Here is a 144,179-nt window from a genome sequence, read left to right on the forward strand (position 1 = left end):
CGAAACTGTTAAATCTACCTTGACAACAGGATGCTGGACTTTATGCCAGTGTCCATACCTACAATGTCAGGATACACTTAAATAGCAGAAATATGGACTTATGACTGCTGTTGAAGAATTATACTATTGTAATATTATAGGGGATGTCAGTGAAGGGGAGAGGACTTGGGGGGAGAAGTCCCAAAGCTTATGGGACTGTATAAATAAATAAATAAATAAATATCACATGCCAAAAACCAAAGCAAATATGCTTTGCTTGGTCTCTTTTTAGAACAAAAAAAATAAATTCTATGCCTGTGTTTTTCCTTTGCTTTTTATAACATATAGTATACTGATACTTAAATGTGGTGCAAATTTACATCAACAGCAATAAAATAGAACTTCATGATTTAATCACCAAAGTGTGTCAAGATATTTATCCTATACGATCTTTATTGGAGAAAGTGCCAGGACTTAAGGGATTTGTGCATTCTAGGCAGACATTTTAGATAAACGTTGGTATTTATGAATTTAAGTACTCAAGGACTTGATTTGAAGAGTCCAATAGACTAAAAGTCTGCTTTTCAAGAGAACCATGATCTTCCATCAACGGGGAGATTTTGACATTTCTATATTCTAACAGTTCACGATCCTTGCTTGATGTTAATAATTCATTACCAACTATACCAATAGCTGCATCTTCCACAAGAATGTTTGCTTGGTACGTTCCAACTGGAAGGTCAGGCAATCCAATGTAGTCATGATCTGCCACTATTGAACCTTGCAAGAAATAAAGACTGTCTGAAAGAAGAAATAGCATATTGGTCTCTGGAATTATAGGTAAACATCATTTTAAAATTAAACAATGTTACATGAAGAACAGAATTCTAAATACTAAAAACGAACGATGATGATTAACTTTGCAGAAGCTTTTCTACGCATTGCAGACATATATAAGCTGAAGAATGAATAAGATGATAAATACATTTGATAGTTCACACAGAAAAGAATGCACTGGACCTAGAGTTGTGGTACAGTGAGTCAGACTGTGGTCTACAATATTGGCATCCCAATTTCTGGCTACTTCCAATCCAGCTCCCTGTTAATGCGGCTGGGAAGAAAACAAAGTCTTTGGGTTACCCAGGTGGGAGACCAGGCTGAAGCTTGGGCTAACTGGCTTCCACCTGGCCCAGCTCCAGACAATGCAGTCCTTTGGGGGAATGAGCCAGTGGACAGATTTCCTCTCTCCTTTTTTCTCTGGTTTTCCCTTTCTCTCTCTGATTCTGCTTTTCAAGCAAATATATATCCAAAAAAAGAAAAAAATGAAACAATGCAGAAAAGACCCAACTTCCTGTCCCCTTAACCCATCTTTGGTAGTTGTGTGTGCATGGCAGACAGGAGTGGGAGGAAAAGACAAGTAGGAGTTTTGGTATAGTCTAGAAACAGAATTCTAAATCTGCATTTCATTTCAAGGTGAATTAAGGTGGTAAGGAGAGGCATAACAAAATAGAATTGTTAATGCCTTATCTTTAGCCTTACGTTTTGATGATTAACTTTACATAATTGTCCACATTTTATTAAACAAAAAAGTTTCAATTTGGTATGAGGTTATATAAAGTTAATGTAGGCAGAGATCACCAGAATCAGGTGTGTTAGGAATGTGTAGAGAGGTAGGCTGTGATGATTAACTTAACAACCTCATTATTTACATTTACATAAAGCAATGCTCTCTACCAACAGATGGCATAAGTGGCCTCATATGGCCATTTCTCACTAGATAAAGCACCCCGAATATTTTAGTTGCGAGAGTAAACACTTGCCCCATTTAGACTTATCAATTCTTAATGCAAAAACAGTGTTTAGATTTTAAAATGAAAAATTTTATACAGATTTATGTCGGAATAAAAAGCATGCGCAATTGAAGATGATAGGAGTGTGATCAGCTGCTAGACAAAAGGAGTAATTCTGAAAGACAAAAAATAACTCTTGTAACCCAGGAGAAATGCTACAGCCCCCAGCACCAAAGAGAGCAAATGACCAATGAGAGAGCAGCATGATTTTATAGATTCGATGTCAACATTCAGTACTTATCAATTGACAGAAAAATGTTTTTCCATAGGGATAAAGTAGGTCTATTTCAAAAAAATATGGCCAGTAAACATATGGTAGGGGAGAATGAAGGTCAAGTGCCGGCAGCCCATATGGTGCCTGTGCAGGTTTATCTGCTCTCATTTCTGATCAAGCTCCCTGCTAATGGCACGGGAAAGCAGTGGAAGATGATCTTCCACTCACATGGATGTATTTAAAAACAACCAGAAATATATCCAAGAGCTACATGGATAAGCATCAGTGATGATCTGGATACAGTTATAGTACAGGGAATAGCAGTTAAGACAAGCTTGGAGGCTGGTGTGATGGTTCAACTGGCTAACAATCCTCCACCTTGTAGCTAGCATCCTACATGGGCGCCTGTTAATGTTCCAGCTGCTCCACTTCCCACTCAGTTTTCTGGTTATGGTCTGGGAAAAGTAGTGGAGGGTGGCCCAAAGCCTTGGGACCCTGCAATCACATGGGAGACCTGGAGGAAGCTGCTGGATCCTAGATGTGGATTGGTTCAGCTCTGGCTGTTGTGGCCATGTGGGGACTGAACCAGTGAATCAAAGACCTCTCACAGTCTCCCCTTCTCTCTATAAATCTGCCGTTCCAATAATATCAATCTTCAAAAGGCTCTCTGAAGTTAGCAGTTTAATTTGCTAGAAATATATTCACAAATTGTACCCTTCAGCACTTTATTTGTGATCAGGCCAAATGAATTGTCACAGGGCAAGAGTGAGCTCTCGCACAGAGCTGTGGCAGGTGAGAGGCAGAGCTGACCGCCGATACTGCGCGGCTCCTGCGGAGCGTCAACCCCAAGAAGGCACGGGCCGTGGCAGGCTGTTTGTCATTCCTGTTATTTACACTTCCTTGGTTAAATAACCTACTTGCTTATGTTCTCTAGAGATCTAATAAACCGTGCCTTCCTTTAATTGTTACCCATATCGCAGTAACAGTCATGCTTTGTCTTGCCTACTAGGAAAAGCATAATTAGCTAAGATGCCAACTGCCTCCCTCTCATTTAAAACACGACAAGGTGAATCAGTCCTGAGAAAGCAGGGAGTTTCATCTGAAAGTCATGACTAAATGTCCTTAGATTAATCTAACAAGGAACAGGGTTAGAGAACCAGTCATGGTTTTAGGGCAAACACAGCCTAGTTTGGAGTGCTGTAACTTTCTATCATACAGCACTCGGAATACACCCTGCTTCCATCTGCCAGCACCCGTGACCTCAGCGATGCAAAAGTAAAGGCTAGCACCTATGAAACTGTATCACATAATACAATGTAATCAATGAATAAAAAGAGAAAAAAAAGTAAAGGCTAATGACATTTGCAAGATGCACTAATTTGTTCTTATCCCAACCAAACTCTGGATAGTATGTTTGATTTGTGTACTAATGAGCCTAGTTTTTTTTTCATGTAAAAAGGAGTCACAAATTCTTAACAGAGAAAACAGATGCAGTCCTCCTTTCTCCGTTGACCAAAAAATGTAATCCTTCCTTCTGTGAAACAAATTCACTACCTCCCACATGAACTGTGAAAAGCTCATTGTCTTTAAAATAGAACTGTTCACAAGCCTGACCGCTCCAGAAGAAACATTCTAATAAAGACTACCCAGGATATCTAAAATCATACCAAATATAAAATGGGAAGGGAAAGAAAACTCATTCAAAGAAGGAAGGAAAGTTTCTAGTTTTTTCAACCACCCTCCTCAAACAAAATAAAAACATAGGGAAATGACGGACACCGACCTTGTTCACTGGACTCTCTGATGTAGGGCTTCAGGTGGGACATTTTGATAGGTCTTTTCAGTCTAGCTCCGGTGTTGTCTCTGAGGACAGCACAGCCACTGTCTGTGATGTAGTCTATGACACAGGGACCGACCCACTTAGACTGGAAACGGCCATCCTTCCACCAGTTTTTCCTTTGTCTTAAAACTTCATGACCAACTTTCAGATGAAATGGATTTAATTGTTTTGGCTTCCTTTTAACAATGACCTTACTTTTATTTAGTTCATCTGTGCTGTTGTTCTTCAACTGCAAGTGCAAAAGGGAAAAACAAAGTAACAAAATGAAAGAGCTGTGATTTATTGAAGGCAAGTGCAGATAATGGTAACTGAAATGTAACCATAAATCCTTCTGAAATCTTAAACAGCTCAAAGCGTTAACATAGGTTAAAGAATTCACCAAACAGCTGACAAATAATACCTTATGTGTGATTATAGCTCTATTTGATTCCAAACTTCACAACTTGCAGCTAATAACCATTCTGTTACTATTAAGAACTTGATAAATAAATCATGTGTGTATGTGTGTGTGTGCTTATGGATGTTTGCTAAAATTATCTTGCTAACCACTTCATAGACTACCTGGCCTACTGCAGCCGTCTTCCTCTCCGCTGTCCCATCAGCCTCCTTGATGGCAGCCAGAATCCTGGCGAACATGCCTGCACTTTCGCCCCTCGCTTCGTGAGGACCATCTGACGTCTCAGGCAGGGAAGCGTTTCGACAAAACATCTGAAAATATGGTGTGTTTTTAGTCGGCTCCTGTTTTAAGAAAAACAGCCAATTCTGATAAAATGTTCATATAGCCAAGACAGTCACCACTCAGAAGTAGGAATGGTAACAAGGAACTCACCAAGTGAGTTATATTAAAGGCAAATGAAACGGCCGACAGGTGGTCATCCCAGGTGTCTGGGTGGTCGGCGCAGTGTTTAGAGAGAAAGGTCTTGATTGTGCTGGATGTACTTTCAGCCGGGTTAATAGTTCCAGAGGCGTGAGAAGTCACGATTTGCTTTGTGCCAAACAAGCCATATAGTTCAGCGTTGATCTGAAAAATACATGAAACTTTTTCAAATTGATGTAATACTTTCCATTGCTTTTTAAGAAGACTTGAATTTGAACCTTTCTCACCAACTGTAGCCAATCTATACAAAAAATACCTATTTTGTTTTAAACAGACGTTACCACTAACCCTTACTACATGCTGCTCAGCATAACAGAGGATCAACATGTGCATTAAGCCTTGCAGCGATTTTACTAGGTATTATTAACCTCATTTTTAGCCCAAGAAGTTAATGTCTTTTCTTAAAAACTATTTTCTCAAAGTTTAATTATTTTGAAAGGCAGAGCGAAGCAAGAGAGAATGGTAAAGAGAATGGAAGAGACAGATATTTATTTTCCATGCTCTGTTTCATTTCCCACATGGTTACAAAGGCTGGGGGGTTGGGAAGACTACAGCTAAGAGCCAAAAATTCCATCTGGGTCCAACACGTAGGTGTCAGGAGCCCAGGCTCTTGGGCCACTGCTTCTTTCCCAAGTACATTACCAGGGACCTGGATCAGAAGGGGAGCAGCTGGGATAAGAACTGGTGCTCAAATGGGATGCTGGTGTTGCAAAGCAGTTTAACTTCCTGCAGCACAACACGGGCCCTGGCACTAGTAATTTTCATTAAAATGCAATGGATTATGCATATTTTAAATAGGAGCAATCGCTAAGGCAACAAAATCATAGTATGTATCAACTGCAAAACTAAGGCAAAAAATCTAATCTCATCAGCCCTAAAAAAACCCCAAAATTCCAGGGCTGGTATTACTGTGCAGCAGGCAAAGTCACCACCTGAATGCCAGTTCAAATCCTAACTGCTCCACTTCGGATCAAGCTTCCTGCTAATGGTTTGGGAAAAGCTGGGGAAGACATCCAAGTGTTAGGATCACTCACAAAGGAGAGCTGGATGAAGCTCCTGGTTTGGGCCTGTCCCAGCTTGGCTGCTATAAGCATCTAGGGAGTAAACCATCAGATGAAAGATCTTTCTTTCTCTCTGTAATCTGACACTAAAAATAAATGTCTTAAAAATATTCCCAAAAGGACAAATATATGTTCTTTCTGATACAAGGCAACCTTCATGCAAATTGTAAGATCAATAACCCTTTCCATGACGTTTTTGCTGCAATCCAAATATTTTGGTTTTTATTTTTATTTCTTCCAAATAGTTTTTCTCTTATCAAATTCTTCACTGACCTGTAGATCACACAGTAGCATCATTTTACCCAAGAAGCTTTTCTTTTTTCATTTCTTCATCGACACATTAGTTATTAAGTAGCATGCTATTTAACTCTACAGTGCTGTAAATTTTCTGTTTTAACTTCATTCCTGGGGTCGACTTTGTTTCACGGCTTCTCATTTAAGGGAATGTATAGCGATGGCGTAATAGACTATAACATCCAGATATGAGGATACAATGCACTATGTATCTCTACTTCCAAATCAAAGATGTACTCCCAATGAACTACTGGATATATCTTGACAATAGGATGCTGGACTGTCTGGCACTGTCTGTATCACCAATGTCAAGACACACTTAAATAACAGAAAGATGGACTTATGACTGTTTATGCAGGACTATACTATTGTAATAACAGGGAATATCAGTTGGGGGGAGGGAATTTGGGGAGGGGATTGGGAAATCCTAGACACTATGGAATTGTACCATAAAATTACAAAAAAAAAAACTCTAGCTAGCCTTATTTTTTCATATCTATTGTTTAGTTATTTGTTACTTTATGCATATATATGTAATAAAATTCTTGGATTTTAAAATTTAACATGATGCAACATTTGCTGCTTCCTTTTCTTGGTAAACATCACTTTTAATGATCACATTCAAAGACATCAGCGTGCAGACATTTTTCTATTTTCTGGTTTGGGTTATTTATATTACTTTTCATTACTAGTACAAACAGGAAAGAAATGATTTTCAATACTTAATATTCTTAATCACAAACATGATGTATTCCTCCACTGAGTAAAATTCTCATTTACTTTTCAATAACACAATTCCAATCTTTACAAGAAATATTTGATTCAATCTCTTCACTTCATATTGAAGAAATAGGAAAACATTTTAACTTCTTAGTGATTCAGTAAATATGAAAATCCTAGTCTTAATTTCTACAACAGTCACTTCTGCATCTAATGCAGAAGGTACTGTATGCTGGATCCTGAAAAGGGTTTATATATGCTCCACCCTAAGTTTACTTGCCTTACCTGTTGAATGAATTCATCTCTTTGGTCCATTATTATTTTCTGAGGAGGTCCGTATAAGAAAAATATATTGATAATAGCTTTAGAAATTTCTGATGCCGAAACATCACACAGAGGTAAAATCACCACCCACTTTGTGAACCAATCTGTCATGATGACAGCATACATATGACTTTTGCTGCTTGCATGGAAAGGCCCCGCCAGGTCAACAGTGACTACATTCCATGGGCTTTCCACCTTGAGCAGATGTTGCTTCGATGTTAGGATAACCGTATTTTTTGCCACTTGACAATGCTGACAAGCATAGACCTACAAACAGGAATACAATAAATGAGATAAGCACTTCGAGCACTGAAGATACAGTGTATTTTTAGTCTGTTCTTATTTTAAGAAAAATAAACAGGAGATTTTAATAGATCATTCATATACCAAGAGATACTCATAACTCAGAAGTATGAATAAATACATATTCAAGGAATAGATCAGCGTGTACTTATACAATAATTTCTAGAGCTAAAAGATAACCCCTCTATTCTGACAGCATTATTAAAATACAATATCATCCAAACAGTATTTATAGATGCCAGAAATTCCTCTGTCCTGTGAAAAACAAGCAAGAAAAAAGCAGGCCCCAGCTTTCGGGAGCGCTTCTTTGCATGAGCTGGGATGGGATTGGTGCTTCAGTTCACCGACACCACCTGCCACTGCTCTGTGTATTTCTGGAACTGCACTTTGGAAATGACTTTCAAACTAACGTCTGAAGAAAAACTGAAAAACCATCTTACGACACAGGCACAATCACTTTTGATGAAGATTACCGCTTTTGAGTTAACTGACCAAATCTTATCACAAATGACTGTTTCAACAAAAAATTCATATCCATTTTCAAATGATAAGAATTTTAACAAAATTTTCATCAACTGGAGAGATGCAGGTTAGTTCTCAAGGCAGACACAGGCATCCAATTTTGCAACACCTGCTTGCACCCACAAGCTGGTGTCTTAAGTGATCTCTAACTGGTTCAGTCCTTTACTGCCAGTGCCCGTCTTTCTGATGAACTATTACCATTACTGAAGCGATCTCACACGTGTGTGTCCCAAACAATGCCCAACATTCCACAAACCAGCAGTACAGATCAGCTGACCTCCAAGCAGGGACATTACACTTCCTAGAAATTTTGCTATTAGAATATGCTGGAGATTCTAATAGTTTATAAGGTTATAAAACATAGACTGTCTTCACAATTTAATTCTGGGCTTTGCTGGCATGTTTTACCTCAAGATGGACCTGGCTCAAAAAGTGAGAAACCATATGGTGCTTAACATTTCTTCTAAAGATTAAATAAATAAATAAATAAATTTATTTATTTACTTATTTTACTAAAAGTAAGTCAGAATAAGTGAGAGGGAGGGAGGGAGAAGAGATTTCCCATTCACAGGCTCACTCCCTGATTGGCTGTCATGGCCCGAGCTGAGCCAGGTGGCAGCTGGGAGCGAAGAGCTTCTTCCTGGGTCATGAGTGCAGTCGCCCAAGACTTTAAGCCATCCTCCACTGCTTTCCCAGGCCATAGCTGAAAGCTTTATCAGAAGCGAAGCAGCTGGGTCTACAACCAGGAGCCATACAGATCGCCAGTGCCCCAGGCAGGGGATGAACTTGCTAAGTCACAGAGCCAGTTCCCAGGGCCTACCTTCTAAACACACCACCTTCTACACAGAAAATCTTGCACGACCACAAAAGAGGTGATTCAGTCAGATGGATTTCAGTCCCATTTAAATTCTGTCTATATATAGCATTTCAATATTAAAAGTCTAGTTCTGTGCCAAGGGTGATGGCTCAGTGTCTAAATCCTCACCTTGCAAGCGCCAGGATACCATGTGAGCACTGATATGTGTCCTGGCTGTTCCACTTCCCTTTCAGCTCCCTGTCTGTGGCCCTGGAAGGTAGTAGAGGATGGCCTGAAGCCTTGGAACCCTGCACCCATGTGGGAGACCCAGAGGAGGCTCCTGACTCCTGGCTTCGAATCGGCTTGGCTCCAGACATCTTAATGTGGCCATTGGAGGAGTGAACCAGCGGATGGAAGATCTTTGTCTCTCTGTAAATCTGATCTGCCTTTCCAATGAAAATAAACAATTGAAAAAAAAAATCTAGTTCTATATAATGCTATTTTCAAAAGTTCAAATATTGCCTTTTTATAATTTGAATTCTACTTTAGTGATTTAAAATAATTGTGAAATATAAAACTCCCTTTACTTGAATGTCTTTTATACAAAAACTACCTATAATAGTACTTAATGAGGCATGATACCCAGGGTCAATTTGGAGCAATGATGAATTGTGAATATTAGAAAGCGAGCATTCCAAGTACACATAAGCCATACCCACTGTTTGACATCATTGGTCACGGAGGTCCAATAGTAACTGGATTCCACTAAAGTGAGGGTTCTGGAGATGCCATGGTGAGGTCCAGGGTCATTTTCATGGCATTCTCTTAGGACTTTCTTTTTTTCCTCTTCGGAAACAATTACCAAGCGATTTTGTTTTCGATCTTTTCCAACGTAAAACAGCTTTTTTTCTGGAATAAATGATACCAAAGAAATAACTGTAATTTTTAGAGATCTCTACAGTTTTAAGGTACTCACTGGCTATGTCAGCCATGAGGATTTGTTTGCTTCTGATAAAATCTTTCTTCATTGAGAACTTAGTATTTATTTGTGTGATCTGAAAGATGAGTTTTCTCTCTTACTGTCTTCTTCTGACAGCTGTTATAGTTTTCTGGCTACTACAACAAGGAGTTTCCAGTGTGTCCATTGAAGCATTTTGCTGTATGCTTTCATATTTTCTCTAACTGCTGGAATATGAACTTCTCTTGCCATGGGAAAATTCTTGCATGTTCCTCCAAAAAGTGGCATAAGTTAACACGTGAGTTATGTGCTTACAACAGAGCTAAAATAGTATTTTATCCTTACCAGTTTCATAAGCAAGCACTTGGCTCAGGCGTTTTTGAGGGTAGGGACAATGAAGTGAGAATGTGTGAGAACTTAGGTCCAATGTTGTGTTTTCTTTAGAAAGATCCCCGAGACGAACCTGCACGTGGGAAGCAAATGGGGCACAGAAAGACAGCGCCTCTCGCAGGGACAGGGCGGCCCTTCACACTCCAGCACACGTCATTAAGCTACTGATGCACAGTGGAACATTTCTGACATCAGAAGGCAACCAACCTCAGGGCAGCAGCCACGCAGCTGTGGCTCATCAATGCACCCGTCTCTAACGCCTAGGATAGGACTGGCACTTGGCAGAATCTCACTAAAGACTTTCTATGTAAATGATGATAATTCTTACTTCAGTCCTTTTGTGTTTTTGTTGCTAAGATCTATTTACTTGAAAGGCAGTTACAGAGGGAGAGCCAGCTCTTCCACCTGTTGGCTTACTCCCCGGTGGCTGCAACAGGAAGGGCCTGGCCAGGCTGAAGCCTGGAGCTTCCTCCAGGTCTCCAATGTGGTTACCAAGCCATACTCTATGACTTTTCCAGGTGTATCAGCACCGAGCTGGACTGGTGGTAGAGCAGCCTGGACTTGAGCCGGTACCCACATGGGACGTGGTGTTGCAGGCAGGGGCTTAACTGCTGTGTCACTGCACTTGCCCTGGCTGGCCTATTCCCAAGCAACAGGGAGTTACTGGCAGGCATTTTCCAAGGCACCTATGAACAGGCATTCATCTTTTGTCTTAGAACTTCATCTGCTCTGGGCCCAGTGTGGTAGCCTAGTGGCTAAAGTCCTTACCTTGCATGTGCCAGGATCCTATATGTATGCCAATTTGAATCCCTGCTGCTCCACTTCCCATCCAGCTCCCTGCTTGTGACCAGGGTAAAAAGTGGAGGATGGCCCAAAGCCTCGGGACCCAGTACCCACGTGGGAGGTCTGGAGGAAGTTCCTGGCTCCTAGATTCAGAAGACTCGGCTCCGGGTTGTGGTCACTTGGGGAATGAATAGGCAGACAGAAGATCCTGCTCTCACTCTTCTTCTCTCTGTATGTCTGCCTTTTCAATCAAACAAATGCTCAAAACAAAAAAGCAACTTTATCTGCTCTGTGAGAAACCTAATATATTTATAAGCAAAATTCCCTTTAACATGGCTAACACTCATTTACGCATGTATTTATGGATTAGGTGTATCTGTTTCCTACTGCATTCCGAATGCCTCTTCCCCTTTAAAGGAGAAGGGAAAAACAAACAAACAAACAAACCAGGAGCCTCCCTCTAACCTTTCAAGATCAATATCCTACTGCTTTTCATATACTCAGTCCACTTGGGACTCCAAAGTGGACCCACACACAAATTCCTGAGACTGACGGAAGTCGAAGGGAGAACTCCGGAAATGGTCAATTCCTTCAGCTACTCAGTTTAGTAAAGGGACTAGTCAGCAGTTCCTCCTAAGCCTTCCGGAAGTTCCTCGCGGGCAGCGGCTTCCGTGTGGGCAGCAGCGCACAGCAGCACTCACAGGGGCAGCTCGGCAGGGAAATGCTTTGACTTGCGGCATGACATCATTTTCCATCTAGAATGCTTCTGAACCTTCAGTGTGACTTTGATCTTACCTTTGACCGAGTACCATCATGAAATGGACTGGTAACTACCTGGCAACCACTCACTGCCATAGAAACTCCTCAGACTCCATGGAGATGCCACGGGAAGAATCCAAAGACTCTGGGGATTAATTTTACCTTTGAAGACAAATTTTTTGGCTGCTCTTCTGATGCCACTTCTCTCACTTGGCAGTGTAGTTGGATGATATTCGCCAGTTCTCTTATAATACGCAATCTGTTTAAGATGAAGGTCACCATTTTTGCCCGTTCGGACCATTGGGAACCTAGGGAAAATACAAGGATAGAACTTGAACGCTAAGCTCATTCCATTGCTATTTTGATGCAGGCTTCTGTCATGTTTGTGCTTACGTATGAATTGAGCATTCCCAGAACAGTATCTGTGACGGAGATAATTGTGGGACAGAAAAGGAACAGAGTGACGAATAGCAACTAAAATATTCAGACGCTATTGAGAAGCATAATGACAAATTATCTTGTCTCTTTCCACGTGGTAAAAAGTGCTGCAAATTTTCCACATATTGAGGGAAAATAGGAAGCATACGTCAGCAGACTCCCTTAAAAGTTTCCAGCCACTGACTGAAACTTACTAATGAGATGATGGTCTTAGCTGACACTTATGATATTATGGGAGATATTATGTTTCTCTTTTTAAGGGCATTTATTTATTTGAAACACAAAAGTTACAGAGCAAGAAGGCCTCCATTTCTGGTTTATTCCCCACATGGCTGCAACAGCTGTAGCTGGGCCAACCTGAAGCCATGAGTTCCAAACTCCATCCAGGTCTCCCACACGGGTGACAGAGGTCCAAGGACTTGGGCCATAGCTCTCTGCCTGCCGGGCCGTATTCGCAGGCACCTGGATTGGTTGGAGTGTCTGGGGCTTGAATCGGCACATAGACGGGAAAGCAGGATTCACAGGCAGCAGTTTAACCCGCAGGGTCACAACACAGGCCTTCATTATTTTTAAAGATGTTTACGATCATTGCAAAATGCATAAATATACTTGTTCAGATCATCCGTTAGATGTATTTTGCAGGCATTCAAATGATCAATGACAAAGAAGATACCTTGGAGCCAGAGAACACCCACTTTTTAAAAACTACATATAAACTTTTTCACCAACAGAAATGATTTTTTTTTTCAGAAAGGAATTTTGGTCCTGTGAATATTATGTCAATGTCATATAAGAAAAAAACAAACTGGCTGTACTGGCAAAAAAAAAAAAAAATCCATCTTTATTATACACCATGAGTAACTTGGGAAATGCTTTCATAAAAAAAGCAAAAGCAAAGCCTTTTCTTTCCCATTTTCATTTGGAAGAACTAGTCCCTGCTGGTTCCTTTGCTGCTGGCCTACCCCGACCCTCCCGCTGCAGTTCTCCTGCTTGCACAGCCCTGGCAGGCCGAGCTTGGGACACTGCCTTTGTAGTTTTCCAGTAGGAACTGTCCCATGGGGGGCAGAGGCAGGCAAATCAGAACAAGGAGCCACAGGTCAGGGTATTCACTTCCTAGCTGTTTGCCTGGCTGGAGCGCAGCCCTCTGCAGCACAGCTCCTGCGGGGAGCCGGTCTGTCCTGTGTCTGTCCGGCCCTCGCTGCAGCCCCAGAGGCCTGTTTGCTGTTAGTTTCCAAGCTTCTTTGTCTCTGTCCATACATCTGTAAGCGCTTCATAACATTTCTTAAAAATCTCAGCATGTATCTTCTGCTTCCTGATTGATGTGAATGGTTCCAATTCTGAAATTCTAAAAATAGAAATGGCTCTTTACTGCCCACTAGAGGATTTAGCAGGGAGACTGAAAGAACATGGAACTGTGGAGAGAATGGCCGGACAAAGCCAAACACACTGCCCCTGGCCATGGCTTAACAGCTGACCCAACACCTTCTAATACACAGCTCTCTCAACAGGAAGTTAACTTCTGACAGAATGCCAGTGTGTTTCTAATGCCCACATCATTACAGGTTGGCATAAGGGAAAAGCCATTTGAAAGCACAGGGTCTGTCATTGCTAATAATGACAGCTCCTACCCTACAAGAGCAGGGATTATGGTTTATAAAGTACTATAAAACTCAACTACAGGTAAAAATCACATGACACATATTTTAAAATGGCTAGAAGATTTATTTAACCTTCTTTGCCATAAAAAAATGACAAATGTTGAACATGGTGGATAGACTAACTGTCCTGATTTTAGACAATGGACACAATGGCTGAAACATCACGTTGTACCAAACAGAATAAAAAGTAGAATAGAAGTATTACAAAATATTGCCCAACTCATTTCCAACTAAATAGTAAATGTGACGTTTCCATTTTATAAGATGGCTGTGCCTCCAAATTTAAAAAATGTAATTTATCAGTTTCTAAACCATCTAAAAAGAGTGGTCTAGATTTTAAATCTTTCTACAAAAATAAATAAAACAGTGTATTACTGACATAACAAATAGGTCACTGGAATAGAACAGATCCAAAAATACATGGTCAGCCAGTTTATAACGGAAGTATGAAAACAGGCAAAGAGATGGCCTTTCAACAAATGATACTAGAACAATCTGATTTCTAGAAATGGAAAAAATAAACCTTAATCCTTTACCTCAGCTCTCCTACAAAAATTAATTCCATCTAAATCATAAACCTAAATGTGAATGTCAAATGACAGAGCTTTGGGAAGAAAACTATGAGAAGTTCTTGAAAACACTGGGTCAGCCAAAATTCCCAAACAGGACACAAACAAATATTATTCATAGAAAAAAAATTGTTACAAATAGGACTTTATCAAAATCAGAATTCATTGAAAAACAGCAGCGACGCGAAAGGTAAGTGACAGGCTGGGGGAAGGGACCCTGTCATTAAGGGACCTCTTGGGCTCGGCAGCATGGCCTAGTGGCTAAAGTCCTCGCCTTGATCCCATATGGCTGCTGGTTCTAATCCCGGCAGCTCCACTTCCTCTCTATTTCTCCTCCTCTCAGTATATCTGACTTTGTAATAAAAAAAATATAATAAATCTTTAAAAAAAAAAAAAAGGGACCTCTTTATTAAGAGGCAAAAGGAACGCTCACGCAGCCGCCCTGAGCTTGGGAGCAGGAGATGGCGAGTGACAGAAACACTAACATACACCCAGTGGTTCCGGCGTCAGTTAACAGTCAAACTAGGCAAGTGCAATTCAGACTGCAATAAAATGGTTCAGGCTCCTGTTGTTGAGCCATGAAGCAAGGAGTGGCAAGGGATTGTCAACATAGTCATGAGACTCCATCACTGAGCTAAAACAATCTTCCTGATCACCTGGTAACTGCCAGTCGCCACACAGGAGATACTACACTGAGCAAGACTTAGGAGACAGCCTGAACGAGCTCATCAAGATACAACCGGGCATTTATTTTAGTGCAAAAAGTGTTTGAATTTCATGCACTTTTTACATAGCTTATTTTCATTTCAAAGGCTGAGTCTCTCTCACACACACACACACACGGGTCTTCTATGTGCTGGGTCATACCCCAAGTGGCTGTAATGGCTGAAACTGGGCAATTGGAAGCCACGAGCTTCTTGTGGGTCTTTCACAAGGGTACAAGGCCACCCACAGCAGGGAGCTAGAGCAGAAGTGGAGCCAACAGGGACCCTTTTGGGATGTTGGCATTGTAGGCAGAGGCTTAACCCACGATGCCACGGCCCAGGTCCCTTGTTTTTTCATAATACACATTTATAGGAACTTTCTGAATATTTCTGGCATATTCTCTGGACTTTCACAGAAATTACATTCTAGTAGAGTTAACAGATTCTTTGGATTTGTCATATTTATAGCCGTTTTATTTACAATAGCCAGAAGCTGGAAGCAACCCAGTGGTTCATAAACAGAGGGATAAACAAACACAATGCTCAAATACAAGGAAACACTGTTCAGCCTTAACAAGCAAGCAGATTCACACATATGCTGCACTAGGGATGAATCTTGAGGAAGTTACAGTAAGTGGAATAAAACAAATCACCAAAAGATGCGGAATTCTACCTATGTGAAGTATTAGAAACTTACATCGAGAGGTAGAAATGAGAACGGTGCCTGACAAGCCGACAGATACGGAAGCAGGCAAAGCAGCAGGACTGGTTAAGGGTGCAGGGCTTCACAGCAGATGGAGAGTTCTAGAGAACAGTGGGGACTGTGTTCCAGCAGTCTCGATGCGCTCCATGCCAATGGACTGAGACAGCCTCCAATTAACATATCTCACCATCAACTAAAAGAAAAAGATTATTTTGCTTTCTTTTTGAATAACTGAAAAATTTAACTCTGAGAGAAGGGTTTCTGGAAGAAGTAGCAGCAATGGGGAAATGTTACATGCTTGATGCTTTGACGCTCTGAGACGGCAGCCTCAGACGGCCTCCCATCCACCGAGGGAATGAACGTGTGTGCTGACTTCATCAGCAAGGCCTTGGCATGTCTGCTAATGAGGATTCTACCGTAAACAGTAGACGTTATTTCTTCCTGCAATACCATGAGCAAATTCTCAGGTAGGCTCCTGTGAGGAGCCGAAGGCTGCAAGGGTCCTTCCCGCCCCTAACAACGAGAAAAAGCTGGCCAAACTCAGTAAGACGACCATGCTCCCCAATTTATCCCCAATCAGAGACCCCGCCAGCTCATTCATAGATACAGATAGGGCGGTTCTAAAACTGATACTCGAAATGCAAGGACTTGGAACTGTTAAAACAAGCTTGGAAGATGAACACAGCTGAAGAACTTCACATCCGATTGAAAGACTCCCAATGATGCTGATAATCAAGGCGTGTGCTGCTGGCCTGGCTGCAGCCCATGCAACAGAGCAGTATTCAGGCATGGCAAACTCATTAGCAACAAAGGTGCTGAGTTAATGTAATGGAGAAAGCATATTCTGTTGAATAAATGCTGAATACCCCCATGAAGACCAAGGGAAGAGATGAACGGGTTATAGACCTAAATGCACACCTACAATTGCAGAACCTCCGTGAAGAAAAAAAAAAAGCGTTTGTGACCTCAGCACAGGCAGCAATTTCCTACAGAGCAAACAAAATACACTGTCCAGAAAAAAAAAATAGAACTTAAGTTTCTTTAAAGGTACAGTTCAAAGAAAGCAAGAGAAGTCACAGCTGGGACAAAACACTGGGCATACATCTGTATGTGGAATTTATAAAGAAAGCTCAGAACTTTACAAAAAATACAAATAATCCTAATTAGAAAAGGGGCAAAAGATTTCACTTTGTCAAGTAAGAGTTCGCAGGGACACAGCTGGCAAAGGATGGTTCCATGTTATTAGATTATGGAAAAGCGTGGATTAAACCCACAAGTCCCGCTATACAGATGAGAGTAACACAAGCCTGATAATAGTAAGATAGAGTTCTGCTGGTGAGGATGCGGAAAGGCACGGCAAGTAGGCTGTTTGGGAAGGTGATGGCTTTGGGGTGAAGACTTTCAGGTGTGTGACAGTTAACTAGACCTCAGTGTCCGTGTTTGGAAAACAGACATCACCTCCGTCCTCCATATTCATATTCATGATAATGGGACAACAGGTGTGGAAACCCCTTCATAACAGGTCAAGCAACAAATTATTATCATATGTAAGTATTAGCACCCTCACCAGGCTGTTTAAACTAACAACCCTCTGTTCTCAAAAATTTGCCTGTAAAGAAAAAGACCTCAAAATCTCCTTCCCTTCATTAATGGTGATACATTTACAGCAATGGTTACTTGTGGTATTACTAACAACTAAACCCAGAAAAATCAGGCATACCTGCGAGTGATTTTTACAGTAATTCACAGGCTGCTTGTTCTGAAGATAGAACACGAGCAAGGGCAAACAGAAAATGCTGAAGAAAAGTCACTTCAAACATAATTTTTTAAATAACTGGTTTGAAGTGCTGCTGATAATATTTTGACTTAGGTATAACAGTAACTTTAGGAACAAGCAGGGTTTCCCCCCACCCTTTTCAAAGACCATTCAACACGTGGTCCCTAAAAAAGTATGCATTTGTGTGGTTCACCTGCGAAAACAGTTTTAAACTGTACTATTCAGGGCCAAGTTCATAAAACATTAAGTAGAGATGAAAATTTTAAGGGAGACGAATTGGTTTCAATACATCCCTGATTGAATACATTCGCGTTTTCAAGAGATTAGGTTTTAGAAAAGGTACTGCAGGAGGCTGCTTGCAACTTAAACAAACGTCCTGCCACGGGAATGTGGGGCTCTCTGGTGGCGCTTTTTGACACTTTCTCAGCTGCAACGCTCTCATACCTGCCCAGGCTAAAGGACCGAAGCCCAGGTGGTTATCCACACACCTTCCACCTCGCAGGCTGCAGCGTTGCCAGAAACAGGGTCACTGGATTTAGACTGTTCCTCTTGAAACACGGGCCAGCAGCACCTTTTTTCACAGAACCCTGCAGACAGGGAACCCCAAACACACCACTCCCTGCTCCGGCAGCTCCCGAGGCCAGCTTCGCCTTCCTCTCCACCCGGGGGCGGACGGACACACACACACACACACACACACACACACAGCGCCCAGGACCCAGGGTTCCCCCGCGTGGAAGCCACATGCCCACTGGGGTTCAGACACGCCCGTTCAAGGACAAGCCACAGACACAAATGGCCATTTTCTCCCCCCATTTTAACTTAGCGGCCAGCGTCGTCTTGGGGCTCCCCTCTTTTCCCGCCATGGGGTGGGTGGTGGGTGGATGGTATCCTGAAGGGGGACGCAAAACGCCATAATCCACCACAACGCTCAGGAGCTAGAAAAATGTTTAGCGTCCGTCCAACTTTTCAAGGCTCGTGAACCGACTCCAGCTAAACTCAAGCCTTTCACTGCGAACGACCACCAAGTACAACGCCGACTGGGCGGCCGGGGAAGCCCTCACGGCGCCTGCGCAACGTCTCCCTCGACTCCAGCCAGCCTTTCCATCCTCACGGCCGGGAGATTATCGTCAGGTTCCACTTCTCTTTAAACGGAAGTATGAAAAAAAAAAAAAAGTGCCTAGAACGACCCGCTCACCGAGGTAGTCCTAAACGCAAACGACACGACTTAAAGCGTCTTCCCCCGCGACTTATGTGGCGCTGCCGGAAGCGGAACTCCACCCGGGTCGGTTATGAAGAGGGAACTCCGGCCTTTGACTGGATGCAAGAACCTCAGTCCCCGGAAAAGGGGAGGGTGGGAGCGTTTGGCTCTTGCCGGAAGTGATGCGGCCCGGCGCCTTTTCCGTGTGAGTCCCGGGGCGGGCGGGGAAGAGGCGTGTCGGAGCTTCACGCGGTGGAGTGGTCCTTCTTAAGGCGCCTCAGGGAGGCCCTGCGGGGGCTCCGGAGGGCAGCAGACCCACGCTCCGGTCCGCAGCTGAAGCCCCTGCCCGGCCCTCTAGCATCCAGAAGGGGGAAACGGGACTCCTGGATGCGCTCGGCTGCCTGTAGCAGCGGCAGGTGAGGGCCTGCGAGCGATGGAGGACCCGAGCTGCAGCGCGGGCTTCTGCTGTGTGTGTGCCCTCGTCCTGCGCTGCAGGTGCTGGGTGTGCTGTGCGGGCCCCCATCCCGCGCCTGCTGCTCCCAGGGGCAGGTGCTGGTGTGTGTGTGTTTGTGTGTGGAGGACGGACAGTTCAGCCCCAGGGTCCTGCGGCGTCTTCTCCTGCATCCCTCACCCCCTGCGTCGTTTCCCGTCCTCATCTCTCGGGTTGGAGACGCTGCGCGCGGTGCAGCTCCGCCTTGGAAAAGAGAAGCTGCCGGGCTGCTCCCCTTCCCGAAGCTGCGGCGAGTTTCAGGCCCTGGGAAGTCGCTGGGGGCGTTCCGCAGTGTGAACCTGGGTTGGCGGGTAGTGTGGCATCCTCCTGCCTTGCGCGGGAGGAGGCTGGCATGACCTTCGGAGCCCGGGTACGAGTCCTTCCCTGGCTTCCTGAGTGTCCCTCCCAACCCCTTGCCGGAGCTTACACAAAGGCTTAAAGCTGTGGGAGAGTGGCTGGAGCAAAGCCTCCAGTGGGCTTGGCTACTGCAAGTGTTTTCAATGAACTAGGTAGCTTTTGTTTCAGGCAGATGAAAAAAAAAAGAGCAGCTGTTGACTAAATTATCAACTGTGCCAGCTGCTTTAGGTATTTTCACAGCAATTCCTCTCAACAACCCCATGATATTATTACCTCCATTTTACCGAGTTAAACCTTGAGGTCAAGGAACGAAACTACCCTGGTTTGTCATCTGACTGCAACGTCTGTGTTCTCCATTGTCTCGCCATTATTCTCGCACAGTTGTCACTTCCTCACCCGAGATTTCAATGGCTGAAAGAATTCATTAGGGGAAAAAAATGGTGTGCGTGCGTGTTGTGACACTCAACAGAGCTGCCTTCTGCCTCCTGGAGCTGGAGTGTTGTGTCACGCGCAGAATCCACCCGTGAACTTCACTGCAGTGCAGGCTTCTGCGCGGGTGGCTGACTCGTGTAAGCAGAGTTTGCTGCCCAAGTGGGACAACTGATGGGGCTTGCAGGGCAGTGGCGAACGGTGCAACATTTGTACATTACATACTGTGTAATTAGCTAAGTAATGAGCATGGTTTGTTTTCCAAAGACTCCCACGGGACTGCATTTAGTGTGGCACAGTGTTTGAATTGTTAACGGGCAGTGATCTTGTGGTTGCGTGGAAAGACGCCACTATAGTTTTGGAGTTGTTTGAAGCCCACAGCTTACAGTCAAATGGTGCCATAAATGTGTGTGGGTGTCCATAAATAGAAAGTGAATATGGCCGAATATTGATAACTTCTGAAGCTAGTTACAAATGGCTAGATGTCTAGTGGACTGCTGGTTCAGCTTTTTTGAATGATTGAAAATTTTAAGGGAAGTTTGTGGGAGAACAAACGACTTTGAGGGAGATGGGTAGAGCTCTGAGGTGCTCTGGAGGGTGGAAGGCCAGAGAGGATTCTCTTGTACTTTTGGGGGGCATTTAAGGCATAATGGAAACGTGCAAGGAGAACCATGAACTCCCCCCACCCCCGCCCCCGCAGAAGGAAATGCAAGCTCAGCAAAATGGTATTGTGTAAATGTTTGAAGAAGGAAAAAAATTCATGTGATGTTTTGTTTGAACATGAGCCGTTTCTGTATAAGCAATCTTAGAAACACCACTGCTTTGCTTTATAGCCCAGGGCAGCCAGGTGGTGTCTTGTAAAGGCAGCTGTCTGTGAAACCGTCTTGTTAAGTAGCTCCAAGTGAAAGTGGCTTGGAATGCAGCCCTTCTGTGTAACAGTGTATCCACTTGGGAAATGCTTTCCCCCTCTTAGGGAGACTGGTTCCATAGCCCCTGTTCAGGCTGAGCAGTAGGAGTTGGATTTGGTTTCTCCTGACTTTGGGGAATTGAAGAGTAACCAGTTGGAAATATTTTTCAAGTACAGTTTGGGGATGGGAGGCTAGAGATACTATGCATGGGATTTGTTGATGGTCCCAGGTGTTACAAGTTGTAGGTTGGCTCTGGTCAGGACCAGTACAGGTGAGAAGGACGAGCCTTGCTCTCCGCCAGTGGGGTGGTATTCTTGAGAAACAGGCTGGTCAGACTGAAGGATGCAAATGAGGTCTCCAGCAGCAGCAGCTGCGACCAGGAGCTCAAACTACCTGGTTCTCAGTTGAATTGTAACAGCAGTTAACATGAGCAGCTTGATACATGATGATTGCATTGCATTGTCATTGAAACTTAAATGTATAGATTTGGGATCCCAGTTTAGAGGTAGTAGTTAGAGATATTAATAGCTAGTGTGAGAACATAGTTTAAGTACTTCCAGAAAAAGCTTTCTAGTTTTGTTCCAGTTCACAGTAGTGGTTCTTAAAGTGAGATTGGAGGACAATTAGTAACAGCATCACTTTGGAATTTTAGGAAAAGTGAAGTAATGTTCTCTTTTACCTCCTCAGACTTTTTCACTTCCTTAACATGACCTGCTTAGAGATCCTGATGCTCACTCAAGCTTGAGAACCACCACCGTGAGTGTAGACACTTCTGGAACGTTCTACAAAAGGGGTAAGTCCTGTTTTGCACAGGTTTCTAGAAACTCCCAAACCTGACTGCTCATCTGTTTATTAAAATGTACCTAGGTCTTCTAATTACGAATTACTGCTTAAGAACATTTGTGGGGCCCAGCACAGTAGCCTAGTGCCTTAAGTCCTTGCCTCATATTTACATACAGCCAGATCCCATATGGGCGCTGGTTCTAATCTCGGAGGCCCCACTTCCCATTTCCCCACTTGCTGCTTGTGGCCTGGGAAAGCAGTCGAGGACGGTCCAAAGCCTTGGAACCCTGCACCTGCGAGGGAAACCAGGAGAAGAGGCTCTTGGCTCCTGGCTCCTAGCTTTGGATTTGTGCAGCTCTGGCTATTGTGGCCACTTGGGGAGCGAATCATCAGATGGAAGATTTTCTTCTCTGTCTCTCCTCCTCTCTGTATGCCTGACTTTGCAATAAAAATAAAATTTTGTAAAGAACATTTGCGGTAGGCTCAGGAACAGGTGTTTACAAGTCCTTCTTTCCTTCCTTTTTTTTTTTTTAGGATTTATTTTTATTTCAAAGGCAGATTTCACAGGGAGAGAAGGAGAAAAAGGTCTTCCACCTGTTAGTTCACTCTCCAAATGGCCTCAGTGGCTGGAACTGAGCTATCTGAAGGCAGGAACTTTTGCTGGCTCTCCTACATGGGTGCAGGGGTCTAAAGGCTTGCATCGTCTTCCACTGCTTTCTCGAGTGATGATCAGGGAGCTGGATAGGAAGTGGAGTAGCTGGAACACAAACCTGCAACTAAATGGGACGCGAGCACCACAGGCAGAAGGTTAGTGTGCAATACCATCGTGCTGACCCCACCAGAGTTCTGAAGGACCGAGTTCCTTTCAGGACCACTGCTCTAGAAGGGATCGTAAAGGTTCAGCTCTGATATTTGAAGAAAGTATTTGTTTTTTAAGGCCAAGTGGTTAACATATTTTGGAATTCCTGATGCAGACCATGTTTGGTTCAATTGTCAGGGTTTTATGTAAGACTTAAACATTTTGGGTATCATGTAAATCCCATTAAATTATGTCTTGTAGCAGTATGTGACAGTGAGAGAATTCTCTTTGGGGCTTTCCATCTTGCAGCATTCTTCCTCGGCATCCCTGCTGTGCTTCGGCCTCTGCCCGTTCCTTGAATGTGGAGACTGTCGAACGGGCTTCCACACCAAGGCCCTTGGGTCTCCGCCTTGTGGAGCTCTGAGTCCCCCGTTTAGCTTAGATTTCTGCCCAGATAACAACTTCTTGGAGTCTTCTTCCACACTTCCGTATTGACTTACACCTTTCTCTACATGAAGGTTGTGGGCTTGCAAGATCTAGGTTCCTAATCAAATGAGGTCTGTATATTTCTGTACTTGACACAGCATTAAACACTGAAGTAGCTTCCCTGGAGGAAAGGCACCTGTCAGTAACACATTGTTGTGAAGAAGAGCCCTGTGGTATATACATTTTTTTTTTTCCTCTGTAAGTTGATTTCACAATTGTATTTTTGGTATAGAGTATTTTAAAAATATGGGAAAATATATACTGAAGGTCTAGCAGGAAATAATACACAGCAGTCTACAGCCAAGAACTACAGGCCTTCGTTCTGCCGCTGGGTCACAGAATGATTTTTTTTTTTAAGTATGAATTCTAGACCTTTCATAATGAATACTCCAAAATCCAAAAGCTTGTAAAAATTAGTTTTCAGCTCTGCCTCTAGCAAAAACAATTGCTGTTATAACAATACCTAAATTAGAAGGAAAAGCGGTTTTAAAATAGTTTCATGAAGTATGCACTTACTGCATGGACATGTCTAACTACATCCGTATCTGCTTCTCTGAGTGTGTATGATGACATGCTGGGTTTAGCTTGTCCATTAGCACCTTTCTATTTGTTTTACAAAGCACATGCCCTGTCCAATGCTGAACTATCAGGGCTATGTTTAGAAGGAAAGAGAATTAAAGGGAAGCGAGGAAAGCTCTTGGTATTGTGTGCAGAGCAGAGCTCAGATCAAGTTATCCATTGCCAGCGAGTGTTACAGCTATTGAAAACTTCTTCATCAGTGCATGGCTTTGAATGTTGAATAGTGGAAAAAGAGGGGCCCTTGTTGTGTCCCAGCCAGTTTAAGCCAACGTGTACAATGCCTGTACCTCTTGTCAGAGGACTGATTCAGCTTCACTTCTGAAACGGTGGCCTGGCTGATGTGTTGGGAAGGAAACCAGAGATGGCCAAGGTACTTGGGTTTCGCCACCCCTGTGGCAGCCCAGGATGGAGTTACTGGCTCAAGACTCCAACCTGGCCCACAATGGACTGTGGAAAGCATTTGGGGAGTAAACCTTTAGTTATAAGATCTCTCTCTCTGCCTTTTAAATAAGTTAAATAATTCTTAAAAACAGTGCAGAAGATACTAAAAACAAAAGGCATTGGTTTATCAACTATTTGTTCCTTCATTATTTAAATGTAAATTGTTTTAAATTCCGTAACACTGTGTTTTCAATTTGGCTGGAGGAAAGGCTGACCAGCCAAGCTGGGTTTAGTGTCGGGAGATCCAGCCATTCAGCCAGCCTTAGGGCTTTAGGACTAGCATTTGTGGAGTTAGGCTTTGCAATGCTGTCTATATTTCCTTAACTCTTAAAGAGTATTGAATCAAGTCATTTCGTACATTATCAATAATTAAATGAAGCATTTGATAATGGAGATTCATGTTGGTAGGTAATTAATTGATGTGTAAACAGTTTTGTTCAGGAAGGTTTTACAATTATGTTACTACTGTGTCATGGCTTTAAAGCTGATGTTTCTGGATGCTTGATTATGTGGAAATGTTTGAATATCAGTTCATTGCATGAAATGACAGAGTTTGGTGCATGGATGTTTTTCCTGGGAAGCATACATGTAGATTTTATTAGATTTAAGTCCTTAGCTTCTTTAGATTGAAGAGCTATTGTTAGAATGAATTATTATTTTCACTGTGATTTTTTGTTATTGTTTATGAGTGAGAACAAAATATAGGTTAGGTTCCCTAAAAAACCTATTCACAAACTGAACTGAACTTCAAAATATATTTATTTGAAAAATAGCAGACAGATTTTCAGTTCTCTGGTCTATTCCCCAATGGCTGCAGTAACCAGGTTTAATCCAAGATGAAGCCAGGAGCCAGGAACTCCATCCTTGCCTCTCGCATGGATAACAGGCTCAAGAGTTTTGGCCATGCTCCACTGCCTTACACGAGCATCGGAAGGAGTAGCTCTATCATAATGCAAACCAATGTGAAAAACAAAAAGTTGCTTAACTTACTGTGCTACAACACTGGGTATTCTAACTAAATCTTTATAGGTTTATTTAATGTCATCTCAGATTAATGTTCAATTTTCAGTTTTTTTTTTTTTTTTAATTGGAAAGGCAGATCTACAGAGAAGGCGGGACAGAGAAAAATCTTCCATATACTGGTTCACTCCCCAAATGGCCACAATGGCCAGAACTGAGTTGATCTGAAGCCAGGAGCCAGGAGATTCTGTGTCTCCCACATGGGTACAGGATCCTAAGGCTTTGGGCCATCCTTGTTTGTCTTCCCACGCCACAAACGGGGAACTGGCTGGGAAATAGAACAGCCTTGACACGAACTGGCTGTGACATGGGATCCCAGCTCTTGGAGGAAGATTAGCTAATCAAGCCATTGTGCCCGGCCCTCGGTGGTTTTTATATCCACTGTTTTATTTCCTGTTCATATTTTGGGAATTTTAGTGTTTTTTTTTTTTCAGTTTGAGAGGCAAAGGTTTTATGTGCCGAAAGATTTAGTTTAATGTAATTTTTTAAAGATGTCAATAATTTTAGTGTTTTTTTGGTGAGAAATTCTCAGGCTGGAAGAATTTAAGACACAATTTTTAAAAATTCTATCAGTTTATCAAATTGTGATGCTGGATGTTGCTGAACTGCAGAATCCTAATTTATGGAAGGAAAAAATTTGGTATACATCACGTTATTAATATTGATAGTGTCATATGTCATCAAAAATTATGTGAATGTTTAAGGTGCACGTTCCAAAATTAACGTTCTCATTGTTTAGGCAAAACGAGTGCTGTCTGAACTCGGGCAAGCAACAGTGGGTGGCGGCAGCAGCTTCGATGCCAGCAAGGCAGTGGTGAGAGCTGAGGACCAAGGAACGCCCGCCAGCTGCTCGGCGTCGCGTGTACAGGTGTCTCTATGAGCAGAGACGGCTGCCCCGAGCTGGGTGTCTGCCAGCAGAGAAAGAATGCTCTTTCCTGATGCAAACTTTGTTATAGATCATTTATGTTATACCCAAAGTCAGTGAAATAAACATGAGTGAAGCCCCCAGATTCTTTGTCGGGCCTGAAGATACAGAAATAAATCCTGGAAGTTACCGACATTTCTTCCACCATGCAGATGAGGAGGAGGAGGAGGAAGATGAATCCGTAAGTGTGTTTCTTTGCGAAGACTGATCCAGTACAGGCTTTTTATTAACTACTGGTAGTGTAGATTGATGCAGTGAACTTAAGACTTCTTTACGTACAAATTTGTGAGAATTTTTTTCTTTTAAAGAAAAAGTGCATTTTATTTCATGGGTAAACTTCTTGAATCTATTGTGAATCCAGAAATGACATAAAATGTCCAGGTTGTTTGGGGATGCATGTTTTAGTTTTTCTGTGATAGGCATATTCTAATTTGGGATTAGATTTTTAAAAGATGGGGATTGATGTGGACCATAGGTCAAAAGGACTTTGTTAATGTAAAAACCCATTTCAGTTACTTAAAGACAAATAGAAGTTGATTTCAAAGTTGTGAAAAGTAGGACAGTCTAACAGAGTTGATGATCATGTTGTCCGTGCCTGTGCATTTAGCTGCCACTCTCGTATTTATTCACCACTCGGCGGTGTGCAAACAGGAGCCAGGATGAAAGGTTGCCCCTGACACGGGTGTGTAAGGGTTGGTCTCTAATCGATGCTGCATCCGTACTAGAGGTTAAGAATGTCACACGTGTCATACTCTGCCATAGTTACTTCAGCCCAGCATTTTCCTTACTCATCGTTTGTTTAGATTGCTGTATTCTGAAAACTGATAGAAAACACAGACCTTAAATGTTTTTTACTTTTGTGATTCAAATTTAAAGAAAATTAAAAAAAACCCCTATTGCACATTGTAAAAATATTAAAAGCAAATGGTTAAGTAGAGACAAAAAATAGCTGTGATGAGTATAACTCTTGGTCACATTTTTGACTGTGATGCTGTGCAGATCTGAAAGGCCGCCACTTGTAATGGTTACTCCTCATTGGAAAATGCTGATTGTCGGGTTTCTCTTACCAGAGAAATCTTTTCTTGCTTTAACCTCCATGGTATCTGCAAGCCCTGAAGGTAACATATAAAGGCTGGGCCCCTCTGGCTTGTACTGCCCTCAAGGCTGTCTGGAGTTTGGTTCCTCACATTCTCTTGAGAAGGTGTATGTGTACGGTTTTCAGTCCTGTTTCTGTAGCCCTGTCGGCTGTCCTTTCTCCATTTCAGCGACACTCTGTCCAGCTTTTACGTCCTTCATGTTCTCCACCCTCATTTTCCTCGTGACAGACTTGAACACTTCTCCTTGGGACTGTCACCACGTGTTGATGTACCTGTATTTGCACCTGAATGTACACTCCCCAAGAGTAACTGTGAATGTTGATAGGAATGCCTGAGCTGCTCATGGATGGCTTGCTGTATTCCTTCCTGTGTTGCCAGGCATCAGCAGTGCCATGACATAGAAATGCTGAGTGGAAAGGGAGTTATGAGAAAGGAATTCGACATCTCTGTTAGCCATGTGGCTTTCATTTAAACTTGCATCCATGCTGTTGGTGGTAACCAACTAATAGTCAAGCTCAATGGAAAAAAAAAGGTTAAGGAGAGTATCTTTGCAGCCAGAATTCTACCTTGTATTAGGTAAGAGAACACACATCCCTGGTCGGCCTTCCATACTTACATAGAAGAATCTGGGCCCTGGCACTGCTCTTTTCTGCTTAAAGATGGTAAAAATGTAGTTGACGCCACTAAAGAAGGATTTAATTTTGAAGCTAATTGAAAATAGTAATGTTTTGAAAATATCCTTTTTCCAGACATTTAGAATAAACCATTTTGTCTTATTCATTATAACAATAGAGTGATTCTTTAAAAATTTTTATTGGTAGATTTTAATGTGCTACTTGTATTAATCTCATTTCATGCACTTCTGAAAAAAATTCGGGTTGCCATACTTCGGAGTTCATGTTACGTCAGTATGATACTGTTTTGTTTCTGTTTTAGCCACCAGAAAGGCAGATTGTGGTTGGAATATGTTCTATGGCAAAGAAATCCAAATCCAAACCCATGAAGGAAATTCTCGAACGGATCTCCTTATTCAAATATATCACAGTAGTGGTATTTGAAGAGGAAGTCATTTTGAATGAACCAGTGGAAAACTGGCCTTTATGTGACTGTCTTATTTCTTTCCATTCTAAAGGTATTAAAAAGGGCGGCGAAGGAATCCTTTTCCTTTCTGGGTATATAGCTCATATGTATTCCTTATACAATTTTTGATAAAAGTAAATTGAAGCCTGTTCTCACAGTTGATAGTAACGTTTGGACACATTTCAGTATTTGAGGGAAAAAAATTAGTGTCAGTGTATGTGTAATTTTATGTTTAGCTATTTTCACTATGACATGAGATTTCTTGTCTAACATTTCAATAACCTGATTTTTACTGTGGCCTATTGTATCATCGCATGAATATATGAAATCATATTTGGGTGAACTTATTAAAACTAAGCTGTGATAAGCACTTGCGTCTCTAAATTTTCTAAGAAGCTACTTAGTTAATATTTTAAGCAGATGGTTTGCCATTCAGAAGATGAATTAGCCTTCATATACATACTTTATTTCTTAAGAACTTAGTGTTTAAATACAACACAGCAAGTAAGACCTAAAATTTCATATAATAATTAGGAACTATTATATAATAGAATCTACTAATCAAAATTATTTCTACATATATATCTGAACTTACAACCCAAAAAAGTTGTCAGCCAAGGGAATTTCCCATTAAGAAATATAATTTGAAATAGTGACTCAGGTATAAATGTATCCATATTTAATTGCACTTGTTACTGCTACAGGCAATCCAGAGCTAAGCTACAGACCAGTAGGGGGAACATGGACATGGTTCAGACTTTCTGGGCTTCCCTGTGTTTCAGAGGACCTTAACCTTTGCTGTGAAGGTTACTGTCCACATGATTTGCCTGTGAAATCTGGCTGCTATAACAAACTCTGATGTGCAGTCCTTGGGAGGTGACATAGACAATAGGACAGGAAATGGGCAATACAGGTTTTTTTTCCAGCTGCTCATTCTTTCAAGGAGGCTGTAAATCCTAGGCATTGGGACATGATAACAAGTGATAAATTCTGAGATTTTTATAAAACTTGAGGATTTATTGCTTGTGGCCAAGTGATTCTTGGTATAGAATATTGGTGTTTAAATGTTTAAGAGGAAATTAAAAACACATTATTGAACTGATGAAGGCTTTCATAAACTTTTTTATATATTAGTATACTATAATGCTTTCTTCTATTATGCTACAAAATACAGTGTCTACAAAACTATACTTAGTATTCTGTATGTCTAACATTATACCTACCTACTGATTATTATCTTGTCCAAGGATAAGATGATCATTACAATAGTCATTTAAGAATAAAGTGCTTATTAAAATATTATCACTTAAGAAGTAATAGCATGTAGTATGTTCTAAGTACTTGTTAGGCCAGGTACTGTGCTAAGTGCCTTATGTTCCATTATTTAATGGCTTCTGAACCCTACTAGGAATTGCTGATTATTAAGCTCATTTACAGCAAACATTGGAGGCTCAGGGGCCCACGATCATAGAGCTAGTGAAGGCTGGAGCAAAGGTTTGAAGACTGAGTCCCCTAATTGCTGTAGTGTGACGTTTCTACTAATAGTACATACTGATGGATAAAATTCAGGAATTTTATTGTCCATATAGAAAGTAAAATGTATGTAAAGCACTTTAAAAAGTTTAGTCCTCTTTTTACAACTAACATTGGTTTTATTTCAATTTTATTAGTGAATCTACCAAAGTTTACAAATTGTTGAGTAACTTAGCATTGACTTAGCAGTAAAATATTTCATATGCTGAGCATAATGTGGTGTGTCAAGTAATTTTTGCTTTTCTATACTTTAATGGTGCTGAAGTTCTTTGAATATTAACTGATATGTATAGACATGAGAATAGCAAATGAAGTTATATGTAAAGTATTTTTTAAATCCCCATGTTACTTTTATTTATATCTGTAATATTATAATTAGTCTTACCACCTGTTAGGTGGCCGGATAGTCGGGCATTGACTAACATGTCTGTGCTGTAAATATGGTTTTGCTTATAACCCCTGGCTCCCAGTGCCAATCAATGAAATTAGCTAGGAAATAGATTCACTAATAGAAGAAGAATCTAGGTCCACTTACATAGTATCGTACCGTTTATGAATGACAGTTACATGCGTAATGAAATTATTCTTTTATAAAAAGTGGCATGAATTCAAGTTGATAGTTATAAATGTCAACTTAATCTTGAGGTTGTACAGAATATCTTAATATGTGTTCTTAGGATTTCCACTGGACAAAGCCGTTGCCTATGCGAAACTCAGGAATCCATTTGTAATCAATGACTTGAACATGCAGTATCTCATACAAGACAGGTGAGTGGTGAAGCTGACGGAATTAAGAGAAGGAAAGTTCACACAGATGCTGGTTCACTCACTAAATGGCTGCAATGGCCAGGGCTGAGCCCATCAGAAGCCAGAAGCCAGGAACTTCCTCTGGGTTCCCCAAGAGGATGCAGAGTCCAAAGGCTTTGGGTCATCCTCCACTGCTTTCCCAGGCCACAAGCAGGGAGCTGATGGAAAGTGGAACAGCAGGGACTTGAACCAGCGTGCACATACATGGGACCCTAGTGCTTACGTGGGGGGAGGATTAGATAATTGAGCTATCACACTGGACCCTTGTTTAATTTCTGAGGCCTACTAAACTACTCAAATTATGAACAATTTTTCTGTGATTTGACTGAGAATAAATTTCAGATTTTGCAATTTTTAAAATGAGGTACTACACACCCAATTCACTGTTATTTTTCATTCAACATACCAAAAGCATGAGTTTCTAAAAGAAATAATATAAGTGTATTTATGTATTGCATTTATTTTGCATTGATAGCTATTTGCATTATTTTACCAGCATTCTATTTTTTCTTACCATTACAATATGAAATTATATATGTGAAATTCCTGTAATTTTTTCTTTTAGGGAATAGCATTAATGCCTAGAAATTTGAACATTTTTCCTAGGCTGACATATTGATGCATGCATATATGTATATTATTAATGCATAAATGTGTGCATCTTTGCTTAAAAAGTTTGAAATCTAAAAATTATTACTCCTGTAACTATAAAATGTTTTCACATACACACATGAATACATAGCATACACTCACATTTTACACAGCTAGAATCACATTTCAGTGTTCTGGGAACATTTCCTTAGGTCACTACCACGTCAGTGAGTGACTTTTAACAATGGCTGAGTTCTATTCTGTCCTCGTGTGAACTTTAATTATTTCTTTCTATATTTTTACATTCTCAATTTTAAGGACTTGTTACAAAAGGTTTTCATAAGCATGTATTTTTAGAATGCATTAATACTTGAATATTTAGAATATGTCTACTATTTAAAGAGACTTTCTGGGAAAAGGCTGATGTACACAACCTTTTTATAATACAACAACAATAGTGTGCTCTAGGGCAAGTACAGGCCTAAAGTTGAGAAGCAGCCAATGAAACACTGGATGTTTGCCTTTTGTCTTCAGGAGGGAAGTGTATAGCATCCTTCAGGCTGAAGGAATCTTACTTCCTCGTTACGCAATCTTGAACCGGGACCCAAATAACCCCAAAGGTAAGGGGACGAATTTCTGAGTAAGCTGTGAACATTTCCTTTCAGTGGTGAAGTGGGAAAATTTCAAAGAATTCATGCTATTCAGTGTTTAAACAGTTCTTGTGTTTGATTAAAATAAGACATTGATGAGATTAAAGGCAGCTAATTTCTAATTTTTCAATCCTGCTTTTCTTTGATCTGCATTTGATGTATGTGTAAAAGATTTTGGAATCACATGCTTAGTTGGGTTGTACTGGTTAGAACTAAACAAGTGATTAATCTCACGACTGAAGGATTTATAATAACTTCACATGACAGTGCCGTGTTGAGTATCTGAGCATTTTAAAATACTGCTACTTATGTTTTATAACACCTTTTACTCCTTTTTTCTGTTCATATAAAATACTCGATCAGCAATATATGTTACTCTGAAGCTCAAGATAAGTGCTTGTCTTAAGAGTGAATATTGTGGTAGCATTTAGTGTTTGGCAGAGTTTTAATGACTTACTGTACCTTAACACTGTTTCTTTGGAAGAACTGGTTAAAGCATTCATTGTCTGGAGGAAGGACCTTTCCTCATGTTGTGCACGTTCATTTCCTGATGGGGTTGCTTGTTGCGTGCGTGGGTTACTTTTCTAACTTACACAATTTCATGTTCTGTGGTACCTGATGGGATTCATCCCCTACGTTCCTCAGAACATATTGGCATTCTGAGGTTTCCGTCTGTCCTGATGGCATCATTTCATATGTAACTTTGGATTCTGTGATGTGCTAATACGTAACTCAAGTTCTTAAAGATTTTGAAGAACGATTATAGTCCTTCATACCATGTAATTCATAAAGGTTTATATTCTCACATAAATACCTGTAATTCACACGGTATTAGTACATTAGCCAAGCCTACTTTGGTCTCAAAGTCCTCACTGACACCATGTGCTGTCTGGTTGATATGATGCAGCGGGTCCGTGATGTTTGATTCACAGAATGCAATCTGATTGAAGGAGAGGATCATGTGGAAGTAAACGGGGAGGTTTTCCAAAAGCCATTTGTAGAAAAACCAGTCAGTGCAGAAGACCACAATGTGTACATCTATTACCCCACATCCGCCGGGGGTGGAAGCCAAAGACTCTTCAGGAAGGTAAGCCTTCCTGTCGCTGCTGCTCTTCATACACTGTTGTATGCAGTTTATTAAAAAATGATGTACATTTTATTAACAGTAAGCAAAAATTAAATCTGTGGTTAAATGTAAAGCTGTGATCGAATATGGAGCTCTTGATAAGGTACCAGGCCCAGTGCAATAGCCTAGAGGCTAAATCCTCACCTTGCATGGGCCGCAATCCCATATGAGCACTGGTTTGTGTCTGGACTGCTCCACTTTCCATACAGCTCCCACCTTGTGGCCTGGGAAGGCAGTGGGGGTGACCCAAGGCTTTGGGACCTTGCACCCACGTGGGAGACCTGGAGGAAGCTCCTGCCTCCTGGCTTCAGATCAGCTCAGTTTCAGCCACTGCGGTCACTTAGGGTGAACTAGCAGATGAAGATCTTTTTTTCTGCTTCTCCTTTCTGTAAATCTGCCTTTCCAATAAAAATAAAAGTTTAATATATACATATGTATATATGTGTATGTGTATACATATATTTACACATATACATAACGTAGAAGTAAATTCATAGGATTGATAAGCACACCTTGTAAGCAAAACAACTTTTTTTTAAATTAAAAAAATGATTATTTTATTTGAAAGGCAGAGACATAAAAATAGGCAGAGACCTTCCATCTGCTGGTTCACTTCGCGAATGCCCACAATAGCCAGCGTTGCACCAGACTGAAGCAAGGAACCCAGAACTTAATCCCAAGTACTTGGGCCACAGCCTGCTGTTGTCGCATGGTGAGCATCGGTGGGAAGCTGGATCAGAAGTAGAGCAGTTCATTCAAACCAGCCGTCCCGATGTAGGATGCAGGTGACTCAAGCCACAACTTCACTGCTGTGCCAAACGTATATCCCACTTTAGTTATTTAATGTTGGTTAGCAAACTTCCCACCTCCAGGATACGAAGAAAGGTATTTTTTTTTCAACTTCCCATTTGGATTTCTGTCAGTCTAGAAATTTAGGTGAAAATCTAAGAGACTAATGTCTCTTAGAAAAGTGTTCCAGAAAAGATAGCTCAGGGCCATTGTGGCTCAATAGGTTAAGCCTCCACCGAGGACTCTCCCATCCCAGTTGACAATGGCTGGTTCAAGTTCTGTGGCGGTGCTTCCGATCTGGTTTCCTGTTGGTGTGCGTTCTGAGAGCAGCAGGTGGTGGGCCGGGTGACTGGTGCTCTGCCGCTGTGGCGGAGGCTTCCATGGAGGCCTGGGTTTCTGGCTTTCATCTGGTACAGTTCTGACTGTTGCAGGCATTGGCAGAGTAAACCAGCTGATAGAAAACCCTTGTGTGTGTGTGTGTCTGTTGCTGTGTCATTCAAGAAAATACCAAGTATTTTCACAGAGGAAAAAGGGCAGCGCCAGCATTGTGGTGTAGTAGATTAAGCTGTCACCTGCAACACTGGCAGCTCATGTGGGTGCCTGTTCAAGTCCCGGCAGGAGAAACGTCCGAAGTGCTTGTATCCTGGTACACACCTGGGAGACCCGGAAGAAGCCCGTGTGTTCTGCCTGGATTCCTGGCTGTTGGCAGCCATGCGGGAGACTGAATCAGCAGATGGAGCATCCGAATCTGTCTTCCCCCTCTGACTAGATCTGCCTTTCAAACACAATAAATCTTTCAATTTTAAAATTTATTTTGAAGGCAGAGTTAGGGGGAAGGAAGATGAGATAGAATGGGAAAGCTCTGCCTTCTCTGGCTCACTCCCCAAATGGCCACCATGGCCAGGGCTGAGCTCATCCAAAGCCAGAGCTGCTTCCAGGGCTTCCGCAGAAGCACAGTGCCCCAAGGCTTTGGACTATTCTCCACTGTCCTCCCAGGCCACAAGCAGGATGCTAGATGAGAACTGGAGCAGCTGAGAATTGAACTTGCACTCAGCTGGATGCTGTTGCTTGAAGGCGGAGGATTAGCTTAAGGAAGCTTGACACTGGCCCCTGAAGTTTAAGAAAACAGGTCACAGAAAAAGTAACACTAATAACCCTTACACACATCAGAATGTGCTTTTTGTACTTGTTCAATATATAAATGTGAGGACATTACATTATTTTTTTTTTAATCCCACAAAAAACTTAAGGATAGTCGGGAGACAAACACAAGCCCAAACATTTCTGGCAGGAATGCAAATTGTTGAAGCTTCTCTTAGCAGTGTCATTTACCAGCTTATCAAAATCCTGGAGACACAAATGAAGGCCACAATGAGAATATTTTAATAACCATTAGGATGACAAATGTTGAGGTCTTAACAGTTGCAAATATAGACAAAGGTAAACAGTAGTAACTTTCATATATCTCCAATAAAACTAAACTGAGAAATTTTGGCATTATCCGTTTAAGCAACCTAAGGTAAACATTGGTGGGAGAATAGATAAATTCCGGTGTGTTTATGGAGTAAAAATTTAATAGCACTTAATGAACAAACTTGAGTTACAGCAACTTGGATGAAGTTAGAAAACTGATTTTTAGTGTTCATCGTATTTTTAGGCTATCTTTTTACATGCAAGTTACAGAAGCAGCAGAGGTAATAACAATGCCAAGTTTGTTTTGTACTGGTAAATATTTGCAGTTTAAGAAAATTTTCTTTTAAATTCTTCAGGTGGAAGTAATGGAAAACAAGAATTACTTTATAAAAATGGTTTGGTTTTTATATCGGTGGACATTTTTTGTTTTCAGATTGGCAGTAGAAGTAGTGTCTATTCCCCAGAAAGCAATGTACGAAAAACAGGCTCCTACATCTATGAAGAGTTTATGCCCACCGATGGCACGGATGTTAAGGTAGGACTGGTTAGCGAGCATTTCACTTCTGGCTGGTAGGTAGTACTGGTCTTTGGGTGGTGTTGATTAAGGTGCAGATGGTCCTTGGACTTGTGTGGGATTGGGTAGCACACCTGCCTTCGGAACATCAGAGCCTGGTGTCAGCTGTTGATCCTCGTGAGCGTGGCCAGCGACTGGGACCGACACAGCCCTGGCCTTGAAGAGGTCACAATTCAAGTTCTGAGGGGTGATTTCTTCTGAATGCATACTTGTTTTTTTAATCAAAGTTGAACTATCCTGAATTGGAGGAAGGTATATTTTAACTTTCTCAGTGTCAGTGATTTCAGTGTTACCTTCCTTCTGGGTCTGTCACTGATGTTTTTGTCTCTCCCATGACGACTTTGGCAGTCAGAAGCTGTGACCCTTGCGGTGCCCGTTAGACTTAGCCTTGATATTCCACTCTTCACTGTCCTTGTAAAGAAACGGTGTTAGTGTATTAATGTGTCCATGAAGGCTAAGCATCCCAGTCTGAGAAACTGAAAATCGAAATGCTATGCAGTTGGACACTACCGGAGGAGCAGGCCGCTGCTAAACAAGTTAGAGATTTTGGAGAATTTTGAATACTCAGCTTGGGAACGCTCGAGCAGGAGTTCGGATGATTATCAACATAGTCCTACACAACACGGTTTTGGAGCTGTGACTAGTATTGATGTTTTGAGATCTGTGGCGACCAGAATGTGATACGAAAATATCTGACTTCAGTTATTCTATGATCTTAATAGCTTTACTTCAGCTCGTCTTTTGTGAGTGTCCTCTCCAAGTATAAATGTAATCATGAGCATGCCCTTCAAAGTTCTCTGTTCTCACTGACCGTAGGTGGTTAGCCAGATCCGCGAGCCGGGACTGTAAGATTTCCCAGGCTGTGCGTGTTGAGGCTCCGTTCTTCCAGTGCTTCTTGCAGCTCCTGGAGGTGACTTGCCTTTCTGTGCCATGCTGCCATGCGTCAGGCCTGCACACTTTGCGTGGATTTCCTCCGTCTGCCAGGCTCTGCCCTCTTTCTGAATCTATATTCTGGCAGTGTTTTCCTTCTGTAATGTTTGCATCTTTCCTGTGTGGAAAGAAAACAGTTTCAAGACAGACAGCATATGCTTTTTGATATTTATTACCTTTCTAAGCTCAGTACAATAGTTTTCCATAGAGAGTGAAACTGCTATGTTTTTTATGTTTCTTAAGACTTGGTATAGTAGGTTTTCCATAGAGATTGAATTTTTACTGATTTTCACCTGTAAGTATTCTATTTTTTTTTTCATTTTGTTAAATGTTACCGTGTAAAAAATTAGAAGACTGATGTGTGTCTGCATTAGTCTAGAATCTGAAGTCTTTCTGTGGTTGTTTTTGCTTTGCGTTTGCTGGTTATACATTGTGATAGGTTTATACAGTGGGTCCAGATTATGCGCATGCTGAAGCTCGAAAGTCTCCGGCCCTTGATGGCAAGGTGGAGAGAGACAGTGAAGGAAAAGAAGTAAGATACCCTGTCATTCTCAATGCACGGGAGAAATTAATTGCTTGGAAAGTCTGTCTAGCTTTTAAGGTAAGTTGTTTCATGAACACTGTAGACTCTAGTAATTTTAATTTTCTTTCTTGAGTAAAAGTCCATAGTTTCGATTTTAATCGGAGAGGAAAGCTGAGAAAGTGTTTGTGACATTTGAACAGTTCATGCATTTTTTTTTCCATTGTGGGTTTTTGTAGTGCTGCTCTATTCTTACATTCTTACAGTGCCAATATAGTCTTCCTGTACATATTGGAAGGAAATTTTGTCAGGTAGAATTAGACAATAATTCATCTAACCAGTGTTTAGCGGTATTGTTGATCACATTAAAAACAAAGTGCTTCCTTTCATACACTCCATAACATTTTTCTTTTTACCATTGAATAAGAAACATCATCAGTGTTCTAGTTTGATATGTCATGAGAATATGTCATGAAAGTATAAATACATTTCTTAAAACTTTTGGTTGTGAACATTTGACTAATTCAGTGAATCTTTACCATTAGGTTTTTGTCCAACTGCAGTTAATGATTTAAATAAAGGAAATATAGCTTGCATTTAATAAAGGATGCATTTTATTTTTTTGAAATCTTGTTTGAATACAAAATTGAAAGACCAGCATATTCAAGTGCTATTGTTTATAAGTAATGTTTGGTATCCTGAAAATAATTTGAAATCTCTTTCATGGAGGGAATATTCGTGTGTAGAGAAGGTTTATAAGATTCCAGTGAACTGTTACTTTGTAAGAATTCCAGAAAGAGTATCTTAAAATCACATTATCCTAATATGAGGATTTGAGGATTTGAGCGTAGTGCAAAGGTCAGAAAGCACTTAGAACCTGAACAGCAAATTTATACTTTTTTTAAATCCATTTTCTTGTTCCAAATAAAATTTATTAGAGGTACTTACAAATATGGTGTTGTGAGTATATAGAAGAATCACATGGAAAATTAGGCATTTGCTCTGAGAGGAGTCTTAAATTTTATCTTTTTTGGTGTGGGTGATTGAAGTAGTATGGTTTCTGCAAGTGTAAAATTTATGAATTAGAGCATTGAACTGTTTTACTTTTTAAATTACAAATCTTAGTGATATAATTTTTTCTTTTGTCTCTTCCATGTTATTGTTCTATATCTACATCATAAGGAACTTAAATAATCATAGAATATATATCTTCAGAGTAGTCAGGTTACAAGTAAGTAATTTCTTACTTACTATGAAGTAGACCAGTGTGCAATGATGATTACACTTTTAGACATTCGTAGAATTTGATAACTTCTAATAAGACTGAAAAAGTGTATCATGATAATTGAAATGAAATTTTAAAGTTTATTGTTTATTTTAAATAGCAAACTGTTTGTGGCTTTGATTTATTACGGGCCAACGGGCAGTCCTATGTCTGTGATGTCAATGGCTTCAGTTTTGTGAAAAATTCCATGAAGTATTATGATGATTGCGCAAAAATACTTGGGTAAGGAATTTTCAAATTTATCATTTTTCTCTGCATTCTAGTTTTCAGAATCATTTTTAGTATTAAGTGACAAAGAATTCTTGGAACCTTGTAGAGTGATGAAAATCACTGTTCACAGGATGAGGTCCTTGGCAACTATGCTAGATTTGAACTACATTTTCGATGATCAGATACATTATTTATGATCCTATATCTGAAGGCTTTTAGGTATCTTAACTTAATAGGTTTTAACTTCATAGATCTAGAGATACTATTCTATGGTGACTATTAACATCTCAATATTTTGCTTTATAATTATAATTTAGTTTTTTGTTTTGTTATAATCTATAATAGCAGATTTCATTCTATTTAATGATGGAAAATTAATGTTAAGTAACAGGCAAAACAAACAGTTGGAATTCAGGATTCTTTGCATCACATTCTTTCTACAAGCCATGTGTTGAAGATTTTCACAGGATTGTCAAGTGAATATGAAAAAATACTACATATACAAATACCACCATTTATTCTTTGACACGTCTTATTTGAAAGGCAGAATTGCAGAGAGAAGGGAGAGACAGGGAGGGAAAACTAGTCCATGCACTGGCTCACTCCTCAGATGTGCACAATGGTTGGAACTAGGCTAGCCTGAAAATAGGAACCTGGCACTGTGGTCACCCATGTGGATGACAGGGACCCACATGCTTAGGGTATCTTCACCTGACTTCCCAGGCCTATTAGCAGACAGGGCACTGAGTTCGAAGTAGAGCAGCAGGGACTGAGCTGGCATCCCACATGGGATACCAGCATTGCAAGCAGCAGCTTAACCTTGGACACCAACACAGCTGGCCACACAGGTCGTGTTTTTAATAGCTGGATTCGGAGGACTAGCAAAGGAACAATGAGGGTGAAGAGTTAGCGCAGTGTATATCACAAGGGAGATTATCCTTTAAAATCTTTAATAATTTTAGTTAGCATTTATAGTTCAGATTTTTGAGCTTCTTGAACACCATTAATGTATTGGAACTATTGATCTAATTTTTCCTGTTCAGGATTGATTAAAAAATTACTTACATTATGATATGATCATGAGGTGGTTTTGCCATTGATTTTGCTCTTTTATGCTTCATCTTGTCTTCAGATACTTAGTTTTGTCCTTAAAAAATTTTTTTGATGTTGTCTCTTAAAGAAATATTGTGATGCGAGAGCTTGCACCGCAGTTTCATATTCCCTGGTCAATACCTTTAGAAGCTGAGGATATCCCGATTGTGCCAACTACATCTGGAACTATGTAAGTCTGAATCTTTATGTAGACGTGTCTTGGTTCTTCCCTTTGAGTTTGTGCTATTACATTAAAAATTAAATTCCCTAATTGTTAAGTACTTTATATTTTCCCATGTGATTTGGTTTGAAAATGGATGAATAGTCCATATGCTTTCACAAGGGCCAGTAGAATAAAAACTTTTTATGCTGTTATAAATAAAATCCTGAAATATGCTCTATTAATTAGAGATACTTAATTAAACCATAACAATAAAAGTGCCAGTAGGTGTGTCGTTTGGAGGTTCAGTGTGGTCATGCATCTTTATCAGGTTGTCTGAGGCATATTAGTACAGTATTTCCAGAATGTTCTATAACATTCTAGTGATGCAGATTATTGATGGAAGCAGAAGGAGAATTGACTGCCTGATTCACATTCAGATGTACACTAGCTTGTTAAGTATTCTGGGAAGTCTCAGTTTGGGGGAAAAACTATTTAATCCTGTTTTCAAACTGATATTTTCTAAACTGATTTAACACAAAATTTACTCAGTTATCCATATCCTGTAGGGGTGTGTTCTGCAGTTCCTGCTTTGGCAAACAGAGTCCCCATGAAGCCTGCTCCTAAAAAGTTTCTTGTCTTACATGGGCAGGCTATAATAAATATAACTGCCATCTTGTAAAATTAATTTTGTCTTGGAATATTGATACTTTAAGATTTATTTTTATTGAAACTTCATTCTATATTGATGTAATACTGTAGAGAATATACAAGAGTACTGGAAAGTTAATGGAAAATGGAATTAAAATGCTTATTCTTGTGCAATAAATGTTAGATTTTCATATGAAGGGTTTTCATGAAGTTCGTGGAAATGTTATTGAAAGCTATGCTTTGGGCTTGCATTCTGGCACAGTGGGTTAAGCCATTGCCTGTGATGCCCTGTCCTGCATGAGTCCTGATGTGAGCCTTGGCTGCTCAGCTTCTGATCCAGTTCCCTGCCACTGCACCTGAGAAAGCAGCAGATGATACTCTAAGTGCCTGAACTCCTGCCAAGCACACGGGAGACTCAGATGAAGCTCTTGACTCCTGGCTCTGCTTGGCCCAACCCCAACCCTCTTCTGAGCAATGAAATGAAGACCTGTTTCTCCCTTTCTCTCTGTTATTCTGTCTTTCATCTAAGTGAAATAAATCTTAAACTAAATGGATTTCTGAGTTTTTTCCAGCAAAATAAATTTTCCTTTAATTCCATTTTGCATGAATATCTTTACCCTTGGATTTTATAAATATCAAGGATTAGAGTACATTGGCTTTTATTTGAGTGTAGACATCACTAGAGAGGTGTTATGTATCTCTATATCCACTATCTCTGCCCTTCCCCAGGTTTCTTTTGTTCTGTAAGGGTTTAATTTAGTAAATAAAATACAGATTAGGATGCTACAAATTCTGCTGGGTGGCTCTAAATCTCTGAATGATTTCATGTTGCATTAGTCTGCATTATAGACTGCAAGCTGTTTAAAGAACTTGAAGTTTTTGTTTTTGTCTGTTTTTCCATTTTAGGATGGAACTTAGATGTGTCATAGCTGTGATACGTCATGGGGATCGAACACCAAAGCAGAAAATGAAAATGGAAGTGAGGCATCAGAAGTATGTTTTAAGGAAAATAATACTGCACTTATTATTTTAACATTTCTAATGACGTAATTGGTTGTTTTGGTAATATATTACATAGAAGGACTTTAATCAACCATTCTTTGGCCATTAACATTTAAACCTTACAAAAATTGCATGCCAAATTAGTTTAGAATAATGGTATATTTTAGCATCTGCAAATTATGTGGGCAGTATTCATCAGTGCCATCAGAGTGACAGAGCTTCTATTTGTTGCCATAAAGTATTCTGTTTCATCTTTGTTATCCACATCCTTAAAGTCACTGAACTCACAACCTTTTAGAAGAAAATTAGATGAAAGTTCCAATTACTTTTATTCAGTGTTTGATTTGAGGAACATATAATTTAAAAACCTGAGCTGTTAATTATATATTGAAGTAGAGTTTTCTAAATGAAATATGCAGTGGCTTCAAAGGATATAATTATCGCATTCATTTTCCATCATTAGAAATAATTTAAAAATATTAATAGATATTATTTACAAAAGAACTGAGTTCTGTGCATAATGAATATGAACACACAGTACTTGGAACCACAGACCTAGAAGTCCAGTCTCATATCTATCACTAATCGTGACTTACTAATTCTATGGAGGAAGTCGTGATGGCAAATGACTAATAATTCTCTTTTTTTCTAAGATTTTTTGACCTCTTTGAAAAATGTGATGGATATAAGTCAGGGAAATTGAAACTCAAAAAGCCAAAACAGTTACAGGTAAGTATATTTGTTCTCTTGTGAAGTTTTATGTATTTAGTAATGAAATTACATATAAATCTGGTTCTTAATTTATTTTCTAGGAGGTGCTAGATATTGCACGGCAACTTCTTATGGAGCTGGGCCAAAATAATGATTCCGAGATTGAAGAAAACAAGTCAAAACTTGAGCAGCTGAAGACGGTACTAGAAATGTGAGTGTTTTTTTGAAGGTGGTGGTTATGATCACAGCTTGCAGTTCTTTGTTTATGTGTGTGACTTTCCATTTTAATTTCCTGCAAGGATCCCTTTGCTTGCTACCTCCGAAGCAAAGGGGCCATGAGTGAAAAATCTATCGTCAGACATAGATTGTAGTCAAAGCTGTTTTAGTTTTACCTTTAATGAGAAGATTAGAAGATACCAAATTTGGATTTCCCTTAATTTGCTGCTTCTAATGGAGGCTTCATTGCTATTTAACCACAGACTCCATGCTATTTAAATAAAGTAGCTTTCAACTTTGCTTAAATTCCATATTCCTATTAAAAGCATTATGTCAGGACTGGTGCCATGGCTCCGCATGCTAATCCTTCACCTGCAACCAGCGGCATCCCCTGTGGGTGCCGGCTTGTGTCTCGGCTGCTCGCTCGAATCCAGCTTCCTGTTACGGCCTGGGAAAGCCGTGCAAGATGACCACAGGCTTTGGGAGTCTGCACCCATGGGAGAGATGGGGGAAGTTCCTGGCTTTCACATCATTTCAGCTCTGGCCATTGCAGCCATTTGGGGAGTGAGCCATTGGATGGAAGACCTTTCTGTCTGTCTGTCCTCTCTGTAAATCTTTCTTTCGAATAAAATGATAAATAACTAAATAAAAAATAAAAGCATTGTGTATATGACTACTTACAATTTTATTTCTGTGTTACCGTGTATGCATTTATATTTTCATGTATTCCTACAGTTTGTAATGTTCTCAGTTTACTAACATTATTCATTTGAGAGACAAACAGGCAGAGAGAAGACAGAAGGGCAGACAGAGCTCCCATCCCCAGGTTCCTTGCCCAGATGCCCACAGTGACTGGGGCGGGGCCATGCTTAAGCCAGTAGGGGGGAGGTCCATCCATGTCTCCTCAGTGGGCGGCTGTCACTAGAACCTTTGTGTGGTAAGTAAATATTATCAGGAAGCTGGAATCGCAGGCAGAGCCGGGACCACTAGGGGAAATGGGCAGCCTCATCATTACCAGAACCCTGCACTTTGTTTTTAGTGTCAATGGAATGACTACCTGCACATCTTCTGCAAGGACATTTTGAAGAGTTCAACAAGACAGTAAAAACTAGCATGAGATATTGTTGCATGAGAGTTTCTCCTACACAGATTTTGCCTTTTCTTGTTTAGTTAATCATATCAGTAGTTACTTAACATTGTCCTGTTTGCAATTTTTTTTTTCAGGTATGGCCATTTTTCTGGGATAAATCGTAAGGTTCAGTTGACCTACCTTCCTCATGGTTGTCCGAAAACATCTAGTGAGGAGGAAGGTAGGTTATTCCTCTGCCCTGTTGGCTTTTATGTATGTGCAGTAGCTCATGACTCACTGTTGGCTACCTTTGGCTTACATGCTGCTTAATAGTTTAGGAGTGCACATGCTGAAAAATGAAAGGATTTTGTTAACTATGCCATTTAGCTTTTGTGTTCAGGATAAATTTTACTTTGACAACATCAGGGTACTTCCTTTTTACTCGAATTTTTTCAAAAAGGTTTTGTATTAATACTCGGTGTCTTCTAAGGGGCCCCCTTCCTGCTTTGATAGTTGGAAAGAGTACCCAGGAAGAAAAGGTTAACTAACACCCAGGCACCATGAAAAAAATGTACAACATGGTTCCAAAAATAACTTGATATTTTTCTGTATCCAGTAAGTCAGAAGGGGCATTTAAATTATTGGTCTCCTAAGAGCAGGAATGCAACAGTGTATTTACATTTTTAGAGAAAAGTGGACAGGAGTTAGAGAAACCATCTCATGAAGAGAGATGTATATGACTAATAGAATCACCATGATGCAGTCATACAGGTCTAATGTCTTCATGGAAAATGCATGGGACCAGAAGGCTTGCAAAGTTTTGTTTTTTTCACACTTCAGAATATCCACCCCTTACCTGAGGTATCTTGTGAAGAGAACCAAGTGTAAACACAATCATTAATGTTTTATAGATGCCTTATACACATGACTTAAAAGTAATTTTGTGTAATACTTATACATATCAAAAAATTTACTCAGCATATGACTTTTTGCTAGACAGGGAAGATGGAAAATGGCCTTGTATTCACAAACAAGGAGTAAACAAATTAATGGTAATCAAATGCAAACACAAATTTGAATAAGCCAGTGGTGATTTTTACATCTAGTATGTTGCTGTCATCCCACTTTGTGATTAGCAGGAATATTATTTCCCATATCAGTCTGTAGGTTCAAAATGTTTTATAGGCAAAGCTTTTTAAAAATCAGTGTTTCCTGAACTAATGTTCTTCATGGTGGGCTTGGTGAGCCCCAAGGGAAAGGTGAGTTTCTGTCACTTTGAAGGTGGCACTGCTAAAGTCTAGTAGTGCATATAATGCTCATTTTTCATTTCCCTCTGTTTCCAAAGTCCAACACTGATCTTGGAAGCAAGAGGAATTGACAGGTTAAGATTCAGTATAGAAGCTCCCATCTGACAGAAGACTGTCACCTGGGCTATAACAGAGGTTCCACAATTCCAGATTTTTAAAAGCTGCTCTTGACTTCATTTTGGTTTGTGTACAATTTTAATTGGAACAAGTGTTCATCCTTATCATGTGTCTTCCTAAAAATTATACCGAGCTCGATTCCCCATCGTAGCCTATGAATCTTCCCCTCAGCTGGCGTGAATTGCCTTTGCTGTCACTGTGCTTGGAAGGCGCCTGGTGTGAGGACAAATACAGAAGGTCTTCATCTAGCAGATATAGAGCAGTAGAACACGGAGAACAGACGAGAAAAAATTGATGTGAGCAAATATGGAAAGAAGTAGAAATAATTGACCTCTTCCCTACATCCTAGACAGCCGAAGAGAAGAGCCATCCTTGCTTCTGGTCCTTAAGTGGGGAGGAGAATTAACTCCCGCAGGCAGAGTCCAGGCTGAGGAACTTGGAAGAGCTTTCAGGTGTATGTATCCAGGAGGTCAAGGTAAATGTGGGATTTTGTTTCCACTCGATTGCATTTCTATAATTTTTCAAATTCTCATTTACTCTGTGCTGTTATAAAATACAGAAATAACAGTGAAACGAAAATATAGCTTAAGTGATTTGAGGATTTATTTTCAGGAGATTATGCAGGGTTTCCTGGCTGTGGTTTACTTAGGTTACATAGCACCTACCGACACGACCTCAAAATCTACGCCTCTGACGAAGGCCGGGTGCAGATGACTGCGGCTGCTTTTGCAAAGGTACAAGTCAATAAGAGTTTTTTTTACTTTTTCATCTAATGTTTAAATGTGAGAGATTTTTACTAGAGCAATGTTTTAAAAATTACAAATTTGGAACTGGTAGCTAAGCTCTCAAGTAGCAGTCTTGATTGTTTTACTAATAAGATCTTTCTAAGTAGTTAGCATTGCATTGTGAAATTTAGAATGTAACTATTGTATGATTTTAACATTTTGTGTACTAAGGGTTTTTTTTCTGTTTTGTTTACATTTGCTGCTTTTAGGGGCTGTTAGCTCTAGAAGGAGAGCTGACCCCCATTCTTGTTCAGATGGTAAAAAGTGCAAACATGAACGGTCTGCTGGATAGCGACAGTGACTCTCTGAGCAGCTGCCAGCAGCGCGTGAAGGCAAGGCTGCACGAGATCCTACAGAAGGACAGAGACTTCACTGCCGAAGACTACGAGAAGGTGGGTCTGGGCAACCTCTCCTGCTGCAGATGTTCCTCCCCCGGGGAGAAGGACATAGGACAGAGCCAGAGCTTACTGTCTTTTTCAGTCAACCACAAATGCTTGCAGTCCAGGTCGAAAGGTTGAACACGAACAACCCTGGCTCCTGCATGCCCTTGCCCACTTGCAGTGTGTCCTCCAGCTTCTAGAAACAGCATCAGTCATCAAATCCAGACCATGATTTTGAATTTGTATGCATCTCTAACATATTTGGAAACGTACACTATGAAGTAGCTGAAATAAGCTATTTAGTATTTAGTATAATATACTCGCAGATTTTAAAAAATAATTGCTACTGACTCTAGGAATCCAGTTGTACCATTGATCTGCTTAGCTTATTCCTTGTATCTAACTATAATTTTGTGTCCTTTGAGCAATATCACTAAGTACTTCTGGCCCAAGCACCGTTCTACTCTACTCCGTTGAGCGCAGCTTTGTTAGATTCCACATTGAAGTGACATACATACTCGTCATGTGAGTGTATGTATGCCTTTGATACATTGGTTTCACTGCACTGGCATATATAGGCCCGCTACTGGGGTGGCTAGATTTTGTGAGTAGGTCCACCTTTAGTTTTTGAACAGCTTCTGTGCTGTTTTCCACAACTGTGGCACTAACTTACTATGAAAAGTTTTGAAGCTTCATATAATTGGTATGTTCTGTCTGCTTTGGCCTATATTATGTTTGTGAAATGTATCCATTTTGTTGTGACTATTTCCAAAGTTAGTGAACAATCATTAGTATATAGTATTTTAAAGTTGGCAGACTTACTTTGTGAATGACTATATGGTCTCTGTTATAGGTTTTTAAAAACCCTCCTTAGTTCATGGGTTGTACTGTTGGCCCAATTAGACCTGCAGAATATCATTAGTTTATTGGCTCTGTATTTTGTAAATATATTATATATTTATATACTATATAATATATAATATACATATATATGTAAACATGTAATATAGATTATTAGCTTTGGATTGTTACTTTTAACACTGCAATGAGCATCCTTGTATCCTGATAGTGTGTAAGAACATATATGCAATTATTGCAAAGATAGGAGACAAAAACTTCCATAGTGCTGTACTTGATTTTTGTCTTAATCATTCTCTCCATAATTAATTTTGTGAGCCCTCTCAAAAGAATCATGGTTTGGGTTTTTGGTTTTCTAAATTATTTGCTTATCCTCTATTTGATACATTCTTAATATTTTGTTTATATTTGCGTAGTTTTATTTGTCTTTTTCCAATTGGAAACCAGTGACTCTAGGTAGAAGTAGATGTTTATCCTAATGTTTAGTTTTCATAAAGCAGGCACAAAGCCACAAAAACAGGCTTGAAGTCACACATGTTCTTTATGTCCCCTTGATTGGATTAATGAACTTTGAAACTAACGCTGTTTGACAGTTTGGTACTCCCCTTGTGACTGATTTTGTAGATCTTCGGCTGTTTTAGAGGGGGTACTTAAGCTTGCCAAACCTATGACAGAAACTGTTTGTTTTATTTCTAATTCTGTATCTTGGGAAAATTATTTACATCTATTTTTTCTTAACTGATGCATGCTAAAATTTCCCACAGTAATTATGGGTTTGTCTTGTCTTGGTAGTTCCCTTAATATGTTGTTTTAAATGCTTTGATGCCATGTTTTGGGGGAACATAGCATTGATATAAATTTCTATAGTACTCAGTTTCAAAATTAAGTGCTCCCCATATACAAGTTGAGCATCCCTAAACCAAAATCTGAAATGCTCCAAACGCCAAAACTTTCTTTGGCATTAATATGATGACACAAGTGGAAAGTGTCATGCCTCAATGTCATGTGACAGGTAGCAGTCAAAATCTACACACCCTGAAAATACTGTAAAATTACTGTTAGTCTATATACTCTTTTTGAAATATATGGATGTTTTCTTTGAGACTTTGTTCTCAACACCCAGGTGTAACATTTGTATGTAGCCAAATAGTTACACAAATTGCAAATCACTTCTGGTCCCAAGCATTTCAGATAAGGAATATTCAGCTGTCCTGCCTGTTTGTTTTTTTTTTTTTTTTTTTTTTCTCTTTCTCTGCTTTATTGGAATGGCTTTCTTTCTTTTTTTCTGCTAGTTAAGTAAATAGCAGACTCAAATACAATTTTTCTAACAGGAGTCGGCGACTTGAGACTCAAATGTTTGCATTGTGCTTCCAGGCCCCTTTCCAGACAATGCAGAGACCCTAGAAGCATGCTTTTCAAACTTTGAAATTTGTAAGAATATGTTTGGGATCTTGTAAATATGAAGATTCTAATTCACTAATCAGAGGTTGGATTTGGGATTCTGTGTTTTTAAGATGCTCTAGGATATTTCAATGCTACTAGTACTTGGACCACAGGTTAACAGCAGAGCCTAAAATCATTTTAACCTGTGCACAGCTTGCAACTTATATACAATATTATTTTATTTCTGTATATTTTAAATTATGCAACATTGCATTTTGATTCTTTTTATCTTGCTGTTTTATTAGAAGTTCTGTCTTTGTGGCTTTTCCTTAGATTTGGAAGTGTTTTAGTTGTTTTGTTTGCCTCTTTGTTTAAACATTGCATCTGTTAACTTCTGAGTTTCCAAGCTCGTGTTATGCTTATCGTTTTGTCTCTTACCCTTTCTTGGATTTTTAAAATCATTTTATGACTTTTTCTCTGGATATAATCTTCTAGTTTATTGAAACCTGTGTATAGTTAGATGTATCTAGTAAGCATTATACCAGCCAGTCTATTTTTCAGTTCTGTAATTTCTATTTTTAAAAATCCATTTTCTTTACTTACTTATAGATCTTTGGTGATTTTCATTGTGTTTTCACTTTATTGTACATAGGGATTATCTTTTTTGTAAGCTTTTCTTTGCTAATTCTAGTACCTGAATCTTAATTCTGTGTCTGTTGTGCTGTTTGACATTCCTGATATATTGTACTTGAATATCACTTATTGTGAATGGATATTTCATTTGTTTATGGAAACAGTTTGAGGTCAGATTTATTTTTGCCACATTGTATTAAATATTTTTGCTCCTGTTATGCCTATAAACACAGCAGTCTGGGGTTTACTTCACTCAGTTTCAGAAGTGGCTCTGTGGCGACTAACTAGTCGAGTTGAACTTGGTCTTGTTAAATCAGTTGAGTTGAAAATTATGGGTTGGTTGGCTTATGACTAACTCTCACTATTTTGAACCCTAAATGCGAGGATGACATGAGCTCTACTTGTGATGAAACCTGAACTGTACTTTTTTCCCCTTAGTCCAGTAAGACTATTAATTTACACTTAACTATTTACTTTTCTTTAGAATTAACAAATGTTTCCGTTGCAATTGGAATCCTGAGTTTTCCTCTGTAATTCTTTGACTTATCTTTCACATGCCTTAAAGCAGAAGCATGGAAGTTCTTTACCAAATTTTTACTTAAACCCTGAATGGTTGGACTGGTTTAAACTGTCTACTTTACTATGATCAGATGTAGAATTCCACTCTGTATTTTTAATTGTCAAGAAGCTGTCTTGTGTGCTTAAATAGCTTTCTAAGCTAAATGTCAACACTGGACTTTGAACTTGTTAAACTCATTACAAAGAAAGCTAAACTCATTACAAAGAAAGCAGAATAACATAATGGTTAGAAGTATTACCTCTGTTGTATTTTATTTGAAAGACAGCATGAGTGAACAAGCAAGACAGAATAAAAGATCCTCCATGTGCTGGTTCATTCCCCCAACTGACCACAATGAGCAGGGCTAGGCCAGATCAAAGCTAAGATCCCAGGGTTATGCTGAGCTCCCCCACCCAGGTGGCAGGATCCCAAACACCTAAGCATCATGCGCTGCCTTGCCAAGGCATTAGCAGGGAGCTGGATTGGAAGTAGAGCTGCCAGGACTCAAACTGACACTCACATATGAAATGTTGATACCACCAACTGCTGTCCAACCCTTCTTTTACCACAACACTAGTCCCTGCTCTAGTCATTAGCTTGATTTTGAGCAAGTTGCTGAATATCATTTAGGTACCTCTTCTGGAACATGTTGGTGAATAACAGAAATATAAGGTTTTTCCCATGTACATGTGTGCAAAATGACTGAGACTATACTTGCACATTAATCCATCCAGCAAATTATCCTCACATCTCATTGAGTACTCTGGCTAAATTTTCTCAATGGGTAATCTAATAATTGAGAGTCAAGTTTTTTTTTTAACATGGGTTTTTACTGTATTTTTTTTTATATTTTGGAGATAATCTTTACTACAGAATTATTTCTAGCTACTGGAGAATTTTGTAAATTATTCTCTTAGCTAATAACATGTCACATTGCTAGGTATACAAATATCCTTTGCTCATTTGCAGCTTACTCCATCTGGAAGTCTCTCTCTTACCAAATCCATGCATTTGATTAAGAATCCTGTGAAGACCTGTGACAAGGTTTATTCTTTGATTCAGAGTTTGACTTCTCAAATTAGACATCGAATGGAAGATCCCAAATCATCAGGTAAATAATGTGTTTTTAGAACCTAAAGCAAATAAGTTACTATCAAGTACAATAAGCATTTTGTACTTGGTTGCGGTGAGAGTCTCCTCCCCAACACTTTCCTGCTGCCTCCTGTAATTCATTCTCCCCCGTTTTTTAAACATCTTAGAATACAATTTTAGATTTATACTGCAGTAAAAGGCTTAATACTTCACCAAGCAAATGTACAGTAAGTTATAAAGTAATCACAGGTAATTAAAGCCATGTATAAATTTCATTGTTAACCATTGCTTGACAAAGTTTTACGAACTGTATCTGTAGTGATACTGTTACATGCAGATACTACTTTTTTTGTTTTTTAAATTTTAGCTCCCACTTATAAGAGAACACACCATATTTGTCTTTCTCGGCCTGGCTTATGTCACATGATAGGATATCCTCAGACTGAGTGCATTTTATTGCAAATGCTGGAATTTAATCCCTTTTTAGAGCCACAGAGTATTTGATTGTGTATACTGCATTTTCTTTATCCATTCATCTGATGGACACTCTGAGTTTTGGCAGTTGTGAGTAGTGCTGCCATGAACATGAAGTGGATGTCTTTGTGCTTCATTGTTTTACCGTATTTTAAGGGTCTATCCAGTGGTGGGGTTGCTGGATGAGACTTTAAGAAGTCTCTTCACTGTTTTCCACAGTAGCTGCACCAAGTTGTATTCCCACCAGTAGTGTGTGAGTATTCCCCTGTGCCCACAGCAGCCTTTGGTACTCTGTGTTTGGATTTTAGCTGTATTCTTACAGGGGTGAGGTAGTAAACTCATTGTGGTTTTGATTTGCATTTAATGATGGCTAGTGGGTTTCAGCATTTTTTCATATATTGTTGGCCGTTTGTATTTCTATTAAAAACTATTGAAGTCCTTTGTCCATGTGTCAGCTGGATTGGTTGCTACTTTTTCAGATTTATTTGAGTTACTGAAAAGGCAGATTATTGAAATAAGAAGAGACCAAGAGAGAAATCTTCCATCCACTGGTTTATTCCCGGAAAGCCACAACAATTGGAGCTGAGCTTATCTAAAGCCAGGAGTTTCCAGGGCTCCCATTTGGGTGCAGGGCTTTGGGCCATCCTCTACCGCTTTCCCAGGACATCTGCAGGGAGCACGATGGGAAGCATAGCAGCCAGGGCACAAACCATCTCCCACATGGAATACCGGATGCCAGCACTTGGAATCAAAGGATTGGCCTTCTGAGCCATCATGTCTGCCTCTATTTTTTTATTCAGGCTTTTTTCCCTTTATATTAATTTATGTCCAGGGAAGAAATGATAGCTAAGTTGTGAGTGCTTTTAACCATAGAAGCTTGAAAAGGACGCTAAAACATTTTCATTTGATTATTATAATTGCTTCAGCTTGCCTTGTAGTAAGATAGGCCACGTAAGGAAGTGCAGCAAGGTGCCTGAGCTGTTCCAAGGCTGAGTTGACCATGAATCCCCGCAGCTTTGGCATCTTGGGTTTCTTACTGATAAATCATCACTTGAACTGTTTATAATTTCTAAAATTCCTTTCTACTAAAGATGATCTTGTTTTTATTGACTCCAATAAAACATTTAAAATTCTTAATTAAAAATGACTTAACTCTAAAGAATTTTAAAATAATTGCTTTTTCTTTTGTTATGAAAGCTGTAATATCTGGAAGAAGTATTTTATAAACCTAGTTTCTGACCCACGTATTTCTACCTATATCCAAGTCTTAAAAATATCGGCAATAAAGTTTCTTCTAATTTTCAACATTTCAGCATGTACTCTTAATATGTTTAAGTTTAAAAAAATATTATGTTCTAGATATTCAGCTTTATCATAGTGAAACACTGGAGCTTATGCTGCGTAGATGGTCCAAGTTGGAGAAAGACTTTAAAACAAAGAATGGAAGATACGATATTAGTAAAATCCCTGACATATATGACTGTATAAAATATGATGTCCAGCATAATGGCTCCTTGAAGTTAGAAAATACAATGGAATTATATCGCCTTTCCAAGGCCCTAGCAGATATTGTCATCCCTCAGGTAAGTAATTCTTGAGAATCAGTTTTCTTTTGTTTTTATATAAATAGCTAATGTATTAATTCTGTACTGGCAGATAAAAAATAGTTGATCTTGTCCTTAGAAGACCTGTAATTGCCAAGTAAATACGAGTTTCTGTTTGCGACTTTTTCAGTGAATTCAAGCTGCACACAGTCCCCCACACAGAATAAAGCACTTCAGCACTTGCTGGGTGGCTGCTGTGTTGCTCCCAGCCCTGTGCTGTGGGAATGTGCAGGGAGTGGGAGAGGTGCTTCACTCCGCATAAACATTTTTACAAATTTTTGAAAACATGAAATCATTAATAATGCTCCAAGATGTAGCATGGTGTTTTTTTGGAGAACATGAAAGAATCTTTTCATTATAGAAGAAAATGTTCTAACCAGAATTAAAATGAGTAAAGTCCAGTCAGGTAAAGAATTTGGCTGGAGGAGCAAGTGAAAAGTAGCACGCTGAGACGGGGGAATGCAAGGGCCCTTCAGCTGCTCCCAGAAAATACCTATTAGGAAGAACTATGTATGGGTTTCCAAGTTCTTGTAATTCTATTTTTGTACCAACTTTTTTTTTTTTTTTGAGATGTATTTGCTTATCTGAGTCAGAGAGGAATAGAGATGTTTTATCCACTGGTTCATTCCCTAAATGACTGCAATTGGCTTGGTAATGCTTTACTTGTAGCAATTTGTACAATCTTCATTAATTCAAAGTAATTATAGATACCGTTACATTTGATAATTTCATGGCTTTTTGGCTTACCTGTGTTTAAATTTATAAAAATACTAGCTAACAGGTTTTTTTTTTTTAAGAATTATTTATTTTTGTTGGAAAGGCAGATGTACAGAGATAAGGAGATGGAGAAAGATCTTCCATCTGCTGGTTAACTCCCGAAGTGACCGCAACAGCCAGAACTGAGCTGATCCAAAGCCAGGAATTAGGAACCTTTTCTGGTTCTCCCAAGAGTGCGCATGGTCTCAAGTCTTTAGGCCATCCTTTACTGCCTTCCCTGGCCACAAGCAGGGAGCTGGATGGGATGTGCAGCAGCTGGGACATGAGCTGGCACCCAAATGGGATCCTGGTGGTTACAAGGTGATGATTTAGCCACTAGGCTTTCACACCAGCCACTCCCCCACCCCCTTTTTTTAGAGATTTACTTTTTATTGGAAAGGTAGATTTACAGAGATCTCCCATCTCCTGACTCACTCCTCAAATCCCCAAAAGGCTGCAGTGACCAAAGCTGAGCTGATCCAAAGCTGGGAGCCTCTGCAGAGTCTCCTATGCAGGTACAGGGTCACAGGGCTTTGTGCCATCCTGTGCTGTTTTCCAGACCATCAGCAGGGAGCTGGATAGGCAGTGGAGCAGCCAAGGACATGAAATCGTACCCATGTGGTATACTGGGATGCCAGTGCTTGCAAGAAGAGGATCAGCTGATTGAACCAATCTACTGCCCCTAAATCTTTGATTAGATTGAATATGTTCATAAGTACTGCATTCATCACTAGATATTACTTTTTTAGTTACGCTGGAGAATCCATCCAATTGTACTTAACAGTTTGGGAGTAGTATACTTAAGATTTCCAAAAATTACAAATCGCAAGTTCTCTAATGTTAAGTCTTCAAATGAAATACTTTCCCCCTCACTAGAATTCTTTACTTGAAGAGTGAATGTGCTAGAGCTCTTTGTCATTTTACCCTTTTTCTCACTTTATGTATTTTCTGCTCAGGAATATGGTATAACTAAAGCTGAGAAACTGGAAATTGCCAAAGGCTACTGTACTCCTCTAGTTAGAAAAATTCGCTCAGACCTTCAGAGGACCCAAGATGATGACACTGTAAATAAACTCCATCCTGTGTAAGACACCATACGAGTTATTTTGATCTACAGGCATCTTTTTGTATACCTCAAACCCAAATTACTTCTCAGTGTGAAAAAAAGAGTCAGGAATCTATCTTGGGCACAGAATTATGCAGGTAGTCTTGTCAGTTCACTTCTAACCAAGGTCCTGTTGGCTGCACTCCAGACAAAAACGAAGGTGAATGGGGATCAAGGACTGCATGTGATTGTTCACCCGGAATCCCAGTGTGCACTCCGGTTGGCAGCTACCATGAGCATCTCGGAGACGCTTGTCCTCTGTCCTTACTGTCTACAGTCAACATGACTAAGTAGATCTGTTCCTCTCCTCATTACTTTCACTCAGCATGTTACCCAAGGTCACTCCTCAATTCTGGTTAGAAACATCATAGGTTTGACTTAATCACTATGCTCTTTACTGTTAGATTAAATTCCATTTGATATTCCGAATATTTAATAATTTTTTGACTATGTAGTTCTGCTTTAATAATTCTTGCTTCTAACTTTAGGTATTCCAGGGGTGTTCTGTCTCCTGAACGTCATGTTCGTACCAGATTGTATTTTACCAGTGAAAGTCACGTACATTCTTTATTGTCTATTCTTCGCTATGGTGCCTTGTGCAATGTAAGTGGGATAAGTTACTTATCCTCTAATCAAATGACGGCAGCTATGTTATTTTACTGGTGATGTTTACACAGTTGATCAGGGTGGGGGGAAAGGTCGAGAATCAAGGGGTAGTGGGTGAGACCCTTGTTTACACATTTTCTTCTTCCTGTATGTGGGTGGGGAGGAGGAGACTAGAGGAGAAACCATGCCCAGCCTCCCAACCACCACATTACCCCGGGGATTGGGGAGTTGCCACCCGATGTCATCCTGTGTTCCCCATTGTGGAGCATTTTCTGAGGGCTCTGTTCATGCGTTCTTGAAACTTCTGAGATGGCTGCTGATATCTCTTCTCCACAGATGAGGAAATTCTTCCACGTTTGATTGGCCGTCATAGTCGCCTCAATCTCTTTTGGCCCAGAAATTTGTCAAGTTTCACTAGGGTAGTAGATTAATTTTTTCATCCCTCCTTTCTCAGCAAACCAGTGACTGCTGTGGCCCAGCCCAGCCCTCCGCAACACACGCTCAGCCCTCACACACCGCAGGGGGAGCTGCAGCCTAGTCAGAGCGACCCCCAGTAACTCCCACTGTACTGGCCCCCCCAGCTCTGGTTCCTGTGTTTGCCAAAATGTGCAGTGAACTAGGTCTGGCCTCCCCCACATCTGATTGGTATCTTGTGTACATGATTAGACCTTGAAGCCTAACTCAACCCTACTGAGGCCACCGGTGGGTACCACAGCCTGTCTAGCCAGGCCCACCCCTCAGTCCTGGTTGTCATCACAGCTTGTATTTGCATGTTGAATCGTACTAATTCATTGCTATTTCTGCAATTTCACCATCCTTTTCCTAGGTGAATACTATATCCCAAGCACTGTGATAGATTTTTGAGAATGGTGATAGTCTCTACCTAAGATCCATTAAGCATGCAAAAACATTTCAGAAGATGTTGTGAACTGGTAACTGATGGGTTTGAGGCATTTAAGGGTCAGAATGGACTTGGTCTTTGGTTAGTTACTGTGCTCTTGACAATTGTTATTTGGGAACTTAGCTGTGATTGTTGACCACCAAATCTACCTGTGGCCTGCTTCATAAGAATAATGCAGTTGGGTTCCAACAGTGAGCTTCCTAAGTGAGCAGGATACATATGCATGGCATTTCTTAGTCCTAACTTCTGGATCCCAGCAGATCTCTTTCTGACAGCATTTATATGGATCCATCCGGGTTCAGAGGGCAGAGATGTAGCCCACATCATTAGATGGATGGGGGGCACTGTAATATTATGTGAGATTGAATATATGACAGCCATCTTGGAAACTATCGTCCCCTACAGTGTGCCCATTTCCCATAATGATTTGTATTCTTCCCACATTGCAAAATTTACTTAAACTCTCTCCTGGTACCCACCCTGGTACCCACCTTCTGTATATAGCCTGTTACAGCACAAACTTGAAGTCTAGGATCTTTTAATTTGTCCCAGCGGTTTCGAAATTACCAGTAAGATAAAAATTTTCTTTTGTGTATGTCTTGATAGAAATATATACATCTACCAGTAGGCTTCAAAAGTATGTGGAAAACCTACATCTCTTACTTTCATTTTCTCATGAATTTTAGAAACCCTCTCATCCATCTTAAAATGATCTTAAAATCAGTTTAAATTTTGCTTTCTGATACTCTTAAAGGGCTGTAAAAAACTGGTGTATGTTCTGTTCTTCTATTTGTTTTGTTACTGGGCTTTGGGAATAGTTATTGAAGTTAACATCACTATTGGAATATTCTGTTTCCATCAAAATTTCATGCATTATTTCAAATACTTTTTGAGAGCAAGAAATAGAAGTACGGATAGTTCTTGTATGCTGTTTCCCTCTTCAGATGCTTTCCATGTAGATGGCAGGATCCCGGTTAGTCCAGCCATCACTGCTGCCTTTCAGGTCTGCACTGGCAGGAAGCTCGAGTTGGGAGCTAGAACAAGAAATGAAATTGGCCGCTGTGATGGGGAACATGGAAGTCTGATGGTGTCCTAAATGTGAAGCTAAACGTTGACTCCTTGTATGTTCCTGATGGTTTTGATGCATTACTTCGTTAAGGAATTGGTGTGGCATCCTTACGTAGCAGTGTGGCATCCTTCTGGATTAGAAGAACCCTTAAGTTAATGAGACAGTGAATGATTCTTAGTGTGATCTTATATCTAGCAACAATGATCAAATTGTTTTTGAGGACAGGACTTACAGGCACCTCAAAGTTCATGGGAAAGTAGAATTGAACAGGAACTTTTTTTGTTGTGAAAACATTTTTTGCATGTTTTTCTAATACTACACATTTTCTGTGAATCTGAAGACCCGTTCTGTCTCTTCGATGATTTTCTTTGTGACCCTAAGTCTATAGCAAACTGGTGTCCTATTTTCTAATACTTTAAAAAAGTTACCTGAACTGTAATTCATTACCCTGCTCTTACTATCCTTATGAGAATCTGTAAGTGATATTCTTAAAACTTTGTTCGGTTGCTTCCCAATTGAAATGTTTTAGTCGGTTGGATTGGGCGAATTCTCTCTGTAGTATTTTTTAAAAAGCTTTTTAAGAAAATAATGGAGAAATGAGATTCAAGGAATATGTGATAGGCCTTAACTTTTAGAAAGATCTTTGTGGCTTCTTCCATTTCTAGTATGTTCAGGAAGATACTTTGAGGTGTCAGTTATTTTGGCTATTCATTAGAGCAGATCTCGCAAACTGAAAGTGAACTGATGGTGTGCTTAATGATGTGCTGTCGCAGAGTCCAACAGGCCTGATCATTTGAAGATCTTCAGTAAACATCATTTATAGTAACTTGTATCTATTGAAAATCAGCAGCATACATCAAGATTTATCTTTATTTGGAATGTAGAATTTAGAGAGGTAGAAGCAAAGAGAGGGAGACAGATACATTCCACCTGCCAGTTCACTCCCTAAATGTCCCCAAGAGCAAAAACGGGGCCAGGCTGAAGCCCGGAGCCAAGGATGTCATGTGGGTGTCCTATGAGTGCAGGAGCTCCAGTAGTTGGGTGTTCTGCTGCTGCTTCTCTTGGTATGTTGCCAAGGAGCTGGATCAGAAGTGGAGCAGTTGGGACTCCAGCTGCCACACATGAGATGCCAGCATTGCGAGTGGCAGCTTAGCCTGTTGCATCACAACGATCCCCGATTAGGCTTTCCTACCAGTTTTGAAAAAATAAAAAATAACCACATATCTACGCATATCGCTCTGGAGTGTTGTTTGGTTTAGGAATATATATAAAATTCCTAAAAGGTAGATACATGCCGATTTTCATTAAAGCATTCTTCATCACCGTGTACTTTCTGAAACAAGGCAATTTGATAATGAAGTTGAAAGTATAGTATCTTCTACACAAAGTATTGTTGGGTGCCCTCTATATTGATAGGCTGTATGAGGAAGGAGTGTTACCTGTGATATAAATAAGGTTTAAGTAGACTGAGTTGGCTATGGGCGTTATACTCATAGTTTAGCCTTTCCAGATAGCATTTTTTACTTTAGAATGTTTGTAGTGTATTGTGATAAGATCCTTTTCAGTTCTGACCTCAATGATGACATGTTTAGAGACCAAGGAGTATCTAAGTATGGGAGAGTGTGAAGGAGATGGTAAGATTAGCAGAATTGACATATGCTTTCTATTGCTGACTTTTTAAATGTCACTGCAGTGTAATAAGGGATAGACATACATCACCTGTGAACTCTGGGAAGTCGTATTGCTCTTTGGAGTAGAATTCTGATTATAAAACGTGTCACTATTCTGAGTACTTTTCGACTTAAAAGGTTAAAACTATTGTTTAGCCTTAGAATTCAGTAATGAGTATCATATTTCAAGAGATTTACTTTGTAAAAGCTGTTTTTGTTTCAGGTTATCATAGTTTCTAATACTGCTAAGGGACTTACAAGAATAGTTTGTGTAAACAAGCTTGAGAAACTTATTGGAACTTTCAAATGCAATGAATGCAATGAATGCAGTTAATTTCAAGGATTATGCACACTGTAGTCATTCACTTTGTGTTGTCAACTCAGGATTAAACAGTTGACATTGGCCATAAAATAACATTCAAGTAAGAGTATGAGAAAATGCTTACCATGTGCCTTTTGTTCAGGAATCAGATGAACAGTGGAAACGAGCTATGGATTATTTAAACGTTGTCAATGAGCTCAACTACATGACACAGATTGTTATCATGCTTTATGAGGATCCTAACAAGGTAACGGAGCTCTTGATTGCTTTGCATTACAACAGCTAACTAAGCAACATTAACTGCCTCATTTTAAATGTTCTGTCGTGTGTTTTAGGACCTCTCCTCAGAGGAACGCTTTCATGTTGAATTACACTTTAGTCCAGGAGCCAAAGGCTGTGAAGAAGACAAAAATTTACCATCTGGTTACGGATATAGACCAGCTTCCAGAGAGGTAATGATGCAAGAGAGAGAGATCTTCCATCTGCTGGTTCACTCCCTGATGGCCAAAGAAGTTGTGGCTGGGCATCATTAACTGCAGATCAAGTTTGTGAAAAATGACAGCTCTGTGCTATAAGTTCTTCTAACAAGGATCTTGTGTATTTCTGAATCTATTCAGCTATACTTCGTATCTTTTGACAAAATTAGATGTTCAATAAGTCTTACTCCTTTGGATTCCTATGTCTCATGTTTTTTTGGTGTCTGTAACTATTTAAATTTCCTATTCTGTTTATTGTCATTATGTTGAATTGAACTCATTTTTGTGTGACAGTTTTGCAGCTAGCATATTTGCCATGTGCTGTTCTGTCATTCTGTTGATGTTCCCATGAAGTCATTTAGATTTGTAGTGTGAGTAGTCACATCATCTGTGATGGCATTTGACCAAACAACGAATGCAGTTTGTGATGAAGGGCACTTTCGTCATTCATGTCCTGTTCAGTGCAATTGTTACTACCAGTTTTGGATATATTCTCTATCTGGTTAAAGATGTTCCCTTTATGTTCAACACTTGGCTTCTGTTCTATGGTAGCCCAGTTTGTTTACTCTATCAATGGATATTTGTATATAAAATTCCTTAACCTCTCTCTCACCTATGATGTAGGATTATGGCTTTGAAGGGTTATAGCTTGCTCATTCCTGTCGCAGAATCAATCCTGGCACAAGGCACACACTGAGAATGTATTTAGTGAGATTCATTAAGGAGTTTTTCCTTTTTGTGCAAACAGTTTTATTGGAAATATTTGTAGTAGAACTTCAGGATTCTAAAGTTCATAAATTCAATTTGCTGTTTTAGTTTATATTGATATCAATGATATTTCTGTGTAAAAAAACTAATCTCTACTCTTGCTAGCAGTAGCTCATTGTTTATACATTTGATGAAATTTAGGTATTTGTGGTTCTTTATCATTTTATTCTTTAATTTCTGCATAGTGTAATATCTTGAAGACAGGGACTAATGTTTTGTGTCATAACCTGCGTAATTCTAGACTGTTCGAAGAGGTTAGTGAATATGCATCATTTGTATAAGCAAAGTGTTACACATATTTTGAGTGACTGGATCAGTTAATGGCTGAATTTGTTTATCAGAAGAGATTTTTTTAAATTGGCGTTTTGAGTCTGTTGTGTTCTTTACCCACAGAGTGAAGGCAGGAGAACTTTTAAAACTGATAGTGATGATGAACCACACTCCTCTAAAAAAGATGAGGTTGATCGAGCTGTTCTAATGTTTAAGCCAATGGTGTCAGAGCCGATTCATATACACAGGAAATCTCCACTTCCAAGGTCTAGGAAGATGGTTACAAGCGAAGTAAGTGTATGTATTGGAGCATGTTTTATGCAGAAAACTGTTTTAATAAAACTGAAAAGAAAATACAGCTTTAATGGTAGAGCTTGGGAACCTGACTGATTATTTGTCAACTGTATTTATTTTTTAAATCAGTATTTAAACATACTGTTGTAAATGACAGAAATTAGTCTCGAGATAAATTCTAACTTTGTATGTAGCTTCCCTAACAAATGAAGTGTAGATATGAAAATAGGCCTCTTCTAGGAGCTTCACAAATTGATTTCCCCTCCTCCCTCTTTTTGCTGGGTTACATGTTAGTTTTCAATAATTTTTTAAATTCTCAATGTGTCAAAAATAATTGTTGGTTTAAAATGAACAACAGATGCCAGAAAAGGTTCAGCAATAACTAATTACATTGACAGTGTGGGCTGAGATTAGTCTGTTGCTAAGACCTACATAGGTTAGAGTTAGACTAACTCTTATGCTATTGATGGAATAGTGTTTAACTACTAAAATAATACATAAAGGGCAAGTTGAGTGCTCAAATGATTTGCTGAGTATGTTTAATAGCTATATTATATACCTTCAGTAATCTTTGAGTTATCTGTTCTCTGTAGGATGATGCTCCCAGGACTGAGATCCAATGCCTATATGTATTTTCTGAATGCCCTAGTAAAAACACACAGCAAGAAATTGACTTTAATAATACAGAAAAAGAACCATCAACTTTAAATTGGAATTATTTGGGGTTAATACTTAACTGTACCAGCTCTGAAGAATTAGGTATAATGTTATTTAGCAATTATTGGATAACAGTATTAACAACAAACTCGTTCATACAGTCCTAAATTATACAAACACAAGTGTTATATGGTTCTTAAATTTCAAATAAATATTCTCTAGTTTGCATGTATGGCAAAATATGTGTAGAGAAAAAAATTTTTCACATGTAGTAGATTGTTGCCACTTTATAGTGAAAACCATGTAGTAGTTGAAGTTCCATTGAATGTGATACTTCAAATTTAAAAGAGGATGACTAACACTAATCACAGAATTGGAATATTTGTTTTATTACAGCTAAAATGAAAAAAAAGGTTGAGTTAGGCTCGTGTATCCTTAATTTCAGAAAATAGGAAAATCACTTGTATTCACATAACCTAAAATACCACTTGCATTGGGGCAGTTATTGTTTATTAAATATCCAATCTGTAGTTCATCAGATTTCTCTTCAGAAAGTCCCCACCTTCTTTGCCCTCCAGAAAGCCCAGTAAGAGATACAGAACAATCATGAGCTTTCATTATGCAGCAAAATCACTGCCCTTCTTAACTTTTAAAACACAAAATACATTTGTAAATCTTTTTCTCATGAATAAGTAGTTGTTTTCAAGAAATTATTTCTATGCCATGCTAAACTTTTACTTCCATAAGGTAAATTATTCAAGTAAACCCCTGAAGACTTTTTCCAGCGTCCAACAACTCCATGGATATCGGAAGTTTGCACTTCCAAAAGCCACACAGAGAAAAAGTTATCTTCATTTTGTGCAAGTAGATCTTACTGTGTTCTCACTGTCTGAAGCCTGAACATGCAAACATGGAACATGAGGATGTTTGCTGCATGTTTTGCCTATTTAACTCTCTACATAATGTTTGAGTGGGATAAACAAATAGTGGAAGAATAAGCAAGGAAGATTTGAATACATTTTATGATGTCTGTATTTTTAATGTTTGGTAAGCAGATTTTCATAAAATCGGATACATTGAAATCTCTCTGCTCCATGCACAATTCTTTAGTGCATTGGGTTAAAAAGTGTACCAGAAAAAGTAGAAAGTTTTTTGAGTATCTGAAATTAAGGACAGTATAAAGTTACTAGAAAGAAAAAATTAATCTTTCCAGTTCTGAGAGGAAAGGGACAACTATTAAGCAGTATAAGTATGTCATGTGTTTTAAGGTAATATTTCTGCAATTATTAAATAAGCACATACAACTAAATTCATAAGTTATTTCTATCAAGTCTCAAATAGCGAAATATTTGGCTCCTAAATTACTGTTTAATAGTCTTTAAAGTAATTATCATGCAAACAAACTGTATTTTTTTTTCTTTCGGATCATTGGCTCTGTTGTATCTAACTCTGCATGCTCTGCTTTTGTTTTTGTTTTTGTTTGTTTTTTGCCCCCCTCTTCTCACTTCCAGGAAGAGAGCCCCCTGAGTGTGTCTAGCCCAGAGGGTACTGGTACCTGGCTGCATTATACCAGTGGTGTGGGTACTGGGCGTCGAAGACGCAGATCAGGGGAACAAATCACTTCTTCCCCTGTGTCCCCCAAATCATTGGCTTTCACATCCAGTATTTTTGGCTCATGGCAACAGGTTTTTAAACTTTACTTCATTAAACATTTTTCCTCCCCATATTCAGAGCAACAAACAACTGTCTTTGAGGACATCTAATCCCTTGTATATAACATCAGAGTAAATCCTTCTGTTTTTAGTTTGAATCCAATTTAAACGACTTACGATGTCGGGCAATATTTGAAGGAAAGATTATTTACATTGCGTGTGTGTGGTATTTTTATTGGCAAGGGTTTTAAAGATCTAGGATCAATAAATTTTATTCTCCTGGAACTTTAGCTTGCTAGTAAAATTAATCTTTTTGGGGCTTAGTTGTCCTTTAAAAGTTTCAGAAAAAAATTATGTAATTTAATGATAAAATTAATAACTTCCCCCCACTAATTGAAAAATTGCATTTTAGCTGGAATTTGAGAATGTAAACATTTTTTAAAAATATCAAAATTTGTATGGCCCAGTGTTAATTAGAATTTATCAAATACTGACCATTCTCTCCATCACTGTTCCATTATCTGGAAGTGTGCTGTAATTGAAGTGCTATTTATACAGTGTTTCCTCTGAGCTATATAATACTTGAAGACAAATGGGGGCAAGTGTGTGTGTGCCCATCAGTAGTAAGTCTCAAAAAATTATCAAAGTCAGAAGGACTTTCTGTGATGATGTTTGGCTATTAAAGATGCTAAGGTTTCTGTTACAGCGGAAGGTCAGCTGTTACATGTGACTTTTCTGATAATTGCAGCAATTTCCTTTTGAAAATACAATGCATTTGATTATAGGAAAAGGGATTATGGTATCCATTAAGGCTGTGACTATTGAAAGGTTACTCTGATAAACCCCATGCATGGATCAGTAATTGTACGGTGGCCTCAACACTCTGTCTGTTCTTGTGTTTGTGGTTGTTTTCCCCCTTGAAATACAGGAGCTATTTGAGAGTGGGCGTTTGGCTTCCTTTGAGAGAGTGAAATTATATCTCTTAATTGTTTCTTTTCGTCTGTCTTGTTCCATACATACGTGTTTGATTCTGAATGCCTGCTTCCTACCACTTCATTGCAAGGATCTCATGTGAAATGAACTCCCTTCAGAAAGGGATCTTGCATGATCTTTCATGTTCTATATATTTCTACTAATATTTATCATACAGCTTATTAACCTTTGTCTGTCTGAAACAGGCTGCATATGAAGTGTGGGTTTTCAAATTTACCTTGCTTTTTGTTTCACTTACTTTGCTTTCCTTACACAGGTCGTATCTGAAAATGCCAACTACCTGCGAACACCAAGAACTCTTGTGGAACAGAAGCCGAATCCTACTGTAGGTATGTGATAGAAAGGAAGTTGGACTCCTCGGCCTTCTTTAACTCACCGTCTTGCACACAAGTAAAGCTCTTGTGTGGGAAAAGCATGACCAGATGCTATGCTTTGGTTTTTACTTAACGTATACTCTTTCAGAGCTGTTGAGTCGAACAGTTCCAAATACGCAATAAAGTTTCAGTAAGATAAGGAGTAGCATTTACTATTTTTGTTTAACCTTTTGAAATGCCCATTGCAGTAATCATTCAGTTATTTGGCAATGCTACTTTTTGATCTTACATTCTGTGGCTTAATTAAACATACTACCACTTGCAAAAAAAAAAAAAAAAAAAAAAAAAAACTTCTGCACCTTTTTCTTGTTAGCTTTTTCAAGGGTGGAGTATTTTAGACCTTATCTGGGTGGATTGATTTGCCTTTTGTGCTACTCCTCCTAAAATTGAAGGATGAGGATTGTAACATCATTCATAGGCCACAGATAATTTGCAAGTTAAACATGAGCTTGCAATAGATGTACTGACTTTGAGGTTCCCCCCCGTGGTTGCTTTGGCAGGGCTGGACCTTCAGCACACCAGTGTAAGGAAAAGCACTGTGCAGTGGCAGCCCTGCTCTTCAGGGCACTGCAGGACACTAACAGCAACCCTGGGAAAGGCCTTTTCACAGCTTAATGGTTTTAAGCTCATGGTTGATGGACTGTGAGCTAATGTCATATTATTGCTTGTAAACAGCTGTCTACGTAGGTTTAATACAAACATAAAGACATTTCATTGTAAGTTTTCACTGCACATTCATTGTTGTGGCCTCAAACCTAAGCATACAGACAGTGTTGATGTCCAATTCTTGGTGATCTGGCCTCAGTTACATATTGCTTGTATTTATATATAGCTTTTAATATTTCCACAGTAGCTTTTTAGAAATTTATATATTACCCCTTCTTACTGATGTTCATAGTATATTTGATAGAAATTGGTAAGTTTTTTTTTTTTTCTTACAAGAACTATTTCCACAGTTACATCAGTTTATACTGACTGGGTTTAATGTGCTAAAATGTTTGCTAGGATTAAGCTGGCAAGGAGGCACTTTATCAATATTTTAAATCATTTCCTAAAGTATAAGAAATCTAAGTGACTTAAGCCTGAGTGACCAAAAAAAGTTATCTTCCTCGTCTTTTTACAAGTTAGCAGCTTTATTTCAGAGGAAAAAAAAAAAAAAAAGGCCTGACAATTCTTAACTTGGTTTGCATCAGAGAGGATTCTTCACTTACAGGCATACATTGAAACTCTGTTACACACCTTAATTTATGCAAAATGATTAACAGAATCTCTTCTGTCCTGAATTAGTTTTTGTGGTAGTGTTTTTAACACTTTTAGGTTGTGTATATATATATATATATAAATATATATATATATATATCTGGTTATTATGTGGGCGTATTTTTTTCTTAAGGATACCATTGTACTCAGTGTTAAATGACCAGGTTTGTTCATATCATGAATGGTGGTGCTGAGTAGAAGCATTATATTGACAATGATATCACTAGGACATTGCAAGCACATTGTGAGCCTGGTATGAAGGCACTGCCAAAGGCTGCCTTGTGTGTGGTAAGAGCTGTGTTAATTGCATGCTGCATGAATTCCCAATGTGAATGGAAGAACACCCGTTGTATGTATTTTCTCTAACTCCCATCAGGGTCTCACTGTGCGGGCCTGTTTAGCACCACGGTGCTCGGGGGTTCTTCAAGCGCACCTAACCTACAGGATTATGCTCGTACTCATCGTAAAAAGCTGACCTCTTCTGGCTGCATAGATGGTATGTGCACGCATGCACACAGATGCGTACCTCGACCCATGCAAACACCATGAGCAGTAGTTTTCAAAGGCGAGTCTAAGGACAGTGACTCAGATGGAATGCTAGCTCCCTTTGCCTAGATGACTGTCAGTGCTTTTTGTTATCCACACTGGATTTATGTTTCATCACACGTTAGAGTTAGGTTTAAACCTGCTCGGTCAGCAGTTTGTCAAATGGAAAATTTAGAACTGAGTCGTGTGTGTTCCTTTAGTTAATTGATGTTTACTCGAAAGAATACATTTTACCTGATCCTTTTTCTTCATTGTTAACCTTTATTTTACTTATTGATGTTGAGCTTATCAAAGTGAATAGGATATATGACGCTAACAATAGTTTTATTAAAATCAACGTGGGATTAGAGTGTTCTAGGATACCTTGCTGAAAGAGAGCCTCTCTTTTATCAATATGCCAAGTTTTGATATTCCAAGTGTTTAAAGAGTGGAGATTGTGGAAGCTTGTCCTTTTGACAAGAGGAGTGTTGTTAATTCTTTCGGGGTCGTCATTTAAAATTTTAGCTCAATATTCACAAATTTATCATAGTAGTTAGCACGTGGATTTGTCAGAACTGCCAGCTCATCCTGCTTTTCCTTCTCTCATGAACCATGTGGCCTCTGTCATCAAGCCGGGTTGCCTCATTTAACCAGGATTTGGCTTATTCCCTTCTCTCCTTGTTCCTTCTGCATGTCGCCTAATTCTAACCTCCTCATATATTTGTTTTCCCCTCTTTTTTGTGTTCTTTTGGTAGCTGTTACGAATTTCAGGTACCTGTTTTTCTCTTTCTCAGACGCCACACGCGGTTCTGCTGTTAAAAGGTTTTCTATCTCATTTGCTCGACACCCAACCAATGGTATGTTTTGCTTTTATTTTAAAAGATACTCCCCTGCTTCATCCCTTTTATTTTTCTTTTATTTCAAAATGTGGGGTATATTCAGTATCATTCATTTCTCTGCCCTTAATCTCAACCAGCATCTAATTACACTTTATTGTTCACCCAAATTATTAATATTATCAAGCTCCTTTTTTCAGCTGTAGTTTACACAGCCTTTTAACATAATTGTGAAATGGTAAATGACCACAACAATGATAAATTTGCAATATTTTACAACTGTAAATTCTGATTGCTCCAGTGATCAGACCATTCATGTTTTTAAATGCAATATTTCATTTGTCCTTAATTCTTAATAATTTTGATATTTTTCTCCCAAATTCCTTTTCTGATCACAAGACTCTTTCATTAATCTTGAGCAGAAATACAGAATAACTCCTGTGACAGCCAAAGGAAGCATGTCTTTGAAGCAGTCTCGGGAACCTGGTGGTGCAGGCTTGACTTTCTGATGTCATTTATCCATGCCGTTTTTGTCTAAAGCAAAACCTAACTTGGACCGGAGCCCTCTGAACACTTTGAGTGTGGCAGCGTGGTTTGCTGTTACCAAGTGGCGAGTTCCTTTTGGTACCACTGCTTTTTCTTAAAGTTTGGAGAACTCCTGACAAGGAAGAATAAGTTAAAATCCAGAAACCCACTTCAGTTAAATTCAGATTCTGAGGATGAATAGGAAAGTGTGTTCTCTTTTCTATAAGCTGCAATATCACACAGCTTCTTATTCATAAAGCTTGATTTTAGGAGGCTTGGAGGACTTTTCGCCTACCTTTTTAAATATCGTAGGATCAAATAATTCCAAAGAAAATTTCCAGGTTTTTACTTTATTTGACTTGAGGGTGCTCTAATTCCTGAAACTATTTTCTCTTTAACTGCAAAAAATCTGTCACAAATCCAAACTTGTATGAAGCTGAAGGATTTATCACAAGTTTGTGATCCTTCCTGCTTTGTGGAGCCTCTCACAGCACCTCTCAGGTAACAGTGCATTCCTGATGGTGAGTCAGTTCTCATCCTCAACAAGTGAAAAGGTAGACTTAGCGCTTAGTGTGCTTTGCTCCTCCGTTGTAGCTGTTGAAATGCTACATCTTGAAGACACAGATCTTTATTTAATACAGTTGCAGCTCCTAAAGAAACAGCTTGCCCACGAACATCTTAGAGGAGAAGAAGTCATCAGAAACACAGAAGTGACAATATTCTAAGAAGAGACACTGCAGGTTTAAAATTACAGTTTTTACCAATTGCTTGTGTGTTTGCAGCCAATACTCAAGGTTTTTATGTAAGGGAATTCTGTTTGAGGTTAATATTCTTTAAAAAAAAAAAAAGTACTGTTGTTAGATTTAATAGATATTTGTGTTCCTTTGGTTTAGGATTTTTTTTTAATGTAGATTTCCCACACATAATTTAACTTAATGCATTTAAAATGCATTTCTTTCAATTCTATAAATATTTCTTTTGGGTTCTCAAGATTTCTTCCTTTTTCTTTTTGAATGCTGTGTTGTCTTATCTGTCCTATGAATTGTCATTTGACTCTTCCTTTACTTTTATTTTCCCTAACTTTCATGTGATTTCCATCTTTAACCCACATCCCGGACTGACCCCACCCTTCATCTTTAGTTCAAGGAACACGGTGAGACAAGTGCCTTCTGACAGTGCTTTACCTTGTTTTCTGGGCCTCTGTGCAGAACACCTCCACCTCTATAGGTGCTGGTCCGTTTCCTCTGTGGAATTTCTAGGCTCCAGTGGTATGTTTTTCTAGCTTCTAAACCCGTCAGCAGGGTGGCTTTTTAAGTTGCTGCGCTAACCCTTTCATTGTGCATTAAAGGGGAAAGTTGACTAAAGATGAGCGGAGAACATGAGAGTTTGGCAAACTTGAATGTGCTATTTGCCTGTTGTAGGGTCTAACAGGCAAATGAAAGAAAATAATTGCTAAAAAGCAAATAGACTTGTTAAGGAAAGAAGAGAAAGACGTTTAGTATGATGCAAAGAAAGGGTTTGCGCTCATTTGCATGAATCTTGTACTTCTTTAAAAAACATAACAGTTGTCCAAGCCTAGTTCCCTTAGCGCTTAACTGAGGTGCTTTACCTGCTGTCGTGGGACCGTAGAATTCTGTTTTGTTTTCTAAAGTATGTGTAACGTTCTGTCACGCTTTGGTTTGTACTTGAAGATCAAAAATGTGTGAGTTTTGTAAATCTTAGCCATTTTCGTAGACAGATCTGATTCCCTTTAAACTGGGTATTTCCCTCTTCCGGCTAAGAACTCAGGAGGTTCTTGGATTAATATTTATTCTTCAAAGTTAAATCAAATATCACTTAATTTTTAAATGAGCATATGCCTATTAAAACAAAAATGTACAAAGTTAAAATTTACTTATTAATTAATGATATGGGACTTTTTAAAAAGCTAAATTAAAGTATTCAAAATACTTCTTTGGGAAGAGAAGTAACTTGAATTTTTAGGAAGCATAGATACAGGAAGATTATTTTTAGCGGCCTATGAAAGCACTTTCAAGAGCCATTTTAATAGAAGTTGAAGCAGTTTTGTCGTTAAAAGGCAAACAGTCCGTATCCTACGTATTTGTCAGAGCATAGACTGTATTGTAGAGCCTTTGTTTCACTGGTGGTATGAACGCGTGCCTGCACGATTGCTTCATGGGATTCTTGTTTTTCTGTGCTTTTGTTACATAGGAATGTATTTGTATTTTGTATTACTTTTTATTTGGCCAAAATTTATGCATCAGTGATTTCTAATAGAAATATTATCATAATTCCATCAAGGTAGGTGAAATTCGCCTTAGAATCTAAATGCCAGCATAAGCAAATATTTAAGGAAATGCTAGAAAATTTGGTTTCCTTGGCATATCTAGAAAAAATACTTAAAATTGCTCTTCACAGTAACTGTATAATCATTTCTTGTTTGACACGCAGTTGGTTTTCGCATCCTAGCATCAAGATCAAATGAGGGAGTCTGCTCTCTGACTTGTTGAATGCACCTGACTTGTAGAAACCCAAATTGAAACATTGCAGTTTCTTTGGTTGCGCGCTATAGGTTTTCTTGTTTCAATGTTATTTTCGATTTTTCTGCAATGAAATAAAATGGAGTGCATGCTGTACTGTATGGGGACGCTGAGGTGAAACTTTGTTCCATCTTGTCTCCCCTCCATGTCGCATAACATCTGGTGTCAGGACCTCAGAGGTCTTGTGTGTTTGCATGTGAAAGAGTAGAAAGACCTCAAGTTTCAGGTCTGAGCAGTGGTCGTCTTCCTTTTTAACTGTTGGTCTTTTAGATAGCCAACGTGTCTTTTTTATTTTTATTTTCTTCTTTTCCAGGCTTTGAATTGTACTCCATGGTCCCGTCTATTTGTCCTCTAGAGACTCTTCACAATGCGCTGTCTCTGAAGCAGGTGGATGAATTTCTTGCTTCCATCGCTTCTCCATCGAGTGATGTGCCACGGAAGACACCTGAAATGTGTAGGAAAATTTATCTTGATTCTTATTTAATTACTCCACAATAGGTATTATCTGAGCACAACAGGAATCATAAATGCATACACTCAAAGGTGGGAAATACAATGGGCAACTTTAAAAAAAGGTTATTGGATGAATAGAGTGAGTGGGAGCTCTCTTCATCTGCCAACAGCCAGGTGGAAGCCAAGAGCCTGAAACTCTATCCAGGCCTGCCAGCTGGGTAACAGGCCCAGGCACGGGGGCCATCCCACACTGCTTTCAAAGGTGCAGTGGCCAGGAATCAAACTGACCTTCCTGTGGGATGCTGCCATTGTAGGTGACAGCTTAACGCCCTTAATGGCATTTTTTAAAAAAAACTTATTTATTTGTTTGAAGGTCCAGGTAGAGGAATGACAGCATAAGTGAATAAATATTTCACCTGCCGGTTCACTCCTCAGATGGCTGCAATGGCCAGGGGTGGGCCAAGCCGATGCCAGGAGTTTCTTCCAGATCCATCATCTGGAGCACAGCTAGGACATGAACTGATATCCATATGGGATGCCTGTGTGACAGGTGATGGCATTACTGGTTGCACCATGATACCAGAACATGTAACATAATGATGAAATGATGAAATACCTGTACCTATTGATCCACACATACGCCCATTAGGTGTTAGAAAGCTCCCTGGGGCCAGCGCAAAGGCGCCAGTATCCCATACGGGAACCAGCTGACTCTGAGCTGCTCTACTTCGGATCTAGATCCTTGCTGATGGGCCTGGGTCCCTGCACCAACATGAGAGTTGTGGAGCAGGCTCCAGGCTCTTGATTTCAGACCAGCTTTATCCAGCTGGTTAAATTCTTACCCAGCTGAAAATCAACAAATTGTCTTTGCCTACCTTGCTCCCCTGTTTTGAGGTGCTAATACATATATTTCATTAAGAATGACAAGTGAGGATCAGGTGTTTCATGTAATAGGGGTGTCTGTAAACACGTATGAGAGCCCCCGGAGTTTCCCTTTAGTATGGAGTCTGGGAGGCACAGGTGATTGCTCTGCTGGCTGTGAGGTCTCCGCCACCCCTTGGGAGACCTGAGTCCTCAGCTCCAGGCCTTGACCTTGCCCAGCCCAAGCTGCTGTGGGTATTTGAGGAGGGACCCAGCAAATGGGAGACTCTCACTGTGGCTGTCTATTTCTATGTGTTTCAAATAAATAAATACATTTGTTAAGATACTGTGGCTTCAGGAAGGAGTGTCCCTCTCACATCATGCTGTTACTGTTTCCTTTCTTAGGTCATTACCTTGTATAATATTATTCAAGCTTTATTTGTTCATTGAAGATTTATTTATTTGAAAGGGGGAGAAAGATCTACCAGCCCCTGGTCCACTCCCAAAGCACCATAATGGCCAGAGCTAGGCCAGGATGGCTAGGAACTGGTAGCTTCTTCCCAGTCTCCAGTGTAGGTAGAGGGGCCCAAGGGCTTTCTCTCTCCTCTGTGTTAGCAGAGCTGGATCGGAAGGGAAGCAGACAGGCCTTGAGCAAGCATCCATATGAGATGACTGGTGTAACAGGTGGCGGCTTACCTCATTCTGCCACGGTGCTGGACCTACCTTGTATAATTATATATACATATATATGTGAATATTATACACATATAATGAAGCAAGATTAAAGCTTGGGTCTTAAAAAGCCTCTGCTTTTTCCCTTCTTTTCAAGTATTTAAATGAAGTACCAGTTATGAAAGAATCTGGATTTAATTACGGTACATTTATGTGATACATAGGCCCTGACTAATCAGAGAAGTAGCAACATATACATAGAACAGTTTTGATTCTGTGTTCTCCTAATAGGTGAGGAGATTGTTAATCTTTGTCTTTCAAAAAGTGTTTCTTGTCAGGTAGGACAAAATTGAGTTGGTAACTACAAGATAGCTTGCCCCGAAGCCCATTGGACTGGAAGAAAAAGGGCAAATGCTGATCAGTTAAGTTAGTGACGGGAATTAGAGGATGCAGTTCCGAAAGCTAAGGAGAAAGGAGCCACAGAATGGTGTTGTGCGGTGGTATAGTTCAGAGAAAAATACATGCCATTCTGAAAAACTATGGACTTCAAATTTTTTTTTGCACCAAAATTTTTAACCCCATTTTCCTTGAACTATTTTAGTACTTTTTAAAGGTTTTTCAGGGACTTTCCCATCATTTGTTTTCATTGGTGTCCATCTTGGGCCTGCCGGTGGCATTGGTGGTCATTCATTGCAGGTGGCAACCACTGAAGGCAGGCACATTTGCTTGCTGATCCTGCTGTGGCACGGTCCTCCCACACTGCAGAGCTGCTTGCTACGGTCTTCCCCACTCCCTTCCTTCAGCAATCCAGCAGCTCCCTCCTGGGGCCCTCTGCTCTCCCCCACCGACTTTGGCCATCATCTCCCCTGCGTGCGTCATCCTTAAGCACCACCTACTCAAAGCAGGGATGGAGAGCCCCACCCTTAATGTCCTTCCTTGCGGGCTGATGCATCTCAGATGGGAAATACAGGAAGATACTGATATGTTTAATTTCTTGAAATGTAGTTACTATTTACAGAAGGTCATTTAGGAGACCATTGTATCTTGTGGATGATGCATGTAGAACCTCCATTTGTTTTGAGAGAAACCCACTTTGAGATTTTTGACTTGAAGTTACTAAAAATGGCGTTAGCTCTATGCCCACCCTGTCAGTAAGCCCTGAGTGTGCTCTGAGTGCTTGTAACCTCTAACAACATCTGTTGGCTAAGGCCGTGATAAGAAACATGATTCCTCTGAATTTATTTTGCAAACCTTGCCTTGTCTATTTCCTACTACTACTTATTATGTGTATTTTTGGAGCCAGTGAATTCTGTCACATGAAATTTCCTATAGTGTTAAGCAAAACTAGGAAGAAACATTCAACTACCATATTTGAAATTATTTCTTTTTTCCAGCCTCCACAGCTTCACGTTCCAGTCCAACAATGAGAAGAAAAGTATCTCTAAATACATATACTCCTGCAAAGATTCTCCCAACACCACCAGCTCCCTTAAAGACCACTAAAGCGAGCAGCAAACCAGGTTAGGGGTATGTGTGTAAGAGTGTGTGAATTTGGCATAGCAACTAGAGAAATAAAGATAGCTTGCTTTTTAAAATGTAATGTCAACGTCTTGTATGTGCAGTGTTTTTAAGTAAGATCATTATGCTTCCAGAAGCTTTCTAAAAACATCCTAAGTTAGATGTATAGTTTGTCTGTCGATATAAATTTTTATGTCCTTTTCACAAATTGCCCCCAGACTAATTTATCCACTCTCAACTTCTCTTGTTTTTCTGTTGAACCTAAGGCATCATTTTATCAGAATATATATATATTTTTTATAATACTCTTAACTTCTGCATTTTTAGCTTGATGTGACTATGAAACTCAACTTTACTTGTCTGTTTGTTTGAACTTTTTGACATACTTGACTGTGTTGCTGGTCTCCTGAAATGCTCTCTTACCTTGCCTTTCAAAAGATTACTGTATCTAGGTGTGTTTCATTTTTCTGAATCTTCTGAGTTTCTGGCTTTCTTCCTCTTCTATTCCAGATAATGACTTGGCACTGCTCATTTCTCCACAACCAGCACCAGCATGCCCTATGGGTGCCGCTGTGAGTCCCTGCTGCCCCACTCTGATTCAGCTCCCTGCTAGGGTAGCTAGGGAAGCAGTGGATGGCCCAAATCCTTGAGCGAGCCTTTATCCACATGGGAATTCCAGAATAACCTCCTGAGCTCTGGCTTCAGACCAGGATGGCTCCAACCATTGCAGCCATTCGGGGAGTGAACCAGCTGATGGGAGATAGCTCTGTCTCTTTCCCTCTTTTTGTAACTTGCCTTTCAAATAAATAAATCTTTAGCAACAATACTGAAGTGTTTATAGGATTCAGGGAAACCTACACTAAAATCTCTGCTCTGTTTCTTGCTAGTTAATTCCTCCCTTCCCCCTAGTGTGACTCTAGCTACCCCAGCTTTCTTAGGCTTACTCTGTGTGTGGTGTTATTTTTCCCATTTGTTTACTTTCAGTCAGTCTGTATATTTATATTTTGCAGATGTTTTTTGTAGAGAGTATGTATTTAGTCTATTTAAAAGTCACTCTAGCAACATCTCCTGTGGTTGGAGTATATGGTTCATTAATATTTACTTTAATGGCAGATATGTTTTATGCACATATAATTATTGGTATATGGACAGACAGGTTTACTTTTTACATTTTGTGTTTATTCCTTAGCTATCTGTCAGTTGCTTGCATTTGTCTTTTATTGGTTTCCCTAAATACATGTCCTTAACTTCTCAAGTCCATTTAGAATTAAGTTAGTATTACTTGAAGTAAATTGAAAGGTTCATTAGCCTTCTCTCTCCCATCCTTAACACATACTTATCTATACATATTTTTTCCACATAGATTATAAAGGCTGCAGTACACTGCTATGATACTTGCCCTTAACAATCAGGTGTATTTTTAAAAGAAAATTATTTGACAGGCAAAAATTATTTGACAGAGTTAGAGATATTTCATCTGTTGATTCACTTCCCAAATGGCCACAGTGACCAGGTCTGGACAGGTCAGGGCTGGGAGCCAGGAGCTTTATACGGGTCTCTCATGTGGGTGCAGGGTCCAATGGTTTGGGCCATTTTCCTCTGCTTCCCCAAGCACCTTGACAGGGAGCTGGATTGGAAGCAGAGCACCTAGGACTCATGGGCTTGTGCGCATTGCAGACGGGGGCTTTAACACGTCACAATATAAGCCCCTGATTTTTGCTTTTAACCTTCTCCTATCCTGTTGTTAAACACATCTAGTTCCTAATTTTATATCTTTTACTTCAAATATCTGTATCTTAGTTTTAGCCGTTCAGTTAAATTCTTTATATTTTTTTAATTTTAGTTTTGTTGTTTTTACCAGTGATATTCTATCTTTCTGATCATTATTAGCATATTTTCCTTTGCCCTAGAGTACAGTTAGAAGTGGCATTTTAAAACTTGTGTGTATTAATGTGATTCAGCTCAACATTGTAAAACTGCTGGTGTTTGTTATTTCAGCTATATTTTTCCTTTGTCTGGTTTGTTTCTAAAGCAAAAAGTTCTTCCTGACTGAACTCAGATTGCATAGCTGTGCACCCTGAAATGGCTGGCAGCCCGCACTTCGGCTCACTCTGAGCTGCAGCTGCGCTGTTTGAAACTTACCCTGCCAGGGTTTTGGTCATTTTCCAGATGTTGGAATGGCCCAGTAGTTATGTTCTGGTTCTTCATTCTGGTAGGGCTGATGTTGTCCAGGAGCCATGTGGTGCAGGTTGAGGCCTGTCTGCAGGTTAAAAGTGCACAGAGGAAGCTCACTTCCTTCTCCTGGTTCGTGAGAAAGTCATTCCCCCTGACCCACCATGAACTAACGCTGAAACTCAGGTCGTCAGTCTGCAGCGCGAACGCGTGTTACCCATGGGGAAATGACCAGGACGGGAGCTGCCCACCCCGAGCTAGGAGCAGCTGTGTGGTGACTAGGGCACCTTTTTACCCAGCTATATAGCTGTCTACACTCAGGAGCACTTGCTTGGCTTCAGATATGGGATGATGAGACCTAGGTCAAGAATGCTCCTAGTTTTTTTCGTTAATGTGAGGTGGAAAATATCACATTAAACAGACACTTAAAGGGGAGATGGGAAGTTGAGTTAAGCATGTTGTTCCCTGTCAGATGTTTAGAGTTCTGGTTGGCAGTTACGTAGACGTGCCTTGAGCTAAGGGCAAGCCTGCGCCAAAAGCAGGAAGCTGAAAGGTTGTGAATGAAACCCGTGCTCACTACCTTTTTTGGTATTTGTTTTGAATTCTAAAATGCTGACTGTGCTTCATTCACATCACAATTACAGTAAGAATTATTTTGCTGGTGTTATTTGAACTTGTATTGCTGTTTCCATCTAAACCATAGTTTCCATTTTTTTTCTTTAGGCACCAGTGGGCCTTCTACTGCAATTGTTCCCAGTACCTCAGCTCGGAAAAAGAGTATAACTAACAAACCGGAAATGCCTGAGCACAGAAAAAGCACTGGGAAAAAGAAATGAAAATAAAATAGAACTTCATATGCTTATAAAAGTCACATAATGAATAGAAAAAAAAAAAACCCTTGACCTAAAACTGTCAAAGCAAGCAGTTTGTTTTTCCTCATACATACCTGTATTCATAGAAGAATGTCTTTTCACGTCTAGGGGATTACTTACGTTCACGTAGGATATTTTGTCTTACTCTGAGAACATTTGCATCAATGTTCCCAGCGTTCTGCGAGCAGCAGAGCCTGCAGTGGTACAGGTCTCGTGGTGTCGGTGTGACACCTGTTCCTACAGCACATGGAAGCAGCGTCGAAGCCCAGCCGGCCTGCCGCAGCCACATGGCTAGCATAGGGACCCCTAGTCTGACAAGCTGGCCTCCTAGCACGCTGTTGTCTCCACAGGATTGCATTTTAGCTGTAAAGGCCTTTGGCTTCAGTTGAAATCTGACAGCCAACATTACATATTGGGGACTTTTACAGAATATATTCCCAAAGAGATTTCATTTAGATCAGAAAATGTGTCCCAGTTTTTTATAGTGACATATATGCTGCAATATTTAATAACTGGAGTAATTAGCATATAGGTGAATTTTTGAATCTGCTTTGGATTTTTTAATGTGTATTATTTAAGGTGTTGCATATACAGGTGGGAGAACTTGTACCTTTATGTGCATAAATTTGTATATTTGTAGAAAATGTTTTCTTTATATACTTTACCATGAGAGGTGCTTTGTTCATCAGGAAAAATTTTGCCTCATTTTGGCAAGAAAAGCACCTGTTGAGTTTATTTTTTAGACATATAGGTAATTTTAGATCTAAGGAACTCTTCAAAAATGGTAATTAATCAGTTTTAGAAATAGCCTAAATGTTACTTAGGTAGTAGGTATTATGTGTAGTTTTTTTTTAAACTATTTTCATTCTTCTCTGATACTACCACGTGATCTCATTAGGAAGGCTTAAATAATGACCATTTGAAATTAATGCTCTTTTCAAAGGTTACATTTTGAAAGAAAACTGAGATCGTTATGTTGTGATTCCAACTATGATATGAGAAACATGATCTTTGGTGCTTTGTTCCCCCATTTGCGCAAATACTGGCAAATCACTTGAAATGACTTAAACTATAAGCCAAACAATGCAACCTGCACTGCAAGTTACATAATTTAAATTACTATAGCTTTAGCTTGAAGGTAATGTTTAAAAATATTAGAATTCTCGTAAAATGAATACAACTACTGTAATTCTTCAGAAGAAACTCCTTAAATTAGCATATATGAACTGGCTTTTAGAAAATAAGTATATCACATGTTGTGTTAAAAGGTACCAAATGAAATGTCAGGAACACATACAAATAAGTTCATGTACTTCACAAGAATGTAAGTGTATTATAAGGAGATGTGTCTAATAGAAACAGCTGAATGTACCTAAGTTTCTGTATGTGAAAATGTGGTTAATATAGTCACTGTTGGGGTAAGGAAACTTTTATTTGTAAGTGGAAGGGAATTAAAGTATTTTGAGAATCATATATAAATGGCAAATTATTTCATGTATGCTTTGCCTCTTTTCAGGTTTCAAAGTAGAAAGTATTAAGTACTATTTACTATTTAATATTAAATAGTACTTATCTTGGACATTAAATAAAACTTATTACTGGCAATGCATCCAGCATCATATACTGGTTTCCAAACTAGAAGGAAAGGTAGGGCCCACTCTTCATTTTATTACAAGACTTATAACTTCCCCAGAGATGCCAGACTCCATAGCATCCTTGCATAAATGGTCTATTTGTGGGGATTTGGGGATTTCCAAAACACCTAAGTTCTAAATAAGAGGAGGTTATAATTACTTCGAACATTGGCAGCGTCTGTTTCTCGGCCAGTTCGGACGCTGGCAGCTGTGGCTCTTCGGGGTTTTAAACGCCGCATTGCTTTCGCTTCCGTTGTACTTCTCAGGGCAGCATAGACCTCGGCAAACCAGACTTGAAAAGTACTGGCCACCTGTCCCAACTTGTTCTCAACTATCCTTTATTCCCTTTACCCTTAAGAATTCAACATCTGAGTTCAAACTAAACCTTACCCTGAACGTCTAATGCTAGCAGATTGGCTCCCATGCTGGTGATGTTTCATCCATTCTCAAAGCAAAATGGAGGATTGCCAGCAATCTTGGGTCAAGAAAGTGTAGGGCCCCAACACGATGGCCCAGTGGCTGTCCTCGCCTTGCATGCACTGGGATCCCCCATTGAGCGTGTGTCCCATCTGCTCCACTTCCCTTCCAGTTCTCTGTTTGTGGCCTGGGAAAACCTTGGGACCCTGCACCCACGCGTGAAACTAGGAAGAAGCTCCTGGCTCCTGGCTTCAGATCAACTCAGTGTTGCTTCCACGTGGGGAGTCAACCAGTGGGCGAAAGATCTTAATCTTCTCTCTGTAAATCTGCCTTTCCAATAAAACTTTTAAAAGGAACTAGGGACTAGCACAGTGCCTCAATAGGCTAATCATCTGCTTTGCAGTGCCAGCATTCCACATGGGTGTCAGATCTAGTCCTGGCTGCTCCATTTCCCTGCCACCTTTGTGGAGAACCAGAGTGGAGTCCTCGGCTCGTGGCTTTGACCCAAACCAGGCAGTTGACACACATTTGGGAAGTCAGTCAGTAAATGGAAGATCATTTTGGCTTTTAGATACATTTTTTTAAAAAAGTTAAATAAAAAAGATGTCAGTGCCTGCTGAAGAGGATCTGAAAAGTGTCTCTGGCAAGGTTCCCCCTGAAGGAGCTGTCAGGATGGAAGCCTGGCTAGGAATACAGATGTGGCCGCCCCCATGGGGTCTGAGGTCTTGGCTACAATTCTTTCCTGAGACTACAGTGCGTGGAAAGGCAGCGTTGCCCACACAGTCCCCAATGACACCTGTCAGGCAGCACTTTCATAACTGCTTATGCTACAGCCTAAAAGATCATGTGCAGAATTTTGGCCAGGAACTGATGCCCTCACCTTGGTCTCTACACTATTGTTAATATCTCCTCCAAAAGTGGGATGTCAAAAAAATTTCTCCATTCGTTCCCAAATGTCCTCTAGGGGGCAGAATTGCCCCTCATTAAGAACCATTGTTCCAAGGTACACGATTGTGTAGGAAAGAGGATATGAAGGAGGTTTTCCAAAAAGTTCATAGAGATTTGTGTTATGAGAGGGGACCAGCGTTGTGGTGCATTGGATTATGCTAACATCTGTGAGGCAGGCATCCCATGTGAGTGCCTGATCTCTGCTTCCAATCCAGTTTCCTGCTAGTGAGCCTGGGAAAAGAAGCCGAAGGCAGCCCAAGTGCCTGGAGCCGTGCCGTCCACTTGGGAGCCCCAGGGAGAGTTCCAGGTTCCTGGCTTTAGGTCCTCAGCCTGGTCCGTGTGGCCATTTGGGGAGTAAACAGCAGATAGAACTCTCTCCCTCTCTTCCCCCGTCCCTCTCTCTCTATTTCTCTCACCCACTCCCTGTGACTCTGCTTTTGAAATCAATCAATCAACAAACAATGGTCAGTGAATGTACGTGATGATGACTAAGTTTGTCATTTTTAAAAATATAGCAAAGCTATATATGGATTTTGGAAAGTTCCTTATGCTTTGATACATTTATCTTTTTAAAATTAATGTTTAGAGATTTTCCAACCACTAATTTATGCACGCATTCCTTTCCCCCTCAACTATCCCCTCTCCCCCAAATGCCTGCAACTGTCAAAATTGGGGCAGATTAAAACCAGGAGCCAGAAACTCCAATGTCTGTCACCCCTGTGAGTGCCTGAGCATCAGTCACCTGCTGACTCACCAGGTGCAGGACACCAGGAAGCAGAGCCGAGACTTGATCCTGGGCACTTGCGTATGTGCTGCAGGTGCTGCACCAAATTCCTGTCCCTTAACTTACCTTTCCACTCCATTTCCCACAAACGTTTTGAATCCACATCAGGCTTGTGAAGCAGGCGGGGTGGGGATAAACAATGGCTTATATAATGGACAGTTTACACTGTGCGCTACAGCTTCCCTAGAACCCCGCACGACCATTACACTTTGTTTGGCTCAGGCATCTCCTCTTTAGCTTTGCTACCCTGTGGTAAAGAAAATATCCAAGGCCTGTTGGCACTCACCTGTTTCCATCATTTCAGACAGGAAGGGGTTGTTTTGCTGGGGCAGGCCATCTCTTTTGCTCTAGGAACTCTTAGGCATCCTCTTCAGGTTGACCTTGACTGTGTCTGGCAGCCCTAACTCATAATCTGTGGCTGAGGTCAAGGTGTCTTCCAGTACCATGAAAGGTGGCAAATGCTTTTGATTCCTCTCCTGGGATAAGTTTTAATTTCTGCTGCAATTTCAAGATTGCACCTCTCCCATGAGGAGAAGGAAGAGGAGGAGGAAGGGCGAAGAGGAAGCCCATTCCCTCTGGGCTGCTCTTCAGCAATGATAATTTTACACTGATGTTAACGCCAAAGCTGCCTACAGTGTGCCGTTGTCAAAAGTCAAATAATACTGGGTCAACCATAAAGGGAGGAGGAGAGGAGGCACTGTGTGTATCCTTTTGTCGGGAAGGAGTTGTACACAGCCCAAATGTCAGCTAGGCTTCTGTACTCAATGGAATTCCAGGACTTATTTTTATTTTATTTTATTTATTTATTTTTTTTACAGTTAAACATGTTCTACATGATTCTCAATACTCTTCTGCCTCTGTGCGTGCTTGTTGCCAAGGGAACTGCTTGCCTAGTAACAATCTGACAGCATCCCCCTCCCATCAAGGTTATTCTAGCATTTTCTGCCTTAAAAGAAAAAAGCAAACCCTCAGAACAGTGTTAAAAATAAAAAAAAAAAAAAAGCACAGTATTTAACAAAATCAAGCAGGCCCTCCACTTACCTATCTTATATTCTGTGTGCTGTGAATGGCATACTTGTGTGACCCTGTTGGGATAATGGATGTTCCGTTTAGATACCCATTTTAAGGCTCTTAGAAGCACGGCACTTGAGTAGCAATGCACGTGACTTCTTTGTCATTCCGTGTGCAGTGCCTCAGGAGTCCTGGATACATGGAAGGCTGATTTTTATAAAAGGAAAAATGAAAGTGCCTTTTGAAAATGTTTGCTGCCTTTGAAATTACCAATTTTTTTCTGAAGTGAATCAGTGTGGAGTAAAAAGCTCCTGATAAAGGTGGTTGGGCTGGATGGTGGAGTGGAAGAAAGAGAAGAAAAAGAAAGTGTGAGAGGGACAGGGCAGAACTGAGGAACACTACTACCCTATTACCAAAATATTTCATTGTTGGGGTGAAGAAAAAAAATTGGAATCCAAGTGCTTAAAGAACCTTTCACTCCAAATGAAATTACGAATTTTTCTTGTGTTTGTACTTGAAATTCATGGCTATTGAAAGAGACCTTGGAGCCTCAAGTTTTAGAACTAATTCAGTTTTGTACAGCTGATGCTTCCAGAGCCATCTGGAATCTTCCGGAAGTCCAGATAGCTGCTGCATTTGCTGTGTGACAGAGATGGAGAAGCCCCAGGAGTTGATCCAGGCACTCAGGGTCTTGATTTTTTTAAACAGAAGAGTCAGTTCCACTTGTCAGAAAACAAATCAGGGAAAGCACAGGGCCATTTGAGGAATGCTGTAAAAAAAAAAAAAGAAAAAAAAAGAAAACTTTCATCTCGGCTTCACATGACTAAGGTCCCTTCAGAGACTCCTTCCTCAAGAGGATAACAGGCAGAACATATACTTCAATTCGACTTTCTAGCCATGAGGCTTGTGCATGTTAAAATACTTAGACTGAACTGCTTGGTAATGATATTTTTCTTTTTCCATGCCTCTTCAGGAAAGAGCAAAGTAGTCTGCTATAAAGAGTAAAATAAAAGACTTGAAGACAGGAGATGTAGGTGTGATTTATTTATTTATTTGTTTGAAAGACCTAAACAGAGAGAGAGAGAGAGAGAGTGATTTTGAGATCTTTCATCCACTGGTTGAGCCAGACCAAGGAAATCCATATGGGCCTCGCGTGCAGGTAGCAGGGGTCCAAGCACCTCAGCCATCTTCCACTGCTTTTCCCAGATCATTAGCAGCGAACAAGATTAAAAGTGGAGCAGTTGGAGTTCAAACATATACCCATATAGGACACCAACGTTACTGGCAGTGGTTACACTTGCTACATTACAACACTGACCGAGACCTGGGTTTTAAAATCAATTCTACCGTTGCAAGTCTGGAAAGTTCTGAAATGTTCTGTTTTGTGGAGCTCCAGCTTTCTTATCTCTATATCAATTGAGTTGGCTGCAAGTCTTATAAGTTCAAAATTTATGTAATTTGAGTTTTCCTCTCTGCTTCAAAATTCTAGACATTTTTCTGCTATCTCTAGACCCCTCCTCTTTCATCACGGTCAACAGCAGCTTTTTGAACACTTAGAAAGACAACACAACTGAAGTTAGCTTGTCCTAACACACTCCCTCTTGCTCCTGGGAAGTTCTTGGAAGAATTCCCTTGATTAGTAACAGTCAATGCCATATTTATAATATCAACAAGAGGCAATTTATTTATATCCCAGTTCTTTGGTATTACTCAGAATGTGTCCTGTTCTAGGTACTGGAAGCTACTGTGAAAGTAAGCTATTTTTTTATAGCAGTCAAAATAAAATATAGCTGTGGAAATCCCTGCTGTAATGAAAAAGTGATGTTCAGCCAGTGAGCATAGTTAAAAGCACTGCAGTCCTGCAGCTGAAATCAGATGGCTATAGGAGGAAGTCTTTGAGGATATACATAAAGGGGAAGTGTTCCCTATTCCATTTGCATATACATAGTACACTTTACTGTGTGGTCAGCAAAACTGATATCTGTAAAAGGAACCTCTGCGTTTGGACTCACTGAGGACACCATGATTCTACAAGATCTCATTCATGTTGCCATAATATCTGGAGCTGAGTTGATCTGAACCCAGGAACCAGGAGCTTCTTCTGGCTCTCCCACATGGGTGCAGGGTCCCAGGGCTTTGGGCCATTCTCCACTGCCTTTCCAGGTCATAAGCAGTGAACTGGAAGGGAAGTGGAGCAACCAGGACACGAACCTGCACCTGTATGGGATCCTGGTGCAGGCAAGGTGAGGACTTTTTTACCTACTGGGCTATCACCCTGGGCCCAGCCATGCCCTTTTGAATAAAGCTCACATTAACAGTTATTAATGTAGCTCTTCTGAGTGCTAGCAGCAATTACTTGGGGGAAATAACCAGCTAAAACTGGGAAGAAGACTAAACCAAGTAGAAAAGTTTTCGTTAAGGTAGGCTTCCTTGAACCTTTTAAAAATGACAAGTGTGTGACTTCCCGGGAGGAGTGGTTAGTATTCCCTCAAAGCGTATTTAACTACAAAATCCTTTGCTCACGAAGGTAACTCTTGGGAAAGAAAAACAATTTAGAAATTGATATCGACGTGGACATTAAGAAAACCTTTAAAATACTTTCTAAAGGATGCTGGGTTGGAATCAGACAGTATCTGTTCTATGTTCTGGTACTCATTAACCCTGACCCTGGACATGTCACATACATCTTTCTGAGCCTAAATTTCTTCGGCTATAAATAAAATGAGAATAAGAACACTTCAAACCAGAAAATGAGGAGTAAACCTATTAAAAACAATTCTGTAGAAGAGCCCCATCACCATTGCAAGGTGGTTTGAACAACATAAGCTCATAAGAACAGAAGAAAATGAATGCTCATATGAAGATAATGGACATAACACTCAAGAGTTGATCTTGCTGCTAATGTTTGCTCTACCCATTTTGTTTTGAAATGAGTTTTGACATGAGATTTATGATTTCCAGGAATCGGGTTTCCTGTTTCAATAAAGGAGAATTGTTCTTTTTCAATCCATTCAGGTGGTGAAGCATGAACTCTGAGAGAAACAGCTGTGAAGTCATGAGGCAAATGTTTCCGAGTGACTCACGACGCTACGACACTAGCAGGTGAATTCTCGCTTTCCACTTGCTGTGAAACTAGAGATGACAATTATAAGCAGTTTTCTCCTTTGGGTTAGCAGTAAATACTAAAACAATGGGGAAGAAACGTTACATGAGTAATAAAGTTTTACCCTCCTCCTGGCACTAGGTAGATGGCCGATGGAGATTAGAATCAGCCCATAGAATCCACAAGCAGGTCACTCAGGAGTTGTCCTGGTCCAGTTGGTGCTGCTGTGATGGAATGCCCAGGGCTGGGTGATTTATAAGGCTCTCACATGTCTGGAGGCTGGGAGGTCTGAGAGGAGGACACCACCAAGCTCAGACTCTGGGTCCCAAGATGGTATCTTGTTGCTGTGTTCCATGAAACAGGTGGCATTGTGTGTTCACACAGCTCAACAGCAGAGACAGGAGCAAGTCCACTCCCCTTTGACAGTGGACTTCATCCGCTCACGGGGTGGATCCTTCCCCACTGACACATCTCCCTGCACTGGTGTGACCCAGGAGTCTCAGAGCTGCACAGTTACACCACAGCCAAGACAAAGACAGCAGAGTTTGAAAACTTTCAGCATTACTGGCATAGATGGAATTGGTTGATATGTTAAAAATACACATGTTATGAGTTAAACGATGCCCTCCCCCCCACATTCATACGTGGAAGCACTAACTCCCTTAGAGTGAGACTGTACTTAGAAATGGGCCTTTAAAGAGAGGATTAAGATTAAAATAGGCCCACATCCACGAAATCGATAGCTGACATGAACAGAGGAGCATGGGGAAGCATTCAGCATGGCAATTACCTGTGGGAGACACAATTGTCTTGTTGGATCCTTTAGAGCCCTGGGTGCACTCTCCCTCCCAGCCTCCTGCTGAGGAGCCCCGGGACAGGCAGCTGGGGTACATGGCCACATGGGGGACGCTGCGTGGCATGTGTGTCTCCAGCTGGGGGCCTGGTCCAGCTCCTCCTGGTGACTGGACATTTGAGAAGTCTTTTTCAGTCTTTGTGTGCCTTTCAAATAAAATGAAAATAAATGCAAAACTAAACTTGGTTTTGAAGAAAGGGGATATTAGAATAACACATACACATAAAACTACCCTCTGAGAGCAAATGAGAAACTTAGCCACAGAGAGAGGCCAACTCTGCCAGTCCCCTGACACTCTGCCAATCCCTTGACATTGGACTTCAACCCTCCAGGACTAGCAGTAAACACATTCATGCTGCGTAAGTCACCGAGTCTGGTGATGGCTGAGGGCAGTCCTGAAGCGCCAATAGAATGCGGCAGTTAACAGATCTGAATCTGGGCTGTTAATGTTTACTTTTCCTGAAACATGAAGCTGGAGCATTGCTACCTGTATCCAACAAAGCAAGACAAGGAAGGAAGGCTGCTTGGGCTGCGTTGCGTTCATGTCCTAGTAATATTTTGCTCCTTCCACATAATTTTTCTCTAATAAAATATGTGTGGTTTACTCTGAAATAGGTTTCTGAGTGTGAAAGCCTTGAAAGCTCCTCCATGAGAGATGGTAGAATATAAATTCAAAGGAAGAGTAGTTAAGTCAAAGTGAGGTTTGGAGCTAGGTAGCTTGGGAACAAGTCTTGGTCTTGCCACTGAAAATTCATCCATAAAGGGTTATATGAGTGAGGATCCATTCTTTGGGTCGTTTGAGGATTAAATCAGCTAATTGTAAAATTTGGAAGACTATTACAGTTTTAAAGACCTGCTAGTAAACATTGAATTTGAGCAATTCACAAATCAAACAGAAGATGGCAGTGTGGCCACCCAAGGTTAGGTAGCCAAGTACATTGAAGAATCAGAATGTGTATCTGAAATACAGAATTAGCTGAAACCTATAAGGAAATACATGCATACAGTGTCCCAGAAATATGTGAGGGCTCTTCAAAAAGCTAGTGAATAGAATGAAGTCATGTTCTTTGTTGATGAAAAAGAGAAATTCATGCAGATTTTCACAGTTTTTGAAGTACCTCATACACAAACTAAAAGCCCAAATGAAACATATCCAATTATATTAGCTGATTTCTGTCACTAATTATTCAAATCCTGGCTCTAAGGCTTACTGATCAAATAACCTTGGACAAGTAACTTATCTTTACTATTTTTTTTAAGATTTATTTTTATTGTAAAAGCAGATTTACAGAGAGAAGGGGAGACAGAGAGAATGATCCTCTGCCTGTTGGTTCTCTCCCCTGGTGGTTACAATGCTGGTGCTGAGCCCATCCAAAGCCAGGAGCCAGGAGTTTCTTCTGGATCTCCCATGCAGGTGCAGTGTCCCAAGGCTTTGGGCCGTCCTCAACTGCTTTCCCAGGCCACAAGCAGGGAGCTGGAAGGGAAAAGGAGCAGCCGGGACATGAACTGGCAACATGCAAGGCCTTTCTTTCTTCCTTCTTTCTTTTCTTTCTTTCTTTCTTTCTTTCTTTCTTTCTTTCTTTCTTTCTTTCTTTCTCTCTTTCTTCCTTCCTTCCTTCCTTCCTTCCTTCCTTCCTTCCTTCCTTCCTTTCTTTCTTTCGTCCTTCCTTCTTTCTTTCTTTGAAAGGCAGACAGGGAGGGAGGGAAGGAAGGAGGAAGAGAGAGAGAGAGAGAGAGAGAGAAACACACAGAGAGAGAGAGAGAAACACACAGAGAGAGAGAGAGAGAGAGAGAGAATCTTCTACTTGCTATTTCATCCCCAAACGCTCATAACAAGCATGTCTGGGCCAGGCAGAAGCCAGGAGACCAGAATTTCACAGAGAACTCCCACGTGGATTTCGGGACCTGAATACTTGGGCTACATTTTGCTTCACATTAATAGGGAGGATAGGAAACAGGGCAGCGGGGAGTTAAACCAGCCTTCCTCCATGGGATGCTGGTGTCGTAAACGGTGGCTTAACATACAGTACCACTCTGCCAGCCCCAAGTAAACCTTTTATAGGGCTTGATTTTCTTAACAAACTTTTTATGGAGTTTTGTTTCGGCATCTGGAAATACAACAAGCTTAAAAAAGACAAAGGTCCCCCATATTGAATATCTAACTTAGGAACATGGTGATATCCCTATGGCTAGGAGGGATTAAAGGGTTTGTGTCACTATGGATTACAAAGTTTGTTAAGAGGTCTGCCTGGGACCTCATCCCTAGAGAAGAAAATGCATCTCCTAACACAACCAAGCTAGACTTCATAATCAAGAGGACTTGACATGGTTTTGGAGGGATTGAATGAAAAGATACATTTATTTTAGTGCCAAAAAATCTAAATTATGTAGGCCTTTTCATAACACATGAGTCTTCAAGAAGTTCATTGAAATGGGATTAAAAAATAATGTGAGGGACTGGCATTTTGGTGCAGCAACATAAGCCACTGCCTGGATTGTTGGCATCCCATGTGGGCAAAGGTTCTGTTCCAGTCCTGACTGACTTCACTTCTGATCTGGTTCCCTGCTAATGTGCCTGGGAAAGCAGCGGCAGATGGCCCAAGTACTTGGGCCCTGCCACTCATGTGGGTAATCCCCATGAAACTGCTGCTTGCTGGCTCTGGCCTGGCCCAGACTTGGCCGTGGCAGGCCATTTGGGGAGTGAGAAAGAAGTCAGGCAGGTTTTCTCTCTCTTCTCTCACTCCGTGTGTGTGCCCCTTTCTCTTTCTCTGTAACTCTGCCTTTCAAATACATAAAATAAATGTTCTTTAAGAATAGTGTGAATTACCCAGGAACTGTTTCAATCCTCATTAGATGTATTTTCTGTGAATTTTTCAAAGAACCCTGGTATGTAAAATGTCTCAGAGTACATGCCTGTAGCTCACTCAGGAACAGGAAAAGACTTCAGTCGCCAAGTACAGTGACAGATTTCACGCATGTAAGTGCTGAACATGTGACATCAATACTTTCTACTGTTTTCATTGTTCTTGGTCCTTGCAAGTTGACTATGAGTCACAGGGCTCTTATGCTAAGGATCCAATGGGGCTGGCCAAGGACATCAAAACCATGTTAAGAATGGAGTCCGCTGAACTCATATTTCTTGTAAGTTCCGGTACATCCATCAACACCTAGGCGAGGGACCATCTCTTACCTGAGGGTTAACCCAGATTTTCCAACCTTCAGCACACAGTCCTGTGAGCAGGTGATTGTGTCAGCAAGGCCTGTGTCATCTTCAGGCAGGATACAGAATCGGTCTGGTCCCAGGCAAGAGCTCCTGCGGTGGGGTGGGTGATTTGAATAACATCTGTAGAAACATGTCTTTTGCACAAACTGCATCTGATGGCATTCCTTTCATCGGTGGCAATGTTTTTCAAAGGGATCCTTTTGAAACTCATCCAAGTATTGATGGCAATAGAGAAAACCAAAGGTTTCACTCGGCAGATTCATCTGAGGGAGTGCCAGACACTCTCTCTTCCCCACTGGGAGGTGAACACGAGTATAGCTGGGGCCTTGAAAGGTACGCTGAGTGTCTGTATGGGCAACAGGACACCTCTTCTCCCAGCATACTGGTAGCCTCCATTCTGGAAAGAATGCAAAGAAATAACAGGTAAATACGTTGCTAAGGAGGTGACTCTCTGAATTAGAGAACAGAGTTGCCAGGGAGCAGCAAACAGGAAAGAAGAAGCTTCTGACAGGGCGATGAAGGTTCAAAAATAGGCACTCCTGGGGCTGTAGCTGAGGCCTGGCTGGTTTTGGCCTGGCCCAGTATCAGCTGTGGTGTCCATGTGGGGAGTGAATCACGGAGGTGGTGTGTTTGTTTTGTGTGTGTTTGCCCCCCTCTGTAATTCTGATTTCAGACACATACATACCTACATACATTTAAACAAAAGTGAGAAAACAACGCATACCGTTTGAAGATTGGAGGACCCCTAAGTTGTGGGCAGCAACAGATGAGTGCAGTGTTTCAGAATTCTCTCAAAGATAAGGTATACAAATAATATTTCATGCTGCTATAGGGAAGTGGAAGTGCTTTGTCTCTATTTAGTACGAACATGTTTTGTCTATTGAATTAAGTTTTCCATTACACTTGTATGCATCAGGCACTGCTCAGGGCACACTATAAACATTCATTCATGAAATTCTCAAAACCATATGGTAGGCACTGCCTTTGACTCACATGAAAGAACTGTGTGAGTAGCTATCGATGGACGGACTCCCAGGTCAGGACTCGTGTATCTGCACTTTTCATTTTACCCTATGCTACTTTCACAAATGCCAACAACAGAGGGAAGGTCTCTGCTGGAGGAGTTCACATTCCTTTTAAAACGTAAGTATCCTTTATTTTTATGAACATACAAAAGCATATTTATAGGGCATAGAATGCTATGTCAACACATGTACACATTGTGACAGTATCAGGTTAGTTATGACTTCTTTATTATTAGCTATCTTTAGAAAGCCATTATTTATTTATTTTGAAAATCAAAGTGAGAGAGACAGAGAGAGAAATCTTCCATCTGCTAGTTTACTCCCCAGATGGCTACAAAGGCAAGGGCTGGGGCCAGGCTGAAGCCAGGAGCTAAGAGCTTCATTCGGTCTTCCATATGAGTGGCTGGGGCCCAAACATAGACCAGCTTTGTCTGCTTTTCCCAAGCCATGAGCAGGGAGCTGGGCTCAGAGTGAATCAGAGGGTTCAAAAGGGTATCTACCTGGTATGCCTGTGCCACAGGCGGCAGCTCCGCCCGAAGAGCCACAATGTCAGCCCCATTGGGATGACTTCATGTTTGGAGTCTTTGAGCGCCTCTCTTCTGCTTCTTTGTTGAATATAAAATGTGCTTGTGTGAACCACACCGTTAAATAGTTCAAACTTCAAGTGCAAATATAAAGGAAAAGGTGTTGCTTTTCTGAGTCCTCTAAAACGGGGGAAAATTCTTCACCTTAATCAAAAGTGACCGACATTAATGTTTATTCCTGTAACTTCCTAATGTGACCTTTTATATACCCAGGATGAAACTGAAATTGATGTGGGGATAGCGTTCCAGGGAAACCAGTGTAAGGATAAAGCACGTTACCTCAGCAGTGTGGCCCGAGGGCAGGCTTATATTTCTCAGGTCACACTTGGGCAAATAATTTTCTGATTATGCAAGTCAGGATTGAAACTGACATTTCTGAATCAGTCCACTTAAGCAGGATTTTTTTTTTGCTTGTATGACGGTTTTGTTTTTGTAGACCTTCCCTTTTTAAGATTCATTTTTATTTATTTGAAAGGCAGAGTTTCAGAGAACAAAAAACAGAGAGAGATCTTTCATAGACTAGTTTACCTGCCACCCTTCCATGGCCACAATAACCCAGACTGGGTCAGGCTGCAGCCAGGAGCCTAAAACTCCATCTGGGTTTCCACCAAGGTGGCAGGGACCCATAGACTTGGGCTATCTTCTACTGCTTTCCAAGCTGCGTCAGCAGGGAGCTGGACTGGAAGTGCAGGAGCTGGGACATGACCCAGCGCCAGTGTTGGATACTGGTGTTATGCCTTTGGGAGTTTAAACTATAAATGAAGAGTTAACATTTTTAAAGTAGCTTAACATTTATAATGAATTTTATGATTCAATGAAAAATCTTCAAGACTTTCAGGGAAATGCATATAATGAAGAAACTTTGTGTAATTCCAAAATATTGAAGCCAAAATAAAGTTGTCTTTTAATTCCATTCTTCTGTAAAGTTTTTAAGTGTCATTGTATTTATTCATGGTTTCAGAGTTACAAAACACTGCAAAAATTAAAGCAGTATAAGGAGCAAATGTTCCTAAAATCTTCATCCAGATTTACTTACTATGTTAGTCCTTTTATATCCACCCCCCACCGTCTCCCTCCACTCTGTATGTTTCTCCCCTGAGCCATTTGAGGGTGAGAATCCCTGAAGGATTCTGGAGGAGCAGGAAGCACCAGCGAGGAGTACGGCACCTCCATATCTGAAGATGTTTTTCCACAAATTCATTGCCAGAGAGGAGAATGAAAAGCAGAACTTCCAGTAGGGGAAAGTGGGCAACAGTCTGACCTCAGGGGCAGACTCCCCAGGGGCAGTTAGGGGTAGCTGGGTCTGCCGACTTGACCTTCAGGGGCAGACTCCCCAGGGGCAGTTAGGGGTAGCTGGGTCTCCGGATGTGACCCTCAGGGGCAGACTCCCCAGGGGCAGTTAGGGGTAGCTGGGTCTGCCGACTTGACCCTCAGGGGCAGACTCCCCAGGGGCAGTTAGGGGTAGCTGGGTCTGCCGACTTGACCCTCTCAGAAGGCCAAACCTCAAGGACTCACATAGCCTTGTTTTGTAGTAAGCCACTCTTGTCAAGAAGCAAGCTCTCGTGAGAAAGGCACGGATCACTATTTAGAACTCAATCACCTCTCAAAAGCAGCATCTCTCATCACCAGCAAAATGGAGACCAAATGTCAATGTGAGTTTCAGAGAGGACAGACTGCCTTCAAGCCATAGCCAGTCCTTAACATGTGTTAGTTAAAAATGTCTGATTTATATACATTTTTTTGTTGGTGAAAATATTTGGTGTGGAGTAAAAATTGCTTCACACATACTGAATCATGGTTTTCTTTTGGTCATATTTTCACTAAATTAAAAAAGTGCAAGTTGGGGGTCACCATCCTGCATGGCACAGCAGGTTAAGCCTCCACCTATGCCGCCAGCATCTCAGGTGACACCATTTCAGATCCCGGCCGTTTCTCTTCCCAACCAGCTCAGTGACAATGTGCCTGAGAAAGCAGAGAGAGAGACTGACCCATGTGGTGGACCCAGAAAAAGCTCTAGGCTCCTGGCTTCAGATAATCCCAGCTGTAGCCATTGTGGCATCTGGGGAGTGAATCAGTGGATGCAAGATTTCTCTCTCTCTCTCTGTAAATCTGTCCTTCAATAAACAAATAAATGAATGGATCTTTAAAAATGCATACTAAATATACCATATGTAAAATCTCTGTTCAGCTCTGAGCTTCTATTCAATTAGTGTGCCAGTCATCCAATACTTATTACACTTGTGTACTTATAGAACTAAGGCAGACATTGTGATGGGTGATTCTTATGTATAAGAAAAAATAGCATTGAGCCGGATAGGGAACCTGGGGAAACACATTGCTAAGGGATGTGAAAGAAGTAGAGATGCCCAGCACCATTTTATTGCAAAGGCTTGAATAGTTAGCATTTCTTCTGACGATTGCAAGTTGTGTTTTTTTTTAACAGATGAAAATATTAGTTCTTTTCTCATCTTTCGAGGTCTTCTGGCTCAAAGTCAGCTCATTTTAAGTGAGACTTTCCATCATCAATCATCTGTCTCATTACTGTTCTAATGGATGTTGTGTGCTGGTGGATGTTGCTATGTGAATGAATGTCTGGATTACCTAAACATTGTGTTACTTTTGCTGCCATCTTAAAATATAAGCACCTACTTTATTGGGTTGTTTTGTTAGGCCAAGGAACTCACACAATGTGCTTGCCTTCCTTTCTCTCTCCCTCCTGCCCTCAGCACTTGATATGCCAACATTGAACAATGCAGAGGATAAAAGAAAGGAGAACAGGTTTTGTTTTATAACCTCAACTTCCACATCTTCTTGGGGATTGGTGAACAATTGCGCCATACTAGGGAGCCATGTGCTGAAGATTCCAGGTGATAGCGACTCGGGAGAGCTGCAATCTGGATCTTTAAGCTATTCAGTGTCACTGCAACGGAGGAATGAGGGAGCCTCTACTGCAGGATTTGCATCCATGGAGAAGCAAGAAAAAAAACCCCGACTATGTCAATACAATACAGGGTTGCTAGTTTTAATGGAAGGAAGGAAGAGGAGCAAGCTTTCTCTCTGGGTCTGTTGTGTTTCTCTCTCTCTCTCTCTCTCTCTCTCTGTCTCTCTCTCTCTCTCTCTCACACACACACACACACGCACACCCCTCTGGTCTGAGTTAAACACTAGCCATAACCATGCATCATGTGATCTCAGGAGCCAACTCTTTCTGTTGACTCTATGCCAACATAGCACTGAGAAGCAAAAATCTTTCTCTCGGTGGTGGTTTGGCTACTCAGGGACAATGATCCAATGAGCAGATTTGTGGCTTCCAATTGAAGTCATTAAGGTGGGCTTAGGTTTCAAAAATAATCAATGAAGAAGCAGTGTGAAATTCCAAGGCCTTAGAAGTCACAGTACTCCTACTATTTGTTAAAGATTCTTAACCATCAGGCCGACTGATTTAGCTTGCTGAATTGTGATGGTGATGGTGGTATTGCTTCCTGAAAAGGCTGGAGACTGTCAGATACTGAAGGAAGAAGTTAATACGGAGACAGTTCTTTCTGTAGGACCCTCAGCATTTTGTCAAGTAAATACTTAAGTGTTCAAAGAACTGAAAGGAGAGCCTGAGAACAGCTTAGGGCTTTTGTCCTCAGGGTATCCCGGGAGATGGAGATGGGGTTCTAAATAGGCCAACCAGGGAACCGCAATCATCTTTCTCAAGATGTCATGGGGTGTGCCATTCTCCCTCCAATCCCAAATTAGCAGGCTTCAGATGTCATGCTGCTTCTCCACCAGGAAGAACTGGTTCCCTTGAGAAATGATTATGTGGCTGTTTCTACTCTAGGATCATCTATATAATTTAACGTAGTGCATTTCCCCCTAAGGGAATGGATGAATTGATAATTGGACAGTTACAAACTATAACACAATGTGAAAAATTAAAAGAATTGTGGGGCTGGCGCAGTGGTGTAGCTGGTAAAGCCTCCACTTGCAGGGCTGGCATCCCCTTTGGGAACTGGTTTGTATACCAACTGTTGCACTTTCAATCTAGTTTCCTGCTAATGTGCTTGGTAAAGTAGAGGAGGAAGGCCCAAGTCTTTGGACCTCCACACCCAAATGGAGGACCTGAAGAAGCTCCTGACTCCTGGCTTCTGCCTGGTCCAGCCCCAGCCATTGCGATCATCTGGGGAATAAATCACGAAATGGATGGCTTCTGTCATGTCCTCTCTCTCTCTGACTTTGCACCTCTGCCTTTCAAATAAATACATAAGTATTTTTGTTTTAAAAGGGGGGGATTGTAAGGTACTTTTTAAGCACTATACTTTTCTCAACATTTCAAAACCTTTGTCATGTTCAGCAGGAAAGTCCGAGTGTATTTCAGGTGCAACAGGTTAGGTCAGTATTAGGAACGCCTGCGTCCCATATCGGAGTGCTGGTTGGAGTTCTAGCTCCACTGCTGGTCAGGTTTTCTGGTAAAGAGCACCCTGGAAGACTGCAGAGGGTTTGTAAAGTACCTGAGTGCCTGTCACAGGTGGATAGCCGATGGAGTTCCTAGCTTCTGCATAGCAGGGGCTACTGTGGGTGTGAGACTAGGGAGCCATATGATCATACCCCTGGAAGTCCTCTATTTTCTGCTCCATATGAGTGTAAAATGATTACTTACATAGGAAAATATTTTAGACTCCAAAGAAATTCCAGAAATATTCACCTTTTGGTGCCCACTTCTGTGTGTACTATCATTTCTATGGGTTTATGAACATTTGGTGATTTGACTGTCTTTTTGACTAAACTGTAGTTTGAACTAAGAATGTGCTGCCTGCAAATTTGGGTCAGCAAAGGCAACATACTTTGAGGAGGGAAAGTGATAGTTATTGTATGTTATTATGAGACTTCAAAATGGCAATTGGAAACTCATGCCAAAGATCCATCCGAGCAGTTCCTTCTTGCATTATACCAGAAACGCATCTACCCCCATGGATCCTGAGGCAACACAGACTTACGGGAACATCAAGGCAATGTGATACTTGCATTCCTAAATGCGGTTTGATGGACACCAGCATGGTGTCCTATGGAAGCCAGGCTCTGGTGGTTTCATCCTCAATGAAGACAGATGCACTGGGTATGGTGTATATTAGTGGTGTTAATCTACTGACTTCCTAGGCACTAACTTCTACAAATAGGCTCAGATTGATTTGTTGTCTTCTTTGGTTAGGCGGCTTCAGGCTGACGGTTCCCAGACTTTGGAAGTTCACTTGCGATGAAACAAAGCTCCCAAGAAAAGACATGGAGGGACAACTATGGGAGCTGCCATAGCTTTTTAGGACGGCTGGTTTTGGTGTTAAAGGAGTAGCCTGAAAGTCAGCCCCCTCCCATTTCACAATCTCTGATCTTCCCTTAATGGAGATGTGAAAGAGAAGGGTCATTCCTGCCCATCTCTGAGACTCCATTGACACTACACTGCACCTGCACCTGCACCACTACCCTTGCTCTGCTGTGGGCATCGTTTTCTGTATGTTACCCTGACTAAGTAGTTGAGCTGATGCCATATTGCTAGGATGTGGAGATCCCATCCTTTCTTTTATTACTATGTAGCATGATTCCCCCTCCCCCGAATTCCAGCAACCAGGGATGTGATATGGGTGAAAGAAAGTTTTCCCTAAAGAACTGTGAGTAATGAAATGAAATTAATCACAACAGAAGTAAAAAAAAAATCTTTAGAATTTAGTACCCTAAATCTATATTTCCCTAGTCTAAGCAAAGCAAAAAGAGTCACACCACTCAGGGGAGGTCAGCTAAAGGCAGGCATCGTTACTATGTCTTCTCCTTGCTCCTTCTTTCCTTGCCTCCAAAGATCGCTCCTCATTTCCAGGAGCTCTCTGTTGCATGCCCCCATGAGAACTTGCCTTACTCTACTTCCCATCCCCTACCCCAAAGCATGCAGTCCACAAAATAAAATCATCTTCAGCCATGTATTGAAATTCTAGAGATGTTGAATTGGGAATACCACTAAGGGGACTTTGGTAGAACATTTCAAGTGTGCACTGGGACTCAGAATGTGGAACATACTAAGGATTGAAGTAGAGTTATCACTTCCATCATTCTTAGGGATAGATAAAACACCCTACACACACACACACACACACACACACACACACACACACACACACACACGACATATCAGGTCACAGGGTCTTAGCTGCAGCTCAAATGCAACCTGGAAAAAATGGAACATGTTTAACATAATTGTGGCCAACCATGTTGGTTCCCTCTAGCATGCCTCAGCAGGTTTTTGCTTTAGATTTATTTTATTTTATTGGAAAGGTGGATATAAAGAGAGGAGGAGAGACAGAGAGGAAGATCTTCCATCCGATGATTTACTCCCCAAGCAGCCACAATGGCCAGAGTTGAACCGCTCCAAAGCCAGAGGTCCAGGTCTTGTTCTGTGTCTCCCATATGGGTACAGGGTCCCAAGGCTTTGGGCTGTTCTTGACTGCTTTATTAGGCCACAAGCAGGGAGCTGGACAGGAAGCAGGGCTGCTGGGATTAGAACTAGAGCTTATATGGGATCCTGGCACATTCAAGGTGAGGACTTTAACCGCTATGCTATTATGCCGGGCCCAGACGTACTTTTTAACCCTAACATTGGTGTCTGGGTTTGACTCCTGGCTCCTGTTGCCAGCATCCTGCTGGTGTACACATTGTGAGGCAGCATGTTGTAAGCAATTAGGTACCTTCATGGAAGGCCTAGGTTTAGTTCCCAGCTTCTTGCTCTAGCCTGGCCCTCGTAGGCATTTGGGAAAGTTGGACAATGACTGAGGGCTATCTGTCTGTCTCCCTCGCTCCCAAATAAGTAAGTAAATAAAATTTACAAGGCCATTTCATAGAATTTCTCTTGGGAAATTTCACAGATTTCTCAAGAGTACTAAGTGTCAAGTCTTGATTTGTTGAGAAGATTAAACTACTAATTAAAAAATTTTGAATGGCCATTCATTTAACATAGCCAAAATTCAAAACAATCAAAAGAATTTGAAAAATTTTTTTTCCTCCTACACTTGTTCCCTAGCAATTAAATTCCTCCATAAGGGAAACACACACTTTATACTTGTTAGGCATGCTTCTAGAGATTTGGTCTAAATATGCATTTGGGCTGTTTTTATCCTTTAGGGTTTCAAGTTTTAAATTTTGAGATAATTATACATTCATATGTAGTTACGTGAAATAATATGGAAAGATCTAAATTCTTTACTGAGCTTTCCTTGTTGATAATTTATAGAATGAAATAATATAATAATACACAGTAGAGCATCAAAACTACAGAACAGGGTCACAGTCACGATGCTGATACAGATTTGGACAACTTGGGGAACCACAGGATCCCACATGTTTCCCATTTATAGCCATTTCCGCTTCTGCTCTCATGTCTCTGGAAGCCACTCGTCTGTTCTCCAGTTCTGCCCTTTCCACATGGTTTACTGGACGACCCCTCCGTGGTTGCTGCTGTTTACTGGTCCAGAGGTTCTCCTTTCTATGGATGCACTGGAGTTGACCATTCACTAGTCAGAGAACATCTGTTTTCTATTATGAGGAAAGATTAATGCTCCAAATATTTGTGTATAGGTTGGTGGGTAAATACAACTTTTCATTTCCTTGGAAGAAAATGCTTAGTACAGGGTTGCTGGGTTGTACATGTGTTTATGTTTCGTCTTTCCCATATTGTTTTTCCAAAGTGTTTTCCAGAGAAACTGTACAAATTTGCATTCTTCTAGACACATATGGGTGATTCAGGTTGTCCACCTCTTCCTCAATATTTGATTTTGTCTTTTTTTTCTAAAAAAGTTCATTTATTTTTATTGGAAAGCCAGATACACAGGCAGGAGAAGAGACAGAAAGATCTTCCATCCGCTGGTTCATTCCCCAAGCAGTCGCAATGGCCAGAGTTGAGCCAATCTGAAGCCAGGAGCCAGGAGCATCTTCCGGGTCTCCCACATGGGTGCAGGGTCCCAAGGCTTTGGACCATCCTTGACTGCTTTCCCAAGCCACAAGAAGCGAGCTGGATGGGAAGTAGGACTGCCGGGACTGTAACCGGCAACTACATGGGATCCCCATGCCTTGAAGGAGTGAACTTTAGCCACTAAGCTACTGTGTCGGGGCCATCTTTTTCTGTTGCTGTTTGTTTGTTTTTGCAATGATGATGGTTGTAGTGGTGGCATCTCATTGCAACTTTATTTGTCATTATTTCCTTGATGGCTTCATTTTTTTCCACCTATTTTCCATCTATTTTCTTATTTGGTTAAGTGTCACTTGATTTTCTAATTGATTACTTGCTGATTTTACTGTTGAATTTTAAGGCATTTGCTACTCATTTAATTGCTGGTTCTTTATTAGATATGCGACCTACAATTATTTTCTCCATCTATAGATTATCTTTTCATCTTAAAGGAATTTTCAGTACAGCAAATGTTTTTAATTTTGATGAAGTCCAACTTGTCAATTTTTCCATCATGAGTCATATTTTTCATGTTATGCCCAAGAACTGTTTGCTTAACCTTAGCTCCTGAAGGCTTCCTATTTTTCTTTTAAAATTTTTATAACTTTCATGGTTAAGTCTGTGATTCATGCTGAGGGAATCTTGCATGTGGTATGAGATGTGTCTGCTGCGGTCCTTTTTGTTTTTCTTGTGGTCTGTGAATGACCAGTTGCTCCAGCACTCATGTTGGGAAAGGTCTTTCTTCCACTGAGTGGCTTCTGCACCTACATCAAGAACCTGCTCGGCATATCGGCTGTCTGGGTGCTGTGCTCGGTTCCATTGCTCTGTGCACATTTTTTGTTAGTACCACAGCCCTGAGCATGATAAACAGGTTCTAAAATGAGGTAGACCAATCCTGCCATGCTACTCATCTTTAAGAAGGTTGCTTCAGTGTCTTTGTACATAAACTGTGGAACTTAATCTTCACTGAGTCTTCTAGTTCAAGACCATGACTTACCTCTGTTTACTCCATCTTTCCTTTCTTCCATCAGTATTTTTGTCATTTCAGCATCCAAGTCTACCTTGTTGATTTACACTTAAAGATTTGTCTTTTTTTTTTTTTTTTTTTTTTAAAGATTTATTCATTTTATTACAGCCAGATATACACAGAGGAGGAGAGACAGAGAGGAAGATCTTCCGTCCGATGATTCACTCCCCAAGTGAGCCACAACGGGCCGGTACGCGCCGATCCGATGCCGGGAACCAGGAACCTCTTCCGGGTCTCCCACGCGGGTGCAGTGTCCCAATGCATTGGGCCGTCCTCAACTGCTTTCCCAGGCCACAAGCAGGGAGCTGGATGGGAAGTGGAGCGGCCGGGATTAGAACCGGCGCCCATATGGGATCCCGGGGCTTTCAAGGCGAGGACTTTAGCCGCTAGGCCACGCCGCCGTGTCTTTTTTTTTTTTTTAAAGTAATGTCTGCCTGTTTTAACTGTTTTGTATGTGCTTTTTGTGGTTGTTGTTTTATCAAATAAGGGGCTCTTTCCTTGTTCTGATTTTTTCCATGAATTATTTTTAAGTTTTTATTTTGTTTTTATTGGAAAGTCAGATATACAGAGAGAAGGAGAGACAGAGAGGAAATCTTCCTTGCACTGATTCACTTCGTAAGTGGTCGCAATGGCTAGAGTTGCGCCTATCCGAAGCCAGGAGCCAGGAGCCTCTTTTGGGTCTCCCATGCGGGTGCAGGGTCCCACGGCTCTGGGCTGTCTTTGACTGCTTCCCCAGGCCACAGGCAGGGAGCTGAACGTGAAGTGGAGCTGCCTGGATTAGAACCGGCATCCATATGTGATCCCAGAGTGTGCAAGGTGAGGACTTTAGTGGCTAGGCTACTATATTGGGCCCGATTTTTTCTTATGAGTTTTTAAAGAAATCATATCTGCACATTGAATTCTGTCAAAAGTGAACATGTGATTCTTTTCTGTTTTAGTCAATTTTAATGGTTAACAATGATTAATAGTAAACCAGTTATACGTCACAGGAATAAACTCACATGGCCATTGTATATATTTCTGAATGCTACCATTAACATTTCAGTGAGAAGTTCTGTGCCTTCAGTTAATGAGATATGCTCATTTGTAAGTTTCTTCTTTTTATACTATAATTTTTTGGTTTCAGCATCAGAGTAATATGTTCATAAAACAAAGATGCAGTTGTTTGTTTCGCTTCTGCTTTCTGGAGGACATGTGTGGAACTGGTGTTAATTCCCTTTGGATGTCTCTTTGTATCTTCCATTTCTTTGCTGAGTCTTTCTCATTTTTTCATTTATGTTGAACACATTTATAATTGCTTGTTGAAGCACTTTCATGACTCTGGCCTAATGGTCTTTGTCAGGTAGTGTTGATCAATGTTGATCTTCTTTTTTTTTTTTTTAATTCAAGTTGAAATTTTCCTTACTTTGTTGTAACTTTCAATTGCAGCCAGGAAAGTCTGCATATTGTATTGTGAGAGTTTTGAATTGTTTAAAGCTCTGATCAGCTGAGGACAAAAGCCCTAAGTTGTTCCCAGTCTCCCCTTTTAGTTCTTTGAACACTTGAGTGTTGACTTGACAAAATGCTGATGGTCCTACAGAAAGAACGTCTCCATATTATAAGGTGAAGGGGTTGTAGACCTGTGATGGTCTCCGACTAGGATGGCGAGGGTTTGGATGGGGGAGCGGAAAACGAATGAGACAAATGATTGTTTCTCTGCTGTGTCTGCATGGGGGATGGGCACGGGGAATTTGCTACCCCTTGCTGTCACCCTACATCATCTCCCAAGAATGGAGACTATTGCGTGGTGTCACCTTTGAGGTTGAGTTACCTAAGAGTCTCCATCACCTTTGAGGCTTTGATATGGGGAATGAGGTTCCAAGGCTGTTACTTGAGGGATCTAGATTGTTTGATTGAAAAGTTGTCTGCTTCATTACACCAGAGGGAGAGATTTTTTCCAAGGCCTGCTGGCTGTCCTTGTCTAACTCAGTGTGCCCCAGCCCCAGGTGCTTGTTGTAGAGCCTGGCCTGGAGTGGTTTAATCTGTCCTTCTTTCCATATTTTGATGAGGCCCTTGAAGTCTTCTGTTGGCTTAGATGAGCTGGTTGTCTTTTCTTTCATGTTCATCTAGGCATGCTCTCAAGTCAGTTATGTGCTCCAGAATTGGACCATGTTTCTATGTGGTTTCTCCTGAGCTCAGGGATAAAATGCAATGGTCTAGTTAGGGGGTTCCTTGTGAAATCTCACCTTAGAAGTTCCCAAACTCATATGCACCAACCGGTGCAGAATGGGTTTCACTTTATCCCTGCACCAGCCGATCTATGTACCAGTGAGTGCAACTATCCGGTCAGTCTAAAAACCCAACCCTGGCAGTCATGTTAACTGGTAGTTTCTGTAGCCTGACCCAGCCCAATCTGCCCCCAGGTCCAGCTCTTGTGTGCACCCATGGGAACAGCAGTTTAGTTAGGGCTGTCTTGAGAAACTGCTATCTGATTCACCCCCGGCCATGGTTTTCCTGCTGTGTCAGCGCATGCTGTGGCCAGGCCTGACCAAGTCACTCCCAGCCCTGGTTCTTGCATGCACCAGCAGATACTGTGGTCTAGCCCAGTCTGGCCTATCCCTAGTCCCAGTTCTTTACTGGTGCTGCAGCCTAGTCGGGATGACCCACCCCCTAAAACAAAAACAAAAACAAAAAACCTGCTAGACATGCCCCTAAGCTTGGCTCTTAAGAGCACTGGCAGGCACTATGACCTAAACTGCCCCACCCCCAGTTCTTATATATGTGAATGGGTGCTACGACTTAACTTGCCCTGTTTCCCCAATCCCAGCCTCAGTTTCTGAGCATGCAGAAACTGAGTGGCTCTCCACAGTCCCCCTTCTGATTTGCCCTGTCTCTGCTCCATCAATTACCTGTGTGTTCAGTGGCTCCGTCCGTGGAAGCTCCCAAGAAATTATTTTATACATGTTAAATAAGCCCTCGGGGGTCCTCCTTCCAACCTGTCCCTAGGAACCCTGACGCCTAGCAATGCACAGCACCCACATATGTGTGTGGCAGGGACGATGGTGGCAGAGTGGCTCTAGCTGGTGTGTGCCTGTGGTGGCGTGGCAGGTGCTCTGCCCTCTTTCTGAGATTTAAAAAAAAAAAAGGTAGATTAGGCAACCATGCGGGCATACCGGTATGGTTAAAACAGAGTTGCATCAATTAGGCCCAGAATGCTAGCCAACTATTGGGTGCTTTTCTCCCAGCAGTGTAACAATTATCCAGGTACAAATTGCCTCTGGTTGGGGTCAGCTATCTTTTTTCATACATATCTGGCAGAGCAAGGGAAAGTGCTGTTTCCTTTCTTCCTGGTGGCAAAAACCAGCCAGGTCCTGCACTCGGCCTCCATGGGCATCAGGCTGGGGTATTCCTCTAGAAGGCGCAGGAAGGAGTGCTTTGTTATTGCTCCTGGAGACGTTTGCACTGAAAGCTCTGGGCTCCTCTGACTTCATCTGCTTCTAGAGCGAGAGGAATACCTTGTTCCTGCCAGGTGGGAGCGAAATCCAGGCTTCCACTGACAATGCGGTGGAGGGACAGATTCTGTGCTGCTGCTTGGCTTTCTCTGATGACACTCAGTTTAGGTGCTGTTTTGCCCAGAGCCCAGTCCGGGGTCTCCACTTGGCCTCTCTGCTAGTCTTGGTAGGAGACTACATAGTGAAGATTAAGTCCTTGTTCTGTTTACACAGAGCGTATTTGCATGAAAGTTTATGTCTTCCTGGTCTTGCCCTTTTCTTTATCCTTTGGCTAGAAAACGTAGGGTTTTTGTTGGGGCTTTCCCTTTTTACTCTTTGAACCCACTGATATTTCCTGCCTGCCATCTTCTCTAACATCGGTTGTGTGATAACTGAGGCAAAACACAAATCCAGGGAATTAACCACTGTGTCTTTTCGAAGAGGGCCGTGGAGGTGGTGGTGGTGTGAGTAGGGGAATGTTCCAATGCCCCAAGATTATCAGCCATCTTCTCCAACCTTTCAGAGTCTTTCTATGTTTCATACACAAGGTCAAGGATTTTTTTGTTGCACTCTGTAAGGGGAATGGAGGAAGCATTTCCACTCCCTCTTAGTAGCAGAAGGTTCTCTATTTCATTTTGAGGTAGTGAAGACATGCACTTATCCCTATTGCTTTTTTTTTTACAATCATATTTTGGAGATAACCTCATGTCAGTTCACAAAGAATTTCATTCTTCGTAATATCTGCATACTACTTAATAAAGTGGATATAGGTTGCTTCTCTTATAATAAGGTTGCAAAGAGTAACATTGCAAACATTGCTTTGTTGCAGTGGCTTGAATAAAGTTACAGGATATTGCAGTATAGCAAGCCACTGGGTCTCACAGTATAACAAGCCAGGGCACAAAATGTCCCTTTCAGGGTCTACTAAAATGACCGCATTTGGTTTCCTTTTTATGACAGCAAATGGAAGTTACAGGGTTCCCACAGACAGCTTCATCTTTATTCTCCTCTCATGCAGTGTGGATGAATACCATGATGTCATCTTCCCTGATCCAGCCTTCTGCCTGAAGGAGAAATTCTTTGATTCTCTAAATAGTTCTGGAATCCTGAGCCAGTTTGGCTTGCAGTCAGTTCCCAGCCTCAATACCAGCTCAGTTTTATGGACCCGATGTAGCTAATGTCTGCATATGTTGGGGTGTGTGTGTGTGTGTCCGTGTGCTCACGCTGCAGTTAGGGGGTATTCGGGGGTGGGGTGGGGATAGGAGGAGATGCTGACTTTCTTTTTTTTCCCACAGGGAAAAAAAAATTACAGGCCGATGCTGATATGCAAAGGCAATTTTCTTTCCTCATTTGAAACATTGCCTGCTCAGTAAATCTCTGCTAGTCTTGCTTTGCTTAATAGAAGCAAAACAGCAAGTAAGCACGATCTTGGGATATGTTCTCCTGGCTGATTGTTAGCAAATTCCTGGGACAGGGTCAGAGGTGTCGGCACGTCCTGATTAAGAACAATTAATTATGATGTTTTTTGGATTTCACTGGCTTCCATAGTGGGAATACTGCAAGTTGATGGTGTCTGGCAGGGAGTTCTTTGCTCCCTGGGAGGGAAATCCCCCCAAGTCCCCCAATGCTATCAGCGGACTGAATGGTTTACATCAGCACATCAGTCGTTCGTCGTCCCAGTCTTCTTTTCCCATGGAATTGTGCCGTCAGAGAATAATGGAAAATTATGACACCAAGTTATAATTGCAAAATTGCTTGCCTGCCTTGTCACTTGCCCTTCAGTTCCTTGAGGACAGGATTATGTCTTCTTTGTCTTTGTGTTCCTGGCACCTGGCACAGGTCTGGCACATGGTATGTTTTCAAAATGTCAGGACTGAAAGGAGTCTGGGAGACTTGAATTTTATTCCACACTTGGAGAAGAGACTGATTTCCTCCTGCTGTTCTGGATTTGATGGAGGAAGCTCCACAGTAAACCACACCCCTGTTCTGCCTCTATCACTTCACCGTATCTCACCCAAATGAGGAGGAGATGCTCTCAGTGGGATGGCTCACGGCCTTCTCAATAGTGCATGGGAGCATGCTCCTATAAGCCCGAAGCTTTACCTGGGGAGCCTTTGATGTAAAGAGGTCTTCCGTGCTCACGGATGCCTACTAGTGTCTAGGCACATACACAAAGCCTGGGATTTTAGAAATAGAGCCAATGTAACTGAGTATAAAACAGTGTCCTCCAACAGGCTCCATCTCAGCTTTTGTCTCTCAATTGATTTGGGGCAAAACAAGAGGAATGCTCCTTCTTAGGCCTTCTGAAAACATTTTAATTTGCACATAAAAGAACTCAGGTCAACAAAAGGAAAGGTTGATTTAGCAAATGTCCAGTGCCAGTTCATTTCCGGTTTTCACTTTTTGTGTTTAGGAGAAAGTGAGTGCGCTCGTACCCACTGCAGGGGCCAGAGCCCAGGGAAAGAGCTGGAAACTCAATCCAGGTATTGCACATCACCTGCAAGGCTCTGCATTGACAGGAATTTGGAGGAGCTGGAGTTGGGAATGAAATCCAAGTACTCTGGGATGGGATGCGGATGTCTCTTGAAATTCATTTACTTACTTTATTTGAAAGGCAGAAAAAGAGTGCTTCCATCTGCTGGTTTAAGAAGTAGGTTTTAAATATTCTTGCCATAAAATACAAGCATGACAATAGACATGTTGATTAGCAAAAGGAAGAGTTAAGTAGATTTTTTTCCCCATGCAATATATGGAACTTCACTGCACTTCACTTCTATGAAAGAGTATTCTTGAAACCTCAGATTTCAGCTCTGGACCTGCCTTCTTCATTGACTCACAGCAGGTGTGACTTGACCCTTGTCAATCATTTGCTGCCAAATTGATTTTCTGGAGTTTGAGGAGGTTGTGGTACAGGGAAGAAGGCCTGTTCACAGTACTTGGCCACTTTCATGGTGTAAATGCTCCTATTATGGTTGAAGGTTTATTTTCTTTAATTGAAAGGTAGAGTGACAGAGAGGGAGAGACAGAAAGAATTTCATTGTTTCCCCCGTTTCACTCCTCAAATGGCCACCACACTCCAGGCTGGGTCAGGTAGAGTCAGGCCTGGAACTCCCTCTGAGTCTCCTACATGGGTGCCAGGGATGGGCCTTGCTGTTGTCCCAGTTGATGAGTAGGGAGCTGAATCAGAAGTGGAGCAGCTGGGATGAAGTGTGCCCTCCAACGTGGGATGCTGGCAGCACAGGTGACTTCATCTGCAGTACCACAATATTGCCTCTGTTACCATCTTTTCAAAGTGTTTATTTAATTGCTGCAGGCTCTTTGCCCTCCCACCTGGACCAGTTACCAAAAAGCCTGTACAAGCACTTGTTACCTAAATTGATGCTGGACATCTTTGAGGCTTAGATGCAGTCCATCCCGGTACAGAACCTGCAGCTCGCGCTGGTGGCAGGGGAAGGAGTGGAGAAGAGGTCTTTTGTCTCCTTTAGCATCTGCGGTCACAATTGGTGTAATGAGAGCAGAGACAGGAAAAGGACGCCAAGAGGTGGTGATGTTTGTCAGATTGACAGGCCACGCTGGATAAGAGTGCTTGGACACAGATGAATGGAAACACGGGCTGCCAGTGTGGACGTATGAGTGGGCTGCAGGAGCTGGAGGGCGGCCCACAGCTCCCTCCCCCATCCGGCCTCCCAAATACCACCTGCCTGTTATTGCTACAGCCACCAAATCCACAAAATCCACAAAGTTCCTTCTGCCCTTCACATCCTAAGAACTCACCATCTATTGTACCACTCTGCAATATTTCAAAAAATTCTGATTGTTTTTCACCTCAGACTTACCTGTTTGTGTGCTGTCTTGGGGGAGATGCATGGTGCACAGCAGTTGCCTATCAGGCCTTTCTTTGTTCTGGGTTTTATTGCCAAAGGACAAAACCCCACAGCGGGTACAAAGTCTGGGGGAAACTTGGAAGAAGTGGATGGAAGCCCCTGTGTCTAAACTCCAGGAGCACCTCAAAGCAATAAATACACACGACTGCAGGTGGATGGGGCTTAGCAGGCTATGTCCTGGTTTAGGGCAGGGAGCGTTTCTCTGGTCTAAAGTGTGATGCTGGAGCAGGAGGGAGTGGAAAAAGGAGGGATCAAGTGTGCGAGGTCCAGCCACCTGCAGACACCTGGTGCATTGCAGGGGTCGGGGGAGCATGGGGTCTGCTACTGGTGGCAGTGGCTTTGGGAAGGGCCAAGCCACACCTCTGTGGACAGATGAACTTCAACTGAAGGGCCTTTCCAGCCTGGGAAGACCTGTGCTCTTGGGACTTGGACCCGCCTCAGGAGCGTGGGAGAAAATGTACCAAAAGACTGAGGCCTTGAAATTGAAACAAAACCTCAAGCTGGTGTCAGCAGGTTCATGTGTGGCTCTTCTGTTCTCGGTGTCTCAAGGGGCTGGGCCCTGCAGCTGCTTCCCTGCACCTGCGGGAGTGTGCGTGGGGGGGCAATGGTAAGTGCAGTGTTACTGTCCGGCAGCTTGATCAACTTGGACTTCTTGGTGATATTTAAGAAATGATTGGGTGAAGGGTGAGGACTGGGACGGGCTGAAGAGGGAGACAATTTGGAGACCTTCTGAAGAGGTCTTGAGCCTAATAAATTGAAAGGCAAATGGGAACTTTATGGCTTTTGGCCAAAGAACATTGCCGGACTTTGGGCGCAGAGGGCAAGTACAAGGCCTTCTTGCGAAGAGCTTGTAAGATTTCAGATAGGCCAAAATGAAATTAAGTTTCTGAAAAAAAAAAAAGACACCAGTGTTTTGGAGGTGGTTTTTATGAGAATAACCCCAGCAGAACACTCCAGCTACTGTGTCAAGGAGATCACAGTGTGAAATAACTTTCAGGGTGTTCTTCTAAGCTACTTGGCCGTGCAGAGGCACGTGTACTCAACACCTGTTGTGTTGTGCTGAGGTCTACTTCTCAAAAGTTTACATGCGTATTGACGGCATTTAAAAACATTGTTAGAGAGCCTTGCTTAAAGACTCCTCATCCCTCCACCTTCCCATCCTTACTTAAGGTCACATAAGAGGCACTCTAAAATGTCAGTTTAGGAGTCTGTAAGAGCCCATATGGGCGCCAGTTAATATCTGGCTGCTCCACTTCCAATGCTGCACCATGCTAACCTGCCTGGGAAATCTGTCAAAGATGACCCCACTGCTTGGGTCCCTGCATGCTGGTGGGAAACCCGGAAGAGGCTGATGGTTCCTGGCATCAGCCTGGCCTAGCCCTGGTCATTCTGGTTCCTGGAGAAGTAAACCAGCACATGGAAGATTTCTCCTTCTCTCTCTCTCTCCATCTCTGTGACTCTGCCTTTCCAATGAACAAAATCAACTGTTAATAAAAAGTTTGTGGAAAACTCAAAGATATTTTTATTTCAGTGCAATTTTGTAAAAATTCATGCACAGCATTTTGAAAATAAGCAATTTGCCCGAATTTTCAGGATCTCACCGATGCCTTTTTTCCAGCACCAAGTATTTAGCACAAAAATAAATTTTATTCTCCATGAATGTCCCTATTTATTTGCCTTTATATTATCAGGAACAGATAAAGAGTCTGAAACCAGCTTGAATTGATTGAATTGTATTGATCCACACCTGCTCAGAGAAAGCATTTTATTATACATATGTATGTATATTATGTATATATAAATACAGCTCAGTGGGACGTTTGCAAGGTCCCTAAATAATCCTGGTGTACACACCGTATTTAGCAATCCGCAGCGGCGTGCAAGACCTCACGGAAGTTACTTGAACTTTTAGCATCTTTAAAACGCGAATCTAGGGATTACTTCCTTGTGCGCTTGCTGAGAGGTGACATTTGCGTGTCAAAAAGGCTTGGTTCCTAAACGTCTGTAAATGGCTTCTTGCGGAGTTTAACCCGTCTGGCAGAGCGGATGCACGTGCAGCCGGAAAAGCCAGGTCTTGTCCAGGGAAAACATTTCTTAACAAGACGGAATCAAGTCCCTACTGATGAAAAAAATAAAAAAAACTTAACCCAATGAGAATCTGAATGTGATTTCTTCTCGCTTCCTCCAACCCCACACGCAGTCTCTGGGCATGTAGGCGTTGTCTGAGCCTGACCCTGAACATGGTAATTTCCCTACTTGTTCTCTTGGGCACAGAGCCCTTTAAGCAGAGACCTAACCAATAGCGAACACCAGCCCGCCGCGTAGCCCAGAAGCCGCAGCGCTCCCGGTTCTTGGGCGGGCATACAGGGGGCTTGGCCTAGGCAGGGCGGTTGCGACGCCCCCCTGCCCACCCCACTCGGCGATCGACTCCCCCCTCCAGCCCCCGCCGACGACCCCCAACCCAGCCCACTTGTTCAGGCGGCCCAGAGCTTTTCTCGCGCCCGCCGTGCCCCCGGGTGTCTGAGCCGGGCACGGGAGGCGGGCTCACCGCTGACGGGCTGCGCCTCTGCAGCCACAGGGAGGAGGCGGGAAGGCGGGCGGCGGCGGCGGAGGAGGAGGAGGAGGAGGAGGGGGAGAGGAGGAGGAGAGGAGGAGGAGGCGGGGACTACACCGGGCGGTAGCTGGCGCCGAGCGCGGTGGGAGCCCACAGGGTACCCGGCTGGCTCGGCTGGCGGCCTCTGACCGGATCTCGGCGCCGCAGCCCTGCGCCTCTCCCGCCCTCGTCTCCGGGCCCGCGGCCCCGGGCTCGGCGAAGGTGGCGGCGCTCTGGGCCACCGGTAGGTTGCATGGGCGCGGCGGTTCCCACTGCAAACCTTTTGTGCCGCAGAAAAGGTGGTGGTGTAGTGGTGGGTGGGGGGTGTGTGGGGAGGGGGTTACCCCAGCCACCGATCCCGGGTTCCAGTCCCAATCTCGTCACCGTCCCTTCCTCCTAGCCTCGTGTCGGGGCCAAGGAGCGCCGGCCAGGCCGGCCTCCGGGATGGGTGGCGGCGGGGCGGCCGCCAGCGTCCTCCGGCTTCGGCGGACGGGTGCCCGGGCACCGGAGCGGGAAACTGGGGTCTGGGGAGCTGGGTGGGGCCCGCGCTGGGGTGCGGGGAACCCGCGGCTCCTGGTACAGGGGTGGGGCCCTAGCCGCCGTGAGTGTGCAGAGCGCGCGTGTGAGTGAGTGTGCGGGGGCGTGCGCCCCCGTGTGCGCGCGGCGTGCGCCCGCCGGGGAAGGTGCGGGCTCGGCGATCCGGAGCGCCTCTCCGGCTGTGCCACGCTGCGGAAAGCCGGGGCGCATCGGCGCGCCGCGGGCTCCCTCGGCTGCCTTGCCCGCAGCGCGGGGCAGCGCGGGGCAGCGCGGGGCAGCGCGGGCCTGGCACTCCTCGGTGCACTGGTTCCTTCTCCGGGGCTCTGCGCTGCTGGCCGTGTGCCCGGCCGCCTGCTGGGTGCGACTGCCGCTGCCAGATAGCGTCTCCGGGCAAGCCGGCGGGGCCTTATCGTGCTGGCCGCCCGCGCCCGAGGCCGCGTGCGCACGTGCGGGGTGGGCCCCGCCGCTGGCCGGGAGCGAAAGCAGCAGATGTCTTGGGGGCCACCCCGCCCTCGCCCCACCTGTCGCGGGGTGGGTTTTGCCGCGGATGGCAAGCGGAGGATAGAAGGGGTTTGCAGGCAGGCGGCAGGCGGACCTTGGGCAGCGCGGCCCCATTGTGAAGCTGCCAAACTCTCTCTAGTGGTGGAATCCGTAAATCTGCCAGGCCGGCAGTGGGAAGGCAACGGCGTTGACGGCCCCGTCCTTTCCCGCTGGCAGGTGTAACACGTCCCTGGGGACTTCCTGCTTCACCACCCACTGGGGTTACACACGGGTGGGCTGGGATGCGTGTGGTGCCAAGATTGGTGCGCGTGCGTGTGTGGGGCGCGGTAACCCTGGCGCTGGAAACTTTGGAATCCTCGTTTGCGGAGGGAGGCTTGAGCAGAAGCGTTTTATGTGTGTGCTGACTGCTTGTAGCTGACCTTCTCCGGGTCCTTTTTGTCCCTGGCTTTCGGTTCAGGAGCCCTCTTGCTGTTGAGGGTTGCTCTTGCTTTGTCTTCTAATCCTGTGGAACAGGGTGTCCACTGCCCGGGGGAGAGAAATGACCCCTTTGCCCAAGTTTGTTTTCCCAAACGTCTCAAAATCTAGAATTGGTTATCAGTGCAGAATTTTTTACAACTGTATGAGTTCAAAGGCCCAGTGTTTGCCTAAACTTTGGTATTTAATGAAAAACATTTCTCAAGTTTTTTTTAAAAAAATGATGTAACTGTGTGTATTATAAATAAAATGGGCAGGAAGAAAGAGTTTAGGGACCTCCTCGTTCCGGTAAGACCTGACTTAGGGAGCAAGCTTTTGCAACATTGTAGCCTATTCAATTACAAATGAGACTTTTAGCAGTAATTGTTCCAGAACCTAAGGTAACTATTGACCTTAGGTAACAGTCGCTGACTTTGCTTATTTTCTTGTGTATTTCTCTGTAGTTTTAGAGAGCTATTTTAACACCCCATTCAAAGTCCTTGGCATGCTGGGAATAATAGAACTTGATATGCATAATTTAAAATTTCTTTGATTTGTGGCTGGGGGCTGGGGAGTTTGCTTCCGCAGAGAACTTTGATCCTGTCACTAGGGTAAGGAAGTGAACACCCATTTCAGGCTTTCCTTTGGACGGTTGTCCCTCTCTACCTGGTACACCTGTCCTCTTTTGGACATGCCTCTGAGAAATAACTATGGTGTGAAAGACTGCGTGTAGCTAGTCCTATGAGCCAGGAAACATTTTCTAGAAGTAGAAGGCTGACTTCCCACGAAGCTTTCAGCAACCTGAGTTTAATGTTTACTAGCAGAAATGGAAAAGGAATGGATGTTGTGATTTTAAGGGGGTTACTGAAGAACCGATACTAGAAAGACAAGCGCGTTTTTGTCTTGCTGAATCATTTGTGGAGTTGTCTTGCCGCTGTGCCGAGATGAATTGTCCGATTGTGAGGTCAAGGTTGGTTTTGGAGCAGTCGCTCCCTACTTAGCAGCCTTTCTTGAAAACCTTTGATATTTTAGCTTTTACAATGTCTAATGGTAAAGCTAGATTATTTGAAAGGCACCTCTACAGTGAACGTATAAAACAGCTAAACATTTTTTTTTTTTTTTTCACTGCCTCATGTTCTGTTACTAGAGGGATGTTTTGGTCCCTTGCTGGTATACGTGTGTTTAGAGTAGAACGTGAGGCCAGTGGTTGCCAAATACTTTCACTAGTATGAATGGAATTTTTTCCAAGTACTTTTCCGTTATTGGTCTGTTCTGAGATAGCCACTTTGAGGAATACTACCTAATTTTTTTGGTTTTTCTTTCTTTCTTTTTTTTTTTTTCATGTTTCAGGAGCTAAAAATAGAAGCTGTTCTTGTAGTATACCAATTTCTTTGCCTAACATCTTGCTTTCCAAAGAGAATCTCTAATCATCAGTAGGATTTCTTTACCAACATTAGAACTGTGCTGGCCCTCAGATTTATAATAGCAGGAGTTGTAAGTGATGTGAAGTTTTCACTTGGGATTTTCTTAGTGGATCCGTGTTGAAGCCCGAGGCTTATAGCATTTTAGGGGGAAGGTGGGGGGCGGGTAGACACTCTGTGTGGAACTAAACATGTTCTTACGGATCTTTTCTTTCTTTTCTTTTTCTTTCTTTCTTTCTTTTTTTTTTTTGAGCAAATGACTCTGCTTTCTGGGCTCCTATTGCCATTCAAGTTCATTGTTGTGTGTGTTAGATTTTATGTGTTTCTGACTGCATTATTCTTTTTACTTTTTGTCCCAAGAAATATTATTATTGACACTCTGAATGTGAATGTGAATAATTGAATGGTTAATTCCCTCAAAGAATTATCCCTCAAATCTCTATGCAGAGCTACAGTGCAAACCCAAAGGATATTTAGGTTTCAAAAATTGACAGCTTTTCTTTAATTTTGAGCAGATAGCAATTTGATTGCCACATAATATAATTGCAAAAGTTTGGGGGGATTACTGTAAAATAAACATGGGAAATTGACTAGGAGCTGAGCCGTGGCCGCCCTACTTCTGAAGGACATTCTTCTGTGTGTTATCTTACCTGAGAAATGTGGCACACTTGCTAGCTCAGGTTTGCAACCTTTCGTATCTATAGGAGCTTCATCTGTAGTCCTTTGCTGAGTGTCTGCCTGTGTCACCCCTTGCTTCCTTGTCCTGGGTGCTTGGCCTGCTTTCATTGCTCTTAGGGCTCCCTGTTGGTCATGGCTTCTGACTTGGAAGTAGAAGTGTTGTAGCCGCTCCTGTTTGCTGTGTTGCATTCTGTCTGCCTTCCGTCTCTGGACAGTGCGTAGTCCAGCTTCTGAGCTTCCCCACATGCTGTTTGGATAGGAGAGCTGTTGCTGCCCTTTGAAGCCGTTGTGTTCAGAATGAACTGATAAAGTCAGAGATGTGTAGATTTTTATGGTATTTTACAAGTGTGAATTGTTATTGGAAAGGTATGGTTTTTAGGACTTTTATATTAAAAGGTCACTTCATTGTTACTTACAGGAGACAGGGATAAAATAGTTATGGTAATATTGTAATTATTTCATAGGTAATTCTTTAAAGATGTTTTATTTGAAATGCAGATGGAGATAGGCAAGCCTTCCAGCTGCTGGTTTATTCCCTAAATGCTTCCAGGAGACAGGGCTGGGCCAGACCAAAGCAGGGAGACTGATGCTTGGAACTTAGTCTGGCTCTCCCATGTGGGTGGCAGGGACTGGCTGCTGGAACCACCTGCTACCTCCCAGGGTGTGTCCAGCAGGAACCTTGAAGTGGAGCCAGGCGCTCCTATATAGATGTCCATGTTGCAAGTGGCATCATTTATTTTTTAATTTAAAGAGTTATTTGAAAGACATCAACTATTCAGTGGATCACTTCCTCACATGGCCACAATGGACAGGGCCAGGCTGGGTCAAAGCCAAGCACCTGGCACTCCATCTAAGTCTCTCAGGTGGGTAGCAGAAGCCCAGGTACTCGTGCCATCTTCTGCTGCCTTCCCAGCAGCATGAGCAGGAGCTGGATCAGAAGTAGAGAGTCAGGACTCAAACCAGCACTCATGGGATGCTGGCATTGCAGGCAGCATGTTAACACACTGTGCTGCAATACTGACTCTCAAGCGGCACCTTAAACCATTGCACCGAACACCTGCCTCTATCCATAGTTGTGACAGAAGGTTTATTCTTGTACAAATGTAACTTTTTTTTCTTTTTCACCATCTTTGTCATTATCCTCCTGTGCTCAGCACATGCTCCAGAGTCAGCGCTCACACAGCAAACTGTAAATGCTGTCAGGAGTGATGGAACATGAGTGATGGAGTGGCGCTTTGGCCCATAGGTTTTGCCTGGTGCCGCTCCTTGGCCCGTGTGTCTGTGCTCCATTTTTGGCAGGGCACCGGCATAGCAGGGATAATCAGTTACTACATTTTGTTTACTATGAGATTGCCCGCTGTTTCCTAGACTTCCACATCACAGGCTGGAGTCGGATGATTACATGAAAGCTCTCCGGCTGTCAGATACAGGCTGAGGTTTTCAGTGGATTTCTTTCCTAGAGAGGCGAAAGAAATGTTTGGAAGTTATAAATATTTTCCCAATGCATATATAAAAACTTGACTTTCATATTTTATGCAACTTGGAATGAGATATAAGGCTTTTTAACACAATATTGAGAGTTTGGCCATGCGATGTTCTTTTTGATTTTCAGCCTCTGTTTCTAATGACATAAATGGAATCTGTCTCACTGTGATGGAGTTAGCCCTGGAAAACAAAGTGCTGCCCATACGTACATTTGACATTGAACTCAATAACCAATGAGAATTGGTTGGAAATTGCCTTACAAGTTAGGATTTCTTTTCTTTTTAAAAAATTAAGCTCTGATGACGACGATTTCATGATTTAAAATGATTTTATGCTAGGCGCGTTAAAAAATCAAGTTGGGAATCATCGTTAAGCTAGTCGTAAAAACTACTTCCCCCTTAGCATTTCATGAATGAGGCCATAAAGCTTTTAAAGTGCTTCCCTATACCTTTAAACTAGATTTTTATTTGCAGAAATTAACATACATTTTCCAGGAACATGATTCATAAATCCTTGGGGGTTCGTCCCTGAATGGAGGGCACACAGGTGAGGGGACAGACTCAGCTGCCACCGGCCTTGCCAACATGCCCAGGATTGGGTTACTGGTCACTTCACTTACAGTCCAGCTCTTCGCTTGCATGCCTGGGAAGGCAGAGATGCTGGCTCAAACGCTTGAGTTCCTGCTGTCTGTGTATGATCTCTGAATGGAGTTCCAGTCTCCTGGCTTTGGCTTGGGCCACCCCTGCCTGTTGTGGCTGTTTTAAGGAGTGAACCAGTGTATGAAACACTTTTCTCCTTCTCTCCTCCTACTCCCTCTCCCTCTATCTCTCATTCTGCCCGTTAAATAAATAAATGAATGAATCTTAAAAAAAAGTGTGTGATTTTGGGAGTCACACCGATTGGGTTTCTGATGCCAGCCCTGACTCTCACATAGTACTGTTCAATTGCATAAAGTGGGGGAGGTTTCTGTTATCCTTCAGGAGTGATTAACGTGAAATGAAATGCATTGTGCATAGCTTTTGGCATGGAGGAGCCGCTTAAAAGCACTCTTTTTGAAAATTCTCTTCTATTAAGCATCCATTAACTCAAGAAATCAGATGAATTTGTGTAACAATGGTATTGAGAAAATTCTTCTGGGTAATTAAGTAAACAAAATGTAGGCATTAGGGTTCACTTTATGTCAAAACTGGACGCTTTATTGGTGTGACTGAAGCAAGTCGTAATGATCTGGTTTCTTTGTTTACTCAGTTTGAAAATGTGGAACCAGTGGCAGGGAATTCCTGTTATCCACATCTGAAGAAGTTTCAAGGGAGGTGAAGGCTGTTGATTTTCAGGAAAGATGGGTCTCGTTGCGTTAGCTCCTCCTGGTCTCAAGATGAGGGAGGCGGTGATACTTATCATCAGGTGATGATCTTTTGCCTTGGATATAGCTGTTACGTACTGATGGGACAGACAGAGAGGTGACAAACGCCTTGCTGTCTGTGCTGGGGAGTGCAACATCCAGTGCTGCCTCTCAGCCTTTGGGTGCGTTTGTGGCGTGGGTGAATCCACAGGGCTGCTTTGAGTCTGCCAGCCACCAAAGCAAACTTGACAGTGCAAGGGACTTTGGGGAATTTTCTTGGTCTTGGCAAATTAACTCCAGTAGCAGGAGAGGCAGAAATAAAGATAGATGTTCTTACACAGCAACTCCCCAGGTAAGGCGGGGGTGGGGAGGGCACAGAGGAAATGTTGCAGGGTAATGAGAGGAAGTCTTGAGGAAGAAGTGGTTTTTGTGAGTCATTCTATTGTTTTTTTACATTGAAAAGTTAAAAAAAATATTCATTTGAAAGGTAGGGAGATGAGAGAATAAGCAAGCGACACCCCATTTGCTGGTTCAACTCCCCAATTGACTGAAACTGGGAACCAGGAACTCAGTCAAGGCTTCAAGCATGTATACTCTCAGCTTGCTGCCCTACACATTGGCAGGAAGCTTGGATCAGGAGCAGACCCAGGACTCAAACCCATCTGGGGAGAAGGAACCCATGTGGACTCCCAGTCGTAGCACCAGATGTCCACTTTGGCTCTTTTCTGCTTGTAAGAATAAAGGCACGTATGATGATAATTCCTTTTTAAGATTTTATTTATTTCAAGGGCAGACTTATGAAGACGCAAGTCCTTCATCTGCTGATTCACTCCCCAGATGTCAGTAATAGCTGAAGCCGGGGCAGTTGGAAGCCATGGGCCAGGAGTTTCTTCTAGGTTCCCCATGTTGGTGCAGGGGCTCAAGCACTTGGGCTATTCTCCACTGCTCTCCTAAGTTCCTTATCAGGGAGCTGGATGTGAAGCGGAGCAGCTGGGATTCGAACTGGTGTCCGTATGAGACTGGCACTGCAAATGGAGGCTTAAACCTGCTGGGCCACAGCACTGCCTCTTGTAGTGTTTTTTTTTTTTTTTTATTGTTAATTATTTTGCATTATGTGACAGTTTCATAGGCTCTGGGTATCCCCCCCTCCCTCCCCCTCCCCTCCCCCCGGTGGACTCCTCCACCTTGATGCAGTATTACAGTTCAAATTCAATCAAGATTCTTTCATTGCAAACATATACCAAGCATAGAGTCCAGCTACTTATTGTCCAGATTGGTTGAACAGTTTCTTGGGGAGACCTTTTCTGGTCTGAAGTTTGAGCTGGCAGAATATCATCACAGTCAATTAAGAGTCCCAATATAACATCAACAGCAATTTGCAATGTTATGGAGTTGACATGGTTTTCAATCATTGGCCTCATGACAATCTTGTGACAGAGTTTTTATTGTTGCTATTTAGTGGTTAAAGTGAAGGCACCAACAATTAATTGCTAAGTAAATGACACCATGTGCTCCACCCAACTGTATAAAGGCCAAGAGCCACAGTCCTCATAGTGACGACTGCTATGCAGGCAAGCTCCCAAGGCGAAGTTCTAAGAAAGGCCAGAGAGAGAATCAGTTCCTTGGACCTCAGCATTGTTTCTTGCCAAGAGAATGTTAAGAGTCTGTTGAGCATGTGGGTACAACTGGGATTGTGAAACCAATAGTTAAACCCTCAGTTTTCCTTACATCTCTGTTTAGCCCAGAGAACCACTCTTAGATTGCAGGTAGAATTGAAGCGGGGAATACAACAGAACAAGCAGGACGCAATGTTTGGAGATCCAATTAGCTAAACAAGTTCAACATTGCTTTGGCTGAGTTAATCAGTATGGCTGATACCTGGTGTGAGTACCCCCCTGCTGGTTTTGTCAATTGATATAATTGCTTAGTAAGTTGTGCAACTTGTCAAACTAAATGTGCATTTTTGTATTTCATATTTAGTATCTGGAGTAGAGCAGAAAAATTATGCCTGCTTTCCCTTGGGACTCCTTGGAACTTTCACAGTGACATCTTCTGGGATTTCTGTCTGGTGAGTTGTGTTTTTGCTTCTTCTGTTTGTTATCCTATTCTTAGAACATGATACCATGATGTATTTTAATGTGAATGTGGATGAACATTGTATTGTTGCAAACATTTGGACTGCAATGACAAAAGTTTTAATAGTGTATTGCAATATGCATTTTATTGGAAATGTTCAACTCTTTGAGAAGTTTTGTTTTTAAGTTCTTGTCATATTAAGGTGATTTGATGGAAGAGTATCTGAGAATATCTAGTAGTTAGAGGTTGTTGTTTTAATTTAGGGCCAAACGTTAATCTCCAAAAGTCAAGTGGTTTCTGAATAATTCAGTTTCCTGTTATGATACGGAAAGAATGGCTAACAGGTGGTCGAAAGGAGCATCATTTTCACTTAGTTGTGTAACTGTTCACTGAAATTATGACTTGTTTCATCACGCCATGAATTTAAGCTGTTAAAATATGCAATGTTAGTGTCTTCCTCTGGTTGTGTATTTTTAGAGTGTTATTTGTGTATCTGTGGTGATGTACCTGTTCCAAGTCTTTGAAGAGGAAAAAAAAATTAGTAGTAATCTTTGCAGCTCTTCAAGAATTTAAAAACTCTGCTAGGGCGAATGCCTGCTTTGTTGTGTGGCTCTAGCTAGGCAGTACCTTTGTAGGTCTTTGTTGTGAATTACCTGGAGAGGCCATCAGCTTTGGAAGAAGGGGAGTTTTGAGATAAGGGATGTGGAAGTTAGCAACCTCAGAGTTATTCAAAGGAGGGGAAGACACTTGAGTTTTGTTAAGGAAGATGTCACCTGTCAGACTTAGGAAAATGTATTTTATTTTTAAAAAAGATTGATCTATTTTTTTTGCAGGTATTTTAGCCTACTCTTTTTTTATTCATTAATTACATTGTATTATGTGACACAGTTTCATAGGTACTGGGATTCTCCCCACCCCTCCCCACACCCTCCCCCCATGGTGGATTACTCCACCTTGTTGCATAACCACAGTTCAAGTTCAGTTGAGATTCCCTCTTTGCAAGCATATACTAAACATAGAGTCCAGCATCTTATAGTCCAGTCAAGTTCCTCGGCTTCTTAGGGAGACCCTGTAGATTGATCTATATTTTTATTGGAAAGACATATTACAGAGAAAAGGAGAGAGAGAGAGAAATACCTTCTATTCACTGTTTCATTTCTCAAATGGCCACAGTGGCTGGAGCTGAGTTCATCCAAAGTCAGGAGCCAGGAGCCAGAAACTTCTTCCAAGTCCCTCATTGAGTACAGAATCCCAAGGCCTTGTACCATATTCTGTTGCTTTCCCAGGCTGCAAGCAGGGAGCTGGATGGGAAGTGGAGCAGACGGGACATGAACTGGCACCCACATAGCATTCCTGCACTTAGGGGAAAGATTGGCCAATTGAGGCATCATGCTGGGCCCAGGAAGATGCATTTTAAATGATCACCAAAATGGAAACTATTAGTAGAATTTTCAGTTTTGAGGAATAGAGGAAGAAAGTTGAGAACCCTAGCATAAAGTGCTTTTGGAGGATATTGAATGAGAAGCAGTTAGATTGAATCATATAGTCACCCAGTTGAAATGAAGCACAAAATTAAAAGCAATGGGTAAAAGCTGTGTGTGTGTGTGTGTGCGTGCACTTAGTGTTATGCATGTATGTGTACATATATACACACTGAATAATATGCGACTAAGCCACATTCTAGCAAAACTTTAAGTGGTGAAATTACTTAACCAGTAATGAGTTAACTGACACTGAAGACGATCTAACATACGGCTGGTTAGCCGTTAAGATGCCATCTGATTCTGAAATTACATAGTTTCAAAGTTTTGAAATGTAGGGAACTGTGTGACCCTAGAATTACATGGTCATGCCTTGTTTTTGACATTAGGTTCATTTCAGATGTACGTGTAGTCTGGGTCTGAGGTGTTCTGACAGATAAATCCAGTTGGATAGAGGCCACTAAAAGCCATAGAGTATTTTCATTGCCCTTTGTCATTCCCTTGTGCTCCTTTGTAGCCTGTCTTTAGCCTCCCATCCTCTCTCTGCCAGTCATTGCTGGATTTCTGTCCCAATAGCTTTGCCGGTTCACTCCACAGTGACTGCAATGACTAGGATCAGGCCAACATGAAGCCAGGAGCCAGGGAATTCTTAGAGGTCCTCCATGTGGGTGCAGAGACCCAAACACTTGGGCCATCTTCCACTCTTTCTCAGGCACATTAACAGGGAGCTGATTTGGAAGTGGAGTAGCCAGTCTTCAGACTAGTGTCCATATGGGCTGCTGGCACTGTAGATGGTAGCATAACAGTGCTGTTGCCTATATATATTTTAATTTTCTTGGGTAGACAGCTAGGGGTAGTTTAATAACTATTTATTCAACCTTATTTGAAGGTTTATTTATTTATTTTGAAAGTCAGAGTTATAGAGGGAAAGAGAGGGAGAGAGAAAAAGAGGGAGAGACAAAGAGAGAGATATCGTTCATGTACTGCCAGTGGCTAGCATCGTCAGCACTGGGCTAAGCAGAAGCCAGGAGCCTGGATCTTCATATGGGTCTCCTTCATGGCTGCAGATATCCAAGCACTTGGGCCATCTCCTACTGCTTTCCCAGCCCGTTAGCTGGGAGCTGGATGAAAAGTAGAGCAGCTGGTACATGAACCAGTGCCCATATGGTATGTAGGTATTGCAGGCAATGGCTTTACCTGCTATGCCACAACACTAGCACCAACATTTATTCAACTTTATAAACAGTTGCTGAAGTGGGTGCACCTGACAGATGCTTAGAAGCAGCTACAATAACACACACTCTGGTGTGTGCAGATGAAAGCTGGCCAGTGAGCACAGATTTATTTTTATTTCTTATCCAATTTTTACCAGGTTGGCTGGCAGATAATTTCAGGCCACAGCGATTTAGAAACAGCAAATTGGCAGTCCCTAGGGTGAGGTTGTTAGCACTTGTAAGCAGGGAAAAATTATATCCACCCACGCGACAGGGACTCACAAGAGTGAATTCTTCTGAGGGATGAGTTTTTTTTTTTTTTTTTTCCTGACAGGCTGCTGATCTTGGATGCAAGTTAGAAGCATCAGGGATCTTCCGAGCATTTCTGAGCCCAGGCCAAACCTCCAATCAGTTAGATCTCTGAATCTGGGGCAGGACATAGATAACTGTATTTCTAGAAGCTCCTTGGACGCATGTCCAGCATCTGGACATTTTGGGGAGCTCCTTGCTGGAATCAGAGAGTGGTTTTCTTGTGGGAGCACAGGTTGGAAGCAGGGAGACCTGGGCTATTCTTGGGCCACTGACTCCCTGCAGGGCGCTGTACAGGGCTCTGCCTTTGTAGCATTGGTAGCTTCAGTGTCCTCATCCTTGTCATTGGAGTTGGAAGTTCCAGGGGGATGAACTCGTCAGATGTTCTGGTATTAAAGCTAAAGGATTCTAGGGGAAGGCATTGGGAATATATCCTGTATTGAGGTGCTTGACTACTCTGCTTCTATTCAAGTTTCCGCTTTGCTGGGAAGCAGCAGGTGGTGGCTCACGTGCTTGGGCTCCTGCCACTCTCTTGGAAGATGCAGATGGAATTCTGGGATCCTGCCTTCTATCTCACCCAACCCTTCTATTGTGGGCACTTGGGGAGGGTGCCTCTAACAGCCTTCTTTGCTTCCTTCCTTTCCTCTCCCCACCTGTACTTTCTGTGTTGCTCAGTCTTCAAAAGGTAGATGAAAACAAACTTTTTTTTTTAAATAAATCACTTTGGATATTACTGGACTGCTTCTAGGAGACCCATTTCCCATGGACTGAATGGTTTTTTTCTGAATGGTTCATTTCAGGTATCTCTTGCAAAGGCATTTGTTATCATAATGGTATTTTTGAACTGGTGTTTAAGATCACTTTACTCATATCTGTTTTCTGTCATCTGATATTGCCATAGTTGTTCAAAGCAATTAAAACCTATGAAGCTATATTTTGATTACTAGAGGTATGGTTTTTTTTTGGGGGGGGTTGGGGGAGTGGTAGGGGAGATGATATGCCTGACTTTATTTAAAATAAATGCCTGAATGTGACATTTTCTCAAAAATATTTCTTTGTACAGCATTTATGAAACTTACCAGCTGTTTTCAGAACTGGTCTAAGGAGTCTTGACTCCTTCGACCAAAGGTGGCTGTTGGTGCTGAGGAGTGGTCCTGCTGGCTTTCTGGCCAGTGGGCAGAGCTGGGCAAAGTCCACACAAGCTGGAGTTTCTGTGTTGGCCTCCTGACAGGCGTGCTTTCCCTGCACATGTGCTGTGGTTTGCACCTGCTTGTCATAGTCTCAGCTAGACCATGCGTGTAGAGGAATTGCATAGTTTAACGAGTGCTTTAAAAATGTGTACAGTGTATGTATCCAAATGTTATCTTCCCTTTTGTAGGAAGACAGTTTGCATTAGTTTGGTTGCAGGGGAAGAAACTTTTTCTATTTAATTTGAAAGACAGAGAGATGGAAACAGAGAAAGAAAGAGAGAGAGAGAGAGAGAGAAAGAGAGAGAGGGAGAGAGAGATCCTCCATCCACTGATTCACTTGTTAAATTCCATGATAACCAGGATTGGGTCAAGGCAAAGACAAGAGCCTGAACATTTGTCCTGGTCTGGATGATAGAGACCCAGCCACACACCTGAGCCATCACCAGCTGCCTTTCAGGGTGCCCATTCGCAGGAAGCAGGTTTGAAAGCTGAGTAGCCCAAACAGGAGCCAGGAACTGCAATAACGGATACAGGTATCCCAAGCAGTGACTTCATTGTTCCAAATGCCTTTCCCCCACATTTCTAGGGAAACAGGAAGGCTTTATCAGAGCATTAATTGGGAATTTCCTCTAGATGTGCCTGGGATTGGGAGGGACTGAAGAGTGAATGTATATACCATCCGTATTCAGTGTTTACACTTAATATCCTTTGGTTTGCAGTTGCAGCCTTTTTAACCAATTTAAAAGTAGCAGCAATGATTGTAGCAAGTTAGGAGCCAATGGCAAGGGAAAGGGGGTTATAAAAGCTGTGTATGGATGGAAAGAGCTCTGGGAGATATCTTTGCACAGTTAAAGAACTTAGCACACAGGATAGAAACCCAGTGTCAGGGCCCAGTGACAAGTAGTATGTGTTACGCAATATGTCGCTGGCCCAGACATCCTGTGGCATAGTAGCTGGCTGTGGGCAACATCTCGAGGTGTTTCAGTACTTATCACTTTGGGAACTTTTGCTTTCCTTTATCTCCATGAGAATGGCACCCAGATCTTACCACTTCACTCCTGTCGTGAGACCTATTTCTCATAAATGAATCCCGACAGTGATAGAGAAGATGTTGTAGGAGGAGATAGCCAAAGTTGATGGAGTGAGGCTGACAATGCAATTTCATGTCTTTTGATATTTCAGCCGAAGCTCTAGGAAATTGAAAAATTTTTTTGAGGTCCTGTTACTGATAACAAAATAAGTACACCTAAAGGACAGGTAGTGACAGAGTTCATTCTTCTGAGTTTCTAGATGGCACACAGAGCAATGTTTCTCAAAAGGAAAGCTTACATTAAAGTTGTAAAACTTGTAGCTATTTTCAGAGCTGGTTGCTGGAGTGAGTGGCATTGAGGTTCTGTGTTTTGTGTAACTGTTACTTGTGCTTGGCGTTCAGGAGGTTGACTGCTGGGAGGGTATTCTGAACTGTGGTTTCTGCGCAGACCGCAATCCTTTCAATATTCTTCTACGGGTGCAAAAAGTTCCCCTCTATATACATGTGGTTTGGACCCATTGGCTTGACTTGCAGCCAGAATTCACAATGATATCCTGTATTCAATGTTTTTAAAATACATACTGTGGGGCCTAGTGTTGTGTCATGGCGTGTTAACCTGCTGCCTGTGATATAACACTGGCATCCCACATGGGCATCGGTTTGAGTCCTGGATGCTCTGCTTCCAATCCAGCTCCCTGCTGATATGCCTGGAAAAGCAGCTGAAGACTTGGGTCTCTGTAGTCATGTGGGAGACCTAGAGGAGGCTCCTGGCTTTGATCTGGCTCTGGCCATTGTGGCTATTTGGGGCATGAAACTGAAGATGGAAGATTCTTCCTTCCTTCCTTCCTTTCTCTCTCTCTCTCTTTCTGGTTTTCTCCTTCGCAGTAACTCCTTCAAGTAAGATCAATCAATCTCTCTATGCACTGAATAGTTTTTTCTCCTAGAACCAGTGTTATCTTGTCTGGTGGCATCTAGTTGGATTCTCATATGTTTCAAAGAAATATGAGCACTGTGGCACCTGTGAATATTGCCAAGTATTCCTGTTTGTGCTTGCACCATGGTTACTGGTTGCATTGTGAGGGACTTTAATCTGAAAGACCCTTAGGTTCCTTTTTAAAAGTTAATCTTTGCTCCTGTTAATTGTTTAGGAAGCTGAGGGATAGAGTATTGGTCAACTTCAGTGGTTTAGTTTTCAGATCTGGATTGCTGGGTCCACAGTTTTGCTGCTTGTGGTACATTTCCTGTTTTCTTCCCCATCTTTCTGTTTGCTCTGAAGTAGATGTGAAAGGCATTCACGGAACAGCCAGAGGGTCTTGGATCTTTGGTTTTTAGTGATCTGGAAAGCAGGTGTTAGCACTGGACTTGATTTCTTGGTCCACAGTTTTCTTATTAACGAAATGAAATCCCTGCCAGTTGCGCACACTCAGCAGCGCTATTTGCGGGAGTGCCCCGTCATCCTTTATCTTGGCAGTATGCTTTGGGAATATAGGGCATAATCATTAATTGGAGAGAGAGAGACAGACACAGAGAGATCTTGCATTTTCCTGTTCACTCCTAAGATGCCTGCAGTGGCCCAACTGGGGTGAAGTCAGGAGCTAGAGAATCAATGCACGTCTCCCGCTTGGGCTGGAAGAATCTCCATTTACTGCTGTCTGCAAGGAGCCGGGTGGGCAGCACACTGGATTTGGGAGCAGAGGCAGGATTTGAACTCAGACACTCCAATGTGAGATGTAGGTGTCTCACTGCTCTCAAATATCAGGCCAAACGCCAGCCCTGTCACCCGATTAAGGCTTATTTTAGATTATGAAACAGAATGCTGAGTTATCAATGGCCTTATTAAAGGTGGACAAGCCCATCAGCAACTTTTGAATGGTGTGGAGAATGAAAGAATGATTCAACACAGAGCATCTCCAGCTGCAGTCCTGATGCCTTTTAATTTGAACATTTTCTGGGATAAATAATGAGTACCCACCTATCTCAATCTGAAGGGTCCCCCCAAAATCCTTGGAAAATGCATGTTATAGAAAAATGATGCTTACATTTCAAAAGTTTTGGCAGCAAGATATGCTTTTCTTTTAGTTTTGTTTTCCACCAGCTCAAAGCTGGTGCCCTTGCGGGTGGATGTGGAGACTTTTCATCCTAAGGGTCCATAAGCCATCATTGTTTGCTATAAACTTCAGGAATGTGAAGTCACTCGGGGAACTCCTTTCCCCCTCAACAGCTTCTGCTCTTTTAGGGAACTGATTTGCCCAAGATGATGCTATAAGTGCTGTCGGGGCCTGCCCCCGCCCCCCATTTAAGTCCAGTCTGAAAATACTCAGGAAGTGACAGTTATCACAGAAAGCTTGTCTTTCTGTGACAGTGAAGAATGGGAGCTAGTTGGGTAGCACAACTGACAGTTGTGCCCAGGAAGAAGGCACTTGTGGCTGGTCAGTGTTGCCCTGTTTTCCTTACGCCGTGCGGTACATGTTGTTCTGAAGGAGTTTCGGTGAGAAGACTCCTTTACTGTAGGGCAGGCAGCTTGCCGGAGCCCTGCGTACCTGCCTTCATGTGCCTTCAGGAAGATGTCTTTGCCCATGGTCACTGTGGGGAGAGGCTTGCAATGAGTCTTTTTGAGAAGATACTGTTGGTTGTTGGGAGCAGAAGTACTGATTTTTTTAAAATTGAGATTTATTTATTTTTATTGGAAAGTCAGATTTACAGAGAGAAGGAGATACAGAGAAAAAGATCTTAAATCCTCTGGTTCAACCCCCAAGTGGCTATAACAACTGTAACTGAGCCGATCCGAAGCCAGGAGCCAGGAGCTTCTTCTAGGTCTCCCATGTGGGTACAGCATCCCAAGGCCGTGGGCCATCCTCTACTGCTTTCTCTGGCCACGAGCAGGGAGGTGGATGAGAAGTGGAGCAACTGGGACATGAACCAGCGCCCATATGGGATCCTGGGGTATGCAAGGCAAGGTCTTTTAGCCACTAGGCTATCACACCAGGCCACACCGGGCCCGGTGGAAGTAACTGGAAGGAGCAAGCTATTCTCTGGCTCTTGGGATTGCATATCGGAGTGTCAGCAGTGTAATAATATTTCAAACAAGCCTTTTCATGTTCCCATGTAGTGAGCCCGTTAGGCAGAAATTTCCATCACTAGGTTCAAAGTTTATAACAAAGAAAGTACTGTTTTTAACTTCCTGGGTAAGTAGTGTTCCCTGCATTGAGTAAGTGTGTTGTCTACCTCAGTGCCATGGAGTGGGTTTCTTACAATAGATGCCTTGGCTGATATTGCCAGGATTCTGAAATCACATCTATTTCTTCTCCTTAGGTTAAAATCATTGACTACCAGACAGATGCCTGAAAAATCTCATTTGGATAGTTCTGAGCCAGCTGATATGGACCAAGTGTCCTTGGCCATTGGAAACTTACTGGGCATTGCTGATAGTTACTGGTCTGACAGTCATGAGTGTTTCATGCCACATCAGAGTTTGAACTTCATACATTTCTCTCTCTCTCACTTTAAAAAATTTATTTGTTTATTTGCAAAGCAGAGTTATAGTGAGAGTGCCCCCCCACCCCGCAACACACACATACACAGAGATCTTTTCTCTGCTGGTTCACTTTCCAAGTTGTAGTAATGGCCATATTTGAGCCAGTATGAAGCCAGGCGTTTGTTCCAGGTTTACGTACGTGGGTAAAGGGGCCGAAGGAGTAAGATCAGCTTCTGCTTTCTCAGGTACAAAAGCAGGGAACTGTATCAGAAGTGGAGCAGCTGGGTCTTGAACAGATAGCCTTATGGGATGCCGGCACTGGAGGGAGTGGGTTTACCCCCTACACCACAGTGCTGACTTCTACACTTGCCCTTACTTTACTTTCACATTTTTCCGAGTACTTATTGTACTTACTACATCAATTCTGCCTCTCTGTCCAAACTCTGTGTCCTGCCATCTTTTACTCCACCCATCCAGTGCCTGTTGATAGACATTTCACAATTAAATACAAATTTGTGTGTACCCCTTAGCAAAATACAGTAAAGCGAATTCCTTTAAATCTGAAAGCATCTAGAATCCAGGTTGTTTTGGCTCAGTGGAAACTGGAGGTAATCTGAATTGAGAGGAAGTCAGGGGTGACGGCATTGGTGCTTGCTGCTTCTCAGGGATGCTCAGGCAAGTTGGTTTGCAGTGTGGTTGGCTGTGGGCCACAGTGAGGATGGGAGGACGTCTGGACTGCACAGGTGTCCAAGGAGGAACGTGACCCCTGCAAAGAGGCGCTGTCTGTGTCCTGTTTTTATATTTCTGTGATTTGAACTGAGTGACCAAACTAGCAAATAGTTCAATTAGGAAATGGTTGTTTTTAAAGGAGAGTCATTAAGAGTAAGATTGGGACAGACCTACCAAGGTAGGATGTTAACTGTGTGTGAGCAATGAGGCACCCTGGCTGGAGGAGGGGAGTGTATGGGAGCTAGTTCGTGGCTTATGTTTTTGTACCTTTACAACTTTTCTGCCAGAGTTTTGGAAAGGAATTTTGCAAATAAGTTTCTTCAGTAAACTTGATCTTAAGAGCAGTTGATGCTGTAATTAGGGACCTAATGGACTCCCTGAAACTGTGCTGTCTCCAAGGGGCCTTGAAAACGTTCCTGTTATAAAGAAACTATGCCTGGGTTTCAGGATTTTTTCTCACAGAGATCAATCTTTCAATTCCATTTTTGTGTAAAATTTTTGAAGCACCTGGTTGGGTCAAGTTGAACATCAAGCAGAAAATAAATGACTCTGTTGCTGTATCTCCCTGGTATTTTTTTTTCCACATTCTAGGAGCCTAGCCATTATTTGTGGCACTTCTCAGTGGAGTTTTCCAAACTCTGTAATATGATAATCACAGTGAGCATTATTAGTATTCATTGTGAATTGCCTTGCATTGTCACATGATATTTTAAAGAATCTATCAAACCATGGTAAATCAGCCATCATGTATCGTGACTTTTGATGTTTCTGATTGTTCAAGATACCTGATGTGTTGGATTTAAATCACTCTTTCAAACCACAAAATGCCTTCCTTTATGTAATTCACCGGGGAAGACTCCTCCTTGCCTTGGCAGAATAGTTTTCTGGGTCTGAATGGAATTGTTTGCAGAAATTGATCCACTGAATCAATTTTATTATATGATTTATAAAAACAATTGAGATAAATTGCAGGTGGGAAGAGCCAAACACTTATTTTAAATTAAATGAAGAAAAACCATTGACTTTGAGGTCGGCGCTGTTTTGTGGATTCTTCCGTGAGTCTTAACTCACAGCAGAGGGGTAGCGGGGCTGATGTGGGAAGCAGCCTTGAGGTGGGCATATGTCAGTGCTACATGGGAAGGGTCTGCTGTACGATGAATAGGTCAGAAGCAACTGTTTCAGGGATTCTAGGGAAACTGTGCATCATTACTTTTGTTTTTAAGGTCATTTATTAGTTTTTCCAAGATTTATTGATTTGAAAGGCAGAGTGACAGAAAGAGACCCAGCTGGGTCACCCCCTCCATGCCTGCGCTCGCTGGGGCTGGACTACGCCCGGCCAAAGCCAGGAGCTGGGAGTGCTGCTAAGGTCTGCCATGTGCGTAGTGAGGGCCCAGGCACCTGCAGTGGCTGGCAACCAAGCACCTGGATCACCATCTGCTGCCTCCCGGGGGATGGATGTGCAGGAAGATGGACAGGCATCAGAGTTGGGATGTGATCCAAGGCATGGGTATGGAATACAGGTGTCTCAAACAGTAACTTAACCTGCTGCCTGAGATCTGTGCTTGATTTGCTTATACTTGTATGGAACAAGTTGTGATTGAAGGGGAAGCAGTGTTTAGATAAGTACTGCTGTGGTGGTTATTTCTTTGCTACTCTTTCTGGACCTTTCCATGGTTTGGGGGCATTCCCTGAACCTGCATTTGGGTCCTTGAAGCTGATGGTCATTTCAGTCTTGTCTGTGGACCATTCAGTACCCTTAGACGGGACGCTGTCCGTCCTGCCTGTCCCTGGAAAATTCATGCTGGCAGAATCCGAACTGGCCTGGTGTTCTGTGCATTGACTCTCTCTAATCTAAGTCTGTTTAACTTGTAGGAGTGTGCAGACTGGTGCCTAAAATGGAAGTAGACATTAATGGCGAACCCCGAAGTACCCTGAGCACCCTACCCTTGCCTGTGGCTGAGGCGAGCTCTCCGGGAAAGGCGGACACTGAGAAGCCGCGCTGCTCCAGCACGCCCTGCTCCCCGATGCGTCGGACTGTGTCAGGCTACCAGATTCTGCACATGGACTCTAATTATCTGGTGGGCTTCACCACGGGCGAGGAACTCCTCAAGCTGGCCCAGAAGTGCACGGGAGGCGAGGAGAGCAAAGGGGAAGCCGTGCCTTCTTTGCGCTCCAAACAGCTGGACGCAGGACTGGGGCGCTCCTCAAGGCTCTACAAAGGCAGGAGTCGGTACTACCAGCCCTATGAGATCCCTGCGGTCAATGGCAGGAGGCGCCGGCGGATGCCCAGCTCAGGAGACAAGTGCACTAAATCCTTACCTTATGAACCTTACAAGGCCCTCCATGGGCCTCTGCCTCTTTGTCTTCTTAAAGGTAAGAGGGCTCACTCGAAATCCCTGGACTACCTCAATCTAGATAAAATGAGCATCAAGGAGCCAGCTGACACAGAAGTGCTTCAGTACCAGCTGCAACACCTAACCCTGCGTGGGGACCGCGTGTTCGCCCGGAATAACACATGAAATGACTGGCGCAGAGTGCCAACCTGCGGAGGTCAACCTACACTTGGCTAGACCACACACACAGACACACACACAGACACACACACAGACACACACACACACACACACCACACCATACCACACCACACTCCTACACTGTTCCTGACTTCACATCCCAGGTGGTTCTATCAGCTCACTGTTCCTGGAACCTAAAAATTGTTGGGATTACACTTTGAACACAGGAATGAAATCACACAGGTCCTTGGGGGAAAATAATTTTGGAGCAAGGCAACTGCAAAGAAAACAGGATGTGGATTGGCTATCTGTATAGCTTTTCAGCTAGAGGGAAAAAAAGGCTTTTGGGGCAGGACTTTGGTGTTTATGATTCTGACACTCAGATTGGAATGTTATCTGCTTTGTTGTTGCTGACTTGGTATGATTCTTTGAAATATCTTCTGTACTTCTGGAATCTCTGTATTTTACTATAAAATGTATGTGATGATTTGTTTTATGAAGTTTAGAAACTTGAACATTGCTGAATTGGACCACTTTTTATTTTTAAATATTAAGTTGAACTATTTTATAACTGGTTTTGCACTGAAAAAAAATTAACATTTCAGACGAAGAGCAAAGTCTTACTTCTCTTGCCTCAATAATATTATTGAGCAATGGATTTTTTTATTTCCGCATGGAAAGTTATTGATCTCTATGGCTGTAAAATATTTCTTTATAGCGTTATTAAAGTGTGTCTTAATAACATTAAATTTGGGATACAAAGTATTTATTTTGCAGAGGGAGGGGTGGAGGCTTTTCCAGAAAGTTTCCAATACAAGGTTTTCCTAAGTCGGAAAAGTTTCCTTAGCACTTATTTTCTAATTTAACATTCATTGGGAACTTTAAAATGGAAAGGATTCTTTTAATTGTGGAGTATAGGCAAAATACTGTTTGCATCTGAATTTCCTGTTAGTGAATTAAACTTTATAATAGTGGATCTCATGATCTCTACTAGCGAATGCTTGAACTAAATATGAAGTAATACCATTCAGCACAGCATAGGCTCAGTCCGGTTTTAGTCCTGTGCCACACAGCACTCATTAAAATTTCAGTTTCTAGGATTAGTGTAGGAGCCTAAAGCGCTTCTATAGTTTTAATGGGTTAATCCTGGATTACTTAACAATTTATGTCAATTGCACTGGTTTAATTTGTTGCTAAAGAAACAAAACCTTGGCTTTAGTAACAAACATGATTCAACTATTCTTGAATTTACTCTGGGGAAGGAAAAAATATATATATAACTTACCTTTCGTAAGTGTTTCTATTTCTTTTCTTCTTTTGTTTTTTTTTCGACTCTTGAAGGTGCAATTTATTACCAGATTGGCATTCCTGGCAGCATAGAATTTGCAGATTTCAAGCTTTATTTTGGGGGGCTGTGAGTTTCTTAGGAGTTGGAGATCTTGCTTATAAAATAGAAACACCTTCTAGTTAAATGAGGGGCTCATTTCTGGTGCACTTGTGATTCTCCTTGAGCCAGAATGAACGACAGGCTGTATGTAGAGCAGCCTCCCAGAAAACCCTAGGAACTCTTAATCCATTTTAGGACACTTTCTCACACTTTCCCTAAGGCACACCGTGTGAGAGATGAAAGAGCCTTAGGGAGGTGGGCTTGTATTTTACTGAGTTGATCACATTTCCTGGTGGGCTACAAGTGTTCAGCTGTTGTAATATTTTAAAGTAAATTGCACCTTGTAACATATTGTATCAGTGAATGATCACTAAGAGTGACTCTGTACGGTCATTAATTTGACAAGACATAGAATCCTGTCAGATGCCAAAGAGTTGGGATTTTTACGTTTAATGATGAAACACCATTATTTATTGATGCTTTACCCTGTGGAACTGTATTATTTCTAACTATGAAATAAAAGGGTGATGTAAACACACATGGTTGTGTGGTGTTTTAAGCCGGGTCCGCCGTCAGCAGGTCGGTTGCTTTTCAAGAAGGCCACCCAAGCTCTTCTTTGAGGCCCTGCGATTGTAAAACAAAACTCCAAAGCATCTTTTGATGCCTCCTGGCGTTTCCAAGTCAAGGTTGCATCCATGGCGATGGTATGTGTTCAGTCTCCTAGGAAATATGGCTGTTCACCTGTGCGATTTGTCGCTGCCCACGTGCCTACCTTTCTTGTGCTAAATAAAAATATGTAGGTTTTCTTTTTTTTCCATTAAAGATAGGCAAAGATCTGTGGCATAATGGGTTAAAAGTATGAGAAGGGTGAAAGAGGGCATATTGCTATTTTCTGATGAGCAAAGGTATACATAGTTTTAAAGTTCATTTTCTGGAAAGGAAACCAGTGGGTTTTTGAATGTTTGACAAGTGCCTTCATTATTAGTTCAGTCCTGCTTTCGTGTGCTCCTGGGATTTGTGCTCCTGTAGTAGGCCTCTTCAAAAGAAAAAAAAAAAAGAAAAAAAAATAGGATAGATTTCTTTCAGCTGGGTAAAAAAACCTTTTTATTATCATTTCTGTGTTTAAGCTTTTTTTTTGTTTCCTTTTTAGCCCATTTGATATTACCTATTAGAAAGGGCATGCTTCTGACCAGAAATATATCTTATGATGTTCTGCTAGGCAGTGCTGGTTACCTTTAAGCATTAGAATGCCACATAACTAATTTTTTTTTCCAATTGCAAAAGTGCCATGTGGTCGAGATTGGGATGATGTGCAAGTTAGCAGGTGGGTATCAGCAGTGGCCTCAGGATGAGGTGAACTGCTTTTATTCCTCCGACTTGCCTCTGGCAGTGCTATGGGCTCTGGATTGAGGGATGGGTTAACAACCTGCTCAAAATTCCAGGTGCCCTATCTTCCAGGCCCCTTGATTCCTGCCCATGGTGCTTGCTGTCTGCAGTGTCATATTCATCTAATGAGATATTCATTTAAATGTCTTCCCTACCAGAAGTGGGGAGAACCTTGGAAAGAGTTAACCTTCAAAGAGGAACTGGCCTTGCAGGAAGGAAAACATTTTCCTTGAAATCTTGAGAAAAACACCTAGTTTTATTTAGTTTCTGCTTCTAACATATTTTGTCCTGGAAAAGCTTTTTTTTTTTTTTCTTGATAAGCTTTGAAGTTGTTTTCAAGGAACCTTGTAGCTGACCCTGACCTAAGTGGTTTATTCTGTCCAAATGTAGGAGGTAAGACTGTCGCAGTTTATTAATAGCATAAATGCTCCAGAGGAGAGAGAGCCAACCTGTCCATTACTGTGATGCACAGAGGGCAGTGAGTACTAAGTAAAATTGCCTCTTTTTTTTAACAATGTAGTTTGATTAGGGAAATGGAAATTGATGAAGAAGATTGCCTGGGAAATATAATAAATGCAATTATAATGCTACAAGTGGAGGCTGTTGGTGCTAAATGAGGCACTTCAAAACTTTCAGTAAGGATTATGAAAGAGACCTTTTTGATATTAGGCAAACATTTAGGATTTTGGTGTCTGCATAGCAGATTAAGTAAGACGTGTAGGTTGAATTAGTTGTTTTGTTTCTGTGCCCCAAGGACACCTCCTCAGTCTGGGCAAGGAAGAACTTTTCGAATTTGTATTCTTGCTTCATTGAGACAGTCCTGGCTTCAGAGACAAGGCCTGAGTGCAGATCGGAGTGTCCTCAGGCCTGAATCTTGAGGTTGTGTTTGATGGCTGAGTCCAGCCTGGGCAAAGGCACCTCTGCATGTGTGGGAGCGGAGGAGTGTCCCTGCACTCCATGGAGTCTGTCGGTAACCCAGGCTGGGGTCCCTTCTGGGAAGAAGAGCTCGGTACGTGTGCTTTTGCAAAGAGCTGGCAGTGCTTGGGAAGTTCCTGCTGGGCGCACCTGAGAAAGGGTTTTTCTTGTATGCCAGTGGAAAGAGGCGAGAACCAGAGACCATGATGGTGACCTACATCCTACTTGAGCAAGGAAAATGTTCTTCACCAGACTTTAGTGTAGAAGCATGTGGAATTATGTAGATGAAAGACCTTAAATGCTATGTATACTGCTGAGCTAATGCTTCAGCCAGGGAGAGGATCTTCGGCAGTTAGACGTTCTTGATTGAACTCAGTGAAATTCAGATTTTTGGCTGAGGGTTAGAGCTGGGAAGGCCGACACTGAACATGTGGACCACATGGTCCTCACCTCTACATGGAACAGATATCACGGTCATACAGGGTCAGCCTTCAAATGAAGCCTCATTGTGTGTGTGTGTGTGTGTGTGTGTTGTAGTTTTTAACAACATGCCTGCTGGGAGAGGTGGGGGAAAGGCAGCATGTGGCACAGGCCAGAGGTGTGTTTTATAGGATACAGAGCAATAGAAGAGAGTGGAACAGCAATCTGACAAAGAGGACTCTCCATTGGTTTTCTCAGCACTAAGCCTAGTCACCTGATCTGGATCAAAGTTGAAATGTCAAGGCCATTTTCTGCAAAGTGCCTGTGGAGGGAAGTCTTGGAGAAGAAGAATGGGAGGAGGGCAAGATCTTAGCAAAATAAGCAAGTGGAGAGGGTCAGGATGAGTCATTGGCATTCTTCAGTGACCTTGGCAGTGCTGGTGCTCTGCTGAGCCCAGTGAACCTGCTCTCCAGGAGGCACAGCGGAAGGTCGAGGGGGAAGCACTGAAGCACAGGAAGAGGCTGGAGAAGCGAGAGCTGTGACAGAATAAACAAACAGATGGATGTTCTAGAGATGATTTTCCCTGCTGGTACTCTCTCCCCTGTATCTGAGATGGGTTATGGTGCAGGTGTTGCAAACAGAAGATGTACATGGTTACTTGGGGTCAAAAGCACATTAAAAAAAATCTTTATTTACTTATTATTTGAAAGGCAGAGACAGAGGGGAGGGATCTCCCAGCTGCTGCTTCATTGCGTCTATACCCACAATAGCTGAGCCAGACGCAAGTTAGGGGACACAGGACCTCAGTAATCCCTGGCAGGGACCCGATTACTTATGCCATCACCTGCTGCTTCTCTAGGGGTATGTCAGCAGGAAGCTGGCTTTAGGAGCAGGATTGGGATGTCGGCATCCTACAGGATCGCTGAATTGTGATGTCTGATGCCCAACCTAGAAGTACATTTAAAAATGTATTCCTGGGCCTGGCATAGTAGCCTAGTGGCTAAAGTCCTCACGTCACACGCACTGGCATCCCATATGGGCACCAGTTCTAATCCCAGCGGCCCCGCTTCCCATCTAGTTCCCTGCTTGTGGCCTGGGAAGGCAGTCAAGGATGGCCCAAAACTTTGGACCCTGCACCCATTTGGGAGACCCGGAAGAGGCTCTGGGCTCCTGGCTTCGAATCGGCTCAGCTCCAGCCAATGTGGCCACCTGGGGAGTGAATCATGAGATGGAGGATCTTCATCTCTGTCTCGCCTCCTCTCTATACATCTGACTTTGCAATAAAAATAAATAAAATCTTTAATAAAAAATATATTCCTGATACCATTGTCTAACAAATGAGATTATATTGTTTTTCTTCAAGAAGTTTTCTGGGGTAGGAGGTGTTTAAAAAGCTCATGGAGAATGCTTGATGAAAAAAACCTGCATGGATTTCATGGTTTTTTTTTTGATACCATAATAAAGTTATCTTTTAGGTCTGTTTTTTTTTTTTTTTACGAACATTTTGAAGCAACCTAGTTAGATCATCTTTTGAAATGATCAACTCAAATACTGGATTTACTGGCAGATTTCTGCACTTTCCTGTTATTTGTAAAACTTGAATAATATTATTCCTATAATATTTTACATGTATTTTCAGTGTTGTACTTATCTAGTAAGACTTGATTGCCATTAACAAATAGCAGATCAGAATATCTATAGGATTGAGATAGTTGGGAGCTTTGTCCCTTATGCCATTATACTCCATCTAAACAATGTACAAGCAAATATATATATTTATGTGATTGTGAATAGAAAAGGCAAAACTGCTTCTCTGCTTCCAATCTGTGCTCGCTGCAGCTCTAAGTGCCAATTTTCTTACAGTTAGCAGGAACAATAAAAGGTTGGGGTGGAGCCAGGCTCTATGAATGTGTGATTGTACCTTTTTGGAATTACAGAAATTTCCACAAAACATTCTGTACCTAGAGGCTTTTCAAAGCAACATTCCATTCATATAGATTAAGCAGTGCAATATGAGTTCGTAACAACCCTCTATGCGGTTGGTTACTCTATAAAACATTTGTACCAACAAGTCTCTTTTATGTGGGCTGTATAACAAACACCTGCCCATTCACAGCCTGGGTATTAGCCGACCTAGGAGTCTGGCTGTAATAACTGTCTCGCCTCCGATTCTTTCCATTAGAGCTTTGCTTTGAAATCAGTCACTATTGTAGAATATATTTTGTTCCACCTTTTCCTAAATGACAGCTGTTTAGATTTTTCTAAGGATGTGTTCAGAACCCACTGCGTGAACAGAATGCTTTTGACATTGTACCCAATTAAGTAGGTGGCTAAAGATGATTGTTAACGGTCAGAAACATGTGAGTTCTCACTCTGTAAAATATCAGGCACTCTTTGTTTTGTGTAAATATGAGTAAAATCAAAGTTATCTTGGAGTTGGATTGTCACAACAACTCTCTCACTGGTTTGACAACTTGACAGTTAAGTGAGTTTATTAATATTCAATTCAAGAAAGAAACTTTGAAATTGCTGCTCTAAAGCGAGAGAAATAGTTTCACTTCATATTTGAAGAAATATGTGGTTAAGTTCAAACCAAGTCAGTCTCTGTACGGGGGCTTAGGGATAATTTCTCATGATTTGTTCAAACCTCTACAACACCTGTAGCATGAAAACTGAAAGGAGCAGTGTAAAAACCAAGGGGAAAAAAATCCGACTTAGTTCTGTAACACTCATCTCCTGTTTGTAAAGTTGTCACCTGGATTGAATTTATAATGAGCTTTCCAGTTGCAGGTTTCCAAGTTCATGCCTGTGTGTGCAGTGCCAGAAGCTGTATGCGAATGCACAGTGTATATTAGCAGTTCTGTTGTGACCATCTCAGGAATTTTTAAGTGCCTTGTTATCACAGTGAAGTCACAAGAAGCATGACTGCTGAGATAGGCAGGAATTAGAGCAAGGTGACTGGATCAGCAGAGCCTTATCACAACCAGACTTAAGGCCTGAGCTTAGTTGTGGCTCACGTAATCCTTTTGCTGTAAAAGTTTGATTGCATTGAGCTTGATTTCTGCACAAGTAAGCCGGAAAGACTTGAAAAACCTCTGCACGTACTGGTTAGTGCAGGCTCTTTCTGGTAATAATTCAGAGAGAAACCAGAGAGCTGGAAATGGACCCAGAATTCCCAGAGCAGGACTTCAGGAGAAAACCTGGCAGGGAGAAGCCATGTGAATTCAAAGATGCAGCTATCTGCGTGCTACAGGCCCTTTAGTTTTTGGGCACTGCTATGGTGTGGATCATTCCATTGGAAGATGCATAAGCGGACAGAGGTGGGTCTGAAACCAAGAAGAATATGCAGTCCAAAGAAGACAGGGATTGGAATGGCATGAAATCTGGGTTCAAAGGTTGGGCCTGAACCCTGACACTTACAGCCATTCCTGTCTTCCTGTCAAGGTCACAGATGAGAAGCGTTCCTGGGATGGCACAGCACACTGTATGTATGAAGTGTGCTACTCATTTCTTCCTGTGACCTTCTTGGGACCCATTCACTCTTGACAGTGCAAGAAAGGCTATTTGCACTATTCCTTCTTATTGACTTTTCATGAATTTTGTAGTCTTTTAAAAAAGTGCCATGATGTCTTACAGATCATAAACACACAATCCTGAAACAACTTTAGGCATTTTTTCCTTCTCTTGAGAGCAAGTTCTCCTCTCCAGCAATCTTGCATAAGTTGCATGTTGTGCAACAGAAGGGATGTGACCAGCATCACATTTGAGTTGGATTTCTTAAAAAAAAAGATTTATTTATTTTTATGGGAAAGATAGATTATGAAGAGAAGTAGAGACAGAGAGAAAAATCTTCCATCTGCTGGTTCACTCCCCAAATGGCTGCGATGCCCAGAACTGAGTCAATATGAAGCCAGGAACTAGGAGCTGCTTCCGGGTTTCCCATGCGGGTACAGGGTTGCACAGCTTTGGGTTATCCTCCACTGCTTTCCCAGGTCATAAGCAAGGAGGTGAATGGGGAGTAGAGGTTTTTTGCTGTCATCATTTGTTTGGGGTAGTTTGTTCTGCCTTAGCACCAAATGAGCTGCCATATTCTCCTTTTACAACAGGGCCTGTGTCCACTGCTCTGCTTTTTTCATTAAGTAGGACATGTTCTTACAGGCAAGTGCAGGGACCCAGGCCAGGCATCCCAGACACCACTGGATCCCCCACCTTGTTGGATCTCTCACCCCTGGGGCTCATAAACCTGACACCCACCTCACAGGCAGGCCCCACAACCTTGACTAGGTGACCCGAACCTCACTGGATCCCCCGCCCTGGGGTTCACGAACCTAACACCTAACTCACAGGCAGGACCCAGGATCTGGGCTAGGTGACCTGAGTCCTGCCAGATACCCCACAAACCTGACACCCACCAAAAAGCCAAGCCCTTGGATCTGGGCCAGGTGACCCAAGTCCCACCAATTCCCCCATCCCCAGAGGCTCAGGAACCCAGCCCTCACCACGCAGGTGGACTCCACGAGCTGAGGCAAGCTACCCAAGCCCTAACAGATCCCCCATCCCTGGGGTTCACATATCCAGACTCACTGGGCCCAGGCTGGCATGACTCACCTCACCTCAGCATCTATGATCTTATTGCACAGCCTGGCCTAGTCTAGTCTGCCCCCTGTTCTAGCTACTGTGGGTGGGTGCGGCAGCCTATCCCAGCCCAGTTTGATTGCTGTCCCAGTCCTAATGTGATCTGGCTTGTGTTGCGGTCTGATCTGGCTCCTCCTGCCCCCTACCCTGGTTATCAGTTCTGCCGGTGGGTATTTTGTGCTGGCCCAGACTGGTCTGTCCCCAGACCTGACCCACATGTATGCTGGCGGGTACTCTAACCTGGCCTTGTCTGGGCTGCTCCTTGCCTTTCTTAGTGTGCTCACCTGCGGGAACTGCTTCCTAATGAAGGAGTTTCCCAAGCTCCCCCATTGAGTCTCCTCTCAGTGGCAGCTCTTGCTCAAAACAGTGGGTTGTTGGCTCAGGTTGATTTTGTCCACCTCCTGCCCTGATAAGAACAGTGGCCTTACTCAACCAGCCACACCCATTCTGGTTCTTGTTGTTGATTGTTGCAGCCCAGTGATACCTGGTCTGTGCCCAGACACAGCTGTCACGTAATTCAGCGGGAGTCAAGACCTAGCCTGGCCTGTTCTATACTCAACCTGGCTCTCATGAGTACCAGTGGGGGGTGGAAACTAACCCAATCTGGTGCTGCACAGTCTCAGTGCACACCCATGCTGGTGCAGCTTGTAGCCATGTCCAGCCAAGCCTGCTGCCCCCATTCCTTTTCTTGTCCTCACCAGTGGGAACCCTAACCCAGCTGGGACACCCCATTAGCTACCCAGCAAGGGCTGACGCTATCATAGTTCTTGGGTGAACCAGCAGAGATTGCAGTTCTACTGGGGTGAGCATATTTCCCCCACGAATTCTGCCATTAGACCTAGATTTCTCACTCTTGTTCTCCCCTCCAAACCAGTTTGCTGTCAGTCCCCTACGTACATATACACGTCATGGACTTGTCTACGCAAGTCCCTTAGCTGTAATTTCTAACCTGGGCATAGGTCATTTCTCACTACCACTTGTGAAATCCTGTCATTCCCTGTAAATCAAGACCCTTCAAGCCGTGAGGGTGCACCACCGGTGGCCTAAGGGGCTTCACCTAGTACCTTTGGTGCCCGGGCTGCCTGGACTCTTTGGCGGGGGGGAGGGTAGGGCACGTGGCCTGGCTACAGGTACCTGTGCAGATAAAAAGCAAACAAACAAACAAACAAAACCTTCCAGGATGGGATGGTCCTGGAAGCTCACTGAGCGTCCCTTCCCACCGCAGAAAGCCAGTGTGCTCAGTTGTATAGTTGTATGTACCTGTGCCGGTTAGAAAAGCCTCCAAGTAAGGGGGTCATGAAGGCCTGCCGTAGTGCCCGTCCCCAAGGCAGCCATGTGGCCTGGCTCCTCACATTGAACTTCTTTTTTTTTTTTTTTTTTTAAGATTTATTTTACTTTTATTGGAAAGTCAGATATTCAGAGAGGAGGACAGACAGACAGAAATTTCTTCTGCTTCCTGATTTACTCTCCTAGTGGCTGCAATAGCTGGAGCTGTGCCAATACGAAGCCAGGAGCCTGGAGCCTCTTCTGGGTCTCCCACATGGGTGCAGGGTCCCAAGACTTATGGGCTGTCCTCGACTGCTTTTCCAGGTCACAGGCAGGGAGCTGGACTTGTAGTGGAGCAGCTGGGCCTGGACCTCATTCCCTTATGGGCTGTTGCTGTTGCAGGAAGCAGGTTTGCCTACTCTACCATAATACTGACCACTAAATTCCTTTAAGAAGAGACAGGCAGACACACTCCTGCCCTTTCATGAATGAACTACAAAACATCCCTTACACAGATTGCAAAATGAACGAAATGACCCAGTTTATGGCTTATTTCGAGAGCAGTAGGTTTCTCTAAGAAATAGTTACATAGTACTCTTTTATTTGGCCCTTGGTGGGCAGGGAGCTTTTTAGATCAAACCAGAAATATTCTGCGAAATATAACCTCATTTGCACAATTAGAAAATGTCATGTCTGTCCTAAGGGAGATTGTTCTTCCTATAACTTACAGGTGAGAAAGCCCAGTTACGTACAGTGGGCAATCTCATTGCAGCGACCACCAAGGACTCACAGCATGGCCATTTTCCAGTGTGAGTCCAGTGTGAGTCCATGCTTCATGAGGCACCAGGGACGATGGAATGGGTGGTACTTTGTGGGATGAGAGCAAACAACAGTGACCTTTGCAACAAGGGAAAGACTTCAGTGTGCTTCTGATTTTCCACAGCCCATGTGTTTGTGTTGTTAACGTACGAGTGAACCTGAAAGTTCATCTTTAATCTTGCTCTGCAGAGAAATGGCAGAGAGCCTCCCTAGCCAAATGATCCAGATGTGAATTTCCATGAATTTCCTGTGGAGGAGAGCTCAGCAGTCTTCTGTATGCTGGGGACAGGCTGTGCCTAGCGAGCGCTCCTTCTGATGGGAATGCCCGCTGAGAGCCATTGGTTTGCCTGATTGGAAAACCAAACAGGTCCTTCATCAGCTCGAGCGGATGGCATCACTGGGGCATCAGAAACTGCCCAACAGTTAAGCAACCCATGGCCAAAGCCACACGTCATTTTCAAATTGGAAAACAAAACAAAACAGAGCTGTTGTTCATGATGCCTATTTATAATTCTGTGATGTAAGGCATCGGTTTCCTATACTTGCCATTGTTCTCTAAAAATAAAGAGCCATTTAGTCGAGCAGGACTGACACGGAATCTTGTGATGTAGCTGTGTTATTGTCCAATGTGTGGGCTGGGGAGAACCGTGACTGTGTCAGCTGGCCTGAAAACTGAGCCCAGCTCCCAGGGTGCTGCCTGTGTCCCCTGCAGGTACCTGTGCATGCTGGTACTCATGGGCAAATGCAGTTATGTGGTTGGGTTCTGCTTCTCCTGAGTAGAACAGAAACCCTTTTGTAAGATGGGCACATGAGCAGTATATTCAGGAATTGCCAAGGACAGATCTAATGAACTGGGCCAGCATGTACGTATGGGTGGCAGGTGCTTAAGTATTTGGGTCATCTTCCACTGCTTTTCCCAGGCCACTAGCAAGCAGCTGGATGGAAGTGGGGACACATACTGTCTCAGCATCCATATGGGCTACAGACATCTGAGATGTTCTGCCACAATGCTGGTCCCTGGGGTGTGTGTGTGTGTGTGTCTGTGTGTGTGTGTGTGTGGTTAAAGATATTTATTTGTTTGAAAGAGTGGCAGAGAGGGACACATACCCACAATTACACAAACCTCTCTCATCTGCAGGTTTGCTCCTCAAATGCCTGCAACAGCTGGGACTGAGTGGTGCCACAGTCAGGAATTAGACACTCAATGTAGATGTCTTATATGGGAGCCCGAGACCCAAATACTTGGGAGTGGTTGAATCTGAAACAGAATAGCTAGCGCTTAAAGCAGGTCATCCAGATATAGGTGTCCTTTGGGCAGCTTAACCCACTGGGAGCTCTTGCTTTATAAACACGGAGTTTTGCATCTGTGTCACCTCTGTGTGAGTTGGACCTTTTTTATACCATGTTAGCCTGAACTACCTCGAATCTGAAGTAATCTCAGAGGTGCCACTTGAACTGGAGGCCAACACAATGATGTAGGGAATCATGTCATATCCTTGTTAATATTCCTAATATTAGATTTAACTCAAGAGTCCTCCTCACTCACAGTTTATTTTCCTTCTCAGTTTTTATGTACATGGCCATATTTATTGTTTGCCGGTCTGCTAAACCAGAGGAAAGTAGTGAAAAGAAGAAAAAAATGAGAAGACACACTGGTGGATCAGGCTCATTTCCCTGCAGATTTTGCCATGACAGCAGAAGCTGAGGGGCGCCCCACAAGGCCAACTACTTTGGCTGCCACATAAAAGCCCAGGAGTCATATTTTGAGACTTCCACAACCTGAAAGACAGAGAGCGCGGGGGATTTCGCACAATCAGTAATAAGCTCTCACAGTTTGGTCTTCCTCCACGTGAGCTCTGTCAGACGCATCAAGAAGACAGCTGATCACAGTCCCAGCTACGAACCCCGGCAAGTGCTTTGGAGATAAGCTTTGTTCTTAGGACCATGACAGGGAACGGGCGCGCTGAGATCATCACTTTTCATGGGATGATAATAAATCGTGCATGAAGGTGAACCACGGAGGAAGAAGCAGCCTTGTTAAATTGAATTTAGTGGATGGTTAATTCTGATGATGCTGAAATATTGTAGTTCATCATGAAGCAGGCGAGCAGGTGCCAGGGAAGTCCTTGATGTATTTGGCACCGAGCTGGGGCACTCAGCTATTAGCTGGAGTGCGGGAGCTATTCCACGCCTAAGAGTGAGGGCTGAGTGTCTGAGTGGCTGCCCTTCTAATGGATTTGGGCCTGGGATAGGGATAGTGAAAAGCTGATACATTTCTTAAGTCGAACACATAGCGCCTTTTATTCCAATGAGTTCAATGGCTGAATGGTCAGATAAGTTTATAATGCATTTATAATTTTCACCTTTTTGAAAGGCAGAGAGAGAGGAAACCCACCCAACTTTTGATCCGATAGCCTCTTATTCAACTCTCCACAGCAGCCCACGTTGATGTCAGGAGCCTGGAACCCACACTGGGTCTCCCGGTGTTGGTGGCAGGAATTGCCACGTTAGCAGGAAACCCAGATGGGAAACAGAGCTGGGATTCAAACTGGGGCACTTAGGATGTGAGCATTTCAAATGGCCTCTTTACTACTTTACAAATGCCCAGCTTTAAAAAAAAATTCTGTTTTACTTATTTTTATGTATTTATTTCAAAGGCTGAGAAACAGAGAGTGAGCTAGGGTGTTATTTAAAATCCCCCTTACCCTATCTTCCAGTGTCAGAATGCAGCTTGCATTGTGTGCATGGGAAAAGAAGTTGCTGATATGGTTCAGAGAAATAACTGAATTTTGGGACAAAGGGAGGAAAGGCTGACTAATGCTTAGCAAATTTTTGCAAGCAAAATATTTTCAAGCATTTATTTTTAAAACGGACACATCCCAGGAAGCAATGAACAAACAATGATGAACTTGTGGACTGAAAGCATGAAAAAAAGTTTGTGGACAAATACAATGATAATAAAAATTAGGGAAAAGAAACTTTGAGATTTTTTTTTTTTCTGAGTGCAATGTGCAATTTCAGATGACAAAGCAGTGTACAGGCTTGTGAGCCCTGGGGAGGGGAATGAGGCCTTTTCTATCACTTGGGGAGAATCAGCTATAGATGATTATGTGGGGAGTGGAAAATCTGAATTTTAGCCCCGATTCCACACTATTCACTTTCAAGGCTGTATTGTGAAGTTCCTTCACTTTACTATCAAATGGTTTTTCATTCGTGAATGCTCACATTTTAGTAGGAGAGAGAGAGAGCGAGTGAGCGAACGAGAGAGAGTAATTTGTGTGCTTGCAGTAAGTGCTTCTGTGGTGGTTTGGGGTGTTGCTGCGGGGGACTGTGCGATGTGAATGTTAGACCGTGACACCCAGTCTTTGCCTCCAGTGCCACTAGGGCTGTGTAGGGGTCACACGAGGACAGCAGGACTTTGCGCAAGTAGATTGCTTTGGGGAAGGCTCCAGATGGGATTTTGCTTATTTATTTAGATTTCATTTGGTGATATATGCAGTTTTGAAACAGTAACTCCTTGTCGGACGTCAATACAGATAAGCAAGGCAATAACCATTTCACCTTGTCTCCCGTGACTCGGCAGGGGTATTCTATTTTCCTTTCATACTTT

At 42.0% G+C, this 144,179-nt stretch overlaps 3 protein-coding genes across 22 annotated transcripts; 2 read left to right on the top strand and 1 right to left on the bottom strand.

Moving 5' to 3' along the window:
• Window positions 1-406: 406 nt before the first annotated feature.
• GIN1 (gypsy retrotransposon integrase 1) lies at window positions 407-18,861 on the bottom strand. The gene is made up of 8 exons (XM_004586287.3): window positions 18,718-18,861; window positions 11,833-11,978; window positions 9,496-9,689; window positions 7,121-7,426; window positions 4,713-4,904; window positions 4,445-4,621; window positions 3,827-4,112; window positions 407-780 (listed from the first exon to the last, which is right to left on the bottom strand). The coding sequence occupies exons 2-8, from the start codon at window positions 11,969-11,971 to the stop codon at window positions 503-505; spliced, it is 1,572 nt and encodes a 523-aa protein (XP_004586344.2). The 5' UTR covers window positions 11,972-11,978; window positions 18,718-18,861; the 3' UTR covers window positions 407-502.
• Window positions 18,862-25,897: 7,036 nt separating this feature from the next.
• PPIP5K2 (diphosphoinositol pentakisphosphate kinase 2) lies at window positions 25,898-76,976 on the top strand. Of its 18 annotated transcripts, none has more exons than XM_058656166.1 (30): window positions 25,898-26,118; window positions 27,971-28,166; window positions 30,325-30,415; window positions 31,580-31,665; window positions 32,628-32,782; window positions 35,457-35,558; window positions 36,967-37,128; window positions 38,433-38,554; window positions 39,723-39,824; window positions 41,352-41,438; window positions 42,101-42,176; window positions 42,260-42,369; window positions 43,599-43,684; window positions 45,217-45,342; window positions 45,480-45,601; window positions 45,862-46,044; window positions 50,435-50,576; window positions 52,391-52,614; window positions 54,348-54,475; window positions 54,985-55,099; window positions 59,207-59,311; window positions 59,400-59,516; window positions 60,702-60,869; window positions 63,041-63,214; window positions 64,431-64,503; window positions 66,185-66,304; window positions 67,128-67,190; window positions 70,548-70,688; window positions 73,615-73,747; window positions 76,634-76,976. In XM_058656166.1, the coding sequence occupies exons 1-29, from the start codon at window positions 26,005-26,007 to the stop codon at window positions 73,743-73,745; spliced, it is 3,621 nt and encodes a 1,206-aa protein (XP_058512149.1). In that variant the 5' UTR covers window positions 25,898-26,004; the 3' UTR covers window positions 73,746-73,747; window positions 76,634-76,976. The 18 variants fall into 18 exon arrangements, with proteins under 18 accessions (XP_058512149.1, XP_058512146.1, XP_058512147.1 ...); XM_058656163.1 differs by having other exon boundaries at window positions 73,615-73,740; XM_058656164.1 differs by having other exon boundaries at window positions 45,483-45,601; window positions 73,615-73,740.
• Window positions 76,977-109,361: 32,385 nt separating this feature from the next.
• On the top strand, window positions 109,362-129,862 carry MACIR (macrophage immunometabolism regulator). Of its 3 annotated transcripts, none has more exons than XM_058656281.1 (3): window positions 109,364-109,551; window positions 117,705-117,792; window positions 129,101-129,862. In XM_058656281.1, the coding sequence occupies exon 3, from the start codon at window positions 129,124-129,126 to the stop codon at window positions 129,745-129,747; it is 624 nt and encodes a 207-aa protein (XP_058512264.1). In that variant the 5' UTR covers window positions 109,364-109,551; window positions 117,705-117,792; window positions 129,101-129,123; the 3' UTR covers window positions 129,748-129,862. The 3 variants fall into 3 exon arrangements, with proteins under 3 accessions (XP_004586235.1, XP_058512264.1, XP_058512265.1); XM_058656282.1 differs by lacking the exon at window positions 109,364-109,551 and adding an exon at window positions 117,308-117,607; XM_004586178.2 differs by lacking the exon at window positions 117,705-117,792 and having other exon boundaries at window positions 109,362-109,551.
• The last annotated feature ends 14,317 nt before the right edge of the window (window positions 129,863-144,179 follow it).

This window comes from Ochotona princeps, chromosome 28 (assembly GCF_030435755.1).
Source record: "Ochotona princeps isolate mOchPri1 chromosome 28, mOchPri1.hap1, whole genome shotgun sequence".
Lineage (NCBI taxonomy): Eukaryota > Metazoa > Chordata > Mammalia > Lagomorpha > Ochotonidae > Ochotona > Ochotona princeps.

Coding starts and splice junctions, on each gene's coding strand:
- MACIR (XM_004586178.2), top strand. CDS start 129,124: ATGGAAGTAGACATTAATGGCGAACCCCGAAGTACCCTGAGCACCCTA.
- GIN1 (XM_004586287.3), bottom strand. CDS start 11,971: ATGGTCCGAACGGGCAAAAATGGTGACCTTCATCTTAAACAGATTGCG. Junction 7,427..9,495: donor CCAATGATGTCAAACAGTGG/GTATGGCTTATG, acceptor TCCTGTTTGTAG/GTCTATGCTTGTCAGCATTG. Junction 781..3,826: donor CAGAGAGTCCAGTGAACAAG/GTCGGTGTCCGT, acceptor TTCTTCTTTCAG/ACAGTCTTTATTTCTTGCAA.
- PPIP5K2 (XM_058656163.1), top strand. CDS start 26,005: ATGAGTGAAGCCCCCAGATTCTTTGTCGGGCCTGAAGATACAGAAATA. Junction 45,602..45,861: donor CTGCGGCTGCTTTTGCAAAG/GTACAAGTCAAT, acceptor TGCTGCTTTTAG/GGGCTGTTAGCTCTAGAAGG. Junction 66,305..67,127: donor CTCTTCTGGCTGCATAGATG/GTATGTGCACGC, acceptor TCTCTTTCTCAG/ACGCCACACGCGGTTCTGCT.